The sequence below is a fragment of the Chelonoidis abingdonii genome, chromosome 14, assembly GCF_003597395.2.
Source record: "Chelonoidis abingdonii isolate Lonesome George chromosome 14, CheloAbing_2.0, whole genome shotgun sequence".
NCBI classification, from domain to species: domain Eukaryota; kingdom Metazoa; phylum Chordata; order Testudines; family Testudinidae; genus Chelonoidis; species Chelonoidis abingdonii.
Genome location: NC_133782.1, coordinates 31,327,036 through 31,455,535, shown reverse-complemented (window position 1 = coordinate 31,455,535; position 128,500 = coordinate 31,327,036). Strand labels below are relative to the sequence as shown.

The 128,500-nt window shown below is 46.8% G+C and overlaps 1 protein-coding gene across 8 annotated transcripts; it reads right to left on the bottom strand.

Moving 5' to 3' along the window:
• Window positions 1-7,235: 7,235 nt before the first annotated feature.
• Window positions 7,236-117,686, bottom strand: NDRG3 (NDRG family member 3). Of its 8 annotated transcripts, none has more exons than XM_075072342.1 (18): window positions 117,621-117,662; window positions 65,348-65,512; window positions 51,039-51,144; window positions 42,156-42,191; window positions 23,792-23,897; window positions 22,771-22,891; window positions 22,196-22,258; window positions 21,799-21,859; window positions 19,862-19,948; window positions 19,387-19,443; window positions 16,107-16,210; window positions 15,176-15,241; window positions 14,064-14,115; window positions 12,525-12,572; window positions 11,623-11,658; window positions 11,490-11,541; window positions 9,386-9,424; window positions 7,236-8,849 (listed from the first exon to the last, which is right to left on the bottom strand). In XM_075072342.1, exons 2-18 carry the CDS (start codon window positions 65,449-65,451, stop codon window positions 8,671-8,673), a joined length of 1,317 nt encoding a protein of 438 aa, XP_074928443.1. In that variant the 5' UTR covers window positions 65,452-65,512; window positions 117,621-117,662; the 3' UTR covers window positions 7,236-8,670. The 8 variants fall into 8 exon arrangements, with proteins under 8 accessions (XP_074928443.1, XP_032645153.1, XP_032645155.2 ...); XM_032789262.2 differs by lacking the exon at window positions 117,621-117,662 and adding an exon at window positions 117,565-117,583; XM_032789264.2 differs by lacking the exon at window positions 65,348-65,512 and having other exon boundaries at window positions 117,621-117,683.
• Between the last annotated feature and the right edge of the window lie 10,814 nt (window positions 117,687-128,500).

The following is a 128,500-nucleotide window of genomic DNA, read 5'->3' as shown; positions in this document are numbered from 1 at the left end:
CCCACAGTGCACCGCTCCTGAAATCGATGGTAGCTTTGGACCATGGACGCAAACGATCGATTTCGGGATCCCACTGTGGACGCGCTAAACCGATTTTATTAGATCTGTTTTGTAATATCGGTTTAAGCTAATTCGAAATAATCGTGCAGTATAGACATACCCTTAGTCTCCCTCGCAAACTCCCCTTGCAAACTCCCACTCAAACTCCCCTGTTTACAGCTCTGTTTGCTGGCTTCTGTGCCGCTGCAGCTGTCTGTGTCACTGCTTGACTGGCTGGCTACCTTTATAGGATCCCTAAGCAGAGATGCCTCGCCTCCTAATCAGGGCTCAGCTTCTCTCCCAGCACACTGCCCCTACCAGCCTCCATACATACAACTACAAAATACAAAAACCTTCTCCTCCAACAGGACTCCCACTGAAACTCTCATTTACAGCTCTGTTTGCTGGCTCCTGTGCCGCTGCAGCTCCAGGATGGTGCCCCTGGGGGCATAAGGAGGCATCCCAGGAGCATAGGGAATCCCAGACCAAGCAAGGCCAACAGTCCATTTAGTTCAGTATCCTTTGGACAACAATGACTAAGCCAGATGCTATAGGGAAATGTGCAATAATGTGGTGGGCAATAATGGAATACCCAGCCCATAGGGGAAACTTCTTCTAACCCTATGGGAGGTCAGCGTGTGCCCTGGAGCTGCTATACCTCTGGTGCAGTGTCTGTGGCTGCTCTCCTTATCCATATAAACGTCCAGTCCTTGCTGTCTCCTGCTATTGCCCTTGTAGCAATGATTTCCACAGGCTGGTTATATGGTGTGCTGAAACAGATTTCCTTTCACATGTTGCCTGCCAGTTCCATTGGGCGTCCCTGTCTTCTAGTGCAGTGGTTTTCAACCTTTTTTTCATATTCAGACTCCTAAACATTTTTGAATGGAGGTGCAGAGCCCTTTGGAAATATTAGACATAGTCTGCAGACCACCAGGGGTCGACTGACCACAGGTTGGAAAAAAAAAAAAAGGTTATTCACCTTTCGTAACTGTTGTTCTTCAAGAGGTGTTGCTCCTGTCCATTCCAATTAGGTGTACATGCACCGCGTGCACAGTCATTGGAAAGTTTTTCCCCTAACAGCATCATCGGGTCGGCTGTGGAGCCCCCTGGAGTGGCGCCTTCATGGTACTCAATATATGACCCTGCCAACCCGGTGCCCCCTCAGTTCCTTCTTGCCAGCTATTCCGACAGAGGGGAAGGTGGTGGGTTTGGAATAGATGCGAGCAACACATTTCAAAGAACAACAGTTATGAGGGGTAACCATTTTTTCTTCTTCGAGTGATTGCTCATATCGATTCCAATTAGGTGACTCATAAGCTTTACCAACCTGGTGGGGCTGGAGTTAAGAGAACACCGATTGCAGCAGGTTTGATTTTCTGAAGGGTTTAGTGTGCTCGATGTAGAAAGTTAGTGCGCTGCGAACATCAAGGTAGTGGAGCCGCTGTTCCCTGGTACTGGCATGAGGCTTAGAGTAAAAGACAGGTAGGAAAATATCCTGACTGGTGTGGAAGTGCAACACCACCTTGGGGAGAAAGGCCATATGTGGCCTGAATTGCACCTTATCCTTGTGGAAAACCACGTAAGGTGGGTCAGAGGTGAGGGCCTTTAGTTCAGACACCCTTCTCGCAGACATAATGGTGACCAGAAACACTACCTTCCATGACAGGTATAGAAGGGAGCAAATTGCCAGTGGTTCGAATGGGGGCCCCATGAGCCTGGAAAGGACCAGGTTAAGGTCTCATACAGGGACAGGCTGCCGGATCTGGGGATGTAGACGTTCTAAACTTTTAAGGAAGCGGCTAACCATAGGGTTGGCGAAGACGGATCAACCAGATGCTCCTGGGTGGAAGGCCGAGATATCAGCCAGGTGTGCCCTTATGGAGGACACTTCCAGGCATTGTTGTTTCAGGTGTAGGAGGTACTCCAAGATGAGAGGTACCAGTGCCTGGAGGGGGCGTGTACGATGCTGGTCACACCAACACCAACATGAAAATCTCTTCCACTTTATCAGATACGTGGCTGTGGTGGAGGGCTTCCTGCTGCCGAGGAGGACCTTACTTGTTCTGAGACGAGAAGTTCCATGGGTTTCAGCCAAGAAGCTTCCAAGCCGTGAGATGGAGGGACTGTAGGTTGTGGTGATGGAGGTGATCATGGTCCCGAGTGAGTAATCAAGGAGGAGAGAAAACGGGACCGATGCGTCCACCGACAGCTCCAGTAGTGTAGTCTATCAGTGTTGTTAAGGCCATGCTGGGGCTATCAGAATTACCTTTGCTCCCTCCCTGCGGACCTTGAGCAGGACCCTGTTCACGAGAGGGAACAGGGGAAAGGCATAGAGCAGGCGATCTCTCCAGGGTAGCAGGAATGCGTCCATGGGCACTTCATGTTGTGTCAGATGGCAAACAGGTTGATCTGGGGGAAACCCCCACCTTTGGAAAATGAGGTGTATGACATTCAGTGAGATGGGCCACTCGTGTGTGTGGAAGGTGGTCCGCCAGCGTGTTCTGAACTCCTGGTAGAAAGGATGCTTTCAGATGAATGGAGTGTGCTGTGCAGAACTCCCACAGCTGGAGGGTCTCCCAGCATAGGGGAGAGGAATGGACTCTCTCTTGCTTGTTGATGTAAAACATGGTGGTGGTGTTGTCCATTAGAATTGCTACACACTGGCCTTGTAGTCAGGCCTGTAAGGCCTGGCAAGCTAAGTGCACTGCCCTCAGCTCCTTGACGTTGATATGTAGGGAAAGGGGGGAGGGATAGCTCAGTGTTTTGAGCATTGGCCTGCTAAACCTAGGGTTGTGAGTTCATTCCTTGAGGGGTCCATATAGGGATCTAGGGTAAAAATCTATCTGGGGATTGGTCCCGCTTTGAGCATGGGGTTGGACTAGATGACCTCCTGAGGTCCCTTCCAACCCTGATATTCTGTGAAAGCTCGGCCTGTGACCAGAGACCCTGTGTCTGGAAGCCACTCATCCCAGAGCCGATGCGTCCATAACCAGGGACAAGGAAAGCTGAGGATTATGGAAGGGGACTCCTCTGCATACCACTTGAGAGTTGAGCCACCAGCGAAGGAACATAAGGACCTGCCCTGGTAGCATGATCACTGAATTCAAGCTGTTGCGCCCTGGGTGGTAGGCCGAGGTGAGCCATGCCTGCAACGATCTGATCTGCAGCCTGGAGTGATGGGTCACGTACATGCAAGAAGCCTTGTACCCGAGGAGACTCAGGCACCCCCTTGCTGTTGTGGCTGGGAACTGCTGAAGGCTTTGAATGATGTCCATGATGGCTTGGAATTGGGAGTCCGGCAGAAGGGCTCGCACCTGGACAGAGTCTAACACTGAATTCTATTCTCTGGGTCGGTTCCAGGGTTAACTTCCCCAAGTTGAGGAGGAGACACAGCTGCTCGAACATGCACCTGACCAAATGGATTTGGGATGGCACCTGTGCCCTGGTGCAGCCCCTGAGCAGCCAGTCATCAAGGTAGGGGTATATTTGCACCTGCTGGCGACCAAGGAAAGCAGCACTTGGTGAACACTCGGGGGGCTGTTGAGAGGCCGAATGGTAGGGCAGTGAATTGGTAATGCTTGTGGTTGGCCATGAAGCATAGGAAGCGCCTGTGTGCTGGATGATTGCTGTGTGGAAGTACATGTCCTTTATGTCGAGGGCGGTGTACCAGTTTCTTGGATCCAGGCAAAGACAAAACAAAGAGCGAGGTAAAGGTGGAGAACTTGCTGAGCAAGACGCCACAGTTCCAATGACTGTTGTTGGTGTCACTAAGCATAACCCTAGGTAATTTAGAAAAGTGGAAGGCAATAAGAATATAAAGTCTCCCTGTTTTAGGCCTCTAGTGAGCAAGAGTCCTTCCATGTTTAAACTCTAATCGACCTCAGAGGCTGGCAGATGGGAAAGGCCAGGTGCACCAGCCGTTATCAGTTGTAATGCAGCTCAAACTGGTACGGAGCAAAAATAATGAGGCCTGCATACTTCTGCCACAAGGGAGTGAAATAAAACACCTCTCAACAGGACAAGATAATAATTCAAAGGAGTGGGCCTAACGAGATAAACTTGTAGTTGCCAGCTTTGTTTGACTGTTTCGTGTAGCTGCTTAATGTAACATGTAACTGCTACAAGGGGGAAAAGGGGACAAACTTAGCTAAAGTAAAATATAAAAAAAGGTAACCTGCTTGTATTAGGTGTGCTGGATTTGAGGCCAAGTCTCCCAGCACCGCTTTGGGATCCCAAATAAACTTTACTTGCTTCTCCACCTCGGTGTGTTTATTGGCACTAAGCACTCCGGGCACGGACCACCACTGTTGCTTGCCTTGGGCACATTCGGTGCCTGCAACACCGTCACTGGCGGTAAGAAGTAACTGAAGAGGCACTGGGTTGGCAGAGTCATATATTGAGCGCCATGAAGGTGCCACTCCAGGGGGCTCCACAGCCAGCTTGACAGGTGCTGCTAGGGGAAAAACTTTCTGATGACCGTGCATGAGCAATCACTCAAAGAAGAACCACTGTTCCAGGATTATGAAAGAGATTTGAATCGGAGCAGGCAGCTGGAGAGAGAATATACACAGCACAGTGCTGTGTACGAGCCAAGCTCCGACAGGGCCTGGGACCCCGGTGTCTGGCTCAGACATGCCTGCTCCCTGAGCCAGCCAGCCTATGAACAGGGGCATTTGGATGGGGTCTGTGCACATCTCCAGCCCTCAGCTCCTGAGGTGGCACTTTCTCAGGCTCACTCGCCCTGGTTGTGAGGGATCTGGCTGGGGTTTGGTGCAAGCCAGCCCCGGCCCTGCCCGTTTGCCATTGTTATGGAGATGTCTGCCCAGACCGTGGTGCTGAGCTGCACAGCTAGTTCTGCGCCCCTTCCTAAGAGCTGTGGATCGGTCAGGTCACAGCCCAGGCTGCGCTGCAGGCAGGGAGCCACAGGCTTTGCAGCACCAGCCGCTAGAAAGGGTTTGGGGCCTGATCCCTGTGGTGGCTGCTTCGTGCCCTGCTCAGTCCCTCCTGTTACCACCACAGTACAGCCTGCACCTGGCCCAGTGCTGGGGGAGGCAGGACTCCTCACCGCCCACGGGAGCAGCCCCCCCACCCCGGCAATGCAGAATCCAGCTCTCCTAGCACTGCTGCAAGGTTTGGTTTGAAACCATTGATTCTCATAATTACCAGATTCTGCTGCTTTTGGAACTGCAGGGAACTAGCCCCAGGCAGAGCTGGCAAGGGGCAGGGGAGGGGGGACAACGCAGGCAGCACTGGTCTGTCCTCCCCTGCAGCTGCCCCTGCTATCCAGGCCTAGGCCTTTGTGCAAACTGGGTAGCCTCATGCCTTGCAGCTGGGGAGCAGAGTGAGGCCAGACTATCGATGGACTAACCTCCAGGACAACCCAGGCGGAGGATAGGCTGTCCCTGCTGTGAGGGAAGCCCTCGCCCCCATTTGGGTTCTGCAGCAAAGTGCTGGCTGGCTGGGGAGGCAGCGTGGACAAGCCCTCTGCTCCTCTGTCATGTAGGACAAAGGGCTTGAGCAGCGAGTGCAGCTGTGAATGGGGCTGGGAGGGAGCCAGGTGTGGCTTGCTGATCCTCTTCAGCGCTGACTTGGGTCACTGACAGAACACAGATGAGTCACTGACACATCCAGCCTCAGCCGAGTAGTCCCATTGCCTGAGTGCGTGGGGGGCAGATTCTACCAAAGAATTACACCGTTTATACTCTGGCAGCAGCCTAGCTACAGCCCTGGAGCACAGGTGCTTCTCAAACTCATCCCAGAGCATCTGATGGGGCCAGTACCAGCTGCTTCAACGGCAGGTACCAAGAAGCCCAGTGTCTCAGTTCCAGGGTAACTGCCTCCCCACTCGGTGGTCACCTTTCTGGGGCAGGAACCCATGTTTCTCTCTGCACACCCAGGATTCAGGTCGCGGCTCCTGCTGCCCTTCATTGTGGTCCCTTTAGTAAGTCTGAGTTTAGGCCTGCATCTACCAAGTTGCTCCCTCCCAAGGGCTATGGGTGCGTGACTGCCCAGCTGGCAGTGGGGACAGCACATTTATTTAGGAAGAAACAGTTACAAAGAAAACACAATTAAACAATAAACAGCTTGTGTGTGTGTGTGTGTCTTAGAGGGGTCACCCATCTTCTCTGAGGAGCCCCAGGCAGGGCTCCGTGTCCTCCAAACCCTTCCAACCAATTCTGTCCCTCTTGGTCACAGGCTCAAATCAGTCCTTGCATTATGTTTGAGTGACCCCTCCTCAGTTGTAAGCTGCCCACTTTACCCAGCTTTCAGGCTGCTGGGCCTCTTGAGCCTGGTCAAAACTAGGCTGTGCAATTTCCCCGAGGGGCAGTACTTTGCACCAGTGAGATTAGCTCCTGATGGTTCAATCATGCTGAGTGACTCCCCCTCCAACAAGAAAGGAATAAATTCCTTCACATGCAGCAGGGAACAATACAAGAGGGGAAACTGAGTCAAACCTGTTTTTCCATAAATATATCAGAAGTTCTCTGCAGCCTGCACAAATGTCCTGCCCCCACAGGAATGTTCAGTCTTATCACCCACTGGTCCACTTTTATACCCTTATAATTACATCCATACTAGGTATTGTTTTTTTAAACTGGTTTTACGATAAAGCTTTCTAGTATTGACCAGCCCTTATTTACTAGGGAAGAAACTTGCTGAGAGTCTATTCCAACCCAGAGACTGCTCCCAGTTTTGTATTTATTCTTCAAATATCTATTTTGGAGCTGCACGTTTCTTCTGGCATTGTACAGCAAAGCCAACGCTGTTGGACAACCAGCTGCTTCAGACAGGACTCGTTGGGATCAGCGTACCATAAGCAGTCTGTGACCAAACCTGCCCTGAGCTGTTGTGTGACCTGGGGGAAATCTCACTACCCCATCTATGAAGATAACGATACAGCTCCTCCTACGTGAAGTGTTTAGTGATCTACGACAAGAAAATGCTGCAGTATAGTTACAGCCGTGAGATTAAGGATGAGCGGCTGAGCCCTGGGAATGAACTCGGCCCAGCTAGCTGAGTATGACGCAGGCAGCTATCAGCAGACTGCTCCCACCTGCTGGCACACTCCGGGCACAGTGCTCTGTGTGAGTGGCTGGGACAGTTCCTGATGGATTCCATGCTCTATAGGGCACCCAGCATGCTGATGGCAATTAGTGACTAAATAAACAACGGCAGAAGGAACATATGGAGCCAGATAACAATGACTCATTTGTAGCTTTATTTAATAATAGGTACAAAGTGCCCTTCAGGCAGTGTCTCCCGGTCCCATTCCCTGCCTGAGTGGAGCAGAATATGAAAGCTCTGAGGAGCCAGTTCCCTACCAGTCAGAACTGGGCAGCAACGGAAAGAGGATGCGTTACCTTGACTTTATCAAGAGACCGGCAGTGACCTGACAGTTTATCCCTCATCTCAGTGAAGAGCTCCCCTGCTGCGTGACAGGGTCATTGATTTGCCTGCTCTCCTCTGTGACTCACCACATACAAAAAGAGCAACAGACTTGTGAATTCAATGAATGAAGACAGAATCTGCATGGTGACATTCCCTAGCTGTTGCTTAGCCACATGCTCCAGGCGTGGGAATACAGGCCATCTCTGATTGGAGTCTGATTCACTGGCATTTTTGCAGAAACAATTGAATTGGGATACCCTGCTCTGGCAATCTAGCTGGGCCGTGTGGCACTGCTAAGTGGATGCTGGCACAGCAGGAGTAGCAAACTCCCCCACGGCCCATTTCTGGATCCCAGGTCTGCAGCTGGGCACTGCTCACCATGTACTGAGTGTTAAGAGATCTCCAAAAGTCACAGTAAAGAGTCCAGTTATGAGGAGACATGACCACATGTGATAAATGATCCTGTCTGCATCTGGCCAGCCTGCAAACTGCTCTGGAGGGTCCCTGTGGGTCGACAAAGCCATGCTCGTACAGCTGTAGAGCAGCGTAATCCCTTGTACTCTACTGAATAGTGCATTTTAATTAGTGAGAATTAACTCATTAATTGCTTTGCCCTTTCAAGATGTTCAGGTAAGAGATAGCTCTGCTCATTCTGAAGACATGAGACCAAGACAATAGTTATGACTGTCCCATCCCCCAGGAGTGCTTTGAACCCCACCAGCCTGAGGAGTGCCAGGATGCTTTGCCATGCTCAGCACACCGTGTGGTATAAGACTCTTCTCCCGTGCCTGGAGTTTTGCACCATTGTGGGCTCGCTTCCCTTCACATCCAAAATGCCCTAAGAACTGCATCACAAAAATCCTAATGTCCTTTAGCAGAAGCACAACTAGGAAGCAATTCTATCCTCACAAAGCCACAGACATCAGATTTAAATTAAAGAGGGAAACAACGGCTGTCATCGGATCGATACACAGCACAGAAAGCACAGGAAGGAGGGGGCACTAGCATGTACAGCGACTGGATTCACTTGGCCTGTGGAATGTTAATGACTATTTAAGTGGTTCTGTTCCCAGAAACATACAAAAAGGACCAAAGGAGCACCAAGCACAGACTATCAAGGAGGCAGCGGCTTGGATGGGCATGCACAGGTTAGAGAAAACTGTGGTTTTGCTGGATGAAATGCTAGATTCTGGGTGAGGTCAGTGGGGGAGGATGAAGTTGTCTGGATCCAGAAAGCTCCTCTTAGCAGGATACTTCCATGGTTTGAGGTGTGTCTTGGACATCAGCTGCTTCTGGGGGCTCAGCAGTCCCCTCCCCTTGGTTGCTGATGTGCGGGCGGCTGCGGGCACTCTCTCCAGAGCCGACACTGGAGGAGGAGTGGGTACGGGAGCGGATCAGTCTAGTCATACTCGCTGTTGGCACTGCAGGAAAGAAAGAGGACTGTCAAAAGGAGCAAGGTCATGGAGTTAGTGAACTACAGCTGATACCACTGGGCTTGCTTGTGCCAGCACCCCGCTGGGTAAGCATGAAAAGAACCTACACACAGGATCAGAACTGTTACTCTCAGCGGCCCAAACCGGGCCTTTATGTATCAAAAGCAGGAGGTTTATGGCCTGATTTCAAAAGGTCTGAGGTGAGTGACTGCACATTGTATCACTGGCCATTTGCAAATGCAGCCATGGTAACTTGTAAATTAGGTAGTGATTGGTCATGTGACCTTTTGAAAATGAGGCCTATGCTCCAGATAATCGGAGAGCTGCAAACCATGCAACCGTCACCAAAACACAAATGAGAGGTGAAAACACACAGTGCACGCACACAACGTACAATGGAATGGCCCAGGATCCAGAGCACCAGCAAGACATGCTGTAAGCAGCCAGAGCAATGCACCCGAAAGAAGACAGTGATTCAGCTCAGTATGCAGCCTTGGTCGTGCTAGGTGTGGGTTTGCAGGTACCTGACTCAGTGCTCAGGTGGCTGAGCTGCACATAAGGGACTGGAAACAACGTGAGACAGGGAAGAGATGAACACGAGAGAGAGCAAGTTAATTCCCTAGTAAGCCTGGAACGCACTGTGCTGCTGGAGCGAACCCCAGCACTAGGTCTGCAGCCAGCCAGTGCTCCTGGGCTCTGGGCTCACACCCCTCACTGATAGTCTCTTAGGAGCTTCCCTTTGAAAGGAAATCACCCCAGATGTTACTCAGCTCTCTGCCCATTAGAAAGGAAATCGGATTCCCTTGAAGACCACAGGAAAAGCCATGATCTTAGTGGCTCCACTGGGCTTTCAGAACAGCAGGGCCCCTTATGGGAGATTGTGTTTAGTATTTACGGACCAGCCTCCCAACCAAGATGAGGGCCATGGGATCAGAGTGTTGTCCCCTGAGCTGACAGTCACGGCCTCTGCCAAAGGCCTGCAGCTGTGCCCATGAGCACAGGGTGTCCCCTCCATGCCGGTGTCTGAGATGGGGACAGCAGCTAGAGCAGCACAGCCTGCTTTGGACAAGGGGAAGGAGCCTTTCCTTTCACTTGGGAGGCCCCTGCTCCTTAACGTGGGACAAGTGTCCTGCTGGTAGTGAGTTCTGCCCTGGCCTACGTCCATTCTCCAGTAGCACGGCCCTTGCTCGGGGCTCTGCTGGGCCACAACCTGGATCCTGTCAGACGACATGTTGCCCTGACAGGCTGAAGGAGGGGTGCTCTCGCTTCCACTGGCACTCCATGCCCTGCCTGAAAGAGCCCTAACCCTCTGATGCCTGACGACAGCATTGGCAGCTCAGCCATCAGGGAAGCAAGGGTCACGCTCAGGCCCAGGGCCTCCTCTTAGTCCATGTAAGATCCGGGGAACCTCTGACATCACAGTACGTTGCCGTCTCTTTTTGCTGGTGGATCGTGTCTACTCAGCCAACAACCTTCTCTCTAGGGGACCAGTCTTACCTGTCAAGCAGGTGCCATGTAGGATAAGATCTGTCTTCCGACATCCATATCTGTGGGACAACAGCTGGCTCTGAAGTACTGTGGGCCCAGCCAATGTTTTTGGCATACTGGAGATGGCAATGACTCTTCCAGGGCCCTGGCAGCTGCCAGCATGTTAGTGCTGGCTCCTTGGCCTCAGGGATGACTGGACTAGCGAGACTAGCTGCCCAGGAGATCTCTGTCATTCCCCACCCAACCATGCTGACCAGCTGCTGGCAAAGCTGCCCTCCTCTCATGTAGCTGGGCACACACCCTGTCCTGCCACAAAGATGCTCTAGTTTAGCAGCCAGTTCTGCAGTGTCAGTGACTACACCAACTGGGGCTTGAGCACCAGCCTTTACAGCTCACAGGCTTGTCTCAGTAAGTGCTGCTATGGCAGCACCACAGCCAGCGTGACCGACACCCAGAGTGCTGGGGCCCTGCACTGGAGACTTGTCCAGTTTAGGCAGGTAAAAGGCTCTTCTCCTGGACTGTTCAACGGGGGAAGGGATGATAACCTCAGCCCATGCCCCCACCTCAGAGCAAAGCACCTGCTGGGCCCAAAGCATGAGGAGGCTCTCACCAGGCTCCCGGAGATATTTGGGCTGATTTCTGTAGGTGTCTCAGGAGCTGACTTGCGCTCTGGGCAGTTAGTGGTACCCCCTGCCCAGGGACAGTGCACACAGCTGTGCCTGTGCTCCAGAGCACAGCTCAGTCCAGAGCACTGCTGAGCACACACTGCTCTGGAGCTAGCTCACTGGCACCACTGGCAGGAGCCCCACACTCCCCTAGGTGCTGCCTGTGGGACCCAGCGCAGAGCAGTTACCATTTGAAGGCAGCAGACCCTGTCTAGGCTTTGCCATGCACTAGCCCTAGAGATGAGATGCTGTCTGCTAGCTGCTAAGGGTGGTTACCATCTCGATACACACATCTGCTGACATGCGTCAGCGCGACAGTTATTTCTCCAGGCTAAGCCGAGCCCGAGGGTACGTGGCTGGCTGTGCCACGGGACACTGCCTGTCGTAGACATACAGGCAAAGCCGATCCCCAGGATAGACCCATCGCCCCCCACACCAGCCCCACTCGGCAAAGAAAGCTGTGTTTGCTACTTACTGTAGCCCATTCCCTGCACAAAGTACTTGAAGGCTTCTGTCAGCTTCCCAGGCTGAGGAGACAAAATACGAGGCGTTAACATGTGCAAGGCTGGGGCCAAAACACAAACCAGAGAACAGAGACAAGTTCTTACCTGAACCACTTGGGGCAGCCCTCCGCAGTCTGCCATCTGTAAGAAAGAAAGAGGGGCTCTGAAGTGTCCCTTCCTCATGCCATGTGGCCAGGCCAGGGGCTGGGCTAACACTGCCAGCCCCGCTGGAGCCCATTCGATCCTCACTGACCAAAAAGCAGAGGCTGCCCCCTCACCTTTAACACAGAGCTGTGGCCTATGGTGACTGGGGGTTCCAGCATGCAGCGCTTCACCGTGACTGTCTCCATCTGGCGCAAGGAGCATGGCTCGCTAGTCTTCACAGGCTGCACATCTCCATTAACAAGGGGTGTCCCGGGCCATATTCTAGGAGTCAGAGAGCAACTCCTTCACCAGCCATGTGCCATGGCCCTTCCTGCCAGCGGAGGGATAGACTCCCTACCCTAATACCCAGGCCCTTTCTGTCCCCTAGAGATAAGGGTGGGTCTGCTCAGCTGAGAAATCCCTGGTGATGGGTGGAGGTGGCAGGGACTTGCAGCTGGTCTAAAGTGACTCCTGTGCCACCCCAGCTGGCCCTGGCATAGGAGGCATACTAGGGGCATGCAGAGCACATGGCTGGGACACCTCTGCACTTCAGTTCTCAGCTGGCAGGTGCTTCCTTGGGAACTGTTTTCCAGTCAGTGTAAGCTCAAGCAGTTCCAAGGCAGCCCTAATTTTTGCCAAGGCCAGAGCTGTGCAGTGCAGAGACTCCAGGAACCTAGCAGCCTGCCCCCTCTCCTGTGCTGAGTGGAACATCACTCAGGAGAGCATCTGACCCAGATTGTCTCTCTAGACACCTCTGTGAAAGCCAGATGCATTGAAGGAGATCAATGCACAGAGCTGGGCCCTCAGCAGAGACACAGTATCCCTAAGGCAGCCTGTGGCAGGCCCCTGGAGCTGCTGGGTACCTTCAGGAGTGTAGTGTTGGTAGGGTCCAGCCGCGAGTTACATTCAACCTAAAAGCAAAAAGGGAAAAATCAAATGGTATCACATGCACACAAGTGAGAGATCTGGAGCATGGGGCAGGTGCTTTCATCGGGGCTGCTGCTCCCCAAGAGACAGCAGCCATCCTCAGTGACAGGAGCATCCAGGGACCAGACTGTCACCAGCACAATCCCAGCATGGGAGGTGATCAGACGGCGGAGGATGACACAGGGCAGACGGAATGTAGAGCAGAAGGGGCACGAGTAACTTCCTGCAGTAAGAATTAAATCCTCTTTCTGCTAAAGACTGATCCACCAACAGCCTGCGCTACGGCAACCACAGCTAGTGGGAGGCACTACAGCATGGAGGGGGGATCCTGATCCGGCTCCCCTGCTCCCCAGGAGATGTGTACCGAGTGGTATGTAGCCTAGCTGAGCCCAGGAGAGCTAGTGGAGTGAGGCCAGGCCAGGGCATATTATTACTTAGTATTTTGAACGGATGGTGCGTCTCAATGTTACTGTGCTGTCCAGGAGCTGGGAATTGGGCTGTTTTGTACTATGTCACATCCACGGAGGCTGAGGCCTGAGAGAGTCCATTGCTGCCTCCCCGCTGCCAGCTGGAAAGTGACTGGAGTCCTCGGGGACACTATTACTGCTGCAGAATCAAACCCTGTGAATGACCTGGACTCTTGGTCAAAGGAACAGGGACCCATGGTGGTGTGAACTAAGCGCCATGTAGCAGCCGTACAGATCTACATTAACGGCTTGTTGCAAGATACATGTCATTGAAACTGCCATGGCCATAGCTGCGTGAGCCCTGAGATGCTCAGGTACAAGGAGTTTAGTCAATACACCCATAGCTCTTCTGCTGAAACTCCCTTTAGATCTGTCCCCAAGGAGGCTGTTAGAGCTCCTGAAACGCTCAGTTCTCTAGATCAGGGGTGCGCAAACTTTTCCAGTCATGCCCCCCTTACCATTCGTGGAATGTACCGTGCCTATTACCACCCTTACTTCTGTGCTATTGCTGGTGGCGGCGCTGCCTTCACAGCTGGGCAGCTGGAGAGCGGTGGCTGCTGGCCAAGGCATTCATGTTGTTTGCGGTGTGGGAGGACTATTTTTCTTACCCTCGCTCCTGTCCCGCAATACCCACTCTATTTTTATCCTGCTCCCACTATTACGGCAGCGGATCCTGCGGGACCCGTGGGATCCCAGTTTCTTTGCGCCTCGCCCCCCCAAGAATCTCTTGTGCCCCCTCAGAGGGGTGCACTCCCAGTTTGCACACCACTGCAGTAAGTAATAGCTGACCGCTCTCTCAGCTTCCAGGGCGTGCAGCCTGGTTTCTGCCTTTGGCAAACACAAGCAGCACTACTGACTAATATAAATAAAAGACAAGCCCTTTTTGTGAGACGTTTAGGGTGAGTCCTGAGTACTAGCTGGTCAGTAGGTGGAATGAGGTGGGGAGCTGCTAATTGCTCATCGGGACTAAGAAGAGCATTCAGTGCAAAAGAGACCTTGTATACGTACCACAGCTTCAACGGCAGGTGAGCTGTCACCAACCACTAATAAGGCAGGGCACCTGGGCAAAAGCCAGCAGAGAAGTACATTAATTGCAGTGCGTCTGGGCGACCTTTAATCTATTCATAGCTTTCATGGATCCAGCTTGGCTGTATTCTCCTCTAGCCTCTCAAAAACCTTTACTAATTCAGAGTGTGGATCGGGACCCCCATTGGTGCTGGGGAGGGGCAGGGAACAGTGCTTGGCCCGGGACCCCTGCTGCTGCTCGGGGGGCAGGGAGCTGGGCAGTAGTGTAGGAGCCCTGCGAACAATGGAAGCTGCGGAGGTGGGACCTGCAGGTGGAGGCAGTGCATGGAGCTGTCTGGCTGCGCCTCCAACTAGGAGCTGGACATGCTGGCCACTTCCGGGAAGCCCCCCGAGGGACGTGCCGCCCACAGCCCTCACCTGCACCCATACCCCAACCCCCTCCCACACCCAAACTCCTACTGCTGCTGGGGGTGGGAGGGGGAGGGGTGCAGTGGCCCGAGAATGCCCCAGGAGTGGCCGGTGTGGCTGGTCCAGGGGCTGCCCGAGCTGCTCAAGTGACCCCCTGGCAAGCTGCACCTGCCATTGCAGAAGTTACGGAGGTCACAGCCTTACTTATGACCAAGTATTCAAAAAAATAACAAAAATAACATTAGTAAACAAAGTTAGCCTAGGTCTTAGATTTTGCTATAACCCAGAAGTGATTAAATTTGCAAATCTCAAAAAATCAAGCCAGAAAAAGTACATTAAGAAATCTCTTAAAGGAGCTATTTAGAACTGCTTAGAACCCAGTAACAGAACACTAACTCTGCTCCTAAAGTAAGTGCTGTGAACTTGGGGAGGACACACGGTCATCCATCTGCAACAAAGGGATAATTCCTTCTTTAAGGGGAACATCAGCACAACCTTAACCCTGGAGCCATGATGTGCCCCCACCACACCGCACTCTAGATCAATATTTCTGCATCCTGAGCCAGTGCTGCTGAATTCTTCTTAGCTTTCTGGCTCTTGGGTCTCTTGCTGAGGAGCGGCAGCCTCTCTGCTGAACTAACTCTGCAGTTTGAAACGGGTGCACAGATTGATCCACAGCAACTTACTTGAATGTTTTTGCTGTATTTTCACTGATGCCCAGAACTGGCCTCTCAATTTCGAGGTCTCTGCGGCTGGAAGACAAAGGAGAACAGCTCTCCATCAGACAAACCCAGGTAATCCGGATGTGGTGGGTGCCAATGTGATCCTGTGGATTCCGTCTGGAGAGAGGTCCATGGAACGAGAGGACTCAGCCTCCCCATTGGAGACCAGAACACAAAGTGACGAAGGTCACACACAGGAATTTGTGAGTCTCATCAGAAAACGCAGCACGATGCCCCATACCACATGCAGGTGCTACTCAGAGAAGCAGCAATAAGTCAGAAAACAGTGCTTAGTCTCCAAGCTTTAGAAACAACCTAGGCCTGACCCACAAAGGTGGTGGTGGCAAGTTAGCAGAGCCACGTGACTCACTCAGCAGAGCACACAAAGCACTGGTCTGCACTTACAGGTCAAAACCGGAGAGGATGAGGGGAAACAACAAGTGGATGTGAGCCCTTCGCCCAGCCGTAGAGCACTCCTGGGCCTCCATGTCTGAATACAGAGCACTCTGCGGTGCTTACCCTGTTTCTGAAGAGATGATGCACCGGAGGGCAGAGAGGCTGATCTGGGGATAAAGGCTGAGGAGGCTCGATTTGTAAGAGAAAATAATTAGTTACGAGAGTCCAGGGCTGTGAGCTGAATTCAAGGAAGGGTTAGGACCTGTAGGGAGCTTCACACAGAGTAGCTCATATGTGGAAGAGACTCACTGAAGAGTACCAGGAGGCGCTAGGAAAGGTTTGAGGGCACCTTTGGAGCTGAACTGTTCATCCCCCATGGACTCCTCCCTGCTCCCTGGTGTTACATTTGCTACAATGCTATTTGTACCCGCTGATGCACAGGGCGTGAGGGTAACACTGAGATCGGACTTCTATGCATGGGCAGAATGGAGTCCAGTACCTGTTATATGAGGCAAGAAACATCTGAAGGTTCTCTTGGTTAATGTCCTGTGCAATATGGAGTCTGTACGTCTGGATCAGGTCCAGATTAGCCTGCAGTTCTTCCTGCACATGGGGGGAGGGAAGTTTAGAAGAAGACATTGATCAACCTCTTTTGTTACTATTATACATTTAAAAATGCAATTTGAGAAATGAACTTCACTGACTGCGCAACAAATTACTGAGCTGGGTTCAGATAAACAATTCATTCTGCTGAGAAAGCCAATGGTAAAAACCCTAAACCACACTCAAGACTGATTTACACTACAAGTTTTGCTGGTAGAACTAGGTCCATTAAGGGTATGATCTTTTACCAAGATGATTATATTGGTACACATGCAGTTATATCAGTAGAAAGATGCCTTATACCAGTGTAGCTTATTTTGGTTTCTGAACTGGACTCTACTATACTTGTATAAGCACTCATATTAGTATAGCTGCCTCCAAATTAGGGGCTTTTGCCACTTTCTCTATACCACACAATTTTCTTATAGACAAGCCCTTAGAATGGTGTTATTTGCAGAGAAAAATCTCACTCCCCTGTCTAGACCTGTAAAGACGCTTCACCTGAGGTTGGTGCACACTCTGAAGTTTTGCCGACATATCTACATCAGTTAGGCGTGTGAAATCCCCCTCCCCCACTGACGCAGCTGTGCCAACAAACCAGCGTAGATGCAGAGCGCTGTTGTCGACACAGCTAATTTTGCTCGTGAAGGTGGTGTAGCTATGCTGGTAGAACTCCTCCTTCCGGAGGCTTATGCTGCCTCTCCACTAGGAGCGCTGCCGGCGCAGCCACACCAGCAGAGTATTTGTCGAGTAGAGAAGCCCTGACTGTGGGATATGATTGTACGGGGAGGGGGAGAGAAAGGAGCAATGTGGGAGTGTGAGGATCGGACATGAGGAGGTGAAGTGGGGAGAGCAGAGCATACACTAAACAGTGACTTACAGATGTGGGAGGTTTGGCTGTTGGGACAGAGACCCACTAGGCATTCGCTCCTGTGTGCCAGCAACTCGTGCCAGGCCTGACATATTCACTACACCCAACTCACTGCTGTCACAGCCTGTGTCGAAGGGGAGCGGAAGGTATCATACGTGAACCGGTCACCCGATGGTGATTAATATCCTTGTGAAAGGTCTGCATTAAGATCAGAGGAGGAATTACTGAGCCTCACTAATATTATGCTTTAAAGTCTGTGACCAAACAAAGGAAGAGAACAGGATTTCTCCCAGATAGGAGGGAAGGCTGCGTCCTGTGTAATTTAGGCATGCTGGAATCAAAACGTGGCAGCCCCATTTACATACAAATCAGCAGGGGGATGGGAAGCCTACAGGAATGGAAAAACAGCATGAGGTCATCCTGAGTCTGGGGACAAAATAGGGAGTTTGGGAAGATACAAGGAGAGAGGAGAAGCCATCACTGGACAGACACAAGAGCCAGAGCTCTTGCAAGCTGGGACAGATGGGTCCTTCGCCAAAGCGGCTGAAGTCTCCAGGAACTGAATATAAGTGAAAAGCCTATTTAGGCAAAGCTCTTTCGCCTAGGAAGACAAGAGGAAGCATTACTTTGTACTTCTGTGGAAGGTCCTGACAGAGAGAAAGCCAGCCACGGCTGGAAAGAGAGAGACTGATATGAAATCACCTTGAACTAGTAAGCTTCTAGAGAGAATCATTGTTTCCAAGAAGCGTGGATCTGTTTTTCCCCTCTTCTGCGACTACAACTAGTTTAGGAATGGCTCAGCAGGATGTGGCCCGGCCCTGCAGCCCCTGAGTCAAAAGAAAGAGCTTGAGGGGGGAGTAGAGCAGGTTAGTGCCTTAGTATATGGCTGGACACACTGTCCTATTATCCCCACAACTCTTATAGCAAACAAAATGTCTCTAGACTGAACACAAAGGAACCTGCTGGTCCCCTCTTACCAGCTGCGTTGTGTAAATATGGAGGAGGGTCAGGGCAAACACACACCAGGTTCCCACTGCACTAGTTTCCACGGACAGAGCAGGGTGTGCGGGGACTGGGAGAAGCTTAATTGTTGGGTCAACAAAATGTCTGACTCTGTGTGGATTTGACAAGCCCAGGAAAGTAGGGTGACCAGATGTCCCGATTTTATAGGGACAGTCCCAATTTTTGGGTCTTTTTCTTATATAGGTTCCTATTACTCCCCCACCCTGTCCAGATTTTTCACACTTGCTGTCTGGTCACCCTACAGGAAAGCCATGTCTGCAGGCTTGCTTGCCACTCACACCCTCTGTCCACAGCAGCTGGGAACATCTGTAACTCCACCAACAGAACCCTTTTCTGGAGACACTCATGTAAATTCCTCAGACCTTTTAATCAGTGGGGGAATTCAGGGCAGGATTCAAAGTGAAGTAGCAGTGATAGCAAAAGGCAGCAGAGGAACAGCTGCTAAGTGGCAACACTTGGAGCAGAAGGGTTGCTTTCGAAAACCAGAACCAGGAAAGAAGATTGCAAACAAAAGTCCTCTGTTGGAATATACTGGCCTGGAAAACCCGTTTACCATAAAAGAGCGAGTTTGTCTGTAAAGAACTCACCCAGATTACTGCATTGCTGAAAAAAACACTGCACATGGCCGTGCAAGGGATGGGCTCAAACATTTTCCAAGTTCTGCCTAAATTGAGAGCTGTTCCCTAGATAAGCTCCCAGGAAATATAAGAGTTTATGGTGAAGAGCATCGACAGCTTCCTTTGTTGCTGGCTTTTCCCCAGAAGCCAGTGTAGACCTGCTCTGCACTTGGACCACAGAGGAAAGGGAGCTGTGAGAAAAGTGTCTTTTTTTTTTTTTTTTTAAGATGTGAGTTTGCATTGCAGACTATTAGAAAGCTGCTGCTTCTCAAAGACCTTCTAAATGCCTGGATGGCATCAGAGCTGAGAGACTGGCATCGGTATATGCCACATGACCCTACCATTCCTTTCCTAGGTGCAGGCAGGGGACGGGGTAGTTTAGGAAATCAGCTCTCCTGCAGGAGAGAGTGGATTTCATTTACATTTTACTGCCTTGCCTGATGCTGAGAACGGAGTGAGTGGGCAGGGCAGGTGATAGGATGTGCATGAATGCCGCTAAAAGTGCCAAGTCCTGGCTGCAGGGTTGCCCAGCAGAGAACCTGGCACCATCTGTGGCAATCTTTGTTTGGCACAGAGATCCCAAGATCTGAAGGTCAGCTGAGTACAAAGCATAAGGCCCACACTTTGCTTTGTGTTGTCAACTCTGCAGCCTGCAGTTTACTTACATGACCAAAATGGTGAGCCAAGACAATGTCCACTATGTTGGTCGTCCAGCCTGAAAACTGAAAAGTAACAAAAGTAACAAAAGTAACAAAAACAAAAACAAAAAAAAAATTCCTTTGTCAAACTTAGCGACAAATGACACAAAAACTGTAAAGGCCAAACTAGCTTTAGGTATGGGGAATGAGCCCCTAGAGTTTTGGAAGCACTTGGCTCCTGCCAGAGAAGCATATAGAACACAGCTCCCTGGAGTTCACCAGAACATCTGAGATAAATGTTCCAGCCCCCTGGCCATGCTAGGGCCTTCAGTGACTCTGAGCTGGCTGGTAATACCAAGTATCACTTGCAGTATTCCAGGGTCTCCTAGCCAAGCATCACTAATTGTTGCTTCGTTTGAGAACTCAGCCTGAGGGGCCTGCCTCAGTAACTTGTACAGTACGGTCTGCAGCACTCATGCACAGAGAGAGAGAAGAGTCTCACCTTGGCTGCTGCCCAGTCCATCCAGCCTTTTGCACATGGATCAACATTGATGAGCACGAGCCCCTCCACCAGGTCAGGGTGGTTGAGCTGCAGGGAAACACAGCACACTGAGTATGAGGGGCCCCAGGGGACCAGGAGGCATAATGGCTGGGGAACTCCCTGGGAGAGGCAGTGACAGCAAAATAAGAGGAAAACCTGTAACTGAAACCCTGATTAGATCATTGCTAACAATACTTCTCACAGAGCAGGGGCAGCAGCCTCATCCCATTCTACCGAAGCAAGAAAATCGAAGTGACTCTCCCAGGATCACACTTTGGGGGTCCATAGCAAAGCAGGAAGAGATTTCTGTTGTCAGATGTCACCAGTGTGGTGCTCTGCTCAACGATGATAACAGTCAGCTACATGCGTGTGTGTTCTCCCTGTGTGCTGCCCCGGCTCTGCGCATGTAATTGACACAGCAGACCCCGAGAGAACCCCCAATGACCACAGACTCCAATAAAATATGAAGGCATCCGGCCAGGATTATTGTCAAATGAAGCACAGTAATAGTTTCCTGCAGACTCTACAGAACATACTATGAATATGTGCCCCCTAACAATGAACTGGCTCAGTCAGTGGCGGGATTTGCCACTGCCCTCTAGGCCAGACAAAGACATCCACTCAGGGGTGCACTCTTATACACAGGTGCAAACAGGTTACACATCATTCCTGACGTATTGAGGTACAGCCCCTCTACGCATTAGGGTGCTGCCTCTCCCCAGTACAGGTTGGTTGAAAGAAACAAGTTTATCCATGATATTGTCCTTTTGACCCTGTCTTTAGGATGGGTCTGCCTGTTCCTTGTTATTTCTGTGGAATGTGCTCATACTGGGACGTTCTGGTGTTATCCTGGCACACGTTCCTCTCATTAGTGCTTATATGTTTATAAACATGCTTTTAGCATCCTCCTTCTTGCCAACTTCGGTGAGCAGGATCTGCCTCTGGCTCACAGCATAACTTTGCTTTATGTTAGCAAGATCTTGACCATTACTTTAGTTCAGGCCTCATACTGGGTCCCTGATATCAAGGGTTTATGTTTCAAGGACTCATCTTACTACAATTTCCAGTGTTGCACCTAACCATGGCCCCACTCAGCTTCCTGTAAATTGCAGGCCCATGACAAGGGACACGTTGTCAGCACCCAGAATTCTCAGCAGGGACCGTTTGGGGAATATAGTTACATCTAGAGTCTTCTCTGTTTTAATCTGCTGATAGAAGGAAAGAAGCTGGTTCGAGCAAGACACGGGGAACTCAGGTACTACATCTACATCGCCCACACAGCTCTGCCACCGCATCTGCCCACAGGGAAGAGACCAAGACACATTAAAACCACTTGAGATGTCCATTTTCTGGGTAGCTGGACACTGCCTAACACCCATGACCATGCTAGAACCTGAACCCAGACTGCTTATTGTGGGAAGTGAGAGCATCCGCTGCTCCACTCGGAGATCCACAATGACAGCTTTCAGTCTGGATTTCCTATCCGCCTTGGATCGCTGGACTTTCAGCACAGGAAAGCTGTTTATGTTGCTCTAAGTCTGAGCTGCAGATTTTAGAAATGGGATTTATCTTTCTAGCTATGAATGGTGAGATGAGATTCAGTACAGTGTGACCACGGAGCATATACTTGTCTCCTCTCCTACATGTGGGGGGCCAATCCCTAACCCCACTGACCTCTCCAGCAGCTTTCCACTGACTCTAATGCCATCCCTACGCCAGGCACTCACCCCCAGTCTGGCAAGGCTGTAGAGCAGCACTGGCTCTGTTTAACCCCTCAGGTACCCTAAGCAGCTCTCATTTGGCCATTTGAATGTATCCTGAAATCCCTGCTTCTCAGCCTATGCCCTGCAAAGAGGCAGTATTGTTAGCGGGGGCAGGGTGGAAAAAAAACAACTTACCGCAAACCTGCTGAGGATGTAAGCTCCAGCTCCAACGCCAATCCCAATGATGCTTTTCAGGCTGAAATGCAGACATATCAGAGTCAGAAGAGACACTCTAAACTCAAGCCTTGGGTATCCCCATCCCACCCAAGCCTCAGACCAGCTTGTCTGGATCAAAGGCTTGTTCTCTTTTTGGCCCTGCAGTCACCCAGCAGGCATGCGGTGGAACGTGTTCTCTGAAGAGATGCTCCATGCCAGGGCTGTGTGTGCTGGACAAGCGCTTTGGGACAGCCATTGTCCTTTGCATGCAGCACAACCAGAGCCCCGCAGGAGCACAGGCATAGCTGCTGGAATGACAGCATGGCCTCCTAAAATAATCTGACAGGTGTCAGCCTGGGCCCCTCTGCACACTCACCTCAGGTGGGTTAGAACAGCAGACAGCATTTCAGCCAGTTCATCCATACTAGGGTAGCAATACCTGAAAGCCAAAGGAGAGGCTGGAATCAGCAAGCCTCCGAACACTGACCTCCAGAGGCGACACAACCTTCCGATGACATTCCAAGAGCCAGAAACATTCGAACGGCATGGGCTCTGGTATCTATGGTGCAGTGACACTGCAGCATGGCACATTACGGATCCCATCCTGTAAGTTGTGTTCACAGAGATCTGTCCCGCAAAGATCCCATACTGGAGAATGAAGGGATGGACCGAGCAACTCCAGCTATATATTAGTCTGGGTCAGTTGGGATCATGTGCTAAATCAGAAAGCTTCCAGCACTGGCTCTTAGCGATGCAAGTGCCTCTTCTGCTCCAGAGGGCAGAGACCCTGCTGGCTGGAGTGACCCCTCCCCAGCTTCCCCTCCCCCTACCGCCAGGGCTGACCAAGTGGCAGCCTGCCTCTGCCAGCATAGGGAGCCCCATTTGGATTAAATAGCATCTTGGTGTGAGCAGGCCCTGAGCACACCTGGAGGCGCTTCTGAGAATTCTTACCCAGTCGGGAAAGGGGGAGCTCCCTCCTGCTGGCCTGGCGCATCCACGTGGCACACAGCGAAGTGCTGGGTAATCTCCTGCATGTCTTCAAAGTTAAAGAATGCATTGAAACAGGATTTGTCTGCAAGAGAAATGCCCAGTGAGCCTTGGACCCAGCCCAAATACTGCTACAACTCATGCTTGGAACAGCAGTGCCACCCACCTGTACCAGCCCAAACAGGCTGCTCTGGAAACCCCATTGCTGCCGTGCATGAAGACTGGTGGTGCATGTGTGACCAGGGGTCTGTTAAAGTCCATGGGACAGCAATCTAGGGAGTGTTCAGTGTTGGGAAAGCAGAGGGTGGGGGTGGGGCAGAAACAATCACAAGCTAACCTCACGGCCCAGCCAATCAGCCACTCACCGCATTGCTCAGCTCACACAGATGCAGTCTATAGCAAGAGGACACAAGACTGAGGAACACGGGGTTTGCAGCCAGACCAAGAGCACCTGGTTACTCATGTACACAGGTGCTGGGCTTCTCCTAAAAGCAGTTACGTGAGGGGCCTGGGAAGCTCCTGGGGGTGAAACCTTTTGGAAGAGTGGCTGGGGTGATCAGGACCTATGAATAGCAGTGCCTGCCTTAGAGTGGTTCTCAGCACCACGCCATGTCTGCTAACTAGTCTGCTCAGCCTCTCCATAAAGGAGGAGGCGGTGCGTGAGAAGGCCTCAGGCAGCCAGCTCCATCAGTCAGTGCTCCACTCAGTGGGGCCTCTGACTTTACTGCTGGCCAATCTGCATCCTCACTGAGACTCCCTCCACCAGGGCCTTCAAGGCCTGCAGACAGCTGCACTCCAGACTAGGGCCTTGTCATGTGCTCTATTCCCATCTCAGCTCCAGGCCAGCCTGATTTCTGTGCTCTCTGCTTCAGGGGACCAGGAGGCTCCCAGGGACCACTACGACTCTGAATCTTGCCTTAAAACCAGCCCTTTAGAACCAACATAGGCTGATGGGGGAAAGTCTCCTTGGAGCAAGAGGACTTACGGTTGAGGCCAATGTCATGGTAAGTGAGGATGACAGGTCTGTTCCCCTTCGGGGTGCCCCGCATGGTGACATGGACAACTCCAAAAGCTGTCTCAATGTCATGTTCCTGCAGAGAGAAGACAACAGTCTCACTATAGAGATGACACAGCCAGGGGCAGACTTGGTCTGAGAAGGCAGCAGGGAGTCCAGGGCAGGAGTCTTGGTATGTTTCATGATTACTTCCCTCTTCCCACAGGGACCACTAACACTGGCGAAGCCTCATGAACGCTCAGCTCCTCAGAGTCACAGCCCTACCGCCAGACCGCTCAGTGTGAGGTATTCCGCAGGACATCCCACCCCATCTCGCTCACCGCTCTGCAGAGCCAGCACTGGCCACAGCTACCAGGCAGTTATTACACTTCACTGGTACACAGCTGGGATGAGGGCTTGGAACCAGGCTGTTTGCAATGTTAAGGTCTCTTTTTGGTCACTTTAGCAGGGTCTTTCTGGTCATATGCTGGTACAAGGTTAGAAATTAACAGAACACAGCTTCTCCTCATAAGTGTTCATAGTGGAACCCACACAACAGAGATTGCTGCATGGGCACATTCACAACAGCATTCCTGTGGCAACGGCACCCCAGCCTTGGAGCAGCGACCCCAGGGAGCAGGTACGTCACTCTGACGCCTCCAAGGATTTAACACTGGAAATGTGAGCAGCCTGCACGCCTCACACCATAGCCGGGGGGATTCCCCAGCTCTCTCCGTGCAGTTCTAGTGGCACATAACCCAGTGTGAACGTGGTTACACTGTTATAACGGTGCATTTATTACCCGTATAGCTATTCCAGAATGGGAAGGGGAATAAAGGATGTGTTTACTGGTCTAACTGCATCCATGTTAAGGCTTGCACCAGTATAACTAGCTCACCTGCCCAGCACAGTTACTCTGGTACAAAACGTTCATAGAGCAGGACTCAGGTTCGCAGCAAATGAGAGGATACGGCACTATGACCACAGCCATTCTTAAACTGAACGGCCAGAGAAAACTGGCGACAAACCTAACTGTTGGAGACCAAAAGCAAGAGGTTATTTTAGAAGCACAGTGACTTGTAGACCAGGCAGGGGGTCATGTACTCACAGGATTTACCACAGTCAAATTGAAGAGCTGGTGACAAGCAATTTCAAACTCTACTGCAAATCAGAGCTGAGATCTCTAATGCAGAAGAGTGTGTCCATCCCAGAACCTGAGTTGCCTTCCTCCCCACAGGGCATAGCCCCTCATATGCTTTGCTGTGTTCACAGATCATCAAACCTACCCCTGTCTACGTCCCCTGGATCCCTGACCTCTGAGCCCACTGGCTTCCTGGCACCAAAGCCAAGGTGCCTAAAAGCATCTGAATGCACAGCAACTGCCCCAACAGCCAGTATAGCAGCATCCTTCCAGACTGTACCTCAACTGCAGGCACTCCTGGCGGAGTTTAAAGAGGCAGTATCCATTTACAGGACAGCTAGCCAAGGTTTTTCCCCCCCAAGCACAGGAAATGGGAAGACTCTGGTCTACCAATTACCAGCCTCCCTGCCTATCTAAGCTATTCTAGTCATCCACCTGCTTTTATATCCGCCATACTACAATACTCGAGAGCTAGTCAGTTACGCCTTGGCTACAATACTCCGAACTCGGTCCTGTCCAATGCCTTAACCACAGGACTTCTTCCTTTTGCTGACAAAACTGTATAGTGTAGACAAGGCCTAAGACTGTTGGAACTTTTGGTGAGAGAGACCTTTGCTTTGAATTCACTTAGCTTGTTAAGTATCAGAGGGGTAGCTGTGTTAGTCTGGATCTGTAAAAAGCAATAAAGAGTCCCGTGACACCTTAGAGACTAACAGATATATTGGAGGATAAGCTTTCGTGAGTGAATAGCCACTTTGTCAGATGCATGTTAAGTTAAGTATTAGTTGTGTTTTAACTTTTATTTCCTTGTAACCAATTCTGACTTTTATGCCTCATTACTTGAAATCATTTGTTTTACTGTTTTATCTAAACCAGTGCATTTGGATTGAAATGCTTGGGAAACTTCATCTGGGAGAACAGGATTTAGGCATTTCATTTTCTATTAATGAAATGACAGACTATCTATGAGCTTGTATTGTCCAGGGGGGTGCTGGGCAGTATAAGACACGTATTTCTTGGGGGGAAGTCTGGGACTGGGAGTAATGTACATGCTGGAGGCTGTTTGTGAGCAGACCAGAAGTGGTTGCTCTCAGGGCCGGTGCAAGGAAGTTTCGCGCCCTAGGCGAAACTTCCACCTTGGGCCCCCCCAGCCCTGCAGCAGCTCCTCGCCCTGAAGTGTGCCCCCCGCCCCCGCGGAAGCTCCACACCCCCTGGCCCGAGGAGCCCTGCAGTACCTCCCCACCCCAGCTCACCTCTGCTCCACGTCCTCCCTGAGCACGCTGTCCTGTTCTAATTCTCCTCCCAGGCTTGTGGCGCCAAACAGTTGATTGGCGCCGCAAGCCTGGGAGGTGGGAGAAGTGAAGCAGCAACTGCACAGTGGAACCCCCAGGCTGCCGGTGGCACGCTGACCCAGGCATGGGTGGCAAGTTTGTAGAAATTTTGGTGGTGCCCAGAACCTGCCCCCCCAAACTCCACCCCCACTTGCCTAAGGCTCTGGGAGGGTTTGGGGGAGCTCTGGGGTGCAGGTCCGAGCTGGGGATTAGGGTGCAGGAGGGTGCAGGCTTTGGATGGAGTTGGGTGCTGGTGTGCTGGTTCAGGCTCTGGGGCTGGGGCAGGAGGTGGTGTGCAGGAGGGAGGTGAGGGTGTGCAGGCTTTGGGATGGAGTGGTGCAGGCTGGGGTGGGGGGTGTAGAAGGGTGAGAGGTGCAGGCTCTGGGAAGGAGTTTGGGGGTGGGAAGGAGTGTGTGGGAAAGGGGAGGTGGTGCACGCTCTGGGAGGGAGTGCATGCTCTGGGAGGGAGTTTGGGGATAGGAGGGAGTGCAGGGGGCTGAGGGTTGGGGCTGAGGATGAGGGATCATGATGCAGGATTGGGCTCAGGGCTAGGGCAGAGGGCTGGGGTGTGGGATGAGGGCTGTGGGGCTGAGGATGAGGGGTTCATGATGTGGGGGTGCTCAGGGCTGAGGCAGGGGATTAGGGTGCAGGGAGATGAGGGCTGGAGCTGAGGATGAGGGGTTCATGCTGCAGGGGGAGGTCAGGGCTAGGGAAGAGCATTAAGGTGCAGGAGGATGAGGGTTGGGGCTGAGGAAGAGGGGTTCATGATGCAGGGGGGCTGAGGAAGAGGATTAGGGTGCAGGGGGATGAGGACTGGGGTTGAGGATAAGGGATTCATGATGTGGGGGGGATCAGGGCTGAGGCAGAGGATTAGGGTGTGGGGGGCTGAGGGGTTTGCGGTGTTGGAGAGACTCAGGATGAGGGCGGAAGCACAGGGTAAGGGCAGCCTGCCCTGCCAGTAGGAGATGGGGGGCACTAGGACCCTGGGACAGCAGACAGCAGTTCTGCCGGGAGCCGCTCTACTCCAGCAACAGAAGCAGGCAGGGGAGAGATGCTGCGCTGCTTTCTGTGAGGCACGGAGGCGGTGGGGTGGGAGGGGGGAGACCCGCAGGGGGCCGGGGAGAGACCCAGCTCCAAATATTGCTGGAGCAGGGCCCCCAGCCCTGAATATTGCTGGTGCTCGAGCACCGCAAACATATAGAACCTGCCCCCTATAAACCCTGGGCTGCTGGCTGCCGCGGTGGCGCACTGACCCAGGGGACACCCTGGGCTGCCTGCTGCCGATGGCAGCTCAGAGTCCCTCTCGATCCCAGCTGCAGCGGCCGTTCAACCACTTAAAAAAAAAATTGGGGGTGCTGCTTTTTGGCGCCCCAGGCAACCGCCTAGTCCGCCTAAATGGTTGCACCGGCCCTGGCTGCTCTCATGGTGAAGCAGTGTAAAAGGTACTGTGGGTTGGAGAACTGAGAGGATACAGCCATCCATCAGTCCAGACTGTACCCTGGGTAATGTCACATCCATCTTTACTGAAAACTCAGCAAACACTTTACAAGAGAAGGGTGAAGTATTTTCTTCTGCATAAAGTAAAGCAAATGTTACATTAATCCCGCTCTGTGCTAGCTTAGCTCTGTGGGCCATAAAACACTGCAGGCCTAGGATCTGATCAAACCCGCCATATTAAAACAGCTTTGGGTGAAATTTGAGGAAATCATCACTGAAACAAATAAATAAAATAAATAAAAGTTCTGCTGCTGATAAAGCACTCCCCCGCACCACATACACTCCCCAGGAATGTCTCTTACAAAAGTTATAACCACCAAGGTTGTAAAGTAAAGACACACAGGTGCTGGGAAATTTTAGGAAGGATATAAAGAGAAACTCAACAAATGGTATAATAAGTTCTAGTCAGAGCTTTTATGCTGACCATCTGCACAAACAAAAAGTCACAAATACGTTACAATTTAAACGTAAAAAAAATGTAGAAGACTTAAGCAGGCAGGAGGACATGTAGGTGCCAGTGTGTATGGTTCAAATTTTTGTTACTTAGGAATGTGGGATAATGTGATAATTTTACCTATATAATGCAAATGAAAAGCAAAGTTCTTTGGGAACCATTTCCAGACTGTGGTTCAACATCAAGCTCCTGGAATTCTTACCCCCCTGCACGACTGCGATGTCCAGAGGCATTGCCAGGAACCTCAAGACGAGGGGGACATTGGGAGCGGTGACCATAAGAGATTTGCTTGGCATACGTGTTCTTTGTGTGCTGCTAATAAGTAGATATTTAGAGCACAGCTTTTCACTGGGAAAAGGTCCTGCAGAGGGGTCACGCCTTGAGCCCTTGGTAGAGTATAGGCAGGATGCCCTAGATTATGCGGGTAACACCATCACAAGAACAGCTCAGGTCATGACGATAAGCCACATCAAGGCACAACTCATTATACTTCACATCAGCACCACAAGCTGACCCGGAGCTCCAGCTCTAGTGGGCAACACTGCTGGGGGCATGAAAAAGGAAGACTGATTTCAATGCACCAAGAGGATTGTTTCAGTTAACCTCAGAGCGCTCCCCATCACAGGACGGGGAGGAGAGAGAGGCTGGCAGGGTCGGGAGCAAACAGGAAGGATGCATCGAACAAGGGCTATTTGGAAATTGCAGCAGTAAAGGCTCATGCTTTGTCTGCAGTGTCCGTTTGAGTCATGAGTGACTGGCAGATCCTGCCCTCCTGGAGTCAGAAAAGCAAGTCACAGGAGCACACGTTTAATGTGGGCTTGGGAAGTCCCTTTGGAGAAGCTGCCAGCCACCATCAGCTCCAAAGGAAGTGTTTATTTCTAACCCACAAGCTCACACCATATTATGTAATCCAGGTATCCGGGTCCTGAGTCAGGATATCAATGGGTGAAGGTCCAGCAGAATGGGAGGGGCTATATCATCTATAAAAAACTAAAAGTGCATTGGAGGCTGGGAACAAGTCAAAGAACAATGAAGAACTCTGAAGACAGTGAGGAGTCCGGTGGAACCTTAAAGACTAACAGATTTATTTGGGCATAAGCTTTTGTGGGTAAAAAAACCTCACTTCTTCAGATGGCGATTCACAAACAGCAGAGGTTGACTCAGAGCAGCCCCAAGATCCATGCCCAGAAGAGGTTTGCAGGAACAAGGGCACACCCAACCATGAAACCTGTGTTTCAACCAGCATCAACTATGCAATTGGGGAAGTGAACACTGGGTTCCATTTCCACCTTTTGCTTGAAAGGAAGCCACCTATCTGAAGAGCCTCTGTTTCAGTGACCTCAGACCAAAGGGTGTGTCTCCACCTCCACAGTGCGATAGCTAACATGCTGTAAAATCCTAGTGTAAACAGGGAAGCTACAGTCATGCCACAATGTAGCTGGCTGTGTTGCACCGGAATATGACACCCCTGTGTGTACCCCAGAATTTGATAGCACTGCAGTCAGCCATTTTGTACGTTCAGCCACTGCCAGCTGAAAACCATCTAATAGCTAGGAATAATAATACTAGAAATATTTTGAGATAATAAATAGTTTGTTGAAATTAGCAGAATTGGTGACTCAGCAGAGGTTACTATGCTGACCCACAAAGAGTCACTGTAGGTTATGTGTTTTGTTAGACCAATGGTTTTCAAACTTTTTGTATTGGTGACCACTTTCACACAGCACGCCTCTGAGTGTGACCCCCCCCCCCCGCCCACAGAAGAAAGTCTGGACAGTGTATTGTTCGGCAGACTACGACGAGAGCTCTTGGCTGGCTGTATGACCAGTATAGATTTGAAACACTGCTGGAACAGCAAAGCAAGACGGCACAAGCTCTAGTTAGCAAGAAGTTCGAGTTCTTTCCCTCTCACTCTGAACACCACAAAGGAAATTCTCCAGGTGACTTTTGGAACCAGGAACATGCTGTAATGAAGTTCGCCATCCACTGCTCAGCTATTAAATTTCCCCCTCCTCCAAGGTTACTCACACCATGTCTTTCCTTCCTCTCTGAGGGGAAGAATTCTGGGAAGTGTGAGGGCAGCTATACACTTAAGCACTGCAATGGCCCAACTAGACCCATGCAGCTGTGCTTCTGTAGCGCTTCAGTGAAGACACTACAATGCCAATGGGAGAAGCTCTCCCACTGGAGCAGTTACTCCACCTCCATGAGAGGCTGTAGCGACGTTGACGGGAGAAGCCCTCCTGTCGACATAGTACTGTCTACACTGGGGGCTAGGTCGGTAGAACCCATTGTTCAGGGGCACACCCGAGCGATACAGTTATACCGTGTAAGTTTATAGTGTAGACCTGGCCTGAGACTCTCATCACAAGAGGGGGCTAATTTATGAAGGGCCCATGTGCTTCGCAAAGTGCACTTCCAGACCGCAGGGGAGTGACATTTGCCTGAGCAGTTCCACTCCCCTCAATCACCCTCCTCCCCCACAACTCCCAATAGTTTACTGTTGAGCTCTATTGCACACAAATGATGGATTCAGAAGGGGTCCTTCCTAAGCCGAAGCACAGCATGTGCCAGCAGCACCACGATGAAAGATGTGAAAGCCAAGGACACGGCTAAGGCATCATCCAGCTTTAAAAACATAACATCCGTGTGTGTGTGTTAAAATAGCAAGTACATGAACTCTGAAAACAGACGAGAACAGCACGGTTATACTTTGTGCCTCTTGACCTTGACAATGCCCCTTTACACTAGATCAAAGTCCAGCTGCATATGGTAATAGCAAGTATCAAGATTGCTCATTAGCTACTCTGAAGCACTGTTAGTGGATGTTGCATAACACATGAAGACAGATCAACCTTTGTTAATGGCATGGCACTACGAATTTTCTGCAGGCAGGAACTGCACAGAATCCCTTCCCAGCCCAGGGTCCTGTATTCTCCTTGTGACAGACAGCAGCACAGGAGCTCCAGACACCAACTTGTTATACTGGTCTTGAGAACTTACATTTAACATCCCCGTCCAACCAATCTCTTCAAAAGAGAAGCCAGTGGAGCACGCCATTGTCAAAGGTTAGAAAGCTGTTGTGAATGCTCGGGCTCCTATTTCTCTGAGTAGGCTTCATGGAAGAATTACATTCACATGTCCTAAAATGTAACTTGTAAGTGGGTTTTCATGGAGTCTTGCTAACTCTCTAAAAATGTCATTTTATTTACAAAAATTCGACACTTTCCAAAAGATTCAATATTCAAGAGTGAGGAAATGAAGCTTCAGGGATCCATCCACTTCTCCACTTGTGTATAACTCCTCATTCGGTATCATCCACCTGATTATGGTTCAGTATTTTATGCTTCTCAAGGCCCATGCAAACAACATTGAGTTCTCTCTTCTCTGACGAAGCAATACGCTATAATGATGGTCCAATGATTAGGGCCAATTCTCTGCTCTACCACAGACTCGGGCAGGTCACTAAGGCTTGGTTTACACACAGCTTTTTGTACCATTTAACTACGTCAGTTAGGTGTGTGATTTATTACAGAACTAGTTAAATCAGTACAACCTCCTAGTATGGATACTTTTATACCGGTATAGCCTATTCCCCCACATTCACTGGAATAAGCTCAGTATAAACATCTTTATACAGTATAACTGGGTCCACACCAGGAGGCTCGTACTGATATAGCTATACCGGGGTAGCTCAAGTGGTACAACTTTTGTGTTAGCCAAGACCATAATGTCTCTGTGTCTCAGTTCCCAGCTGTACAATGGGGACAATAGCCACACCCCACAGGGTGTTGTGAGGATTGTGTGGTGCTCAGATACTACAGAAACAGGGGCCAGACAAGTACCTTAAAGAGACAGATCAATATACGCAATAATTGGAATTTCCAGAGAAAAAGCTACTAGGGCTGTCGTTTAATCGCTGTTAACTCATTCAATTAACTCAAAAAAATTAATCACAATTAAAAAAAATTATTGCGATAAATTGCAGTTTTAATCGCACTGTTAAACAATAGAATACCAATTGAAATTTATTAAATATTTTGGATGTTTTTCTACATTTTCAAATATTATTGAAACAACTACTACAACACAGAATACAAAGTGGGTAATCACCCACGAAAGCTCATGCTCTAATACATCTGTTAGTCTATAAGGTGCCACAGGACTCTTTGCTGTTTTTACAGATACAGACTAACACGGCTACCCCTCTGATACTTGACAGAATACAAAGTGTACAGTGCTAACATATTTTTTATTACAAATATTTGCACTGTAAAAATTATAAACAAAAGAAATAGTATTTTTCGATTCACCTCATACAAGTACCATAGTGCTATATCTTTATCTTGAAAGTGCAACATACAGATGTGGATTTTTTTTTGTTACATAACTGCACTCAAAAACAAAACAGTGTAAAACTTTAGTGCTTTCAAGTCCTCTCAGTCCTACCTATTGTTCAGCCAATCGCTAAGAGAAATAAGTTTCTTTACAGTTATGGGAGATAATGCTACCCACTTCTTAATTACAATGTCACCTGAAAGTGAGAACAAGCGTTCACGTGCCACTGTTGTAGCTAGTGTCACAAGATATTTGTTTGCCAGATGCGCTAAAGATTCATATGCCTCTTCGTGCTTCGGCCACCATTCCAGAGGACATGCTTCCATGCTGATGATGCTTGTTAAAAAAATAATGCGTTAATTACATTTGTGACCGAACTCCTTGGGGGAAAATTGTATGTCTCCTGCTCTGTTTTACCTGCATTCCGCCATATTTTATCTTTTAGCAGTCTCAGATGATGACCTAGCACATGTTGTTCGTTTTAAGAACACTTTCACTGCAGATTTGACAAAACGCAAAGAAGGTATCAATGTGAGATTTCTAAAGATAGCTACAGCACTTGACTCAAGGTTTAAGACTCTGATGTGCCTTCCAAAATCTGAGAGGGGCCAGGTGTGGAGCATGCTTTCAGAAGTCTTAAAAGAGCAACACTCTGATGCGGAAACTACAGAACCTTTTGCTGTTGGCATCTGACTCATATGATGAAAATGAACATGCACTGGTCTGCACTGCTTTAGATAGTTATCGAGCAGAACCTGTCATCAGCATGGACGCACGTGTGCTGGAATGGTGGTTGAAGCATGAAGGACGTATGAATCTTTAGTGCACCTGGCACATAAATATCTTGCGACATCAGCTACAACACTGCCATGCAAATGCCTGTTCTCACTTTCAGGTGACGTAAACAAGAAGCAGGCAGCATTATCTCCTGCAAATGTAAACATACTTGTTTATCTGAGCGATTGGCTGAACAAGTAGGACTGAGTGGACTTGTAGCCTCTGAAGTTTTACATTGTTTTATTTTTGAATGCAGGTTTTTTGGTACATAATTCTATATTTGTAAGTTCAACTTTCATGATAGAGAGATTGCACTACAGTATTTGTATTAGGTGAACTGAAAAATACTATTTCTTTTGTTTTTGCAGTGCAAATATTTGTAATAAAAATAAATATAAAGTGAGCTCTGTACACTTTGTATTCTGTGTTGTAACTGAAATAAATATATTTGAAAATGTAGAAAACATCCAAAATTTTTTAAATAAACGGTATCCTATCATTAATAGAGTGATTAATTGCACGATTAATTTTTTTAATCATTTGACAGCCCTAAAAGCTACATTAAGAGAGAGTTAAGGTGGAGGGCACATATCAATGATTTAGGGAAGAACTGTAATTACTGTAATTATCCCCAGTGCAACCATTATAAACTCAGGAAATACAGAGTTAAACGCCAACGTAAAATAAATTCAAACTTGAAGGCGTGGAAATGCAATGAAAGCACCCACACAACTTTAACTCTGTCCTGTAGTGACATCATGAAATAATCATACAACTACGATTAATACATAACAGGGTTTGTCATTTCAAAGTAAACTGATTTTTAAAGATAGTTTTTCATTTTTTTCCCCTCATGATCTTATCATGTCTGGATTTCTTTTCAGGTTAATCTGGAATCTGAATCTCCTGGCTTTCCAACGCTGCTTGTTATTTTGGGCATTGCAGAATTCTGGCTTTCCAACCCTCGTGAACCATTTCAGCTAGGCAGCATGGACAAGAAAGCAGCTCCAGGTCTCAGCTCACCTTTCATAAGTTGTATGCCGACATTAGCACCCCCTTCTCTCTCTGTTTGGGGGGCAAGGGAGCTGTACCAGAGACAGATGGATTAAATGCTGTTGTCTATCAGGCAGAAGTCACAGCCCTAGAATGGATTTTTTTAAAAGGACAATGTACATTTCAAATGTCAGGAGTGTCAGGAAAAGGCGGAGAATTTTATGTCAACAAGGCATTCGCCTCTCAAAACAAACACAAAGGGTGCGCCGGCACTAAAAAGACACAAACTCAATTCCACTAACTGCAGGTCACCAACATCATCTGCCCATCAGCCAGCTCTCAACAAGACCATTTAATCTGCCATCTGCTTACTAAGGGGGGATAAGCTCAGCCCAGCATTTCATTAGAGCTCACAAAGCTGGAGTGTGATGGGGGTCTGAGATTCTAGGTTAATACATTTTATTTCAGAGAATGAACTAGATTACTGCTACTAATGAAAAAGGAAGAAATTTACAAAGGCCTGTAAGCCATGTGCCAAACCTACTGTTTACTCTCATGTCAAATGGTTAGCAGATTATTCAGGGGTTATTTTAAATAGAGTAATGGCACCCTGGAACACTGACCATTGTTTATCAGCATCTAGCTGTGTTTAGTGGTGGCTAAATGGGTATCAGAAAAGGAGCATGATGTCCTCCATTGGTCAGCTGCAATGCAGGCAGACAGGCTGGGAGCCCCTCCATACCACTTCTGAAAATAGGAGCTGGGACTCAATTAATTTATCTTCTTAGCAGCTAAACATTCATCGCAAAACATGAACAACTGACAACCTAATGCAGAGCACTCTGAAACTCGAGCATTCACCTGGAACAAGTTCTGGATTTGTCACACTAGATCAGAACGTGGTGCAAGCCAGTGTAATATTCTACCAAGAGAAAAGTCCACAGTGGCTCCGGTCAATTGTGAAAGGCTCAGACATGAGGAAAATGACTTCTGACCCTGCAGGCAAATCAGCTTATGGTCTGAAGCATGAGATTTGCTTACCCACGGTTGATATGCGCCTGACCTCTGCTCTGCTCAGTCCATGTCTGGGAAAGGCAAGACTCTGAACACCAAAGAGTTAATGTTCCAACAAGACAGATCGTGTAAGATTGTGTTCTCTGAAACCATCCTACTGAAGAAGGATGTTCTTAATATTAGCTCAGCTCAGTCTAACGCAGTTTCAGAGTACAAGAGTGAGGAAAACTCACTTCTAGCATAGGCCTTGTCTGTGCACCAATTTGCACTATTTAGTTAAAACAGTGGCCTCTGGGAACACACTTATTTCCACTTAAACCAGACGTATTCAGATTTCATTTAAACCTGTTCCTTATGGAATTAAGCTAAAGCAAAGAAGCCTGGTTTAAACCAATATCTCTGCTCATCCACCCTTTTGCACCAGTTTAACTAAATCAATTTAAAAATCATACCATAAGTTCAACCTGTGCCATTCTGCATGCAGATAAGACCTCAGAGTCTATGAAAACTGTGATTCAAAGCTCAGTACCAGAACAAGTGCAGTTGTGACAGTACTGGAAATCCATGAAGATGTATGTTGGGGGAGAAAAATAGGGACATACCATATAACTCCACAGAAACAGAGGGAGAGGGTGAAAAATCGGGCAAAGATACAGCCAGAGGGATAGGACTGCGAAAAACCAAAACTGACCAATTTCATGGGCAAGTCAGTGACTCCATAACAATTCATGGCTTGTGTTGGATAAGGAATTCTCCAAAGTGCAGTTCTATTCTGAAAATTGACTCAAAATGTATAGAGGGGTTTTAAGTCAATAATTTCAGACTGAACTTGCCCTTGTACTCCTGGTTTCTGCCTGTGCGTTCCCGCAGCTGGGAAAAATGTGGGTCCCCTTCTACCTACTTGTCTTTCAGGAAGGTAGAGCCTGAAGCAGTTTCACTTACAATTCATGGCAAGTTGGGCAACTCGCTGCATGAGCAAAGAACAGAGAGCCAGACAGCAAACTGGAAAGGATTTACAGATGAGCCCTACGGGGTTTTTAAAAATTGGACATGTCTCTTTTTGATTTTGTTGTGATTCAGGGAGGCTTGGAAGGATTCCCCTCCCCCTACCCCTTTGTATTTTGTTAAACATGAAGGAAAAGTTGCCCTTTTAAAGTGGCTGGTTAGCAGGGTCCACAGGGACAGGAGAGGCACAGCAATTAAGCCCATTTAACTATGTAAGAAGCCTCTACTGCAATAGTTCCAAATTTTATTAATTCACATGCTGCCTTCTTTATAACTTGTCATGAAGTGAATTGATAGAACATGAAACTCATGTGCAGGCAGTTCTCACACTTATAACACAATTGGTTCCTGAAAATTGTGTCCTAAGTTGAAACATTGTAACTCAAAACCACAATACACTCCATTGAAGGACCAAGTGTCGTAAAGTCGAAACCAATTGTCATAAGTCGTTAAGTGCCGTTCGTCGTAAGTCGAACGTAATAAAGTTGAGGACTGCCTGTACCACAGTTTGGGAACCCGTGATCTACTGCATGCAAACATATGAGCCGGATAAAGATGAACGTATCAGACATGGAGGGGACATGGCAGTAATTGTAGGTGTTCAGTTAAACAAGAACATTTTCATTTAATGCAGGCTGCTGTCTGCACTAAATGAAAATGTTTTTCCAAGAGCCAAACAGAAGGGTAAATCTTATGGTGGTGGTTCAGGGACCCCATAGAGTCTATAAGGTAAAAGCATGAGATATTTTGGGCAGAGTGTCCTGCCCCCCTATTCCTGTGGACTGGACCATTCTGTGTAAGGTCGTGCTGTTTCCATAGGAACAGCCACTACCATGCTGGATCACTGGGCCATCTAGTCTGGGACCCTGTTCCTTTGCATCACTGTAACTGGGTACATGAGAATTTACCCGCTAATCTCATTTCTGTGGGTCTAGGTAACAGCTGAGCCTAAGAGGGACTAGACCTTTTGGCAGCTCTAGACTTGCACCCATCCTTTGTGAGCCCCAGATTTCATTCTGACCTTGCACAGACCAATTGGTAGACAAATGAAGCCAGGCATTTCTTATGAACAGGAAGCACTGATCAAAAATACGACACTATTCCACTCCTGGGAGAACCTGAGGAGTTGCTGTCTGGGGCCACAGGAGGAAAGATTTTACTTGCTAAGTTCATTTCTCTGGCTCCAGACTAGCCATCCCAAAGGAACTCACTACAGTGAAAAACCCAGGACAAGGAGAATAGGACAGAAAAAACCATCTCTACTTGTTTCATTTCATATCTGCCCGAAGGTGCATATCTGAAGAGACAGTTTGTCTGCAGTGCTTGGTGAACACATGCACTAATATCAGGCAGCCACCCTGCAGATCTCCTGTTACAGGATTTCCTACAATCCTGTCAGAGTGGGCTCTAAGCCCAGCATGGCTAGGTACCCTAGCTACGCAGCAAGTTTGGTTAGACAGGTTCCAATTCACTCAGATCACACATCTGGAAGCAGGAAAGCTTTTTTGGCTCCCTGCAAAGAAGAAATAGGTGGAATCTCATTTTCCTTCAGTTCTTACTTCTAGCTAGTAAAGGTTTAGATGTGTGTTGTGCCCATGGATGTGAGCTAAGCCCAAAGCTGGGGACAAAGCGCCTAAAGTCAGGGACAGTTTCCTGGTGATGGTAAAGAGGGATATCAGCGTAAGTCAGAAAGAAGGGAATGTGTATCAGACTATTTGAGGTGTGCATTAATGGAAATACTGGTGCCCGTATTTCTCAGCTATTAGTTTGTCTATGGCTAGTTCTGTTTAGTGGTGGCTACATGAGGGTTTTGTCCACTGGTCAGCTGGGATGCAAAAAGACAAGTGGAAAGCTTCTCCATGCTGCTCTGTTCAAGAGAACAATTCCATGTGTACACAACAACATTGGGGTTATGTAGAATCCAAAAAAACAGCATGACCCATCAAATGATTTTAGTGAACTTTGCGGTCCTCTACTCCTTAAAGTTGTCTGTCCATGGTCTAGAATGCCCTAGTTTTAGGGCTTGTTAATTCATCACTGGAGGAATTACAGTAGCTGGTGTATTAAGAATGAAGTGGACACGCTGCTCTGGCTCCCAGGTCTGAACTCAAAAAAATGCTTGGGCTGGATCACAGTTCTGGACACAACAGGGTCAATGCTGCCGCCGCCACTTCAAAAAGAACAAGGCAAACATCATACTGCTTAATATGAAGTTAATGCATGAAATAATGGCTTCAGAAACATCCTGCCAAGCCTAAAAGGGGTGAGTTAAACTGGACAGGAAAGTTGGACTCAGGGCTAGTCACTGTTAATAGTGACTGCTGAAAAACGTGAACCCTGGTCACAAATGAAATACAAATCAAACAGGAATAACAACTGTCCTCCCAATCCCAGAAAGAGATCTCTGCTCTCCAAACAGAGGCAAAGCTACCCTCTGGCAGTGTCTGGACTCTGCCACTAACCCCAAGTGATGCGTTTGATGCATCAGTTCCTCACAATCAGAGAACAATATTTTCGTCCATTTCAGTTCCCAGCCTGCTGAGAAAGAGGCCAGTGAAATACACACGTAATCAAACCCGACGCTGCAGAGCTGCTATCGGCAAGTAGCTCTTTGACACAGTTGTGCTACAGGCTTTGTTCACAGGGATACTTACAAAGAGGGGCTTGGGGAGGATACTGTGGAAGAGAATACTATTATGTCATAGCCCTGTCACCAGGTGACATCCTTTTGTACTCCCTTTGTAAAAATCTCAGACCCCCTCCCAAGACAAGAAAGAGCGCAGCCCTTCCCCTCTCCCTCCAGCACTGCACTACTGGCTTATGGGTGTAGATTTCATGCTCCTTGTACAGGCCACTGTCACAGACAGGAGACTCAATTAGACCAGCCTCAGGTCTGAGCTGATGTAACAGATAGTAAGTTCCAGCAGTGGTAGGAACCTAAAGCCACTGCTTAGGTCTGATCCAGCATTCCTTGGCATGCGGATGGCTGAGGCAGACAGCTGTGCCCCGCAGTGGCACGTGGCAGAAGGAGGAGGCGGTGGCGGCAGTACTGAATTGCAAAAGCAGCTGTAACTGGATGCTAAAAAGACACTACAATGAATTGAGAGCTCCTGCAAGCAGCATCCTGTCTCCGGCTCAGTTGTTGCCATGGACACTGGTCCTCCATTGATCCAACCCACCAAGATCAGGCATTCCTCTGCCGGCGCTCACTTCACTGCCGTCTGCTGGCTACGGGGCTGCTTGGCAACTCTGCCACGATTCAGCAGCATGGGGCGAATGCAGGCCTCAGCTACTCTGCCACTTTGAGAGGGCCTGGGGTTGAAACAAGTGAGGGCAGAACAGGACCACATGGAGCTCGTCCACATATGGCTTCGCTGGCTACCCACCCTCTTTCCATGGGGTAGGGTTCCCCTGTGTTCCAAACATGTCTAGTCAGTCTCTACAGACTGGGGTGTGCCTTGGGGAGAGCGTGTGGGAGATGGTGCGGCTTGATGGGAAAGGGGGGCTGAAGAGAAGCGAGGCCTTTTATACCATGGGGGCTTTCCTGCCTCCCTTCTGGACCAGCACCTTCTGCCAAGCTTGGACAGCTGCCAGCAGGGAGAGAGAGGGAGCCAGCTCCGAACAGGCAAAGCCTAGGCTGCTTTGCAGATTCAGAAGATGCCCAGGGAACGGTTACTACTGCCCTCTCCCAACCCCAGGCCCCAAGCACAGTGCCCTTGTGCTCCCCTTACTCACCATACACAGGCCCCAGCAGATAGGGCCTGCGCTCCATGATCCCTGATCACCTCCTGACCCAAGCACACTGCATCCGTGCTGCTCACACACATACAGATCCCAGGCCCCATGCACAGTACCACTGCTTCCCTCCTAGGACCAAGCCTTACAAACCTGTGTGCCTCTCCCCAGCGCAACCAGGCCTGGTACCTGAGCTCCCCTCGCCCTTTCCTGCACACAAACAGGATGGTGGGGGAACCTGTTTTCATTGCATTAGCTACTTTGAAGGCAACAAAAGCAAAGTGATCCAGAGTCACTGCTGCTGTCTTCCCCTACCCCTCTGGACACTGCAGCTGTATCAGGGTTTGATTAATGCCCTGAGGACTTCAGAACAATGGCAATTTTGAAATCCACTTGCAGCTGAGATAACTAGGCCCAGTAGGCAGAGTTGGAGCCCAGCTGCCCTGGATTGTCGCATCCTGCATGCTCAGAAACCAGTACTTTGTATCTTTTGATAGGGGGCTCCCCAAAGACACTGTGAGACGAACTGCCTGATCGCTGCTGCATTTATGGCTCTGCCTTTTCGGGCAGCCAGAGGAAACATTCCCTCTAAAAAGCTGAGTTTTATATAGAGTTGAGTCAGACGGCCCTTGAGAGCCCACTTCTGCAGCTACTTTGCTAGCACATCACAGCAGTGAGCGCTGGCCCTGCTCTTCACAAGCAGAATGCTGGAATAGCAGCAGAGTCCTCACAGCAGGGGAGGAAGAGAAGCCAACAGCCACGCATGGTTCCATGTGTTGCTCCAGTCTGTTTTGACTGGGTGCAGGATGGGGTATCACTTGGCAGAGCAGCTTGGGCCTGCCCCCAACAAGCCTGCCAGATAACACCAATGCCATGTGCTGCCCAATGAAGAATCACACCAACTGCAATACAGGGAAGCCATGCGGTTTAATTGTTCCTCTGCAGGGATCATTCTGTAGCAACAAGGCAGAGACCACGGTTGTCTTCTGCACTGGTCTGTCAGGATGAAGCGTATCAGGAGGAATTACTACAGCTTTGCCAGACTGGGCGTCAGGCAATCTGCCCATCTCTACGTCAACTGATCCCAATGCTATTTAGCACTTCACATCTTCAGAGTGCTGAACCAACTGAACTACGGCAAGAACAAGTCATTGTGCCCCCTGCCCCCTTGTCAGCCAATGCGCGGGGTGGGATCTGCGTCTTCACACCAATTTGCTGGCACACGCAGTAGAGCTGCATGAGTTTAACATGTTGCAAGTAACCAACTTACAAGAGACAAATCTGTTCAGCACTGGGTGTTGCTACAACAGCAAACATGGTACAGTGCGCCAGAGGAGCATGTCCAGAATACAAGCAACTAGCCACGTCTAGCGACAGCTTCCAGCTCCACTCCCAGGCCTCTGTTTTACCAATAAAACGATACCGCTTATTTGCTGAGACTGCCACTTTGCAGGACAACAGGAATTACTCCCCCCGTTCCTCCTCCCAAAGCTACACATCCATGCCCTTTGATAAGTATACATTGCCAAATGGTAGAGCTCATGAGCGGAGGGCAGAGATGCAGGAAAGAGCAGGCACTGCCTGACTGATGCAGTGCATAGGAGGAACACAGCAAGAACAAACCCAGCTGTCCCACCACTTCCCTTCGCTACTTTAGACATCCCTGAAAGAGTTTGATGGTATTAGGAATTTCCTTGCCAACTCACTGAATCCTGCAGCTCAGTCTGAGCCCTAATTTGACATTCCTGTCATGGAGCTCACTGTGTCACCATTTGGCACTGGGACTTCACTGCAGGGGAAGCTGAGCTGGGTGGGCGATGGTCTTGTTAACATAGACAGTGAAACAGAGGGAGGGAGAAGGCCCAGGACTGGAGGCTGCTTCCCAGGAGATTTTTCCGTTTTGCTCAGTGAAATCTTTATAGGCTCAAGGCAGAAGACTGAGCTAATAAAAGCCCATCTGAACTATGTCGGGTCATGTCTGCGTTCAGCATTCGTTACAACATGGGCCATTTGCTGCTTTCTGTGCAGAGGCTGTCAGTAACAGATCCCTTCTGGCTGCATGCTCCTTACCTGGCAGTCAAAGTCCTGGAAGTTCCGAGCAGCATTCTGTCAATGAGAAAAGAAAAACCGTCAGTGTTCAGCATGGCTCCCCCAGAACAAACCGACAAATCTGCTGTCAACAGCTAGGCATAACTATGTTGGGTGAAGTCAACATAGCTACGCCGGCAAAACCCCTGATGTGGACACAGCTATGCCAACAGCAGAGTGCTACTTGCCACTTAGCTGATGCTGTTTGGGGAGGTAGCGTAACTAGGCCAGCAGTTTCCTCCTGCCACTGTCTTACCAGCTCTGCTGACACAGTGACCAAGACTACTGCTGTGCTTCTCAACCAGGGGTACAAGCACCGCAGGGGTAGGCAGAGGTCTTCCGGGGGTACAGCAACTTTTCCAGATATTTGCCTAGTTTCACAATGAGCTACAGAGAAAGCACTAGCAAAGTCAGTACAAACTAAAATTTCACACAGAATTGCTTACATTGCTCTATATACTATACACAGAGTACAATATTTATATTCCAGTTGGTTTACTTTATAATTATATGGTAAAAACGAGAAAGTCGGCACTTCCTCAGTGCTAGTGTGCTGTGACCCTTTTGTATTTTTAGCTCTGATTTTGTAAGCAAACAGTTTTTAAGTAAGGTGAAACTTGGGGTATGCAAGACAAGGAATCTGGAAAGATTGAGACCCACTGCTCTACTGTACACAAGCCATAAGTCTCTGACCATGTCCAGCATCAGAAGCAGGTTCAAGAACCCTTCAGTAAGTAATTATGGAATAACCTGTCCATAAGGGAAGTGACCGGAGAGAATGAAGAGCACTAGTTTCATTAGGAGGTCTGCTCATCCCAGCTGCCATTATCGATCTGAATGCAGAATTACTTAAGGCAATACTGCTAAATCTTAGTTTCACAAAATTCTCTATGTCCCTGTTATACCTTAAATGAAACCAAACCCCCATTCACTTAGGGGGATGGTGGATATTTACCAATTCATAGATTAAGGCCAGAAGGGACCATTGTGACCAGCTAGTCTGACTTCCTGCATAGCACAGGCCAGAGAATCCACCCAGCAATTCCTCCATCAAACCCACGACTACTGAACAGGAGCAGATCTTTTAGAAAGACATCCAATCTTGATTTAAAGGTTTCAAGGGATAGAGGATCTGCCACTTCCCAAGGTAATTTGTTCCAGTGTTAATTAGCCTCACTATTAAAAAGTTGGACCTTATTTCTAGTGTGAATTAGTCTAGCTTCTGCTTCCAGCTATTAGACAAACTTATTATGCCTTTGTCTGCCATACTGAAGAGCCTTCCATTATAAGATCTTCTCCCCATGTAGGTACTTACAGATGGGTGAAATCACCTGTTAACTGTCATAAGTAGATAGGTAAGGGTTAATTTTCTTTTACCTGTAAAGGGTGAACAAAGGGGGAACCAAACACCTGACCAGAGGACCAATCAGAGACCTGGAGGGAACTGGAAACTCGGGGTCTTTTTGTTTTCCTCGGCTGTGAGTAAACAAGCTTTTTGTCTAACTCCAATCTTCTTTCTAATATTCTACTATCAAGTGTGAGTACAAAGGAACCAAAGCAATAAGCTGTTATGTGCTTTGGTTTGTAATTACACGGGTGTTGAATTTGCTGGACTGGTTACTTGGGCTCTCTTTTAAATCAGACTGTTATTCCTATTTTCTTAAAGCCACATCCTGTATTGAACTTTCTTAATGCAATGTTAGTAGATGTAAGTTTCTTTCTTTTTTTTATATAAAGTTTTTTTCTTTAAAACTTGTGGGAGTTTTTTTCCTAGTGAGCGCAAGGGAAAGAGCAAATTTCTGTGGCCCCGGAGCTCTGTCTACTCTGTGTGACAGCTAGGGGGACGGGACCCGGCCTCTGTGGTTTACTTTCCCTATTGTCCAGGGCGGGAACAAGCTACGGGAAAAGTTACACGGAATAGAGGTAAGATTATTCTGTTTCCCTGTGTTCGAGGGCTGTCTCTTGGCAGAAGCAGGAGGCAGTTTCTCGGTATTCGTGATGTAAAGAGATTGCATCATTCCCTCAGGTTGCTCAGAGCAGAACACTGAGAGAGAGGGGGAAGGGAGGGGAGATAATTCCTTACGTAATCATACTTCTGACTTGGGGGTCTTTCCAGGAAGTTGGCGGAGGCCAGAGAGGGGTCCCCCCAAGGAATATTGGGGACACCTGGGCTGATAGGAGCCAGAATCTATCTGTGGCCAGCGAGATAAAGATCCGAAGCTGGTACAAGCTTGGGGGAACATCAGTAAGCACCGTTTTGACGCTAAGGTCCAGATTTGGACAGACGTTTAACCACATGGTGGCAGAGGTGTGGAAATACGAATCCAGAAGCCCGTAGATATATATTTTTCTTTCCCTGCTAGGGATTAGCAGTGAGAAAGGGGTTGGTTTTAAAGTGCTAGAGAGAAAAACTTTTTTCCTGCTGCTTTTGCAGTTTGCATTTTAACACAAGAGTCATAAGGGAGCCACAATGGTTCTTTTGTACAATTGGGAACAAGTATCAAATACAGCCACTACACAACAGGTAATACAGGGCTTTGTTTGTTAATTATTTGAAATATCAAGAGCAGCAGAGGAACGAAGCAAAAACAGTTGCTAGTCAGATTTCAAGAGACAGAAAGCCCAAGCAATAGGCAACAAACATCACCAGAGGGCACTCCAACACAAGAAAGAACCATGAGTGGCAAAGATGCGCTAAAAAGGAAATTGCACTGCAACAAGCATAGACACGAAAAGGAACATACAAGAAGAATGGACCAATTAAGGCTGAACAAGAAGCCCAGGAAGGCAACCCATAAAGGGAACAAGAACAACATGCAGGCTTCCAACGACACAAGGAAAAACACAACAAGAGATGGAAAGGCTCAAACTAGAGATGGCGAGACAAAGAGAGACCCACAGGCAGGCCTGGAGTTAGAACAGGCTAAGCAACAGAACCAGGCAATCCTACGCCTCCGGCACAAGTTGTTGTTCACCACACAGGAAATTTCCCACTCACACAGGAGGTGACATAAGACACGGAGACCTTCTTAGAAAATTTTGACAGGGCTGTGTTGGTACAACACCCTGCAGACCAGTAATGCTAGAGCTTGGGTCACACCTCAGTGGACCTTGGCAGACGTTGCGGCTAAAAATGCCAAGGGAACAAATACGATTATAACTGTTTCAAGTCCAGTCAGATCCAGATGGGATAACCGCCGGTCACGCCCGCTCCCGGCGGTTAGAAACCAAAAAGTGGAAACCAGATGGGTCATTTCCGACACGCCATACTTGGGAAAGCATTGTGAGCTGACTATCAGGAACCCAGGATTCAAACCTTTGACAACTGCGCCAACCTTCATGCAAATGGAGCAGCTTCTTGGATGCGTGTTCCTGAGGACATACATGGTAACATCCTAGATGGAGAAACCCAAAACTCTCACCGAGGCGGGGGAGATTGGAGCCAAATGGATGGAGGTGGCAGAAGCCAACGAAAGCTACTGTAAAGAGGGGAACACCCAGGGGCCACACCGACAATAACCCCTACACCGAGGGGCAACCGACAATAAACCCTACAACCCGAGGGCAACCCAAAACCGCCACATACAACCAAGGAAAGCCACAGACACCCTAGTCCTTCCACCTACAGTCTTCAGTAATTACTTAACCCAGTGACCTGTTATCTGAAGATGCTCTAGTGTAAAACTGAAACGGGACATATCAAAGCCAACTTGCCCAAAGGCCACTGCCCGATCTATACCCCACTCCGGGCAAGTCATGTGCACCCCCAGCAGACCAAAGATCCCAAGGCCCAGATCCCTCTAAATCCCCTTGGAGCGAAGGAAAATTTGAGAGTGGGCGGAAAGAAGGTTACCACGTGAGAGACCACGGGGCACAAGCGTCAGCTTATCCACCAATCTTCGTTATAAGATCTTCTCCCATGTAGGTACCTTACGGGGGTGAACTCACCTCTAAAGTTTCTGATTTTAGGCAGAGCAACGCAGAATATCGATAGCCTAGGTTGCCAACTCTTTCTACTATAACGACCGTACCTGCTTTCAGTTACTTCCCAAACTTCGACAGTTTCAGGCTGAATCTCTGCCTCAGCTGAAAATTCTGTTTGAACATTTAGCTAAACGGTCCATTGACTGTTTTCAGAACAAGGTTGTGGAAAAGTATATATTTGCTATACTAAAAATGCTTACAACCATTTTGTCTGAACTCTCTAGTGCCTTCCTTGCTTTGGAGCAGGTCAGAATATGTACCTTTTGCTCGTAAAAATTGTTGCATGCTCACACTTTGCACATGTCAGTAGAGGTTGATCAGAAGCTGGCAGTAAATTCTCAGAGGATCACAGAACTAGCATGCTCCAGCCCAAGAGCTGCAGGGGTTGCACCGGTTTTCCTTGCAATTGATCCTCCCACTATTAGGCCATCAGAACTGAGAGCAGGGGACACTGTCTGTTCTCAATCAACATCTCTAGCCAGTGGTCTTCAGGCCCAGGTAGAGGAGAAGAAAGAAAGCAGCCTGATTCAAATCCAGCAAGGAGTGGAGCAGAAAGGGATCAGCGCCCGGGGAGACAGAGGAGTGGGTCTACCATAAATGGAGACTTTTCTCCAAACCTGGAAAAGAACCTAGAATTCCTGCATCCAATATTCCTATGCTCACAACACCTGTGAAATCCTCTGGCAGTGTGTTGTCTCACCAGTGGGCTTGTCCATCTACAGACATAATGGCCAACTATGCATGCAGGTAGCTCAGTGAGGCTCCTGTGCTGTGGATCAAAGCTCCATCCCTGATGATGATGCCAAATTCAGGCGGATCAATATGATTGAGTTTTCGCAGTTTACTCTTTTCAAAAACCTTGAAATTACATCACAGCCCTCTCCCACCATAATTAAATATGTTTGCAAAATCAAGCAGTCAGGACAGGCAAATGCCAGAATTAAGACTGTGTAAACCATAATTTCAAACCCCTTGTAGCATAGCATTATGATAAGGACTAATACATAGCGAGGAACTCGTGGTTTGAGCATCTGGCCTGCTAAACCCCAGGGTAAGTGAGCTCAAATCCCTGAGGGAGCCATTTAGGGAACTAGGCGTAAGCAAAAAACCAACCAAAACAAAACTGGGGGATTTGCCCTGCTTTGATCAGGGGGTTGAACATCACTGAAAGTCCTTCCAACCGACAGTCTAGATGAGCACCTGCTACTATTTTCCCACAGGATCCCTACACATTCAGTGCACAAGATCGATCTGCTCTGGGGATGAACAGGGTGTGTATGAAGGAATTATCTTGTCTTGTTGCAGAAATCCAGCAACGGTGTAGTAAATGAATGCTGGGGCTAGCAGGAAGGGAAACGGATGATCTCATGCTTAAGGCAGTTGAAATGCGTCCTCCTGGAGAACTGGATTTGACCCTGCTCTGCACCAAAGTTACCTGTAAAAGCACAAAGAGTCCTGTGGCACCTTATATGACTACAGACATATTGGAGCAGAGCTTGGTAGGTGAATACCCACTTCGTCGGATGCCCATGACGTGGAAATATGGAGACTTTTCCACTACATGCATCCGAAGAAGTGGGCATTCAACACACGAAAGCTCATGCTCGCAAAACGTCTGTTAGCCTATAGGTGCACAGGACTCTTTGCTTGCTTTTAAAAGATCCAGACTACCACGGCTACCCCTCTGATACTTAAACTTACCTGCTTGTCAAGTCACTTGATCTAAGCTTTTCACAGCTGGTCACCAAGTGCATATGCCTCATTTTCTGGAGGTCCAACTTGAGACACCTGGGACCTGATCTGCAGAAGTGCTGAGCACTCGCAGCTGCAACTTAAGTCACTTGGAGCATGCTTTGAATGTAAGATACCATAAAAACACTATGAGAACAACACCTGATCCGACAGGAGTGTTGTGCAGAGAAATTCAAGTACTCCAATACTATGGCGATAAGCACCATATAAAATTGCACAAGGAAATAAAATTATTCATCTCCAGTATAAGAGCTGGCATAACGAGCAATAAATAAGGGAAGGGCCACATGAACAATGAGGACAGAAAGTAGTATTGCATCCGGTGCACCGAATGAGGCAAGGGGTCATGGGGGAAAAATATTATCTGACCATGTAACTCAAGATCGCCATAATGCATATGCACAAGGAGGCTGAATTAAAGGTGCACAGGAAACCTAAGATCAGGCATTTTCTACCCTCTGAGTTCTTGACACTGGTTATTTGTTTATCTGAAGCCCATCCCCCACCCTATACTTCAGAGCCCAAGCTCCAGCCTGAGTCGCAGTTTCCAAGAGCTGTCTACACAGCTATTTTTAGAGTGCTGGCACTTGCCTCTAGCTTGTTGACAATGAGTTGGAAGGCTGGTTCCCTGGGCTCCATGCAGTGTGTGGACATAGCCTTAGTACTCTGTTGCACCCAGCACCCCAAGGAACATGGGTAAGGGACCTGAAGGAACAATCCCATCAATAACGTGTCATTTTTCAAACAGAAGTTTCTCTATGTTACAACTACTGTAGATTTGAAACCGAAACATTTCAAGTTGAATTTCTCTCCAGTTAGGCTCTTCATTGCTTTAATTTCCCTGAGCGTGAACAATGAGAACAGACTGACCAATCTAGTGGCTTTTATTTCATGCGGCCTCATGCTGCTGCAGGAGAGCTGATGCCTGCAATCACCACAGGGCAAAGTTTATATTGGAACAGAAGTGTACTTGTGTTCTTTGAATCATCACACGTGTTATCATGGTTTGTTACTTCTAGGACTGATGCAAAAGAAACCGTGGTCCTTTTAGTTCAGGCAAGAAATTCACAGCCTGGGGTCTTCCTCATTTTCCAGACTGCTCTGCCATTTTCACATGCAGTTTGACTGTTATGTTGCCAGCATCTCTCTAAACTTTAGTATCTTCCCCCACCTGGCAGAAGATAAAAAAAGAGCCACCCAACACCCCTTGTGCCGAGGAGAAGCTCTAGAGAAGCACACCCTGGGAACTCTGGTCCCATTAAGCACATTTTGGGCAGCTGTGTTCACACTCGCATGTGAGGTCCTGGTCTTGGAGTGATATCAGCTTAACCATCGAAGACTTGTGTGCACAATAGAATCAGCTCTTGGGTCTCTGTAAAACCTGATATGCTGAATGAAAGTGGCCTGTTGTGGCACAGCTCCTTTGTACGTTCCATTTACTGGTCTTGGAGAGAATGTGTACATTTCCCTATCAGCTCTGGAAGAATTTCAAGCACCAATGAGGCTCTGTTTTGCCTTTCTGAGAGATGTGACCTCATCAAGACGTTTTGTTCTTGGACAAACATCAGCATTCATTCCACCCAGGCCACTCATGGGGGAGGGAGCAAAGGAAAAAGTAACACAGAAACTGGGCCGATGAGAACATTCTCAAGGGGACAGATGCCATTTTCTTCTCATTCCAATTCCTGGCAGAAAGACAAGCTCTGACTGGACATGGTTCTGGAGCACTGTCAGGCATGAAGCTGCCTGTTCCACCCATTTTTTCTCACTCTGATACTAGCTTCTGTAATCTTTTGACCAACTAACTAAAGTGAATTAGGTGGCTGATCTGCCATTATCGTTTGAAGGATGCACCGAGTACTCCCATAGTGCCACAAGACCCGAACTGGTGGGTTGAGGGGGGATAGCCCTCTCCTTCGATACAATGAGGAAGAGAGGTCCTCTCTGGGGAGCTGGATAATTCTCTGGCCCAGCAGTGGCTATCCCTGCAAATGCTGGAACAACCAAGCTGGGGATCTAAATTTGGCTATTTACTAAGCATTGAAGAGTTAGGAGGTGCCTAGGTCAAGAATCTCAGCTTGTTGATTTGCTCTGCTGCTTGTCACTCAAATGAGAAGGGGTCTAAAGTTTCCACCTACCAATCAGTATCTGAGATGATCAATTTCCAGATCTTACTGTGGAAGCCCAGGCGAGTGCATGTCCTGGATAGTCAGGGCTGCAGTGCAGGGGAGCATTAACTGGGCCAGAATTTCCTTAACGCACAAGCCAGTTCAGTGACGACAGCATGAAAAGATTAAATACTTGCTGGGCTTTTGTAGCTTTGCCAAAGTGCCCCAGTACTGCACTACTTTGCCTTAAGAAGCTACAACAATGCTCTGCAGAAACCAGTTGGAATGGCAGGTGAGGTTCCCCTGTCATCAATCACATGCAGACAGCAGACTTTGAAAGCCAATAGGATGGTGGGTGAGGTAATATCTTTTATTGGACCAACTTCTGTTGGTGAGAGACACAAGCTTTGGAGCCACGCAGAGCTCTTCCTCAGATCTAGGAAGGGTACTCCCAGTCTCTCAGCTAAATACAAGGTGGAACAGATTGTTTAGCATAAGTAGTTAGCACATGTTGTAAGAGACCATTCAGAAGTTGGTCCCATAAAATAAATTATCTCACCCACCTTATCTCTTTAGTATCCTAAGACCAACATGGCTAAAACTACATTGCATACAATAGGCAGATAGGCCATTTTGCAGGTAAGAAAGTCATGGCACCATGTCAGGAGAGAGAATCTGGTATTCTCCTATAATTTCTATCACCAGGCTGGCCCTGCTAGATCTCTTACTGCCCAGGGTTTTAGTGATGCCACCTGCCACACAATTTCCAACCCCCGCCCACAGGACTTCATAGCACAGGCTGCATCCCATTGGCAGAGTTGGATAGGGGTCCTCATCAGAGCCTATCAGAGCTGCTCCTAAACAGTCTTTGGGAAGTGGAGAGCAATTGCCATTTCTAAGCATTTGAGCTAGTTCACTCTGTGACTGGAGAGTCTGGCCACCAGAACTCCTGAGTGTCTGCACGTGGACACAGAATTAGCTCAAGTCCCGTGAGTGAGAGTGGAGGGGCAGTAAGCAGTACCTTATCATTCAGGAGGGGTTTGATCTCTGTCAGCTGCACATCCTGCAGTTCATCCATGGCAGTGGGTGTAGAATCGTATAATCTGCAGAGTGGCAAATCAGTGACCCTGGAAGAGAAGAAGAGGACAAGATTAGAGATGATGACGTTTCAAAAGGATCCTCCCCACTGTGACCAATGGCTGTGCTTACAGCACAGCTACTAGGATATATTAAGCCTGAAACCTCCTGGCCTTGTTCCCAGTGAAACATGGCACAACTACAACACAGTACGGAAGAGCAGCTTGGTTTGTGCTTGAGTGAGTCACACCAAGTGACCTCCCCACACTGCAGGGAACCCCTGCTAGAGATCTCTCACCCGCTGAAAACTGTGCAACACACTGGCCTCCTCACACACACACTCCATCAGTTCTCATGCCGGAAACGTGCAGGGCACATGGCTCTGATGCTACAGAGCTTCCCACTTGTGCAACACCACAGACTTTAACCTAGCAGGAAGATCATGGCCCTGAGTATGTTGTATGGATCTGCTCTTTTAGTGGCACTGGCGCTTTAAGACTGCTCTGCTCACCAAAAAACAGCTGAGATATAGCACCTAAAAGGGATAATGGAACAGACGCAGTTCCAGTTGTGTCTGATCTGGGATTACGTCCCAGCAGTCTCTGACAAATGCCATCACCATTTCCAATGGCACCCCTACATTAGTCAGGTTACTCAAGACATATCCCACCAAGAGTAGACGGAGGAACTTCAGTAGAACCTAAACAAGCTTCACTTGTAAGCTCCTAAGGCAGAGACGGTGTTTTTGCTGTGTGTTCGTACAGCACCGAGCACTACTGGGTCCTGGTCAATGATTGGGGTCCTCAGGAACTACCACAATACAATTAAACAACCATCCAGGTGAACGAACAGCACAATGGCAGATGGAAATCACTGGTGACAAATGCAAAGTAACACATACTGGAAGGAATATTAAATACTCCCACACATATTGAGTGGTTATAGTCAGTACAGAACCCAGCAAGACCTGGGCATCATTGTGGACAGCTCAGTGGAAACCTATGGTCAATGTGCAGGAGTGATAGAAAACCACTAACGTGTTTCCCTGGAGCTGCAATTTCTGCATTAGGATGAGTTGGGAGATATTTTAAGACACATTTACACTTCTTCTATGCTACGAGCTGGCGTGTGATTCCCAGCTCGGGTACACATACTTGCACTAGCTCAACGAGAGCTAGTGCAAGTATAAATAGCAGTGTAGCATGGGCAGTGGCAGTGCAGGCGCAGCTGAGTTGTGCTGAGTATGGACCCACCATTTTCAGGCATGTTCAGCACAGCTCAGCTGTGTCTTTGCAGCTACTGCCCATGCTACACTGCTATTCACTCAGTGACAGGACAGAAAGAGGTGGTTATGTGTTACAGATTGTTGTAATAAGTCATAAATCCAGTGTCTGTTCAGTCCATGAGTTAGTGTCTAGCAGAGTTATGCATTTAAGCTCCCAGGCTCATCTTTTGAAACGGTTGTGCAGGTGTCCTTTCAGGATAATGACAGACAAGTGTGCCAGAAACAGACTGCTAGACCCCTCCAGAGTGGAAAAGCGGTCCTGACTTACTGCATCATCAGATGACCCTGCCTTAGGCTCCACATCGTCCTCCAATTCGACCTCCTTATCCACGACTTCATCCTTGGAGTTTAGTCTGCTGTCCGCTTTCTCCAGCCCTGCCGAAGTATCCATGGGGCTCTTGGTGGTGGATGTGGGGTCACCGCCGATGATGGTGTCCATCTCCTAACAGAAGCAGCAGGTCTTCGGCGCAGCACCAGAGGTATGGTTTGACTCTCTTGCCTTCTGGTACGCTTGCCTCAGCTCCTTTATCTTCAAACGGCACTGAAGCATGTCCCATTCGTAGCTCTTATTCAACATGCCATAAGAAATCTGACCAGGTATCGAAGTTCCTATGGCTGAAATGAAACTGGGCCCACATAGCCTCCTCTCCCCACAGTGCCAGCAGATCCAACTCCTCAGGTGTGCTCCAAGCAGGTGAGTGTTTGCAGCATGGAGCTGCCATGTTCACCTGGGAGGATGCAAGGTGAGCTCTCCACACTAACCAAACAGAAAGCTGAATTTCAAAAATTCCCAGGCCTCTAAAGGAGGAGGGACGGATGCCTGTTTACCTAGGTGCAGGGCAGTGGAATTCAAACTGCTGACCAGAGCAATCAGGATTGGCATTGTGGGACACCTCCTAAAGGCCATTTACAGCAACATAAGCAAATGCAGTGTCTATATGACTTTGCTGCAAAAAACTCTGTAGTTTAAGCTAAAGTGATGTTAAAATTCATTTCACACAACTCTGTCAAAAGAGTCTGAAGCTTATGTGACAGGATAGCCTAATTTTGGCAATTAATTGATCTTTGATTATTAGCAGGTTAATTTGCCCAGTGGTCTGTGATGAGATGTTAGATGGGGTGGGATCTGAGGTACTACAGAGAATTCTTTCCTGGGTGTCTGGCTGGTGAGTCTTGCCCACATGCTCAGGATTTAACTGATCGCCATATTTGGGGTTGGGAAGGAATTTTCCTCCAGGGAAGACTGGCAGAGGCCCTGGAGGTTTTACACCTTCCTCTGCAGCGTGGGGCACGGGTCCTTGCTGGAGGATTCTCTGCACCATGAAGTCTTTAAACCACGATTTGAGGATTTCAATAACTCAGACGCAGGTTAGGGTGTTGTTACAGGAGTGGGTGGGTGAGATTCTGTGGCCTGCATTGTGCAGGAGGTCAGACTAGATGGTCATAATGGTCCCTTCTGACCTTAAGTCTGTGAGTCTATGAGCTCTACGCCTCTTGTCAAGGTGGTTTTATTTTGCTGGCAAAGCAGGAGAGTTTTGTTGGCAGAAGGAACACTGTAGTGTGTACACCACCACCGTTTTGTTGATGAAAGCTGACTTTTGTTGACAAAACTCTGTAGCGTAGACAAGACCTCAAGTCCTCACAATGGTTCTGCCATTTCCCGCTCGCCCATGTATGATATACGGTTAAAAGAAAACCTATGTTAAAAGAACTAACAGAGGAATGCGTCTCCTCTCGATTGCTACTAGGGAATTGGGGATGAGCTGTGATTTTTATTCTGAATTTAAACTCAACATGAGAGGAAGCAACTCATAGCCAGAAGCTGCCCTGCAAGACACAGACAGTCTGGCAGGTCATTCTCATGATGTCAGCATATTGCTCTCCCTCCTCCCAGAGCTAATGCCCTAGCAACAATAGAGACAAGACGTAAATCAGCACAGAGCCAGAAAGATTTTATTCCAGCTTAATTGCTCTGCAGAGCTGCATTAAGAAAATCCATTGCCCCACTCTCCTCCTGCTACCCTATTAGTCCTGTCCAGGGCACTCCCCCACAACACAACTGGTTGGAACACTCACAAAGCGCAAAAATCCTCTATGTTCTCATCAGTCCTGCCTAACGACGGATTAGCTTTTATCCAGGCGACCTGGATAATGAAGAGAGGGGCTGGACTATTAGCAGATGCACTGCAGGCCACACCCTGCTATCTGAAAGTCTAGGAAGTTAGATTGTACACAAATCTGATCACCCCCCACTTCCATCCTGCAACAGAATAAAGGGTCCTGCTCCCAGGATTTTACACTCCCCAGCAGCTGATGATCTGAGAGCAGAGCCAGAACGTGCGTGGGTGAATGTTACAAGAGTTGAACGGGTTTTCAGCTGACAGCAGAAGGTGACAGACTGCCCCTTATAGCCGGAGAGTTTACTTCTGCAGCTGGCTTACTCTCCTCTGAAGGAGGATGTCCTTTGGGCCAGGCACTTGCAGGAAGGGAATGCTGACAGGACATTTGGAAGCTCTTTCCCATTCAGCAGAATGCTCCATAACACCACGCTCTGACTCTTTAGAGTGACTGCTCTGGCAGCTGGCCAGGCAAAAGGCTTTAATGCCACCCTGGAAGCCTCATTACCGTTGGACATACAGTCCTCCTGCCTGGCCTAGACTGGCAGCTGGTGCAGAGTGAACTCTTGAGGCAAGAGTTCTACCGGGTACCACAGGCCATGAAGAAGTGTCTTCCCAGAGTCTCCTACGCAACCAAAAGTGATGCATAGCCTGATACTTCTTTGCCTGGGTTCCTCCAACTGAAAACACACCAGAAGGCTGCGTCTGGGGTGGGAAGCCACACCTGATGGCTGCTCTGATTTGCTGGTGGAGCAGTGAAAAGGTCAGGAATAACTTGGAGAGAGACTACTGTTGCCTGTAAAATGCAGATAATACTCCCCCTCTTGCTTTTGTTGACATAGCTTGTAGCTTTCTGGGCTCTCACATGCAGCATCTAGCTTCCCCCCAATTTCAGATGCTACTGCAATACCGGTGATTAACAACAACAAAACACTGATGTTAGCCTGGTAATAGTTCACTTCCTACTCTCCTATTATTCCCACTGCCTAGCATTAAAGTTTATGAGCCAGCCAGCAGCTCTTTGGAAGACTAATCCAGTGCTTCACAACTTTAAACCTATTCGTACTGGGCAGCAGACTTCCCAAGGTCCATCATTTACTATGCGGCAGGCTGAGAATCGTACAGAGCATCTCCTCAAAGGGTAGTGAGGTCTAGTATCGCCTGCCTGCAACAGAAGAGGCAGACAGACCCATTTAGTCCTTCAAGAGCAGTGCCATTTCCACTCTGCCAGGTTATATCATTAACCTTAGAGTACATTCAAAATATGACTGCAAAGAGAAGTGTCCAAAAGGGTGAGAAACACTCAAGTGAAAAGGAAGAGCACTGCAGAAAGCTGCGTGCAGCTGAAGCAACAGGTTTGAGTGCAATGATCTACACATGCATTTCTCTTTATATGGCTCAGTACAGTATCCTGGGCAATTGCTCCCTACACTTGCATTTGCACACAGATGACATTCTCAGGAAACTCCTCCTAAACCAGTTTTTCCTTCCCAAAGGCTTCTTGGAGACTTGAATAGATCTGCACTCTCTGGAAATGGGTTCCAGAAGCATCAAGACAAAGTCACCTGGTGGATACATAATTGACAAGGGGCCTGGAACTCTGAGTAGGGGACAGGAAAGTCCTAGAGGTACAGGGGGTGGAAGGGTGCAAATACCCAGTTGCAGAAATCCTCAAACGAGCCCTCAGTAAATCAGATAAGTAGAAGCCCCATTATCCCGCCAGAGCATTAACAACGCTCCCACTGAGGGTTTGCCTATGTGGAAACAGGAGCCGAAATCATGCATGTACATGCTATTTCAGAATAAGAGTCCCCTAAATAGACAGGTAAAATTTTCATTTAAATTATACCGAAATAGAGTGCTCTTATTCTGAAAGAAGTGCGTACACCCACGGAACAGCACCAGGATAGCTGAAGGTGCGAATTACAACCCTGTTGGTTATTTTAACTCCCGTTTCTGTGCAGACAAGCCCTCAGAGTGCTGTTCCTCACTCAGGATCAGAGGCCTGAAACACTCACTAGCCACTTGCAATGCACCTGCTTTAACATTCTCACGTATCATGGAAATAGAATCTCCCACACACCACCTGGAAAAAAGGGGATAATTACTTTCCAGAGTCAGCCACTGTGCAACAAAAAACTTTGTGCTCTGCTGCTGCAAGTCCTTCTACATTCATCATAACCAATCCAGAGCTTCTAATTTATCAGCTCCATGACTTGTCACACTCCTGCCTTTACAAATTACATTAAACCTGTCACATCTCTCACAGGGACAATTCTTTAATACAGTTATTAAGCTACGATGCAAACCATGTAAAGGATACATCTGGGAAAATGTAGACTTCTCTCAGTAAAATATTACCTCACCTACCTTACCTCTCATATCCTGGGACCAACACAGCTACAGCACTACTTGTCTCTGACTGTCAGCCTAGCAGAGACTATGGGTGTTGGGCAGCCTGTTCTCCAGAGAGCGTGTAGGTTTAAACCTGTAACAAACTGGGTTAGTCTTCCAAAAGGCTGCTCACTTTCCCTTACAGCCTTGAATAAGCAGTTCTTACTGATATGAGAAGCCAAGAGGGAATTTCCTTCCAAAGGGAATCTGGGAGTGGGAGATGGGACACAAGCTCAAAACTACAGTTTGCAGATTGAGTAAGATGCTCAGAAGCCTGCTCATTTCCTTGTATCCTGGATATTTACTCAGCATTTGTATTGCTGCAGCCTTGGAGAGGCCCTTCCTCAATGATTGTCTGCAGAAATTTATTTATTTATTTTTTATAACAATTGGAGATATACTCATCTCCTAAAACTGGAAAGGACCTTGAAGGGTCATCAAGTCTAGCCCCCTGCCTTCACTAGCAGGACCAAGTACTGATTTTTGCCCTAGATCCCTAAATGGCCCCCTCAAGGATGGAACTCACAACTCTGGGTTTAGCAGGCCAATGCACAAACCACTGAGCCATCCCCTCCCCCCTTTCTCCTGCACACTGCCTGCCTTTGTTCCACACCCTGTGTTTGAGCCACTTATTTCCAACAACTGTGCATACAGCTCCTCTAGACCCCTTTGATTATGCGCACTTTAATCTTGGCACATTCCTTTTTCCAAGTAATAAAACCCTCAATTATATCCCTGGTGACCCTTTATTATCCTTACTGCCCTCTGCTTTTTCCTCAGTTCTTCACTAATTCTTCTTGAGCTGTCATTAGCCATCTGTACAGGCCAGTCCAAGTCCCGTATTTATACATGCAGCTTAACAGTAACCTTTCAGCTAAGGAGGTAAGGGTCCAAATTTCTCTTTCAATGTCTAAACACTCTACCAAGTTTGCTACTCCCTCTTTACTCTCTAGCCCCTACATTTTTGGTGTTGTACCAGCAATGACGACTGCATATTCTACCATATTTCCAGTTTCTTGGCACACAAGTCAAATTGTCAGCATTCTGAGAGAGAACTGAAAAACTCCATCTAATCGCTACAGAACGTTGTTATACCCATAAAAATATATTAGAATTGGAAAAAATACAGAGAAGGGCAACAAAAATGATTAAGGGTATGGAACAGCTTACATCTGGGGACAGCTTAAAAAGACTTGGACTATACAGCTTGGAAAAGAAATGACTAAGGGGGGAATATGATAGAGGTCTATAAAATCATGAATGATGCGGTTCCTGGACGAAGGGAGCTAGACAGCCAACACTCGTGGCGGGAGCAGCGCACAGAGCCCCTTCGACTGCCCCTCCTCCTAGGAGCTGCAGGGATATGCCTGTTGGAGCCGGGTAGGGAGCCTGCCAACCCGGACCAGCAGGGGTCCCAGGCCATGCGCTAATACCCAGCCTCCCTCCCAGCAACAGCAGAGGTCCAGGACCGTGCGCTACTGCCTGGACTGAAAGAAAGATATCATTATGCTAATATTTAATAAGGGTAAATGGAATGACCCAGGTAATTATAGGCCTGCCTGCCTGACATAGATGCCAGGCAAGATAATGGAGCAATTGATACTGGACTCAACAGAGAATTAAAGGAGAGTAATGTACTTAATGCAAATCAACATGGATTTATGGAAAAAGATAAAGTTAGTTCGACGAGTTTGGTTGAGTCAAAGAGGGTGAGGTAATATCTTTGATTGGACCGACTTCTATTGGCCAGAAAGACATGCTTTCGAGCTTATCCAGAGCTCTTCTTTTGGTCACAAAAGTGGGTACAGTAAACAATATGACCCTAACTTTCTCTCTCTAATATCCTGGGATTGACATGGCTACAATACTGCATACAAGTTTGGTTGATGAAGGTAATGGCGCTGACATACTGTACTTAAGACTTCCCATAAAAAATGGAAAATGACTGCCTAGGAAGGAGTACTGCAGGAAGGGATCTGGGGCTCATAGTGGATCACAAGCTAAATATGAGTCAACAGTGTTACGCTGTTGCAAAAAAGGAAACATCATTCCCGGATGTATCAGCAGGAGTGTTGTAAGCAAGACATGAGAGGTAATTCTTCTGCTCTACTCCGTGCTGGTAAGGACTCAACTGGAGTATTGTATCCAGTTCTAGGCACCACATTTCAGGAAAGACAGGGACAATCTGGAGAAAGTCCAGAGAGAAGCAACAAAAAATGATTAAAGATCTAGAAAACAATGACCTATGAGGAAAGATTGAAAAAATGGGTTTGTTTAGTCTGAAGAAGATAAGACTGAGAGGGGACATGATAACAGATTTCAAGTACTGTACATAAAAGATTGCTACAAGGAAGAGGGTGAAAAATTGTTCTCCTTAACCTCTGAGGATAGGACAAAAAGCAATGGACTTAAATTTACACCTGGGATTTCTGCCCCCCAAAAATTAAAATTCTGCACACATTTTAAAATTCTGCAAAATTCTGCATATTTTATTTGTCAAAATAAAGCAATATATCACACCAGTTCCAATTATTTTGGTAAATTTATTGTGAGCAAGTAACAATACAGACAAAAAATATTTCCCCAGTAGCGGAGAGTTAAAGAAACCCCTACACAGTTTCTGTTTCTCTGTTCATTGTTGAGCAATCAGTATGGATGTGTCACAAATGCAAGCTGGGCACATCTTGGGAGAAAGCTCTGTCCTTCTGGTCTTTTAGTCGATCGTCAATTTTTCGCCCTGCTCCCGTAGGGTTACCATATAGGCGTTCCCGAAGAGAGGACACTGTCAGGGGAAGGGGAAGCTAAAGGAGTGCTGGAAGGGTGTGTGTACTGGAAGGGGGCATTTGGGGGTGGTGAAGGTGGCTGTGTGGGGCATCCCCAGCCAGATGCCTGCATCCCTTTTCCCCAGAGCTCAGGGAGAAACAGCCTGATGCTGGGTCCCTGACTTCTATGAAGTTTCCTGAATGCCACCTCTTTCCTTCAAGGTGATCTGTGAATTGTATCTGCCAGGAACCCTCCAGCTTCCCCTCCCCCTGGCAGCATTCTCTATTTGTGACCCAGGCTCTGCAGGGCCCAGCGGCCCCTAAAGATGGCCAGGAGCTCTGCAGTCCCAATTCTGTGGGGGAAAATGAAATTTTGCACAGAACATTAATTCTACACAAATTCTACATTGCATAACTATGCAGAGTTCCCCAAGGAGTATAAATTGCAGCAAGGGAGGTTTAGGTTGGACATCAGGAAAAACTTCCTATCAGGGTAGTTAAGCATTGTAACAAAGTGCCTAGGTAGATTGTGGAATCTGCATCATTTGGAGGTTTTTAAGAACAGATTAGGCAAGAACCTGTCAGGAATGGTCCAGTTATTACTTAGTCTGCCTTGAGTGCAGGGGACTGGACTAGATGACATTTTGAGGTCCCTTCCAATGCTACACTTCCATGATTATATAATTCTGTAAGGCATTTGACTTGGTACAACACAACATTTAGATTTAAAAAACTAGAAAGATATCAAATTAACATGGCACACATTAAATAGATTTACAACTGACTAGCTGACAGGTCTCAAAATGTAATTATAAACAGGAAATTGTCATCTTATGGAGTCTCATAGGGACCGGTTCTTGGTCCTATGCTATTTAACAGTTTTATCAATTACCTAGAAGAAAACAAAATCATCACTGATAAAGTTTGCAGATGACAAAAATAGGGAAGAGGACAGGTCAGTGATTCAGAGCAATCTGGATCACTCTGGACACTGGACAAAAACAAACTGTGTATTTGCATACAGCTAAATGTAAATGTATTCATCCAAGAATAAATATGGCCTACATTTTTTACATGATAGGGGACTCTATTCTGGGAAGCAGTGACTCTGAAAAAGATCTGGGAGTCATGGTGGATAATCAGTTGAACTCCCTATGTGATGACACTGTGTCCAATCCTGGGATGCACAAACAGGGGCATCTCATGTAGGAGTAGAGAGGTTATTTTTACCTCTTTATTTGGCACTGGTGTGACCTCGGCAGGAATACTGTGTCCAGTTCTGGTGCCCACAATTCAAGGAGAGTGATAAACTGGAGGGGGTGCGGAGAAGAGCCACAAGAATGATTAAAGGATTAGAAAACATGCCTTAGAGTGATAAACTCAGGGCGCTTAATCTATTTAGTTTAACAAAGAAAACGTTAAGGGATAATTTCATTACAGTCTAAGTATCTACGGGGGGACAAATATTTAATAATGGGTTCTTCAGTCTACTAGAGAAAGGTCTAATATGTTACAGTGGCTGGAAGTTGAAGCTAGACAAATTCAGACTGAAAATGAGGCATAAATTTTTAACAGTAAGACTGAGTAACCATCGGAAACAATTTACCAAGGGTTGTGGTCGATTCTCCATCACTGACAGTTTTTAAATCAAGATTGGATAGTTTTCCAAGATCTGCTCTAGGAATTATTTTGGGGAAGTTCTCTGACCTGCGTTATGCTGGACGTTAGACTAGATGGTAGGAACAGTCTCTTCTGGCCATAGAATCTCTGAAATGTCAGGCCTCAGGCCTTTACCTTTGGCAGGATGGAATTCTACAATTCTCCCACTCTTAGACTAGGCCCCATGTACCAACCATTCTCACCCCACGTCTGACTGAGTTCACACACCTTCTTCCCTTCAGGAGTCTGTGATCAACAATGTGCAGTCAGCAGCCTTCTTAAGAGTTGTGGGGTTTTTTAAGTAGTAGGAACAAACCTTTTTAGAGGGAAAAAAGGGGATTTAAAATAGTCTACATACCATCTGTCCTACCTATAGCCCTACCGTCCTGGGATGGTGACCTAGCCTAGTTTCCCCAGATGCCCTAGCTGGGACCTGTGTCTCATTCTGCTTTCCCCAAAGAATTATTGCTACTCTTCAATTTTGCCAGACTTCTATTGTCTTTGTGTTCACAGGCTTTTTCCTGTTCACAGGCTTTTTCCTGTTCTGCTCCAAACTAGTTGTGTAGGGTGGCCAGAGAGGAGGTTTAGCACATACTAAGAGCTGGCTACTTTGGGTGGAGCTGGCTGGGAAATGGTGTTCCCGTCCTGTGAATATTAGAATTCAGAAATTTTCTGTATCAAGATGAAACTGAAACCTTTCACAGTTTTTGATGAAGAAACCCAACTATCTCACTCTCTGACCAGAAATTCCATTCTCTGCCTGAGAAACCCTTTCAACGAGTTCTAGCGAACCTGGTATGTTCCTGCAAACAGTTTCAGTTTCAAGAAACTGGCATTTTTTTGGGCAAATAGTTTTGGTGAAAATTCCCAGACAGCTCTAATCTCGAGCCATTCTTTTCCCTCATGCCTGTTTTTCCCAACAAATTCCAGTTGAGTTAAGCCAATACAGTGTAAGGCAGTTGTCTGAATGAGCTCTCCCCTACCACCTACTTAGGAACTGGGGTGGGGAAAGACCTCAAGAGCAGAGAGACACCTATTTTCCCTTGGTGATCAGCAGGCATACATACCTGCTTTGCCAGAGTCATCAACTGTGGTCATTTTGGGTTAAAATTCATGTAAGTCTTGGCTGCAGGGATAGTGAAATATTATTATCCTTACTGCAGGACTAAAGGGCAGCAGAATTGTACTTAATTGGCCCTAAGCGGGGGGGACAGTCACCCTACCTCAATCTCACTTGCTAAGCGGCAGGCAGTGATGCCAAATCCAAGTGAAAGTTGGGTGGGGATTGGGACAGATGCTCTTAACCTGGTGACATAGACTCTGTTTTCTCAGTTGCCATTTGACCCTCCCCCTCCAGGGTTTAAAGACAGGTGATTGGACTTGAGACCCCTTGTTTCTCAGTGGTTGCTAGAGCTGAAATCTTGATAAGCTGCTTTAGGGGCTGAGTCCTAAGACAGTGTGGGGATGGTGTTGCTGAGAAAGAGAATGCAGAAGAGGCAGCAGCAGTGAGGTTCCCCACTAGCTAGTGAAATCACTAAGGACTGAGCTAGGTGGTGGAACCTCAGAACATGGCATCACAGACAAAGGCAAAGGGGGTAGCGACAGCAGTGAGCAGAGGCATCACTCAGCTGTGCCCTCCCCCCTCTGGGTATGAGGTGAACCCACCCGAACGCACTTATGGAGTCTTGTGACTTTCACATTGCAGTGGGAGAAACTAATGCAAAGAACTACTGCCCAAGATATTGTGGGATGGATGTTTTACTTAACGTTTGCATACTTTTGCATCACTGTTGTGTTTTCCCAAGTTAATACTGGGCTCCCTCTCCTCTTAATAAAAAAAAAATTTTTTTATACACAGACTTGGTGCTTGCAAGTGGGGAAGTATTGCCTCTTAGAAGTACCCAGAGCTGGCGTTTGGTTTTCCTCGAGTTCCAGGGGAGGGAGGGCCAATTGTGTTTTGTAATGATAAGAGGAAACCCTAGATACTGAACCCCACCCTTGTTGCTGCGAACATACCTGGGAGACAGAAACCAGCACAAAAGCCAAGCCAATACACAATATTCATAAATTACGGAGCAGCTTCAAATGAGTCACAAGTCTTTTCCCAAGTGAGGCAAGAGAAATGCTTTTTATACAATAAAAGTATCATCTCTGGCTCAGTATTCTAGCCTACTGGCTAATATAGCCTTGCATCTGGTTGCTGTTAAATACAAGGCTAATGGGTTTCTGTGACTATTATTCCACATGCTAGTCTGATCAGTATGCTGGATAATTTAGACACTCTGTATTCCTTATTCAAAACATCCCCCATATTTTCACAGTCACATTCTGAGAGTCCTTATCAGGTCTATAGCTCAAATGGTGGATAACACCACATGTGGCAGAATTTCAGAGCTGAAACATTCTTATTTTGCACTGGGTTTTGCCTGATCCTGGCCCTCCCTTGTTCCGGTGCCCCGGCTACAAATCTACAGGAATCCTTTGAGAAAAGAGCCAAACTGGTAGTTATTGTGTCTCTCATTTAAAAAGGCCAGGAATATGCACCTAGAACACACTGACAGATCTAAGGTTTTGTTTCACTCACTGTACAAAATCCTTGTACAGTTACAGCAGCAGTTTGTAAACACCTGCAGGAACACAAAGGTCACATAATGAAAAATTCAATCTGCTGAGACAGTTCAGCAGTAAATCCAGGCAGCCTGGAGTATCTCTGGGGATCTTAGCCTGCCACAAGCTATATTCTTCCCAGATACCCTTTTGAAAATGACACAGAGCAGTTAACCCTCTAAAGTCCTCTTACATGTTTATATGCATTATACGCTGGTCTCTTTTTTAAGATAGAAACAAAACCCACATAGCTTCAAAGTCATTAGTGCCCTAGAGGCAAATTGCAGTAGCAGAGTCCATTACAATAACTCATTCACTAAGGGGGAGTACCCTTTAGAGAAACTCCCACTGGAATAAAACCTGCTCCAACAGTAATAGCAGCCTTTACCGAGTGATTCTCCAAGCACTAAACCAATTTCCTCCTCTGTTAATAATCAGGTCACTGTACACATCCAAGGGAAGGTGCCCACTCTTCACTGTTACTAGCACACAGTGACAGTTTGTGGAGAGGCAGTCTCTTTAGACCTCCAGGCTACATAAGTCTTTAGTGCACACAATGGAAACAGGGAGGGAGGAAGCACTGTCTAGTACAGTGGTTCTCACCTTTTCTCACCCAGAATCCAAGTTCCACTCATGGTTTCTTTCAGGTCTAATCCACATCCCACAATCCTTTGCGGTTGCAAAGGGACGTGGGATTGGGGTCATGGTAAGAATTCACAGCTGAATCTTGGATGAAGGGAGTGAGGGGTATCATGGGAAAGAAAGGCCTCCCTCCACACATCAGCTTCAGGGCAGCATATTTTGGAAAGGTTGTGGAGCTGGTTGCACAGGCTTTTGGAGTGCCTCAGAGCTGAGCACATGCAGGTGAGGGGCAGAGGAGAGGGGCTGAGGTGCTGCATTGGGACTGGGTTGAGAGGGGAGTTGGAGCAGCAGGAGGCAGCAAACTGCTCCTAACTGCAGGAGCGAGATGCTGTGGTCACCCCCTCACAATTCATTCATTCAGAAGACTTTTCCTTGTGGTTAGAGCATAGGACCGGGACTGAAGAACTGGCATGTGAGATTTCTAGTCCAGTAGTAAGGATCTTTAATAAAAATATCTATTTGGGGCTAGTACTGAATGACCCAGGACTCCTGGGTTCCATTCCTGGATCTTTCAGGGATTCACGGTGTGACCATGAGCAACTCACTTGACCTCTACAGGCCGCAGTAAGAGTTGATCGACACACAAACTTGTACTGAAATAACAAGAGACACGAATTAAAACTGACAGTTATTTTGGTGCAAATATCTGCAGACACTAGCCACTTTTATTTCAAAGTAAGAGCATCCACAAAGATCTGCACCTGAGTAACTACAACAGTTTTGGGGAACCAATTCAGTTCGGTCAGTGCAAGTCTGTGAGCAGTCTTAAATAGGAGCAACAACTCACCTGCCACCCAAGGGAGCTGTAGTGAGTGAAAAGCACTTTAGAAAGAAGCTATATCCTGTGGTGGCTCCAGGGCGATGGACAGGAGGAGGTAACAGGTCTGCCATCTTTAACGTCGGGGTCTGTGCCAATGGTCACACTTAAAAGATTTAAAGTGTCCATAGCCCACTTAAAAGAAGAAAGCAAGTCTATCTGCAGATTCGATTTAGAAACATAATTCCTTAGTGTTGATGCATTATGAAGGTGCCCAAAACTGGTATAATTTATTTTCCTTCACAAACAGGAATTGCTATACTGATATAAGGCACCTTTATCCACCTTTCAGCTATTTTATTGTCATCACTGCAAAAGTATTAAGGGACATATAAAATCATAGGAGTGTAGGACTGGGAAGGACCTCAATAGGTCATCTAGTCCAGTGGTTTTCACCCAGCGATACGAGTTTAGATATCATCTAGATATTTGCCTAGTTTTATAACAGGCTATATAAAAAGCACTAGTGAATTCAGTACAAACTAAAATTTCATACAGACCATGACTTATTTATACTGCTCTACATACGATACACTAAAATATTAAGTACAATATTTATATTCCATTTAATTTATTTTATAATTATATGGTAAAAATGAGAAAGTGAGCAATGTTTCAGTAACAGTGTGCAGTGACACTTCTGTATTTCTGTGTCTGATTTTTGTAAGCAAGACATTTTTAACTTGGGGTACGCCAGACAAATCAGACTCCTGAAAGGGGTATAGTAGTCTGAGTTTGAGCGCCATCAATTTAGTCCAGCCCCGTCACGCATGGTTCATTCTCTCTCAGTCTCTCTGCAGTATCAGAATTGTGTATGCAGTGGAGCAGTCTGTTTTGGTAGGGTTTTGTGCATGTTTTAAATGTACACAGAGCGCTTGCATTAATTAGAGATTAATTGCAGATCCGAGAAGTGTTCCCGGCAGTTGGCATGGAAGGAAGTGAGGTTTGTGATGGTCCTTCATTTGGGAGTTCATTCCACAGACTCCCTCCCCCAAAAAGCTCCATCTTCTGCACAGTTGGACTTTACCCTCGTGCTAGGAAATTCCACTGTGCCCGAGTGGAGCTGTTGACCAGTCCTCACCCCAGAGCTTTAGGTGAGGTTTTATATATGCTGGGCTCAGGAAATGCCCTGAAGATAAGGACCAAGACTTTGAACATGATAGTCTACGGAAGCCAGCACAGAAAGTAGAGGACAGGTGTGACGTGTTTGCAGGAGCTGGTGTTGCTGAGAGGAGATGTGCTTCAGCATTCTGCACCAATAGGAGTTTCTTAAGGGTTGATGCCTTCACAATCAGGTAAGTAGCATTACTATAGTCCAGACAGGTGGTGACAAAGGCATGAATAACTAAGGTGCCAAGTCATCATCTGCCATAATGTAGGATAGGTTCCTCACCAACCGGAGATGACAGAAAGCATTACTCATGCATGCATGCTATGTGAGAGCTCAGCATCAGTGAGAAATCCAGCAATATATTGACTGAATTGACCAGTTGTGGGCGTTAATCTTCAACACAAGACTGCAAGCTCTTCGGTGCACTTTCCTCTACCTATCGCATAATCTGTCTTGCTTAGATTCTACTTCAACCAGCTGTTCTTCATCCATGAGCTGATCTCATCCAAGCACTGGGCATCTAGGTAGTAGTTCAGTCATATGCGGTGAAAGATAGATGACACACAGATTGACCTATATATTGCTGGCACTTATCTGACTAGTTCACCTAGTGGCTGCATATAGATTTTGATAAGTACTGGAAAGAAAATTGATCCAGGTGAGGGGTCTCATAGTGGAAGTGCAGTTCCCCACCACTATTTGTTGGAAGCATCCCTCCAGGATGGATTAAAACCATTACCCTGGAACCCACCACCTCTCTAAGGTGGGACAACAATATCTCATGGCCAAAGAAAGATCCAGGGAGATGAGAATGGATATCTGCCTTCTATCCACTGACAGCAGATGATCTTCCACCAATGCCACTAAAGCTGCTTCAATGCTATGTCCTGACCTGAATTCAGATCCAGCCTCGGAGATTAGCTTCAATTAGGTGAACTTGTAGTTGGTGCTTGGCTAGCTTCTCTGTGAACTTTCTTAGGAATGGAAGATGTGATACTGAGCACTAGAACCATTGTATCTTCTGGGGTTCTTCAGTGTTTGTCAGACTATTGTGTGTTTAAGGAGGAAGGGAAGATTCCTTCCTTGAATGAGACATCGGCTATTTTGGACAAGAGGGGCACCAGTTGCTCATGGCTCTCTGTCACCTGATAGAAAGGGCATGGGTTAGTTCACTGGTCTTGGGTTGAGACTCCTTTATTCATAGATTCCAAGGCCAGAAGGGACCACGGCGATCATCTAGTCTGGCCTCCTGTAAAATACAGGCCAGAGACCTTCTCCAAAATAACTCCTATAACAGATCTTTTAGAAAAACATCCAATCTTGATTTCAAAAATGTCAGTGATTGAGAATCAACCACGACCACACAATCGTTTGTAAACTGATCCAGTGGTTAATTCCTCTCACCATTAACACCTTACTTCGTCTGAATTTGTCCAGCTTCAACTTCCAACCATTGGATCATGTTAGACCTTTCTCTGCTACACTGAATACTCCTGAGGGAATTCTGCGCCACTGCATATTTAGTGAGACTCGCAGACTTCTAATTTTTTGTGCAGAAAAAAGCTTCTGTCAAAATGTTGCTGCGGTTCTGCCTTTTGCCCACCAGAGGACATTGTGGTGACAGAACAAAGTTGCAGCTCCCCCCTGTGAGAAGAGAGAGAGAGCTGCCTTCACAGGGTTTGTCAGGCCAGGTGCTGGGGATGTCAGACAGGGGTTCATAAGGATTAGTGGGGGAGGACAGACTGGGGCAGGGCTGAATGGGGGTGGAGGCACAGAGCCATGGGGGGAGGGAGATGCAGACACATGGGGTCGGGGCAGAGCTACATAAGGACGGGGAGTGGCTGGGGAAGGGCACAGACAACATGGGGACAGGGCAGATGTGCCTGACTGAATGGAAGATGATAGGGGTCAGCCAGAGTCTCCATGAGGGAAGCCCCCGAATAATCCCTGCCTGCCCCACCCAAAACCTGTTCCATACTTCTCCCACTCATATCCAACAGCCCTCCAAGTTCACACTCAGCAATTTACTTCCCTCTTCTTCAGCTCCTCTGTTACCACGACTCCCCAGAGCCTTTGCACTGCTTCTGAGGAGGTGTGGGAAATACAGTTCTGTATTGTAGTTCGAATGAATTATTATTCAGAGTTTTGTGCTAATATGCCTAGTAATGAAACTATTTGTCAAAAAACATTTCCTGAATCTTTTGGCTCTGTATTGTTACAGACCTGTCAGCAAGTATGTATTTTGAAATAAATCACAAAAATAATTGGAACTGGTGTGATTTTTGTGTGTTATTTTGACAAATATGCAGAATTTTAAAATAGTTGCAGAATTTTTAATTTTTTGGCATAGCTTTCCACCAGAAGTAAATGAAGAGCACACTAGCAAACATTTGTTCCCCCCTGCAGGTACTTTTAGACTAATCAAGTCACCCCTCGATGTTCTCCTTGTTAAACTAAACAGATGGAACTCCTTGAATCTATCACTCTAAGGCAATTTTTCTAATCCTTTAATCATCCTTGTGGCTCTTCTCTGAACCTCTTCAATTTTTCAAAAGGGAGTGCAGTACTTCTTTTGAGGGCTGAATGTACTGAGCTCTGGGAATGCAGGCAGACAGTTTGTTGGCTGGTATAGGTGGGTTGGATCCATGTTGTCTGAGAAGGATTCCTGAATGTGTGATCTTTTCTGCAGGGTAGGATGATGGTTCTTTGCATTCAGAGGTGGGTTCTGTTGTGGGTTGTAGGCACACAGGATTGATAAAGTTGTTTACCATCCTGGATGGCTCCTTGGGGTAGGATTTCGCAGTCTCAGCTGAGGTCAGTAGGAAGGATCTCTTGGCCTCTAATACAGTCTCGGCATGGGCTTAGAGAAATTCTTTATGTTGAGTTAAACAACCTAGGCCCTGACCACTCGTAGTCATTACAGATTTCACCACACTACTCACAAGAATTTCCCTAAGAAACCAGTTACAAAACCAATGCTGTGTGTGTCACATTTTCCATTTACCTCCTGTGAGCCATACAAGTATGTCGTCTTCTCCAAAAGGAGAGATGTTTACAGTCAGACTACAAACCTAATGCCCATATAACAACAGATGGAGAAGACAGAAGGATGGCAATATTCACAGCATTGGTCTTTCTACATTTTAATTTCTCAGTGACAGGCTGCTGACTCAAGTCCTTGGAAAGAAACATTGTGCAAAAGCCAACAACTGAACAACAATATTCCCTCTAATACTTCTTTTTCTTTTCTTTTAAACCGAGTGGCCCACAAACTCCCAAGTCCTACATTTTTGTCCTCAGGCAAGTTAATTCAAAAGAAATGCGTGGTATATGCACTGAGAGGGGTTGGGTGTGCAGAGTGGCTCCTTCCCAGTATCTCACACTAATTCCTGTGCCCCCATTTGCAGGGTCCCTGAGGGAGGCGATTTGTTCTGCAGCAGCTGTCTTAGGAGCCTGGCCAGGAGTCCATGTGGGAGAGGGCAGGTGTCTGACCACATCTTCGCCAGATCAAGCCTGGCTACAGCTCTCTTCCTGCCACATCCCTGGAAACGAACTGCTGGAGGGTGGAAGGGGTTGGGGCTTTGGCCCTGTTGGGAGCAGCTCCAGAGCAGCTACTGATCCTGCCAGCACTGCAGAGCCTGGCCGGGCCCCCAGCCTGAGTCCCCACACAAGGCATAGCTGAGCATGTCCGAGACCGGAAGCATTTTCACTCCCCCCACAGCAAGGAGCTGGGGCATTAACACTCTGTCATGGGAGTAGGAGGATCAGCAGAGCAGGTTCTTAAAGTGCCACACCACATCCCTGCAGGGGCCAAACACAGGAGACATGAACAGCACGGTTTCTGACCTGCACCATATATACAAGATTGCTGCATGGCCATGCAGTTTACAGAGAACATTACTGGATGGAGGGATGCAGGGAACAAAGTGGCAAGGGAAAGCTGGCAGCACTGTGGGGGCAGAGTTAAGGTGATCTAAATGGCCAAATGCACATTTCTATACAGTAGAACACCAGAGTTATGAACTGACCAGTCAGCCATACAACTCATTTGGAACAGGAAGTACGCTATCAGGCAGCAGCAGAGACAAAAAAAACCACATATACAGTAGACTACTGTATTAAATGTAAAGTTCTAAAAAAAATAAAGGAAAAGCAGCATTTTTCTTCTACATCGTAAAGTTTCAAAGTTGTATTAAGTCAATGTTCAGTTGCAAACTTTTGAAACAACCATAACGTTGTGTTCAGAATTACAATAATTTCAGAGTTCCCAAGGTGTTCATAACTCTGAGGTTCTACTGTACTTTTAACTCTTCATGGTTTTAACTCATCTGGTGGTTTATGAATTCTTTTGTTTACTGTGTAACAATATTATTTTACCCTTAAATTATTGTTCCCAGACTTAATTTCAGTCTACCAGAATTTTTTTTTCCTGGGAATATATAGTTTGTGTTACAACCCGACCCAGTACTCTTCTGTACAGTCACCAGTCCACTGTGAGTGGACTCAGTCACTGGGGATCATATGCATCCAAGCAAGCTGGGTCTGAGTAGAAGCCGATCACAGTTTCTAGCTTTAGAGCCCTCTGGCACACCTGTGTCTCACAACTTTCCTTGGGACCTGGAACACCTTCATCCAGCACCCTAGGCCCTAAAATCAGTGTCTGAGACCTCCCAACTTAGCTCATGCTCCCCCAAAGTTCCATCTAGGCAGTGGACACTCTGGGATTCTATTTTAACCATTTCAGGAACAACATGGCAAGAAAGTAAGGAACACAGCTTAGCAAAGGAATTTCTTAACCACAGTGACTTTACTGTTGAAGCACTCGACTTACAGTTCTTCTGTGTTATACAGGAAGTCAGAAATGATCACAGGGGTCCCTTCTGTTGAAAACAATCGAAGTCCTGAAATGCGCCCTCCTCTAGTCTGATCTCACCCCTCCTGAGAGTCCAAGATGTCACCATGTTTCCAGCTGGGTAAGGTCCCTTTCATCCCCTCTCTCTGGCAAGTCCTTGTATATGGTGATGGTCTGCCCCCCGCACCAAGCAGAACCCTACTTTTAAGTAGGGTCACTCCTCTGTGCCTGTGCTCCAGCACTGCCTCCTCCTCCATGTACACCCCCTCTTGTTATGCTTGCCCCACCCGCTGGCATCTGTATAGAAAACCCATTATCTTATGGAAGGCACCCGACTGTGATCTTGATGGCTCATAGTGATAGTCCTTACTGACGTCTGAGCTGGGCACTGTCTGGAATGCAGTACTTCCCACAGGCTGCCCTCAGGCACACTTAGGTTTGTGTTCAACACAATACAAAGTGGAGTTCGTAATTTGACAGATGTATCCCATCCTGTCACAGTTTGTACAAGCAGTTCAAGGAGCTGTGTCATTTCCATTAGAGGAAAAATACTGTAAGTTGAAAGAAAAAGCTATTTCACTCCAGTGAAATTCACTCTTGTCTAACTGGGAAACAGAACATGTCAACACAGAGGGCTGATATAGTAAATATATTCATACATGGCACTTCTGAGAACTTCGCAGCATGCATCTCATTAGCACATGGCACATGCTTAACAGCTTCACTCATCACAGAGAAAAAATACATTAACAGAAAACAACAGAGTGACGAGCCCACTCCCCCAAAAACTAAACGCATGGGAAGGAGCTGAAACTGAAATTCCTTGGTGCCAGGAGTACCCCAACACTAGGGAATTCAGTTACTGTAAATATAGTCAGGGCTTGTTAAAATGTATAGGGGTGTTCTTTTCCTGTTCTCAAAATTACAGTTGAGCCACTCAGTTGTTAAAGTGAGCTTTGATGCCTGGTTCTCTGGTGAGATTCTGGACTAAAGTGGAGTTCTCTAAGGGGTTTTATATTCATTCCCTTTTCAGCACCTAGAAAGAATAGATTGCAAATGATTAATACTTAATTTCAGTTAGCAGAAGACTAGACAGTCCTCATTATGAGAACGGAAGGTGTGCTTTGCACCAAGGTCCTAGAGTAGAACAAAGCTGTTGATGGAGCACATTTTTAAAGATAGTTCCTGGCCCTTTTACTTCAGGGCACACTTGTTTTGAGAATAAACCACCTTCATTTGCAAACCGTAACACTGATCCTTGCAGATACACAGACACTACCAAGGTTGATTTACAGGGGATTTGTACAGATCTGAACAAATGAGCTTTCTGACCTGAAAACATCAGATACCCCCAGCAGAATGCAGAAGCAGATGCCTGATCAAAGACTCCTACCCATAGGCTGAGGGGAGAGATGATTGCTCTCTATAAATATATTAGAGGGATAAGTACCAAGGGGCAGAAGAGTTATTTAAATGAAGTGCCAATGTGGACACAGGAACAAAAGGATATAAACTGGCCATCAACAAGTTTAGGCTTGAAATTAGATGAAGGTGTCTAACCATCAGATGAGTGACATTCTGGAACAGCCTTCCAAGGGGAGCACTGGGGGCAAAAAAACCCTCCCCAACAGTGTACCCCCGACCCTGCCAAGATTTAATCACAGGAATTTTTAGTATAAGTCATGGACAGGTCACAGGCCATGAACGTTTTGCTTATTGCCCATGAGTTGTCCGTGACCTTTACTAAAAACACCTGTAACTAAATCGTAGTCTTAGTGATGGGACCCTAGACGAGGAGGGCTTTGAGTTACTACAGAGAATTCTCTCTCAGGTGTCTGGCTGCTGGGCGCCTAGGCCTTAGGCTGCACTGATTGAGGCCTGGTCTACACTACGCGTTTATATCGAATTTAGCAGCATTAAACCGATTTAACCCTGCACCCCTCTACACAACGAAGCCCTTTATATCGATATAAAGGGCTCTTAAAACCGATTTCTGTACTCCTCCCCAACGAGGGGAGTAGCGCTGAAATTGGTATCGCCATGTTGGATATGGGTTAGTGTGGCCGCAATTCGACGGTATTGGCCTCTGGGCAGTATCCCACAGTGCACCATTGTGACCACTCTGAAAAGCCATCTGAACTCTGATGCAGTGGCCAGGTAGACAGGAAAAGTCCCGCGAACTTTAGAATTTCATTTCCTGCTTGCCCAGCGTGGAGCGCTGATCAGCACGAGTGGCCATGCAGTCCCAAATCCAAAAAGAGCTCCAGCATGGACCGTACAGGAGATACTGGAACTGATCGCTGTATCGGGAGAGAAATCTGTTCTATCAGAGCTCCATTCCAGAAGACAAAATGCCAAAGCATTTGAAAAAATCTCCAGGCTATGACAGACAGAGGCCACAGCAGGGACTCAACACAGTGCTGTGTGATAAGCGTAACGGAAAGCCAAAGGATCAAATGGATGCTCATGGAGGGAGGGAGGGGGTACTGAGGACTCGAGCTATCCCACAGTTACTGCAGTCTCCGAAAAGTATTTGCATTCTTGGCTGAGCTCCCAATGCCTCAAGGGTCATAAACATTGTCGCCAGTGGTTCAGGGAATATGTCGTCAATTTACCCCCCTCTCCCCCCACCTCAAAGAAAAGGGAAAAAAATCGTTTCTCGCCTCTTTTCAATGTCACCATATGTCTACTGTATGCTGCTGGTAGACGGGGTGCTGCAGCGCTAAACAGCAGCATCTTCTTCCCTCCCCGGTGGCAGATGGTACGGTACAAAATGACTGATAGCCATCCTCGTCATCATCCTGTGAGTGCTTCTGGCTGGCCTCGGTGAGGTCGGCTGGGGGCGCCTGGGCAAAAATGGGAAGGATTCCCGGTCATTCCCTTCTTTAAGATTTGTGTCCTGGAGATTCAGTCCTGGCAGATGGTGCAATAGGGCTGGTAACCATCCTATTCATAACAGCTGGAGGCTGAGCTCCTCTCCCTCACCCCCCATCATGTCTAATGGAGATTCTGGACTATCATAGTCAGCGGGAGGCTGTGCTCCTCTCCCCCTTCACCCTTTAATGATAATGGAATGTCCTGCCTGGAATATCATAGCAGCTGGAGGCTGCCTCCCCCTCATTTTATCTCACTAAAACTCAGTGTTTCTTATTCCTGCATTCTTTACTCATCACACAAATGGGGTTAACTGCCACGGTAGCCAGGAGGGGTGTGGGAGGAGGAAGCAACAAGTGGGGTGTTGCAGGGGAACCCCTGGAATGGCATGCAGCTCATCATTTCTGCAGGATATCTGGGGCTCTGACCCGGAGCGGCTGTGCTCTCTGGTTCTCTAGTAGATTGCTCATATCTAGGCAGGACTGACTCTATTTTTAGACAAAACATAAGAAGGGAATGACTGGGGATGTCATTCCCATTTTTGTCCATGAGCTCCTCGCCGACCTCAGCAAGGCCAGCCAGGACACCCAGTACAGCAGCAGACGGTACAGAAAGGACTGGTAACCGTCATCGCCAATTTCCAAAGCAGCAGATGGTGCAATAGGGCTGGTAACTGTCTCTGCTACCTTGCAAAGGCAAATGAATGCTGCTGTGTAGCACTGCAGTACCGCATCTGTCAGCAGTATCCAGTACACATATGGTGACAGTGACAAAAGGCTAAATGGGCTCCATGGTTACCACGCTATGGCGTCTGCCAGGGCAATCCAAAGAAAAAGGGGGCGAAATGATTGTCTGCCGTTGCTTCACGGAGAAAGGATTGAGTGATGACATTTACCTAGAATCACCCGCGACACTGTTTTTGCTCCATCATGCATTGTGATCTCAACCCAGAATTCCAATGGGTGGGGGAGACTGCGGGAACTATGGGATAGCTACCCACAATGCAACGCTCTGGAAATCGACGCTAGCCTCGGTACATGGATGCACACTGCCGAATTAATATGCTTAGTGTGGCCGCATGCACTTGACTTTATACAATGTTTTTAAAAAATGGTTTATGTAAAATCGGAATAATCCCATAGTGTAGACATACCCTGAGAGGCAGTCTCAGATGTGGGAGGTTCCCTGGGGAGGGGAGACCCTAAGAATGAGGGGTTACTGCCAAGGCAGCACCCCAGAGAACAGGGCAATGGAGTCCAGGGAGGGATGTGGAGGCCCAGCGGCAGTGGGACACTGGCCTGCAGAGGGCGCTCCAAGGCTGGAAAATGAGCTAATTCCCAGGACACCAGCAGGAGGCAACACAGGGGTGAGTTGCACATTCTTACAGGACCCCAAAGTGGGTCATGTCCCCATTTTAATGGGGCCATCAGGGCTGGCATTAGGCTTGCTGGGGCTCAGATCTGAAGCCAATGCCCAAAGGCTTCAGTCCTGGTGGTGAGGCTCAGGTTACAGGCCTCACCTGGGACTGAAGCCCTTGGGAGTTAGCCCCATGCCCGGGGCAGTGGGGCTCGGGCTTTGGCTTTACCAGACCCAGGGCAGCTGGGCTTGGACTGACTCAGGCTTCGCTCCACCCTCCTAGGGTGATGCAGAAATTTTTCTTGTCAGAAGGGGGTTGCGATGTAATGAAGTTTGAGAACCCCAGAACTAGAGTAAATGGTGGACTCTGTAATCTGAAGTTGTTAAACGATGACTTCAGTAACTCAGGCAGAGGTTAAGAGATCAATTACAGAAGTGGATGGGTGAGGTTCTGTGGCCTGCAATGTGTAGGAGGTCAGACAACGATGATCATGATGGTTCCTTCGGACCTTAAAATCTATGAGTATTTACAGATTTCCTAAGACTTCTCGGTTTCTTCGTTTAAAAATTAAGTGAATAAACCAAGATAGATACTTCACATGAAAGGCACGAGATGGAGCAGATACTCATTTCCCAGCAGCTTTTTGCAAGGCAGAGAATCAACAGCAGGTTTAACTTGAAATTGCTTGTTCCATTCTGGACTATTCTCAATAAGGTAGAGAGTGCCCTTGGAGTGACAGAACTCATTTCAGAGTTGGTTATTTCCCCTGAACTCACTGGTACCATTTTTGCCAGTCAGAAGCTCAGCCAAAGGAAGTTACATATGACCTCCTACAGCTGAACGCCCTTGTGGTGCTAGCAGAAGGGCCCGACAGCTCAGGGTTGCATCTCCCCCCTCCATGTTGTGCTCGTAAGGAAATGTCTCCACATACACATACAGCTATACAAAACACAGAAAAAGGCTGGCCCAGGATGACAACATCCAATACCAAGATGCAGTTCAAAGTGAGGCTCTCCACTAGCCAGCTAGGTCCTGACTATCCCAGGGACCAACTCTTTCTCCATTGGCCAAGACAAAGGCTATGAACAGGAGGGACCTTTAAGCCAAAAATCCAGAAAACTGGCAACAGACAAAGGCTGCTGCTGGGAAAGGGCAGTCAACTCCCTGGGAAGAGGGAGGAGGGTTTGGAGCTGGTCCACCCAGAGCAAGGAGGGGAAGCAGGAGTGGAAGGAAGAAGTCCAGGGCGGGAGAAGTGAGGTCTGGGAAAGGAAAGCATAGAACTGCAAGGTGCAGGATCTGTGGATTGGAATCCGGAGTAGTTGGCGAGCCCGGGTTCCCCTACCAGACACTGAGGGCATAGCACAGACCGGCAGGTCAGTGAACAGGAAGACTTCCTGGGTCACTGTGGGAGTTTCAGAGAATTTAAGGAGCGTACCGTGAAATGGGGGAAAACGCTAAGTGACCTAGTTGGAGGGCTAAGTCATGAAGAGGGTGCTGCAGTTCCTGAGATAAGAGGAGCTGCAAACCAGATGACAGCATGCAAATAGCAGAAGGGGGCGCTGACCTTGTGAACTAACCCCTGAAGTGACTGGGAGGAGGTGCCAGACAAGATCTGAACTAGTTTTTTCACTCCTCAAGTGTACGAGACTCTCCCCACACTTCAGTCTGAAGTGCTCTTGGACAACACTGTGCAGATTTTAAACTTACCATGTTTGGCACTCCATTACGATGGCAATAGATTCTACAGAAACAGCCAAAGGCGATTTCAACTGTTTTAAGGAAAGCATAGCTGAAAATAGGCACCAAGCCACCACTCTCAGCACAAATCTCCATCTATTTCATGGACATCAAGGTCTGTCTAGATCTCAAATACACCACCACGGTGGCTACACCTCCCTTACAATGTGGGATTCCTCTGCTTATGTACACATTCACACTCGCTCTCATCAATCTAGCACAAATATAAATAGTAGCATAGCAATGGTAGCAGCAGTGGAGACACAGCTGAGCCATGCCAAGTACATACCCACCAGTTTCAGTCAGGTTTGTACTCAGCACAGCTTACTGTGCTTCCACTACTGCTACCCATACCACGGCAGCTTTCCTCCTGTTTATATTTACATTAGCTCTGATTATGTGTACACAAGCAGGGGAAACAAATACAAAATGGGAAATTACTATTGAGGAAAGAGATCTGGGGGTTACAGTGGATCACAAGCTAAATATGAGTGAACAGTGTAACACTGTTGCAAAAAAAGGGAACATCATTCTGGGACCTATTAGCAGGAGTGTTGTAACAAGACACAAGTAGTAATTCTTCCGCTCTACTCTGTGCTGATTAGGCCTCAACAGGAATATTGTGTCCAGTTCTGGGTGCCACGTTTCAGGAAAGATGTGGACAAATTGGAGAAAGTCCAGAGAAGTGCAACAAAAATGACGACAAGTCTAGGAACATGACCTCCAAGGAAAGACTGAAAAAATTGGGTTTGTGTAGTCTGGAGAAGACAAGACTGAGAAGGGAGATGGTAACAGCTTCCAAGCATGTAAAAGGTTGTTATGAAGAGGAGTGTGATCAACTGTCCTCCTTAACCACTAAAGACAAGAATTAATGGGCTTAAACTGCAGCAAGGAGCAAGTTAAACATTCTGAAAAACTTCCTAACTCAGGAGAGTGTAGAAATCTGCTAAACTGGCAGTCAGTTTATTTCCAGTGAATATAAGAACAGAACAAATCACCATATCTGATGTAAATGGCACCTGAATGGTAAGATCCACCCCTGGCAACGGTGGCTGGAGGTCTACATGAAGTCACAGTAAAAGGGGCACTGACGAGTGTAAAATTTGTGTTATTCAGGACGGCCTGGCATGTACAATCAAAATATTCACTTTCAGCAAAGCAGCCTCCTGCGGACGAGCCCTGTAACTATAATATGGCTGTACAGATATTTGATCCTACAGGTAAGTCTGTGGTAGTTTAGGCTATGGCTAGATGGGAGGGGTTGGATCAGTTTCACTGGTTTTTCAGACTTTGTGAACATGCAGTCTACCACGACTCCAACTGAACATGTAGGACACACATGCTTTTGAGAAGCGGTTCTCTAACTTATTTGATCACGCCCCCCTTCTGTGTGTCTGTAGTAGTTTATGCCCCCCCTTCCCAAACCACCCAGCGAGCAACTCCTGCTCTCTGGCCACCCAGCTCTGTATGTGCACAGTAAGCTTTATCCCCCTAAAGCTCCTCACACACCCCCAAAATACATTCCAGGCCACCCCAAGGCAGCGTGCCTCCCAGTTTGAGAGCTTCTGCTCTTGAAGATTGATATTTTCCTACTTCAGTAATGACACTGAATAGTTTATGCTCATCAGTCCCATCTATGAAATATCTGCAACAAACTAACAATTGTGTGTGACCATAATGCCTTATTATACATTTCTACTCAAATGCATTTTCTGGAGAAATTCAACTGGTTTTGTGCTTACATAGGCAGGAAGGCATAAGCAATGTAAATTAATCAGATAGGCTGTTTCTGGAGACCCACCAGGCTTCACTAAAGGTCATACACAACAATGCAAAACAAACTGCTGAATAGAGCTGTGGAGCAAAGCTTTAAGAATATTGTAAATGGTGTTTTGGCGAAGTGTTAACTGCAGAATAAGACAGAATAATTTTGTAGTCCTTGTTTGATAAAAATGTCTCTCATTCCCAAAGTTCACTATCCTGCACCATGCTAAGAGCATATGACAAAAAGGTTCAGCACATCATGATGAGACATACTACTGAACAGGGCAATAATACAGAAATCCACATTATAAGCAGACAACAGAGCTGGACTGGCTTCTTATGCACTTTGCTTTTTGCCCTGCTTCTGAGTGTTTTTACTGTGCAACATTCTCTTCCCCTGTCCTAACTGTGTATTCTAAGAAGTCAGATTCATGTAAGAACTGTGCAGTAAGTATGCAGGACATATCCCTCCAAGTGCAAAAAGCAGTCCATTAGCCTGGACCAGGTGGGATGCAGCAGCAAGAGGCAGCTTGGGGAGATCAACTGCTCTTGTAAATGTTCCGCGTGGAACATTACAGGAGGCAGACACCAATTAGGGATGAAAATTCCACTGTGAAGTAGCAAGACACTCTCTAGGGCATCTTCAGTGTCTGACTAGTTTGAGGGAGATTAATCTAAAAGCAACTTATCCCCATTAGTTAGAATTTAAGCAGCTTGAGTTTTCATTCCACATTACATATTTTGTGAGAGAGGCAGAAAGCACCTAAGAGCATGGATCATCCTGGAACCTGGCAAATCACACATGGGATGAAGTTTCGACTGAGACTGCCACGACACATGTGGGTACTCAGGATGGATTTGCTCCCACCAAAGCCACATAGCAAAGTGTCATCTTATAGATCATTACAACACCTCTGAAATTGAATTACAAATTAAAAGGATTCTTGGGCAAATTCAGAGAGGTATCTCCCAACCCCCACAGCATATAGGTTACGCCATTGAGACTTATCACTAGGGCCCTACCAAATTCATGGTCCATTTTGGTCGAATTTCATGCTCACAGGGTTTTAAAAATTGTAAATTTAATGATTTCAGCTATTTAAATCTGAAATTTCACGGTGTTGTAATTGTAGGGGTCCTGACCTAAGAAGAAGTTGTGGGGTGGTCACAAGGTTATTGTACAGGGGTTGAGGTACTGCTAGCATTACTTCTGTGCAGCTGTTGGCGGCGGCACTGCCTTCAGAGCTGGGCAGCTGGAGAGCGGTGGCTGCTGGCTGGGAGCCCAGCTCTGAAAGCAGAGTCTCTGCCAGCAGCAACGCAGAAGTAAGGATGGCCTGGTATGGTATTGCCACCTTTAGTTCTGCACTGCAGCCTGCAGAACTGGGCTCTCAGTAAGCAGCCGCCACACTCACCCTGCCCAGCTCTAAGGCAGCAGCGCAGAAGTAAGGGTGAAATGGTATGGTATTGTCATCCTTACTTCTGTGTTGCTGCTGGCAGGGTGACACCTTCAGAACTGAGCCCCTGGCCAACATCTGCCACAATCTGGTTGCCCAGCTCTGAAGGCAGAGTAGAAGGGTAACAATACCACAATCCCCCTGCAACTCCCTTTTGGGTCAGGACCCCCAATCTGAGAAATGCTGGTCTCCCCCCTGAAATCTGTATAGTATAGGGTAAAAGCACACAAAAGATGAGATTTCACCTGTCCGTGATGGATTTTTCATGACTGAATTTGGTAGGGCCCTACTTATCAAACACATAAGATACGCCTGCCCCTTCCCCCACATACACAATCTCTGAATTTCACCCTCCCAGTCTAAGAGTATAAAGCTTTGTCTATACACAAAGATTGCAAAGTGTGACAAAGTTCCTCCTCTACCTTGGTGGGTCCTGTGCCTATTGGCAGATTTGCTCACCTCAGAGATCTTCCCCACAGTCTGGGTCAACTTCTCTGTGTTTGATCAGGAGTTGGGAGGTTTGGGGGGAACCCGGGCCCACCCTCTACTCTGGGTTCCAACCCAGGGCCCTGTGGATTGCAGCTATCTATAGTGCCTCCTGTAACAGCTGCATGACAGCTACACTCCCTGGGCTACTTCCCCGTGGCCTCCTCCAAACACCTTCTTTATCCTCACACGCACTTCCTCTCCTCTGGCTCCCGCCTTCCTGACTGGTTTTAAACCCAGGTGCCCTGATTAGCCTGCCTTGATTGGCTGCAGGTGGTCTAATCAGCCTGTCTACCTTAATTGGTTCTAGCAGGTTCCTGATTAGTCTAGTGCAGTCCCTGCTCTGGGCACTCAGGGAACAGAAAACTACTCATCCAGTGACCAGTATATTTGCCCTCTACCAGACTCCTGTACTCCACTGGTTTGGATTTGTCACAAAGGGTATAACTTGTGTGTATCTGAATGCAGGACGAGCCACACCAATACATTTCCTCCCATCCATGGTGCTCTGGACTTCAATCAGAAAGTTACTCTGGTTCACAACAGCTGTAACCCTGCCTTGATGGAAGCGCAATCACAATGGAGCTATGAACAATAAAACTCATTTGTGTGGGAGACAGAACTTTCTCCAAGGGTGATCTGATGCACTGATGCAAGAACCATCACAAAGCTCACCATTTTCTGCTCCAAATGCAATGTGCTCTTCTTTGACCCTGCTTTCTTTTATATAAAACACATAGCAACAGGTATATTAAAAAAACACATAAAACCTCACAAACATGACCAAGCCAAGATGTTCCACGTGATTCTCCCTGTAGATGAGAGAACAAACACGTGACAGAAGTGTAGTTATGTCGCTTAATGCACTACAAGAAGGCACTCAGATACTACGGTGATGAGAGCAGCATAAAAATCTATACAGAACAGAACCATTTAGTGGCAGCAATGGACACACATCACATTTCTGATTTAACTAAGCTGTTACAAGTACTCTTCCAGCAGCTGTCCCACATCTCACCAGTCTACATAACTGATCTGTTTGGTTTCCCAGGCTATGCTTCACTGGGTCGGAAGTCATCCCACTCTTCAGGTAGCACTAGCAAACACATGGGTCCTATTCATGAGCCACTTTCTCAGTGAGGAAACACATTTCTGAGGGAATGCAAACTTCTTTGCCCTTTGATCACACATTACACATCTGTCTGGACCAGCGAAGAGGTCAGCATCTCACTGCTCTGTAGAGTGACGAGCACACACAGTCTCAGCTGTCAGTCACCAGAATTTACAAGTAGATGTCTAAGCAAGTGGCTGAACTGGGTATCTCCTCAGAGAAAGAGAGACAGAACAAGGATTTCAGGTCTATAGACACATTAAAGACAAGAGCAGCCCTCCTGGAACTCTCACAAGTTATCCAGGACTTGACAGGATCTTTTCTAGGGAGCTCACCAATTGGTGTAACCTAAGAGATGATCCTTCAGGGGAATTCCACAGTCATAGTGAGCTGGACCCATTCCCACCCAACAGCCAGGACCTGTTCAAAGCCCAGGTGGATACACAAGGCCATGCCAGAAACATGGGTAGAGACAATGCAGGCTACATACAGTGAGGCCAGATCTGCACTAGAAGCTTTTGCAACTATGACAATATCAATTAGAAGTGTGATAATTCAATATTGGAAAAAACCCTAGTGTAGATGCAGTGACACTGCTATAAAAGTCCTTTTGACAGTATAGTTTATTTTATTCATGTACCAAGTCTACCTTTTACTCGTAAGCTGTGTCTACCTTTTCTAGGGTAGACTAGGATTATGTTTTCATTGCAATATATAACTACTGTGGCCTCTCTTACATATTGGTAGAATGAGAGTAATTAGGTCTAATGGAGTTAAAGTTACACCACCCAACACACTAAAATTTGGCCCTTTATGGCTCCCAACTACCAACAGTGTGCCAGTGTCTCCAGCCCCGCGGTCAGAATGGTGGTTTCAGAAGGTCTTTTAAGTCCGTGTTCTCTCAGTTCCAAGGTCACACAAGCACCCATAATCCAACAGCTGGAGAATTCCACTGTGCTTGCAATACACAAAATCAGTTCACTCAGAGTGGAATGAGGCCCTGGCATAACATTTCTAGAGAGCAGATGACATGACTGCAGGAAGAAAGCTGATTGCACGCACACACTAAGTGACTAGAGCAGCAGCCTCAAAGAAGCATAGCTACAGAATCAGATGATAGCGTTTGTGACAATTTGTACTCTTACGTTCACCATTTTTACAAGACTATGATAAATTTCATGCAAAGTATGCCTTGTGAGCTATCATTTGAAAACTCATAATTTGCTGATCATTATTGTCCTGGTAAAATGTTGCCATTGTTAAAGTTATAAAATTCTACTTTATAAGACCTGATCCAAGTCAAGGGAAACAGGTTTAAACCTGTTCCCCAGAGACAAAAGGCTAGCCAGCACCTCAGCCAGGTGTCAGCATAATCAAATGAACTCTCACCTGGTTATGCAGCTATTTTTTGCAGGAAAAAGGTTCTGAGCAAGAAATTTACATGTTGGCAAAGAAACAGTTGGAAGTTCCCATCACACAGGCTTATTGTTGCCTGAACCCAAGCTGGAGATGATTCTCAAAGAAGAGAAATGCTATAAAAGGTGAGCAAACTCTTCAGATTACCTCTCTCCCCTTATCTCTACTTTCGGCATCAACACCACTTGAAAGACAAAGGAAGCATCACTGAACTGGAGGACAGGTTCTGGCTGAAGGAATCCAGCCAGACTGCTGTAAGAATGTGGTGAGGGAAACCTTTTTCTTTAAATTCATTTAGCTTGTTAAGTTAGATACTAGTTTGTTTTACCTTTTATTTTTTTTAACCAATTCTGACTTTTATGCCTCATTACTCGTAATCATTTACAATCTATCTTTATATAGTTAAAAGATTTGTTTTAGCTAAACCAGTGTATGTTTGGATTGAAGTGTTTGGGAAACGTCATTTGAAACAATAGGATTTATGCATATCATTTTCTATTAATAAAGTGATAGACTATCTATGAACTTGTATTCTCTAGAAGGAAAGACCTGGGCAATACAAAGGACACATTTCTGGGGACAAGTCTGGGACTGGGAATTTGCTGGTGTCACTCTGCAATATAATTCAGAGTGGCTAGCTAAGAGATCTCTCACAACTCAGTTGGGAGTGATTTTGCATGTTAGAGGCTATGTGCGAGCAAACCAGGAGTGGCTACTCTCACAGTGAAGCAGTGTGAAAGGAACCCATGGTTGAAGAATTGAGGGACACAGCAGTTCATCAGCTCAGATTATACCCTTGGTAATGTCACAGTGTTTGAAGGACTTTTTGGGAAAACTTAATTCAGACAGTCTCATATTGCGGTCTGTGGAATAACTGCTCATCCCACGGTGCCGGCTTCTTGTTTCCAGCTGCTAAGCAGCACTAAAAAGCTAAAAATACATTGAATACTTCCCAGAGATGGGATTAGCTTGATGATTAGCTGTTAAGTTCATTCCCTTTGGGGCACCTGGCATTGGTCAGTTGGAAGACAGGATACTGAGCTAGATGGACCTTTGGTCTGACCAGTATGGTTGTTCTTATGGAAAGGCTCTTTTCCACATAAACAATTGCTGTAGCCACCACAGGGATGTTATACACTTCTGGGGAGATGGGGCCAAGTTATTGCAAACAAGAAGGGAGATATAACAGCTTGTGGATATTTGAGAAATCCTGATCTAGAGCTCAACCCTCTCAGCTTAAACATGGGCATTGTGCTATTCTACTGCAGCACAAGGCTTCACGCCTGTAGTACAGGACAAGTGGATCTGACTCCAGTAATTCATTTTAATCTATTTTTATGTTATGCTCTTAGTTTGCTCGCACCTTTCAGCAAATGCCCATTCTTCTGAGGTCACTTTCCAGGATGGAAGCCCAGAAAAGACCAATTTGATCATCAAGCCTGCCCCCCCAATGATTGCTGCATCCAGCCCTACAACTTGTGGCTGAACTACAGCATCTCTCTTGGAATCTTTACATCAACAATGGATGTCTTTCTAAATGATGGGGAATGCACCATGTCCCTTGACAATCTGTTCCAAGGGTTAATTGCTCTCACTGGTAAATACCGGCATCTGATTTCCAGTTTGACTTTAGCTGACTTTACCTTCCAGCCACTGGATTTTATTAGACTAGACTAAACAGGCCCAAATTATCACATCTCCTCCCTTTCTAAGTACTTATAAACTGTGATTAAATCCCCTGAACCTTCTTTCTTTGGTGAGCTTAATAAGCTGCGGTTCTCTCTCTCATTGTAAGGCATGCTTTCCAGATTCCTAATGATTGTTGCAGCTGTTCTCTGAATATTCTTTCATTTTTCCAGTAGTACTTATACCCCATCTCTCCTAACTTTATCTATATACTATATTCTTCCTTCAAGGGCAGGCGTAGACAGATGAGTGACTAAAAAGTACACTGGGAACTCCAGGGAAATCCCTCCCTCCCATTCCCTAAGCAAACATGTCTGCAGTCTGTTTACAAGCCAGATGAAGTTCCTCCTAGCTGCCAATCTGCAAACTCTGTTTGGGAGCCTGTTTTTCACTTTTTATACCTTCACTAACTCATAAAAATTCTGCAGGCAGATCCTTATTGATAATCCTGTGGAAAATGCAAGAGGCAGAGTACTGCCCAGCTGACCCATCCATAGCTGTACTGGACTTGTAAGGATGGTAATGACTGGTTTGCATCAGTGACAGATAAGACTCCAAGATGCAAAAGAGGAAACTTCCATAGTGGTTTTTTTGACAATAACTGCATTTTAAGTTATTGTCATTTTCAAGTCATTATCATTATTGTCATTATCATTTTCAAGTTAACAATCAAATGAATTTTTGAACTTTGTGTACAAATTTGTAATGGCTACAAGTCACTGCTCCCCTTGCCTTTGTGAAAAAAAGAAATGGCCTTCTCTTTCCCTTCTCTCTTGAGGCCTCCTTTTGTAATTAGGTGTCTCAAGGGCTGATGATTCAATAGACTGAAGCTACAGATTCACAGACTAAGCCAATAAGGCACCTTTTCGCCCCTTCAGCTTTTGATGTTTATCCTGCCATTTCATTTTCTTGATTTTTTTAGGGCACATGCAGATGACACTGCACCATGCTGCACAAATGTAGAAGCCAAGACAAGAAGGAAGGGTTCCCACAACTAAGGGCATGTCTACCTTGTCATCACAGGTATGGCTGCAGCGCACGCAGACATAATTGAGCTATCTTTTATCTAGCTAATGGGAGCACAAACAGCAGTGAAACCACAGAAGCACAGACTGTTAAAGCCTTCCTAGGGCCTTGGGTACTTACTCAAGCCACCAGCACACACAGATGTCTGTGCAGCTGAGACGTCACCGCTATTGGTAGTTGTAGACATCTCCGAGCTAGCTTTAATCTAGCTAGCACATGAACTGCAATGTGCTCTGATTGCAGTGTGGATATGCCCGTAAAAGGAGGAAAGATAGGTCCTGGAAACAAAGGGACTGGTTTTCTAAAGTGCTATGTGCCAACTGGTGTCAACTGATTTTGTAACCGCTCAGCGCCTCCAGAAAAACCCCATCTAAACCTAAAAGCATGTATTCCAGTTTGCAACATTAGCCAGTAAAGCACTTACAGCTTCACTAAAGGGAGAGTTTAAGACTCACATTATTTCTCACTAACACCTCACTTTAGGCTTTATTAAACAACCCCACCATAGTTTTTAAAGTGCTTTCATATTTTGTTTTTAGAAATGCAGAACAAAACCAATGAGGGCATCACATAGGAGAGACTAACCAGAGGTAATAATGACAGACATAACTGAAGAAAAGGGTGTTCAGCTTTCCATAACCAACAGCAAAACTTGGCCTTGCAGAATCTTTACTACAGACAACAGAACACAGGAGATCACAGCTATCTGTAGAAAAAATATTGTAAACGGATCCAGTTTTACCTGGAGTCACTGAGATAAGAAGCAATAAACTCTGTGATGCTATTTGTAGAGGTACTTTTCACAAAAGATCTACATTTGAAGGCCAGAGATTATGTCAGCGCAACCGGACCACACAGAAGTGAGAGATCCACTCTACAGCATTTCTCAGCTCAGACAATTAGTGCTTAGCTCATGAGCTTAGCTTTCTGCTACAAGTATACAAGTAACGTCAACCTCTTTCAACTAAGCCCTCCATTATAGAATGGATATGCCCAGAGAGCACAGCACAAAATTCATATTCTGCAGACTCAAAGGCTTGACATATTCCTGCCTAAATTGTGCTTGGTTTATGAAAATCTAAACATTTAATACATTGTTCATCCCTCCACACAAAGCAGGGGTTGAGTTTTTAGTTAATTTCTGAACATTATATCCTTATTTTACTACAGAATGGATAAAAATATTTTTAAATCTAGTTTTAATTCAAAGTAAATACAATTTGCTTTTTAAAAATAAACCTATTTAAAATTAAATTTGAAGTTACAACAACCTATATTAAGAGCTAATTGTACTATAATCTGCTAAAATCAAATTAAATTATTAAAAATATTCAAGTGGTTCATGTTTGCTGCAAAAGTTTTAAAGAAAGTTAAATCATTGAATTGGTGGAAGTCACTGGCTAAGCACCTGGAACCAGTTTGTTGAAATACTAAACTAGCTTTGATGGCAGCAACCCTTTCTGTAGGTGCAAAGAAAATATTTTCTTCATGTCAGTGTTTCAATTAGTTTAGTTCAATGACTAATTCATTCAAAGCTGAGAAACCAAAAGGGAATTGAAAAAATAGGAAAGCTTGTTTTCCTTTTACAGACTATGAATAAAAACAAAGGTGTGAAAGGATGAGCTTTACTAGTTTTAAATCTACATGGTGACCAGAAACAAATCAGTTCAATTCAATAACAGATATTTCCTTTGTTTAATACGTCAGTTACTTTTAAATACAAATCATGTTCTGACAAACTTATCTTTCTTATGTGTCCATCCTAGTGGTAGTTTAGTTAAATTTAAAATACATTTTTATGCATTTTAACTGAATTGCTATTCCTATACAAATACACAAATCACAAGTAAAAAACTATCATTCGCTATTTCCTTAAAGTAGTAAAAAATAAAAATTAAGACTGTATAAATATGTTAAGCTATATAGTTGCTTAATTAAATGTATACAGATAGCGTATCCTCCTGGTTAGTAAAAAAACACCAAGTTTAGCGTAAAGGTTATATTTAGCTGTAAATCAGCACATTTTAATGGTTAATAACCAGTAAGTCCCAACCTTTCTTTAGAAAAATAACAAGTACAAATGCAAAACTAGATTAAAATTATTTAAATCAATGTGTCCTTCTAGCTAATTTAAATTCTTCCAAAGATCACAGCCAATTAAAATGAATAATCAAGACATACAAACATTTCTGTACATGATGTAAACTTTTGTAGTAAACGGTATTTTTATTTATTGTCTTAATCCCAAGTCCGAGTAGTTGACAATTACAAACAACTTTAAAAAACAAGTGACTATTGCTGCCAAAAAGACTATACCTTTTAGGGATTTTGGTAAAACTTAATAAAATTCCTCCTGGGTGTAGGAAAATTTAACATAGAGCCCTGGTGTGGGAAAGTAAAAATCAGCTGCAGTACATCCTGCTTCTTCCCTGCCAATCCCAACACATACCCAGGCCATGTATACATCACAAAATCAAGTTGACTTAAGTTATGTTGATGTACAGCTGCCACAGTAATTAAATTGCTTTTGCATGGTCACACACTCAGTCTGGAGTTGGGAAATCAACTGTGGGGGTTCCTATGATGCAAGTGTGCAGGGCCATTAATCGCCTCCTGCTACAAAGGACTGTGTGATTCTGGGCAATGTGAGGGAAATAGTGGATGGTTTTGCAGCAATGGTATTCCAGAACTGCAGTAGTGTGATAGATGGCATACATAACCCTATTTTGTCAACAGACCATCAGCAGGGGTTGTTCACGGAAGGTGCACGAAGCACGCATCTTTAAGAACAGAGGCCAGTACAGAAAGCTACAAGCAGGGACTCTCTTTCCAGACCAGAGGATTATCACTGGGGATGTTGAAATACCAACAGTGATCCTGGGACTGTGACAACCTGTACCCCTACGCTCACCCCCTTTTACAAGACTATGATAAATTTCGGACAAAGTATGCTTTGTGAACTATCTTTTGAAAATTCATAATTTACTGATCATTATTGTCCTAGTGAAATATTGTGGCAACACTGCATGCAAAGTTATAGGAAAGAGGATGTGGGTGAAAATCTACATATTGACAAAAGAAACAGCTGGGGAGTTCCTGTCCACACAGACTTGATGTCTCCTGAGCCTCAGCTGGAGATGATTCTCAAAAAAAGAGAAAGGACTATAAAAGGAGAGAGAAGCCACAAATTGTTCCTATTTTTTCTCTACCCACAACACCTGAAAAACAAGGGAAACAGCTTTGGACTGGGGGAGGGATACTGATTGAAAGATACATCCAGTAAGACTGCTAAAAGATGTGGTTAGAGACACTTTGCTTTGAATTCACTTAGCTTGTTAAGTTGGGTATTAGTTGCATTTTACTTTTTATTTTCTTGTATCCAATTCTGACTTTTATGCTTCATTACTTGTTGTCACTTAAAATCCATCTTCTGTCATTAATAAACTTGTTTTATTCTTTTATCTAGACCAGCGTGTTTGGACTGAAATGTTTGGGAAACTCCATTTGGAATAATAGAATTTGTGCATATCATTTTCTATTAATAAAATGACAGACTTTATATGAGCTTGTGCTGTCCGGGAGTGAGCTCGGCAGTACAAGTCGTACATTTCTGGGGGAAAGTCTGGGACTGGGAATTTGCTGATGTTTCTCTACAGTGTAATTCAAGGGTGGCTGGCCATAGTGCTCTTGCAGTATATCTGGAGTAATTTACCTGCTGGAGGCTGAGAGAGAGCAGGCCAGGAGTGGTTGCTCTCAAAGCAAAGCAGTGTAAAAGACACCTCAGGTTGGAGAACTGAGGGGACACAGCTGTTCATCAGTCCAGATTATACCCTCGGAGGTGTCTCAGAGATCCAGCCTACCCCTTATTTCCATGACTCATGAAGCTGTATTCTGGCCACCTCGACAGCAGCAAGGAGTGCGTCAACAACAGGCTCAGCAAGTGCAGAATGACAGCTCACTATGCCTTTGGACATTTGAAAGGCCACTGGTGATGTTTAATCATGAGATTAGACCTCAGTGAAGAAAATATCCCCACGGTCATAGCTACCTGCAGTGGGCTTCATAATATCTGTGAGGCAAAGGGGAAGAAGTCCAGTGTGGAAGGAGAGACCCTCAAGGCCACATTTGCAACTGCTAAAGAAACAATGGGCAGAGATACTATTGTGAGTGCATTCACTCCTCTCGATCCATACAAGTTATAAACTTGCGTTGGGATTCATAGAGCATGGCAGCAGTCCCAGCCGTGGTGAGTATGGCCTGGGGGAAAGGGGGCGAGTTGAGACAATAAGTGGCGGTAGGACACGGCCATCTGTGTATGCAGACAGGGCAACTGAACTGAATACTGGCAGCATTTTCACCGGAAGTGGTGATTTTAGCTGATCTCTCGCTCCTGTGGGTAACGGAGGCTGAAAGGGAACAGTTACTGCATGCGTTCTGCTGCAGACTCTGTCCATATGCTGCTAGTCTGTGTGCTGCAATGATGCCTGATGAAGTAACTGCTGACTGGTATGGAAAAGTGTCCTACTGCAGTGGAAGAAATAAGGCAGCCCTCCCCAGAAATCTTTGGTAGAGGATTGCAGACAACCTGCAGCAAAGTTTCCTTGAGCTCTCTATGGAGGATTCAAGGAATGTCCTGGAGCACATAAACTATTCCAAAGGGCCTCCTCTGCCTAGCTGTAAGGGAGAATGAGAAGCAGATAGCAACTCTACCTCTACTGGTTATTTCACCACCTCTTCTAGCCTGATTTAAATAAATAGTACCTGAACAGATGTGTTCCAGAAATACTGAAGCAAACTGCATACTTATCAGAGGACCCTTCCCCTGCATCAGGCTTGCCAGTGCTGGACTGCTGGGAGTGGCTCTTCTGCTCAGAAGTCAAAAAGAGGTCCTAGCTTGCTGCTCCACTGGACACTCTCCTGTTGTCTGTCCTGCATATTCTTCCTCCTCCTCATGGTTCGCTTTGGTGGCCTGTGACTCCAGCTCCCGCAAAGTATCCACAAGGGCAGTGGGGGTGGGGTCACTGCCGAGGATGGCATGCAGCTCCTTGAACAAGTGGCACATCAGCAGCTCTGCACCAGAGTGACTGTTTGGCTCCCTTCCTTTCTGGTACACCTGTCACAACTCCTTGATTTTCACATGGCACTGCTAAGTGTCCCTGTTGTAACCCTTCTCCCCCATGCCCCAAGCGACCTGGCTGGATCAGAGCTGTGCCTGCTCAGCCTCCTCCCCCCACAGATCCAGGAGATCCACCACCTCCTGTGTACTCTGGGCAGGAGCACATTTACTGCATGGAGCCGGAATGGTCAGCTGGGCAGTTGCTATGTGAGCTCGCCATGCCAACCAAACAGGAAATGGAATTTCAAAAATTTGTGGGGCTTTAAAAGGAGAGGGGCATGTTCCTGTGTACCTGGTCACTGGGCAGCAAAGTTCAAAATGGTGACCAAAGTAGTCATCGTGAGGCATTGTGAGACACTTCCTGGAGTCCACTAAAGTCAGTGTAGGTAACACAGTGTCCACACTGACACTGTTGTGATGGTAGCCCCTGCTTCAAGGGTGCCACCTGATGTACTGGGGAACCACTGAGCCTGCCTGTTCCACCAGCCTGGGCTCCCTCACCCTGTCCTGCTAAGCCCATGGAACCCTCATCCACCTCCTCTGTGGATTCTAAGGTTCCCTTCCCTGGGCTCCTCTCTGAGACACACACACCTCCATGCTCTCTAGAGCAGTTTCTATCCCTGGTTTAGCTGCATCAGACTTGCAGCTACCAGCTGACACAACCTTCTCACTGACAGGCAATACACTCTCCACCCCTTTTGAGAACCCTACACAATACTCCTTGCTGCGAGTTACCACACCAACAGTCCTGGCCTTGTGGAAAATATCATTCCCCACCAACATGTCCACCAGGACGTCCTCTAGCATCACAAGTAAATCGCCTTTCAAACCTTCCCACTCCACACAAACCAGAGAGAGCTGAGCCCCAGTATCCCTCCACCTCAAGCAGCCTGTGCCATCAATCTTGAAAACCTTAATGTATTCCCAGTCTGGTTCACCCAGCCCTGTGTCCACCAAGCAGGTGTGGTAAGTTGTGGGGATACCTTCTGGGGCCTCAGACAATCGAGTCAAAATGGCTCAGATGAGGCTTATTTTCCTTCAGTCTGGAGCAGTTATATCTCAGTGATCTGTAAAAGTACCTGAGTGAAAGCACCTTCTAGGGTCTTTTGTTTTTAAGGGTGGTTTAGGATGGGTATTGGAGGTAGGGTTCTGGGAAGGTGAATGCCCCACTTCCCAGCCACCCTCCCTCTTCCCAGGGGCAAAGCAGTGACCTTGCTTCCCACCAAACTTAAACCCCTCTGCCTGTGATTTGTTCCTAATAGATGCTTGGGATTGTTCAAATTCATCTGCAAAAGTAGCATGTTCCTTGACATTTTTCCCCCTTTATCCCATAAATCACAGGTTCTCAACCTTTTCTTTCTGAGCTCCCCCCACTCAACATGCTATAAAAACTCCATAGCCCACAACTGTTTTTCTGCTTATAAACGCCAGGCCCAGCATTATGGGTTAGCAAGTAGGGCAACTACCCAGGGCCCTGCAAAACTAAGTTGCTCAGGCTTTGGCTTCGGCTTCAGCCCCATACGGCGGGGCCTCAGGCTTCAGCTCTGCATGGCGGCCTTTGGCTTTCTGCCCTGGCCCTGTTTGGCAGCCCCCTAAAGCCTGCTTATGGCCTCCCAGGTGGCCCCGGACCCCTGGTTAAGAACTACTGCCATAAATCTTTCATTTGGTTTACATATACCACATTACTCATTCCAGCCCCTCCCTTAAGGCTTCTAAATTTTACTCTCTAGGTTTCAGGTCCTTACTCCTGGTGGAATTTTGTATCACTGCACATGTGCAGAATTCATGTCCCCCACAGATTTCTTTCCTTCCTCACATAAAAATGACATTCTGACAGGGAAGCAAATGGAAGCTACAATCCTCCCCTTAGGCTGGGGGGAATCCTTTAGCATTGGGCAGGCAGTACAGCCCTCTCCTGGGCTGTTTCAAGCCCCACAGGGCAGGAGCGGGTAATCACTCCGCTACAGGTGTATAGTACTCGTGATTGTCTTAGAGCTCACAGCATGCTGCCCTCCTTATAGGTATTAATGATTCAGCCAAGGATGTAGAGAAATACTGTACAGACTATGGGCCTCTCAAACCTTCCTTTTAAAACCATTTTACTGTTCTTTTACTTGTTATATTGCATTTAACTGCAACAGTACCTGGACTATGTGCTGTCTCCTGTTTGACTTGACATGGGTCAAGCTGAAATAAACTGGGAATTCCAGGGCGGGGGGGGAGAAGTCATGCACCACTTCCTAACTGCACAGGTACATTGTTTCAGACACCCAGAACAGTCGGCGGCGAAGTAAATCACCCCAGGCAGTGGTTCTTAACTTGAGCCAAGATCAGCTGCTAGTCTCAACTGGGCTGGAGGCAGGAGAGGATGGAAATTCCTCTTCCCCTGCAAGGAGCAGTTGGACCAACACCCAGGAAAGCTCCCCCACATCGCTTCTCAACTGCAGGGGGAGGGGTCACGCTGCAGGGAGCTGCTCCCCCATCTGCCTAGTCCCAGTGCATCTGAACCTTCCATACCCAGACACCCCTGCCAAGCCTCACCCAGAACCCCGTTAGCCCTCCATACCCAAACCCCTCCCCACTGAACTTCAACCCCTGCACCCAGAGCCCCCTGCACCTGTACCCCCACCACTTCACCCAGACCTCCCCCCAGAGCTCCCTGCACTCTAACCGCCACCTTGATGAGCCAGAGTGCACACATCCAGACCCCCATGCCATTGATCCCCAACTAACTGCACCCAGACCCCCCGCCCCACCAAGCCCCGCTCCCCAGCACCCAGACCCCTCCACTGAACCCCAACCACTTTCACTTGGAAGCCCCTGCAGAGTCCCACTGCCCCTGCACCTGCAAACCCCCCAACAAGCCTGTGCATCCAAATCCCCCACACACACACAAACACCAAGACCCCTCATTGAGCTGCCTACACCTTGATTGTCCAACACAGAATCCTCTCACTCCTCATCTGGATCGCCCCCATACTGAGCCACTCCACACTTGGATTCCTGCCCCACACCTGATGCACCGGCACAGAGGGATCATCACATGGAGCACACACAGCCTCTCAAAGGTTATAAAATATTCAGCAATGTCTCAGTCTTGTTGTATGCAGGACACAACCATTCCCATTTGTGGATTTTTGGAGAGGTGGGGCCCCCTGGTGTGGGGTTCCTTTTCTGCCACTCCATCAAGGCCAGTTCATGCTCTCCCTCTTTTTCCCTCTCCTCCATTTCTTTGTGTCTCAGTTCCAGAATAGCTCTTTGCCTCACTGCTTCTGCCTCCATTTCTTTGGCTTGCAGTTCCATGGCTTGCTTCTGGGCTTCCATGGCCCTCTTGTTGGGTGCTTTTAGTTTGGCTTCTTCTGCTTCCTTTTCTTTTATCTGCAATTGTCTTAACTCCACCTGATTCTGGTGCATCTTTTCATTCTCTTCTATCTTGTAATCTGTAAAGCTCCAGCTTTTTGGTAGCTTCACTTGGACTCATTTTCCTGCTTTGCTGCCCCAAATTCCCTTGCCCAAAATAAGCAAACAGAAAACCTGGTAACCACTTTGTCTGTTCTCTAGCCACACTGAAAATGTACTTAAAATCTCCACCACTGTGATGGGTTGCCCCCGCTTCTGGGGTGCCACCTGAGGTACTGGGGTACCACTGAGACCGCCTGTTCCACCAGCCTGGGCTTCCACACCTTGTCCTGCTAGGCCAGGCCTTCAAGCCTCCTCTAGAACACATCCAACAGCAAAAAGACACAGCCACTGAAATCAGTACTGCATGGGAAGGCTTCAGCTAGAGAATTGCCCAGCACTCAAGTACACACCCCTTCTAGAGAGTAAACCCAAAATTATATGGTCCTGCACTGCACAGAGAACTGTACAATGTGAGTGAATTGAAATCCACCCTCTCCCTCAATGTGGAGAGAGATATGCACAGCCTTTCGCATCCCCGCACTCCACCCCCAGTTATGAATTACACAAACTGGGTTTAAAACAAAAACAAGTTTATTAAGTACAAGAAGTAGATTTTAAGTGATTATAAGGGTTAGCCAACAGATCAGATTACCTTAGTAAATAAACAAAAACTGCAAACTGAGCTTAACACACTAGATAGGTAGGATATAAATCAGCAAATTCTCACTTTGAGTGATAAACAGGCTGGCACACTCTTAACGCACAAGTTGCCTTGGCTGTCCCAGGTTTTCATACACAGGCTAAAGATCCTTCTAGCCTGGGACCATCACTTCCCACAACTTGGTCTTTGTCCCTCAGGTGTTTCCAGGTGTGTTACTGCAGGGAGAGTGAGGTACCATCATAATGTCATTGTCCTCCTTTTATATCATCTTCTCACTTACTGGAAAGCTCTTTTTCTGTGACCTGGGTCAAACAGTTCCCACTGAGAGGTTTCTATCATACACAGTTCCTAGGGTAATCCTTGTGCTTGTCTGCATTTCTTCAATAAGCCATTAACATTGTTTAGCCTTTTTACTGTTGTACCTAAAAGGCTGTTTGTGGGTGCTTTTAACCTCACAACATGTTTTAGTAACACACACAAAGCCAAACTTTATAACATCACATACGACAATAACACATACAATCCAACAAGATATTAATGTCTAGTAAATCAAAACTTTTAGAATACCTCACAAGACATACTTTGTACAAAACATATCCTAATTACATGACAATGGTGAATATCTGGGTGTCAACCTAACTACGTCAAACTAAGCGCTGCGCCTCTCATCAAGAGGTAGCAAGTGAGTTACATAGGTGGGAGGAATGTTGTAACGTAGAAGCTTATATAGTTAGTTGTGTTGCCCTAATGCTGTAATGTAGACCAGGCCCCACAGTCCCAGCCTCTCTGAACCCATCACCAACAGAACAGCCATCAGCTCTAAGGCCATTTTGAAGCAACATGATCTTGGTCTTGTGGCACATGGTAACCGACAGCCCCCGCCCCACCCCAGTTTGTTCCTTTTTGCCCATGTGCTCCAGCTGCAATATTCCAGCCCTTACCCTAGCCAGGCTTCTGTGTGTTGACTGTCTCAATAATCAGCTCACTGCTAGTGGTTGAGAAACAACCAAAGCTGATGGCCCTAGATTGTTCTGATGGCTTTAAAGCCTTAATCATTCAACTAGGTGCCATGTTTTGAACAGTAAACTGATGTTCTAGCCCATCATGAAGGTTACATTATGAAATTAAGGTTATAATGAAGGTTACAACCCCAGATGGAAGCTGCAATACAAAATGGTGTTCACAATTTTAGACAGACACACACTGTCAGAGAGGGGACACATTTAATGGAGAAATTCTCCTGTGGACACCTCCCCTCCCATTTGTCTCCTCATAACATCTCTGTGACAGCTACACCAGTTGCTTATATAGGCCTGGTACTCATGGATTTTCACTTTTTTCAAGGCAGTTTAGCAACTGGAAACAATGAGCAGTAACCAGCACCCTGTGGGGCCAGATAGAGCTTTGCAGACCAGGTTGGGAATTCTACAGTATTTCCACAGTGCTTATTACTGTAGTGTCAGAGCACTCATTGATGCTAGAGAGACAAGGTGGGTGAGGTAATATCTTTTATTGGACCAACTTCTATTGGTGAGAGAGATGAAGCTTCTGAGCAAGCTTGAAAGCTTGTCTCTTTCACCAACAGAAATTGGTCCAATAAAAGATATTACCTCAAGCACCCAGTCTCTCTGGTATCCTGGGACCAACATAGTTACCACACTGTATACAATACTGACTGTGTCATTCCCACGTACTGGCAATGACCAAGTCTATTGAGTGACTGCAAAAATAGCATGATGCTACAGGATGGTGAAAGGGCCATTCCTCTCTCAATCGCTCAGCTTACCACAGGGATAAAGCAAGTGTATCACCATTGCAGTAGTTCTCCAGCCACCATATAGTTTTGCAGCCTAAATAGGACTTTCTAGTATAAAAACAAGCAGTTAGGAAAAAATACAACTTTCAAGCTACCTTTATACATCCTAAAACAATAAGGACACATTCATTTCCCTCTTCTGCAGATCACCTTTAGTACTGCCCTGCAGATTTAAGACTTCTCATCTGCAGGTAACAACCTTTAAATTCAAATAAAAACAAATCCTACACATTTCTTCTGGATGAAAATATTGTTTCAATTTCAGCCAAGCATGAATCAAAATTTCTCCTTTACCTACTATTCAAAAATACAAAACACCTACACAAAATGAAAAATAAACCTTATTGGCTAAATAATAGTACACTAAATCTAGTGTAGTCAAAAGCCACTGTCAGAAGCAGAAGCCTCCAATTTTACTTCTGCACAGACAATCAGAGAGACCTAACTAAACAGAACAGCTTTCACTGTGTAACTTATGACAAGACAGCTGTTGAGTCAATATAGAAGCTTCCAAGAATACTACCCAAAAGTCTGTTTAGCAGCCAGTAAACTTCACTATTTTTGTTGCACTTTACAAGGACATTAACTTAAGCCCAGTCAATTTCAATAGTTTCATGTACTTCACTTGCCTAAGTCCTGCTGCCAGAATCAATTACACAGTTTTATTTTTAAGAATACTTTTCTCTGTCCTGTTGCTGTGTAAGAGAACCACACAAACTAAAGGTGAAAATTACTATCCAGGAGAAAAAGTGAAACTGGCCGTACACAGTGTAATACATGCACAAAATCCATAACAAAATGGAAGGCATTTTTCATTGTCTAATCTTTCAGTTATAGGAAACTCGGGCATCTGTTGCAAGAGAAATGGGTACAATTTTTCAGACAAGAGTGTGATTTTTAAGTTGATTGTATTTCTTTAACTCAAGATGTCCAGGATGCATTCACAAAAATCATAGTAATTACACACACGCCTTGTGTACACACCAAGTTATACCAATACAAGTATGCTTTTAATATTTAGTTAAAACGGTGCAAATTTGTATGTACTTTTATTAGCTTAAAACTGAGATTACACTGATTTAAAATTGAGCCTGTAAATTTATAGTTTTAAACTGATACAAAAGTCCACACACAAAAATTGAATTGGTTTAGTTAAACTAGGTGCGGACAGAGGCAAAACTAAGTCGACTCAGATTGTTATAACTTCATAGTTTAGACAAGCTTCAGCACCCCAGCACTTCTTCCCAGTGGATATCCTGCCACTGTGGAGTAGCAGCAATCATCATGGGCCTGATGAGAGTTCAAAGGAAAACACTGCCTGATCCACTGTCGGTTTTCATATCTTTCCTTTCCTCTTCTGAATGTTACCACCACAGCACTGTCATCAGGAGGCTGAGTCACTTACTCTCATGCGATCTACACTGACTAGAGAACGGCTCCCATAACATCTTGGGTGTAGCAGTACAGGTAACTGCTAACAACTGCCTACTGGAAAGTGCAGCAGAACAAGGACAGGATTAGCTGCTTCCCTCAGCCACTAGGGGAAACATAACAAAACACAATCAATTCAGCCTGCAGGGAACTGTTTGGGGTGGAGCAGGTAGAGCACAAGAGAGATCATCAGCATCACTAAGGCCATGTCTACACTGGCAGTTTTTTCACCAAACCACCTGGGGCAGGAGCATCAACAGTGAGAGCAATGCACTGTGGGTAGCAAAGCACAGCTCTCCACATTCTGCTGCTAGGTCTTGTGGAAAGGCAAAGCGGATCACAGCTCATCACGGGTCCAGGCTCAATGTCCCATGAGGCATTTTTTCCCAATCCAGCATTCCATGTGCTTCCATCTTCAGTCTGTGGCATCTTTCAATGTCCCTTTGTTTTCTGCTCATCCTGCCATCTGTGTCTGAAAGAATGGATCCTGCACTGCTCTCCAATGCTCTGCTTGCTGTCAGCAGCACCTTGTGAATGGCAGTGCAGTTAATTGTGAAGTTCCACACTCAACAGGATTCACAGTTGCCTCATGTGCTGTCTGACATCGATAGGTGCAACATCGATTACTTTTGGCATTCACAGAACAGCTGAACATGGTGGACTGTCACTTTTGGGCTCAGGAAACTAGCACTGAGTGGTGGGATCACATCGTTATGTGGGTCTGAGATGAGGAGCAGTGACTGCACAACTTTTGGATGAGGAAAGCCACCTTCCTGAACTGTGCGCTGAGCTCGCCCCAGCCTTGCAGCATAGGGACACCTAAATGAGAGGTGCCATCTCAGTGGAGAAGTGTGTGGCAATTGCAGTGTGGAAGGTAGCGACTCCGAACTGCTACTGGTCAGTCGCAAATCAGTTTGCAGTCGGGAAGTCAACCTTTGGGGCTGTGTTAATACAAAAGTGTGCAGAGCCATTAATCGCATCCTACTGCAAAGATCCACGACTTTGGCAATGTCCATGAAATAGTGGATGGCTTTGCAGCAATGTGTTTCCCTAACTGCAGCTGGGCGATAGATGGCATGCATATTCCAATCTTGGCACCGGACAATCTTGCAATGGAATACATCAATAGGAGGAGGTACTTCTCCATGCTGTTGCAGGCGCTTGTGGATCACTGCAGGCGTTTCACTGAAATCAGTGCAGGGTGATCTGGAAAGGTGCATGATGCATGTATCTTTAGGAACACCAGCCTGGGGCTTTCTTTCCAGACTAGGAGATTACAGTAGGAGATTTTGAAGTGCCCATAGTGATCCTGGAAGACCAGGTGTACCCCCTAACGTCATGATTCATGAAGCCTTACACAGAAAAAACAGATTGCAGTAAAGAGCGGTTCAACAATAAGCTGAGCAGGTGCAGAATGACCCTGGAATGTGTGCTTGGCAGATTAAAGGCATGCTAGCGATGCCTTTATGGCAGGCTAGACCTTGATGAGGATAATATTCCCATGGTCAGAGCTGTGTGTTGCACATTGCACAATATTTGTGAAGGAAAGGGTGAAAAGTTTGCTCAGAGGTGGACTGTTGAGGCAGAACACTAGGCTGCAGTGTTTGAGCAGTCAGATACCAAGGCTATTAGAGGGGCACAAAAGGGGGGGCAATCTGAAATGGAGGCTTTGAGGCAACACTTTGAAGATGAGAAACAGTAATGTATGTTGCTATGCTCTGGACTACAATACTTAATGAAACAGAGTTTTGCAAGGAAGCACTCGTGATTTTTGTGGCCTAGGATTCAATGTAAGCAAGTGATTTAACCGCTTGTTAACTTATTACTGCCATCTGCTATCACAATTTGCAGGAAATAAAGAGTTCTTATCATTCAAAAAACTTTGCTTTTATTGCGCGCACACACACACAATTGCTGGGGGTGGTGGCAGGGAGAGAAGGTACCAGGGCAAGGTTGACTTTTAGAGCTGTGTGTAAGTCCAGCTATCATTTGAAAAGGTATCTGTGGGGGTGGAGTGAATGGGAAAGCAAGAAGCCCTACACAGCAGAAAAACTCTCACACAGAATTTGGGGAGGGCACAGGAAAATCTTGAATGTGCTGAAAAGGAGGGTGGGTATGCATGTACCTGCTCAGCCTGGAGCGTTATTAGGGACTGTATCATCTCAGTTTGCCTCTCCATAACTTGAGTCATCCTCTCCGTTGCGTCCCTAGCATAGGCCTCACTTTCTTTTCTGTCCTCCCTTTCAATTTCCCTCCTCTGTCTGTGTACCCTGTTTTCTGCATCTGAGTATGGCATCACCTCCTGGAACATGTCTTCCTTGCTCCATCTTGGGTGCTCTCTTATCTGCACCTCAGCGTGTCCCAATCATAGTCCTTTCCGCACAAACTTTGAGAAATCTGCCTGTAGGCATCAAAATTCCTACAGCTGGGGCACAGTTGGGACTGTACAGACTCCTTTCCCCAAATACTGAGCAAATCCAGCAGCTGCACATTGGTCCATGTGGGAGAGTGTTTGCCATATGGAGCCGCCATTGTCAGCTGGGAAGATACAATGTGAGCTCTCCACACCACGCAAACAGGAAGTGTAATTTCAAAAATTCCCATGGCTTTAAAGGAGGAGGCATGGACGGTTGCTTACCTGGCTTCAGGGCAGCGGAGTTGTACCTGCTGACGAGAGTGGTGAGGATGGGCATTGTGGGACACTTCTGGAGGCCAATTAAAGTGATAAAAATCAAGCGTGGTATCTACATTGGCACTTATGCAACAAAACTTTTGCATAAAAAGCCCTATGACTTCTGTTGCCAAAAGTGGCATTGCGGTGTGTACATCTCCACTGTTTCATCACCAAAAGCTGCCTTTTGGTGAAAAAAAAACTCTGCAGCGTAGACAAGTCCTCAATTTGGAAGGACAGTAGAACTATTTCCAAGCAGACTAACTCAGTCCCACCTGTCCCCAGACCTCAATGGCAGTGAGAACGCTGAGGTCAAGGGACAGCCTACCTGGTCACTGCCAAGGCAGAAATAATGCCTATTATTTTCTGTAAAGTCTCTTAAGTCCTAAGATCACTGCAGATTCTGTTTGACCTCAGACACACAAATGTGTGCCACAAGTGAAAGAAAGCTGAAACCAGTCAGTACACATCAGAGTGCAGAGTGTAAAGAAGGAAGCAACAGCTTGGGAAAGAGGAGACTGTCCATAGTACTTGCCTGAGAACATTTACAAGTCTATGCCTTGGACAAGACTCTGCGAAATTTCATATTTTGAATCTGTTTAATTATTGTGGAGAAGCATCCTCAGTCCAGATGTATACATATGTACAATCAGGTTACAGAAAAATTAAACACTGTATTTATAGGCAATCTTAGCTGTCTAATGATAACACCTAAGCTAAGGAATGCAAGTCTGCAATCTACAGAAACCCAGTGTAAACAGAACAGCACTTCCAAAGTGTCAGGATGAGTGCCAGATGACAAAAGTTTCCTATTTCTGTCTGACTCAGCATGTACTTGACAATTTCTTCAAATGTTGCTATATCAAATCACTGAAGTCAAACTGTATATTGAAGGTACATTATGAATGATCAATTGTACCTCACTATTATTAAAGTTCCAACTACTTTTTTAAACTTAGACTTTAAGGCTTGTGGGGACCATTATGACCATCTACACTGGTGTCTGGAATAGCATGCACAGATCAGAGAATTTCACTCAATAATTCCTGTACCAGGCCCAAATTACATTGTCCTCACTCAATGTCTGACAACTGCCCCAAATACTCTGATATCTCATTTGGAGTGGGACACAATGACATCCTTCTTCCGAAACTAGTCTCATAGCCCTATGTGATCACATTCAGTCTTAGAATAAAGCTCTTTGGTATTATTTCAGTACTGATGCTGAGGCAATATTATCAATGACAATTCTTTAACATGATGTGATGATGAGACACCAATATTTATATTCAAAAACCAAACTAGTTCTCCTACCACAAAGTATAAAATTTCAGTATGAGTCATTTATGTGGGTTCATCCAGTGAGAGCCTTTGTCTGTAGAGCTTGAATAATCCAATGCTGGAGCCCAAGGACCAGTCATTTATTGAGAACATTGTACAGGTTTCCATTTGCTTATCTAGCTACAGCAAACATCTCTGGATAGCATTCCAGCTGCCAAGTTAAAAACAGAGTCATCAAGATGAACCAAGGCCTCCATTATTGGAGTGTCCAATAATGCAATTAGAACGACAGCAGGATAAAACATAGACTTTAAGGTCAGAAGGGACCATTATGATCAACTAGTCTGACCTCCTGCACAATGCAGGCCACATAATCTCACCCATTCACTTCTATAACAAACCCCTAACTTATGTCTGAGTTACTGAAGTCCTCAAATTGTGGTTTGAAGACCTCAAGCTGCAGAGAATCCTCCAGCAAGTGACCCGTGCACAATGCTGCAGAGGAAGGCGAAAAATCTCCAGGGCTTCTGCCAATCTGCCCTGGAGGAAAAGTCATTCCCGACCCCAAATATGGCGATCAGTTAAACCCTGAGCATGTGGGCAAGACTCACCAGCCAGCACCCAGGAAAGAATTCTCTGTAGTAACTCAGATCCCATCCCATCTAACATCCCACAGTTGTTCAGACACTAAGGGTGACCACCTTTTCAAGGCAAAAGTGGGAAACATGCAGGAGCCCCGTCCCTTCTGCAGTCCCACTTCTGCCCCTGAGCTTACCCCTGGTCCTCCTCTTCCCCTTAGGCCCCATCCCTGCTGCTCCTCTTCCCCCCTGAGACCCTGTCCCCTGGCTAGGCTGGAAGCCGGAGCCAGGACATGATAAGAGCCACCCACGGAGCCTGCTTGATAACTTTGTTTACTGCTTAAATGCAAATTAAGTAAAGCACAGATTTCTTTGTTTAGGACAGGCCTGTTTGCTAACTTATCTTTGGGCATGGCTGTGGGGTTTGGAACATGTGTTAATAAAATCATAGAGGGAAATCTTATAACTTTACATTCAATGTTGCCACACATATTTTATCAGGATGATACCGAGCAGCAAATTATGAGTTTTCAAATGATATCTTACAAGACATGCCTTGTTTAAAGTTATTACAATAGTGTGTAGGTGTGAACACTGGGGTATATTCTGTCACAATATGTAGAGTATGTCTACACTGCAATTAAAAACCCACAGGTGGCCTGTGCCAGCTGACTCGGGCTTGTGGGGCTTGGGCTAAAGGGATGTTTAATTGTGGTGTAGCTGTTCAGGATCAGTCTGGAGCCTGGGCTCTATGACCCTGCGAGGTGTGAGGGTCCAAGAGCTCATGCTGCAGCCCAAACCTGAAGGTTTACCCTGCAATTAAGCAGACCCACAGCCCAAGCTCAAGCAGAACTAATGTGGTCGGTCTACCTGGCTTGGGAGGCATACTCCCAGCTGCAGTGTGGACATACCCATAGTGGCAGACAGAGGACCAGAAACCAAGTCTCTCACTCCTGGTCCAGTGCTCCATGAGCTGGGCCATGCTCTGTAAGTCATGCAGTGCAGAGTTACTTATATAACAGAATGACCAACAAAGACACCGAGAATTCCCCTTCCCCAGCTAACATGCCCACCAAGGAAACCACAAACAACCAGGTTTCACAGGAGATAAACCTGGAGATCCATTTTGACACTGCCAGGACCTAAAAAGAGCTGGAAAGCTCCAGTACAGCATGAGTAAGTCATCTATCCAGCCATTAGTAAGGAAAATTAAATATAAGGCAATGGAGATTCTGGCAAATCAAATTTAGAGTTTAAATGGTTAGATTGGGCTCCCGAGGTGGATGGAGCAAGTACCTCATTTTAGAACATTGGATAGAAAGTACAATAAATGGAGCTGGAAAAGCCAATATACATTGAAAGAAAGGCTGTATCTAAAGTGCAGGAAGAAGAGTACTGCTCACTGTAGACATCTATGAAACAGACAGATTACGGGCAGCAGACCAAAAGACTTTTGAAGGAAAAAAGCAAAAGCAGCAATACTTTGCCAGGCTAAACCTTGGATGAAGCACTCAGGGCAAAGACCATTTGATCAGCACTAAGATTTAATGCTTCAGTCATGAGTCAGACAGTGTTGGTCTCTAAGAGATGTAATCCAACGTTCTCAAAACTTTGCTCAAAAGTTGATTGTTCAAAACAAGAAAGGCAACTAAACAAGAGAGGCCTGACTTTCAGAGTTGTTAGCCATTGGCCTCAATGGAGTTACTCCTGGTTTATCCCAATGAAAGTGAAAGCAGAATTAGATCCCTACTCTGTTTCTTTATCTATTTGTTAGTTATTCCTAGGTTGGCTTTTCTGATAAACCTTTCCTCAATGCAAGACGTCAAATCTTTCCTGCTCATTAAATAGACTGTGAGTTATTGCCAGGTTTATACATGATTTGTTCCCTCCTATAGATACTACTGAAAGAAGGGAATGTGGTTCTTAGAGGGCTAATTTTCAGAGCTCCCAAGAACTCAGAAGCTCCTGTAGACTTTAATAGGGTCTTCAAGTGCTTTTGAAAATCAGGCCACTTATTTAGGACCCTAAATTAACATTTTACAGTAAGATAAAGTTCATAAAATTGAACATTTCAAATTGCAGTAGTTTTAACCACTAGGATGCAGGCTTCTGATAGTTTCTGCAACTTTGACTTGAAGTAATTCCAGGCCTCCTCCGCCTTTAGATCCACAAGTTCTTCAGTCCAATCCACTTCCCTAACTAATTTCCTTAATTCTTTAAAGTTAGCCCTTTTGAAATCAAAAACCCTAGTCCCAGATCTATTTTTGTTTATCCTTCCATCTAGTTTGAACTGAATTAGCTCATGATCACTCGAACCAAGGTTGTCCCCTACAACCATTTCTTCTATGAGGTCCTCACTACTCACCAAAACCAAATCTAAAATGGCATCCCCTCTTGTTGGTTCTTCAACTACTTGGTGAAGAAATCCATCAGCTATCACATCCAGAAAAATCTGAGCCCTATTATTGTTACTAGCACTTGTCCTCCAGTCTATATCTGGAAAGTTAAAGTCTCCCATAATCACACAATTCCTATTAGTGTTCACTTCATTAAAAACATTGAAGAGGTCTCTATCCATTTCCAAATCAGATCCCGGCGGTCTGTAGCACACCCCAAGCACTATCTCAGGGGAGGCTCTAATAGCTTTCTTTGCCAATGTGATTTTTGCCCAGACAGACTCTGTCTTATCCATTCCATCACTTCTTATTTCTTTACAGTTAACATGTCACCTTCCTCCTTCACTGCAACAATTATGCTGGGCCAAGAGAGCTGTTCTACAGACAGTCCTAATACATCCAGAGCTACTCCCCAATCCCAGGTACAGCATACACCGTACAAGCATATTCTCCAAAATACATTGCTGCCAGATTACGAGAACAAGATAAAGTCTGGTTATGGAAGTTTACAATGTCAGCACTGAATAAAGCTATAAAAATAGCACTCACTAAGTACTCAGCTTTTACTGTTTTAAAAAGAGACAGCAGTGACAATCTAGGAGACAGCTATTATTTAAAAGGACACTGGATAACTAAAATTGAAAATTCAGTATCAGTTATTAAAGCTGAAAATGTTAACCATCTATTTTTAATCAGTTTTATTGTGTACTTTTTGCACTTAACAGTGCAATTAAAACATATGTATTATATTTTAGGTGTAGTCAATATCATGTTCTGATTCTCACGAACTATCACATAGCAGCAATGTTTTGATTGAAGGTATAATGGGGGAATGTTTAAATTTAAAATGAACCCAAATGGTCTCTTTTTAAAATAATTTTGTTAAAAATTCTAATAATCAGTTCTACTTAAAAAAAACTAATTATGGGACCTACTTGAAGGAGCCCCTTTAAATTCAAACGTACAGGTATGTTTTCCATCTAAAAAGATGACTAACATTAAATATGAGCTATTTAGAGTTCCACTGGAGGAGTTTTAAAGGTGACCTGTGAACAAAAAACATCAAACAAACAGCTTTTGTTCATAATGAAATATGATCTCAGCTTACATGCAAAGTTCCGTGAGGAATACAAAGAAGGCTGTGACACCAGTGTGGAGACCTAAGCTGTCACTGTCAGCAGCATTTAAACTTTCCCAGCTCTTATGGTTGCAGGTACCCTTCTAAATGTGAACCAAGTGTAACTGATTGAAGTGGGGCAGACTGCTCCACTCCCTGGGAGGATGGGCTGTGGCAGGCCAGAGAGCCTGTGCAGCCCAGGAGCCAATCAGAAAAGGGCTTATGGGGAGCCAATCAGGGCCAGGCTCACCCAGATATAAAGGCTGCCCAGAGCAGGAGCAGTCAGTCTGTCCCAGGCCTTTGACAGGGGAAGGTCAGTCTCCAAGGGGCAGACTAGCACCGTGGACAGCGCAGTGCAGAGCAGGCTCAGGGAGGCTAGAAGGCTCTAACCCATAGCTGCCAGGCTGCAGGCCCTGAAGGGAAGGGCCTAGTGGGTGCAAGGGGCTGTAGAGGAAGCGGCCCAGGGGAACAGACAGAGGAGGGGAAAGAAAGAGGACAGCGAGGCTGATGCCAGAGGGTCCCTGGGTCAGGACCCAGAGTAGAGGGTGGGCCTGGGTCCCCCCTTACTCCTTGCAGTACACCCAGCCATTGGCCGTAGGGAGTGGCCATTATAGACTACGCCCAATCCCTGACAAGAGGGATTAGACTTTAGGGTGCGCGGTTGCATATGGCGGTTGGAGTGTCGGACTGCTGATCATCGATTCCCCGGAAGGGGGCCCAGAAGGACTAAGGGACACTGCCGAGCAGGGAGCAACGTGGGTCCAGCGACAGGAGCAGAGGGCAGAATAATGGACAGGACACCACCAGGAGGGGGCGCTCCACTGGAATCGAGCTAATTCCCAAAATCACCAGCATGAGGCACCGTGGGTGGTGAGTCCCAACTCGGTTACACTGATGTTATGTTATCTGCTTGAGTCTGCAGACAGCCAGCTCCAGTGCCTCTGTTACTGCTCATAGACAAGTTTTAAAGATGAACACTACTTTGGTCCCAGCCTAGAGCTTCCTCCCACTTATCAACTCTGTACAGTGTACTCCATAACCTAGTTCACCAGAAAAGCTTTAGTTTTCTGGAGAGAGCCTCCCAATGACTCTATTGAAATCCCACTTCAGCTGTTTGCTCAGTCACACTCCCATAACCCATCAGTCTCTGCCACCACTCCCTGCTGTGCCTGTCCTAGAAACAATCAAGTTCACAAGTATCCATGTGCTAAACCCTAGTACTTTACCATCCATCAGTCTCTCCCCATGAGCTGTGCACATTAGGACAAAACAAAACAAAAAAAACCATGCTGTTGCAGAATTTGCACTCTTGGGTTTGGAGGACACCAGACTGCAACAGGGAGGAAGGCAGTCAGAGCACTGAGGCAGTGGGACACTTAACTCCTAACTCAGTGAGGGAGAGGGTGCTGGATGTCTTTACAGGGCAGACAAAGGCCAAAAGGATTGCAGGGGGAAGAGACAATTCTCACACAATGGCAAGTTTCCCCCAGTATAATCCCATCCTCTCACATCCCATTGCAACCCAATTGTGCTTCCCAAACATGATTATTCCCCCACTCCCTGCCCCAATACCTTCCAAGGTACAATCCACACCAGTGAGATGGTGTGTAACCACCTGCCCTGCAACCTGGGGTGCCTTACAATGCTTTGCTGTTATAGCTTTCCGCCAAATTGCTCAAACAGCCTGCCAACATGTAATTCACTCCCCAAACAACTGTGTGCAGCCAGAGCCCGGATCCAGAACCTCTGATCTCTGCAGCCTGCCAGCAAACACTAGCCACACCCTGGCTCCCATCAAGCCTTGGTTACTATTTTCCCAACACACTCCCAGTCCCAAATTTCACCCTCACGCCAAACATATATGTCCAGCTCTCGCCTGGACAGCCCAGATACATGAGGTAAATTGTCCCTCTAAGAGTACAACACACAACAGCGTACCACCTTAAATGGAGTTACCCAAACAGTTTAACTTATGAACACACTGGATTTGATTAAACAAGAAAACAAGTTTATTAACAAAAGAAAATAGGATTTTAAATGCATTTAAGTGAGGGCATTACATTGAGAAATGGTTACCAAAAAAAACCCAAACAAAAAAATCCCCACCCTTTCTGATGCTAAAACTTAAACTAGGTTTGATTTAAGGCAAAGTTCTTACCCATATGCACCTATGAGCATTACTGATAGGTCAGGACCTCTTCCCCCAAAGTCCAACAGTGGATTTTTTATCTTCTTAGATGCAGAGACAGAGAGAGATCTTTTGGAGTGTTTGCCCCTCAACTTTATATCTCATTTTCCCCCTGTGAAATGCAAGCTCTTAAGAAAAGAACAGGAGTGCTTGGGACACCTTAGAGACTAACATTCATTTGAGCTTAAGCTTTCGTGGGCTAAAATCCATTTCATAGGATGCATGCAGTGGAAAATACAGTAGGAAGATCTATATATACAGACAACATGAAACAATCGGTGTTACCATACAGAGTATAATGAGAGTGATCAGTTAAGGTGAGCTGTAACCAGCAGGAGAGAGTTTTTATATATATATTTCTATTGTATTTTCCACTGCATACATCTGATGAAGTGGGTTTTAGCCCACAAAACCTATGCTCAAATAAATTTGTTAGTCTCTAAGGCGCCACAAGTACTCCTGTTCTTTTTGTGGATACAGACTAATACAGCTGCTACTCTGAAGCTCTTCAGAGTTATTTCTAGGTAAAAATTCTTTCCAGCTGAGGGCCAGCTGGGAGGAAATCTCCTATGAAAAGTCCCAGGTTATTTTTTCATATTCCTGTTTGCCAAAATGCATTATCTTCTTTGTCCCCTGCCTTTCCCCTTTCATTTTCTGAGAACTGTTTACTGTTTATATGAAAATTTGAGGTAAACACAAATCCCTTTGTTTAAGACCTGCTTGGCTTGTTTTGTCTAATTGTTGCTTCATGAGCTTAAACATACCCCACCAACACAACTTTACATATAATGATGCCACACACATTTCACCATGATATTATTGACCAGTGAATTATGAGTTTTCCAATGATACTTTACAAGGTATGCTTTGTGCAAAGTATATTACAGAAATGTGTTGCCCACCGGGTGAATACAGGGTGCACTCAGTTACACCCTGTGAAACCCCTTCTAGTCCACAGTAAGATGGGTCACTCCCCTACAGGCTTTGGGCTCCCTTCTCAACAAGTCCTAATCATACTGTGCTCTCAGATCTGCTGCTAACTTGAGCGGAGAGACATTGGACCAAGCACTAGAACCCAAGTCTCTCCATGGCAATGCAACTTCCCAACCTGTGCCACAACACCAACTGTCAGGGCTTGGCTCCACTGGAAAGTTGCAGCACTGGTGGTGGCTTTACAGCGCTGCAACTCACTCACCGTCCACACCTGCAAGGCATATACAGCGCTGTCTCTCCCTGGCTACAGCGCTGGTTGTACTCCACCTCAACGAGAGGAATAAAGACTATACCGCTGTGCTGCTCCGCCAGTGTGGCCACCAAAAGCTGTTACTGGCCTCCAGAGGTATCTGGAGGTATCCCAGAATGCCTGTTCAGCCACCCTGCTTATCAGTTCGAACTCTACTGCCCTGGCCTCAGGTGACCAATCATCAGACCCGCCCTTTAAATGCCCCAGGAATTTAAAAAATCCCCTTCCTGTTTGCCCTGCCAGGTGTGGAGTGCAATCAGTGAATCTTTCCAGGTGACCATGCCTCCACGCGCCAAACAAGCCCCAGCATGGAGCAATGGCAAGTTGCTGGACCTCATCAGTGTTTGGGGGGAGGAAGCTGTGCAGTCTCAGCCTGCCGCTCCAGCTGTAGGAATTATATACACTATAGCAGATATCAAGGGCATGATGGAACGCGCCATGACCAGATGCGCTGCAGTGCAGGAGTTAAAGTGAAAGAGCTGCAGAGTGCACTCTCAAAGCTGTGAGGAAACTGGTGCTGCCCCCAAAAAACTGGCGTTTCTCAAAAGGCTGGACGCAATACTTGGAGAGACCCCACCTCCACTCAAGGACCACGATGGACACTCCAGACGGCGGGCGGGGGGGGGGGCCGAGAGTGAAGGTACTGTGGGTGGAGAGGGAAAACCGGAATCCCGGGAGCATGCAGCCAGGAGCTCTTCTCAAGCCAGGAGGAAAGTAAGCCAGTAGCAGCAGCCAGACGAGTACTTGTGGAGGACAAACAGTGAAGCAGGTTCCCGGTAAGCGGCTTTTATTTTCAGGATGGAAATTTTTCGGAAGAGGGAGGGAGGGTGGGTTAGGGCTGCATGCATGCCTGCCTGCCTAGATGCGGAATAGTGCATTGATGTGGTTCTATTCACATCACGGTAATCGGCCTCAGTAATCTCTTCAAAAAAAATCTCACTCCAGAGCGTGGTGTGGCAAAGTACCTGCCTCTCCGTTTGTTAGCTCAGTCCCTTTTAGCCTCGGAGACACAGGTCGGCAAAGTAAAAGAAAAAAAAAACCCTTCCAATCTTCACGAGGTCTGGCTGAACCCTTCTCAGCCAGCCCCTGCTCTAGTTTCTCTTCCTTCTGGGGAGAATGCAATCTGCTCTTGCAAGAAGAGTCTGAGTTTAGCTGCCCCTACTTGCTGGCAGCTACCCTGCTTCTCTCTTCCTCCCCCCGCTTTGCTTCTCCTGCCAGGGAGGTTTTAAAAAGGTCTCCAGCAATTGGGCCAGAAGTGAACCTAATTAGTTCCCTGCTAACCCTTGTCCCAGCTGAAACTATTCCTCCAGGGCTAAGTCTCTCGGACCATAATATACACCGCTCTCCTGGTAGCTAATTGTCCTGAGTTTGCGCACAGTGGGCAATGCACTTGTGCACAGTTTATTGGGAGACACATGTGGGACTATCTATCCACGGTTGTCGACACTACAGTTATTCCGATTTTACATAAACTGGTTTTTGTTAAAAAAATCATGCTGTTTAAAGGTCGGTGCATGCGGCACACTAGAGCATCATTAATGCGCGGTTGGTCCATGTTCAGCGGGCTTTAGAGATCGATTTCCGGACGTATGCACTGTGGATAAGCATATCCAAGCTATACCTTAGTTCCCAGTCTCCCCAGCCCAGTTGGTTCTGGATTGAGGATCCCAATGCATGATCGGAGTGGCAAAACCAGATGTCGCAGGTGATTCATGGTAAAATGTCGCTCACTCACATCCTTCCTTCCAGAAAAGCAACGCACGAAATATTAAGGCACCTTTTTCCCGGATTGCCTATGGCAGAACGCCGATAACATAGCAACCCATGGGAGCCCGTTAGCCTTTGTCACTGTGCACCGTATGATGTACTGCGATAGCGCTGACCAGACCGGATACAACATGCTAGCACAGCAGCAATTCATTTCGCCTTTGCAAAGCGGTAGCAGACGATGGTTACAGCCCCAGTGCACACAATCTGCTGCATTTGGAACTTAGCCAGAGATGGTTACCAGTCACATTTTGTACAGTCTGTTGCATGTCACTGGGTGGCTCACTGGCTGGCCTCGCTGAGAGTCAGCGCTGGGGGCGCATGGACAAAATGGGAATGATTCCCCAGTACTTCCCCTTATGTTTGTTTCTAAAAAATAAGCAAGTCCTGCCTAGAACTAATGGGCAAGTCTACTAGAGAACAGAGTAGCACAGCCTTCTCTGGTCAGAGCGCCCAGAATACCCACAGCAAATGATGAAGCGCATGCCATTTCTAGAGGGGGCCCTGGCAACAACCCACTGTTGCTTTTCTCCTCCGCATGCCCCCTCCTGGGGCTACCTGGCAAGATGTCCCCCATTATGTGTGATGAAAGCTAATAAAGAATGCAGGAATAAGAAACACTGAGTTTTTAGTGAGATAAAATGAGGGGGAGGCAGCCTCCAGCTGCTATGATAGTCCAGGCAGGACACTAAATGGTAAGGGGGAGAGAAGCCCAGCATCCCGCTACTATGATAGTCCAGGCAGTACAGAATCTCCATTACTCATTGGGGGGGGTGGGGGTGGAGAGGAGCTCAGCCTCCAGCTGCTATGATGAGGACGGTTACCAAGCCTATTGCACCGTCTGCCTCTCCAAGAGACAAAGCTTAAAGATGGGAATGACCAGGAGTCATTCCCATTGTTGCCCAGGAACCCCCGGCTGACCTCACCAAGGCCAGCCAGGAGCACTCACGAGATGATTAGGAGGGTTTTCAAGCCTTTTGCACTGTCTGCCATCAGGAAAGGGAGGGGATGCTGCTTTTCAGCGCCACAGCACCACGTCTGCCAGCAGCATGCAGTAGACATACGGTGACATTGAGAAAAGGTGAGAAACGATTATTTTCCCTTTTCTTTCACGGGAGGTGAGGGGGGTACATCGACGACATATACCCTGAACCACCCAGGACAATGTTTTTGACTCTTCAGGCATTGGGAGATCAGCCAAGAATGCAAATACTTTTCAGAGACTGCAGGGACTGTGGGATAGCTGGAGTCGTCAGTCCCCCCTCCTTCCCTCCAGTCAGGCTAATGCGTCCGCGCCACTGTGCCGCGAGTGGTGGAGGGACCATTGCTGCACACAGGCAAGCTGCATAGGGGCCAGGGTGGAATCTGCATTGCAGCAGAAGACCCTCCCGTGCTTCCCAAGTGACCCGCAGCAGCGAGATCTTCCAGGATAAACTTCTATGGAAAATGTTGGGATAGTGTTCAATGTAGGTGTCCCCCACAGCTGTTTGCTTTGCCCAACACACAGAAACCCCAGTGAAAGTGGCGTTTCTCATCCGAAAGTTCTGCAGCCACTGTTCGTCATCCCAGACTTGCATGACGATGTGATCCCACCAGTCAGTGCTCGTTTCCCAAGCCCAAAAGTGACGTTCCACGGTGCTGAGCATGACTGTGAATGCCACAAGCAATTTTGTGTCGTACGCATTACGCAACTCGCTATCATCGTCGGACTCCTCACTGTCACTTTGGATCTTAAGCAATAGCTCAACTGCCAAACGTGATGTGCTGGTGAGACTAGTCAGCATATTCCTCAGCAGTTCGGGCTCCATTTCCCACAGACCAAAACAGAACACAGAAACCATGCAAAGATGGCATCAAATGTGGATGGAAACACAAGGATTGCTGGGATGTGAAGCGATGCATCATGGGGCATTGGGACAGGAACCAGAATGACCCGCATCCTCCTCTCCCTTCCCACAACCCACGGCGCCAGAATGGGAAGAGGTGCTCTGTGAGATAGCTGCCCATAATGTACCACTCCCAACATCGCTGCAAACGTGGCCACACTGCAGCGCTGGTAGCTGTCAGTGTGGCCACACTGCAGTACTTTCCCTACACAGCTGTATGAAGACAGCTGTAACTCCCAGCGCTGTACAGCTACAAGTATAGCCAAACCCTCAGACACTAACTGAACACTTGCAATCTTCCTTAGAAGTGACAGTGTTGCATATGGGGTTGTCTGGTCCAAACAGTTGGTCTCTTACAACATAGAATTTTATGAGTGTTTAATATGGTCCCAGAAGCAGTTAATTTAATAACCACCATATTTTTGAATAACTCATTCTGCCTTACATTAATATCAGGTAAATATAGACAGAGCCAAATGAAGCTGCAAATGAGGAAAAAATTGTCATAACCAACTCCTCTCCCCACTCACCCCTAGACAAAACCTCATTGATTTAAGAAACATCTTGTTTTCATCTCCCAAAAATTATTACTTTTAGGCAGACTTTGCATACTCCTGATATGCTGAATTCCTTCCTATCTTTATCAGAGACTCTCAGCACAATATTTTAAAGTCATTTGATTTTTTTTAATTTGCAGCTGACCTTCAATGAAGTCAGAGTGATCAAGAAAAAAAAAATCAATATATCAGTGACTAAGGTTTATCTATGCCATAGTTCTCCCCAGCACCATGAAGGCTTCCATAATAATAGCCTCCCGTGGATGATTTCAATGAATAAATCAATCCATCTGTAAACTAGATGGAGAACACAGCCTTAAAATATACTTTTAAAAAATGGGAATATAAAGAGATTATTTATGAAAACCATAGCATGAAAAACACTTAGGGGTGAATAAGGGGAGGAGCTAAAAACGTAATTCAGGCAGAACCTACCCTTTCACGTTTCTAGCCCTTCTGTTTGCAAAGAAAACCTTTGAAATGAGACACCAAGGCTGTGCTCAGTTTGCAGACAGACAGTGCCAATGCTTATTCCTCAGCAACAGGAGAGTGAAACTAAATTGACAGTTGCATTACTGCTCAGTGTTCTGTGATGTCAATTTTATTCTGCTACCTGGGAAAACCTTGAGTAGCAACAGATGCAAGCACTGGAGCACACCCCAAAAAACAGAAGATGGGAAGATGTAGTAAAAATCAGCCCTGACTAAACAATCAGGTCTGGCTAATATGGAGACGACATCTGGCTTCTTTCCTTTTCAGCAAGGAGAGGTGGGCAGAGGCTCAAGCCCAAAATCAGGCATAACATCCTAGTAGGAACTGGAGCACCCTCCCCAGTACAAGTCAGACAGGGATGAGACTGGACTTCTCAGACATTTGGGCTCTGGACCTCACTTCTCGACTTTCTTCCCCCTTCCCTTTTTTTCCCTCCTATCAATCCCAGGCTGGCAGATTTCTGGCAGCCAAGGTTAAATATCACTCCTTCAAAGAGTAATTAGCAATTTCCTGCACTGCATTGCTTCTCTGGTTTAGGAAGCTAGAAAACTGGGAAAGAATCCTTTTTGCAAGTATCCAGTTACTTAACACAGGTGATGTGCAGAAGCTAGTGTTTCCAATATCAAGTTACCGAATTTACAAGCTATTCCCCTATAGGAGTGGAGTCTTAAGATTTTTAGCTGCGCGCATTATTTGCAAGTCAAGCAGGGATAAAGGAACTCTATTACAACTTAATCCATTTCTAATGGAAATTTTCTGCTCACTTTTGAAAGTCCCACGATCAGTATTGATGGAGAGGAAGGCTTGAGCAATGGAATACCAGAAGTTTGAAACCTTATCTCTTTTGGAAGCTGGAGTTAATTGGAAAAAAAAAACTGCCAAAAAGTCAACTAGCACCATTAAACAATCCAAAGAACTGAGGAGGTCTGAAGAAATTCAGCAGCAGCCTGTATTACAATCTATTTGCCTGAGCATGAGAACTTTTGTTAAGGCATGAGGGTATGTCTATAGTTAAAATACAAGGGAGGCAGAGCAGCACCACTGTAAGTTACAGGCTGTTTATGCTAGTACTTTTGTTGGTCAGGGATGTGAAAAACACCCCCCCACACACACACACCAACATAAGCTTCACAGACAAAAGCGCTGGACCTGACAACGCTATGTGGGAGGGAGACACTGTCCCACTGACATAGCTACCGCCACTCACTGAGGGTGGTTTAATTATGCCAGCCGGAGAACTCAGGGTATGGCTACACTTGGAAATGTGCAGCGCTGGGGGGTACAGCTGTGTAGGAACAGCGCTGCAGTGTGGCCACACTGAGAGCTACCAGCACTGCAGTGTGGCCACATTTGCAACGCTGTTGGGAGTGGTGCATTGTGGGCAGCTATCTCAGCGTTCAAGTGGCTGCAACGTGCTTTTCAAAAAAGGGGGGTGGGGTGGAGTGTGACAGGGAGCATGGGGGAGACAGAGGGAGCGGATTTTTGGAGCAGAGACTGTGACAGCTCCCTGCCTTGCAAGTTCAAAAGCGGTGGGGTGGAGTGTGACAGGGAGCGTCGGGGAGACAGAGTGGATTTTTGGAGCAGACGCTGTGAGCTCCCTGCCTTGCAAATTCTGGCCACCCCTCTCTCAAGCACTCTTAAATGCAAAAAGGCTTCAGACCAGATAAGCAGCTTCTCTGAGGGACTCCCTCCCCCCCCACCCTGCTGTTTGTCTCCTCCAGCAAACAGCTGTGAACATTCCAAAGCCTCAGCTGAGCTCGCTCACTGGAGCAAGGAGCAGCTGTGTTTGGTAGCTCTGGGGAGTACCTTTCAGTTTGTTGTAGACAGGAATTCTGGGATACCTCGTAATACCCTGGAGGCCAATAACAGCGCTGGTGAGTGTCCACACCTGATGAGCAGCGCTGCATCACCAGCGCTGGATTCGCTACACCCTTAGCAGACCAGGTGTACAGCCAGCGCTGCAGCCAGGGAGTTGCAGCGCTGGCTGAGCTTTGTAAGTGTGGACACCGAGTAAGTTGCAGCGCTGTAACCCCCTCACCAGCGCTGCAACTTGCAAGTGTAGCCAAGCCCTCACTCTCATCAGCATAGAGCAGCTAGGCAGGAGACCTTACAGCGGCGCAGTTGCTGCTGTAAGGTCCCTAGCGTAGACAGAGCCTCATCAGTGTAAACGCTATACCAAAGGAAGCGGTTCTCCCGTCAGCACAGGTACCTGCCTCCCAGGAAGATGAAGAATTATTCCGTGGACCTAACGCTGTCTACGCGGACGGTCTGGGCGATATATCACCTCCCTCGCACGCCTGCGACACAACTATAGCAGCACGGGCTCCCAGCACAGACTGGCCCTGGAACTACAGATGCCGTGGAGAGCTACCGCCCATCCCCGCCACTTGCTCCGTCCCCTGCCTCGCTGCTCCCAGGGAGCCGCCGGACTCCCATGGGAAGTTCCCCATTCTCCTGCATCGCGTCCTGCCCTTCGGCCTCACGCCGCCTGGGGAAAGGACCGTCCCCACCTCGGGGCCCGGGGAGCGCCTGCCACGGACACCCCGCCGCCGGGACCACTCCAGCGCAGGCACCGGCTGCAAGGCGTCCGCCCGCCCGCCCGCCCGGTACGGACCCTGCTGCACAGCGGGCGGGGAGAGCCCAGAGCCCGCAGCGCCCACCTCGCCCCAGGCCCGAGCTGCGGAGACCGGCGGTGCTGCCCCCCGCAGTACCTGGGAAGGGGGCGCTCTGCGCCCGGGCCCGCGGGAGAGCCCTGCCCAGCTCTTACCGGGCTCGCAGGCGAACGGGCAGCTCCGGCGCTGACAACAGCATGTGTGAATGTGTGACGCGCATGCGCACTGCACGCCAAAGAGCTCGGGACTCCCGCACATGCGCAGAGCTGTGGCAGGTCTCAGAACTACAAAGAAGATGGCGGCGCCGGCGCTGAGGGAAAAGGGAAATCGCCTTCCCTCCCCGCCGGGCTGAGGCACTGCGAACCGGGGGGCGGGGCTCCGTGGGCAGCGGCTCCTCTTCCCTCGACGCCCCCGGGGCGGGGGTCACGGCCTAGCAGGGTCGATGCCGCTGCGGGGCCTGGGTGGTTGTGAGTTCCCCTCACCCCAGCTCGCTATAGCGCTGGCAGGAAAGACTCCGTGGAACCTTGTCCTGGCTGCAGAGCAGACGCTGAGCTCCCAGCCCATGGCTGCTGGGGTGACTGGATGTCCCGTTTTTAAAGGGACAGTCCTGTTTCTTTGGGACTTTTTCTTGTCTAGGCACCTATTACGCCCCCCCCCCCCCATCCTGTTTTTTCACAGTTGCTATCTGGTCACCCTAATGGTGGCCGGGTGCTGCCATCCCCACCTGGCTTTGAGCCCCTGGCCCATCACAGCCCAGCTTGGCCTGGCTCCATTCTTCAGGCCTTTGTGCCTTTCTGCCTCTGCGCGTGGGCACAAACCTGGAGCAACGAGGGAAGGATGACTAGGGGAGAGCGCTGCAGTGTATCTCCTCAGCGACACAGGCCACTGGGAGCACGGCACCCGTCCTCTGCACTAGCTTCCCGTACAATGGCAGCTCAAGTTTAAGGTCTCCGTGCTTGGCTTTACAGCACCCCATGGAGTCTCAACAGACTGGTTAAAGCTCAGGGACAAAGAGCGTGGTCAACAGCTTCACCCTTGTGGCATACTCAGTGGAATGGACCTCTCAACAATACCAGTCTTTTTGTTTATTGCCTGAGACTGGTCCATGACTTTTACTAAAAATAACCGTGACAAAAGCTTAGCTTTAACTATTACAGATGGCATAAGCTAATTCCATGCAGAATACTGTAGCTTGCACAGTCCCTTCTGAGCAAAGCAGGTAGAGGACAACTGTCATTCCCTCTTACAGCGGGCTGAGTCACATATTAATGGAGCATAACAGTAGGTCTGATGGTTAAAATAGCTACACTTCTGGCAAAGTACCTGTGGTTTCCCAAACAGATTGAGGTGGGTATATTAAAAATCCTTCTCTAAAGGAGCTAACAGCCTTAATACCTCTACAAGTGCTTAGACCTATTCTGAGCAAGGTTAGATGACATAGGCCATGACTATACTGCACTTTCACCATTACAACTTTTGTCACTTTGGGCTGGTCTACACTGGGGGGAATCAATCTAAGATACGCAACTTCAGCTATGTGAATAGCGTAGCTAAAGTTGAAGTATCTTAGATCGATTTACCTCTTGTCCTCAAGGTGCGAGATCGATGTCCGCAGCTCCCCCGTCTACTCCGCTACCGCTGTTCACGCTGGTGGAGTTCTGGAGTCAACGGGAGCGCTTTCGGGGATCGATATATCACGTCTAGATGAGACGCGATATAGCAATCCCCGAGAAATTGATCGCTACCCGCCAATATGGTGGGTATTCTAGACACACCCGTAGGGATGTGAAAAAACACCTCCCCAAATGACAAAAGTTATGACAAAAAGCGCCAGTGTGGATAGCGCTTAGTCAGCGGGAGACACGCTCCCAGCAACAAAGCTACCGCCTCTCATTGGAGGTGGTTTTATTTTGTTGCCAGGAGAGCTTTCTCCCAGCAACAAAGAGTGGCTACACTGTGCATCTTACAACACTGCAGCTATTGTAAGGTGTGCAGTGTATACAGCCATAGTGCAGTAAGCACCGACTAGCTTGTGTATACTGGAGCTCCCAACGGTACTGACTCAGAAGGAGCTTAACCCGTGTTAGTCACAGTAGGAAATGTTCTAAATTTTTGTGTAGACAATACTATAAATCAGCTATAATTGATGAGGAATGAAGGTGTGCAATGCAGATTACATGGGTTTCAAATACTGGAATCCTCTCTCCTACCCAGCAATGTGAAAGCAAGGCACACTGGGATTTGGAATCAGTAAGCGGCCCTTCCTCTCGTGGCCGTGCAGACCAGCGGCTGGTTTCAGTTAACCTTTCGGGGCTGGTGCGGGGTAAGTACACACCGTCACAGTGTAGCAGGAGACAAATTGGCAGGAGGAGCATTGCAGTGTGTACACCTCCACTGTTCTGTAGATGAAAGCTGGCTTTTTTTGACAAAACTGTAGTGTAGACAAGACCTTAGGCATCTAAGAACTGGATTCACAAAAGCCAGCAAGCTGAGCAAAGAGCCACCTAAACAAGACAATAGGAAATGCCAAAGCCCTGCCCCTCAAAGGGAGTTAGGTGCCTAAATCAGAGGGAAGTGCCTGTATTGATTTAGGATTCACAGCCATGAACCCTCTCAGGAAGGTGGGGAGGTCTGAGTAGCTCTTAGCATCTGAGATAGTGATGTTGGACCTGGTGATGAAAAAATCAAGGAGGATATTGCAACACTTGAGGGAGGGGAAGACTGAGGCATGGAGCAAAGTTATAGAATCATAACATCCCATAATATGCTCAGAGTTTAGCTGATCGCCACATTTGGGATCAGACTGGTGAGTCTAGCCCACATTCACTCGTGATTCTATGTTAGATTCTATGTTAGATGGGGTGGGATCTGAGTTACTACAGAGAATTTTTTCCTGTGTCTCTGGCTGGTGAGTCTTGCCCACATGCTCATAACATCCCATCACAGGCCATTGGGCATATTTACTGCTAATTGTCAAAGATCAATTAATAGCCAAAATTAGGCTATCCCATCGTACCATCCCCCCCATAAACTTATCAAGCTTAGTCTTGAAACCAGATATGTCTTTTGCCCCCACTGCTCCCCTCAGAAGACTGTTCCAGAACTTCACTCCTCTGATGGTTAGAAACCTTCATCTAATTTCAAGTCTAAACTTCCTGGTGGCCAGTTTATATCCATTTGTTCTTGTGTCCACATTGGTACTGATCTTAAATAATTCCTCTCCCTTCCTGGTATTTATTCTTCTGATATATTTATAGACAGCGAACATATCTCCCCTCAGCCTTCTTTTGGTTAGGCCAGTGGTCTCCAACATTTTTTGTCTGGCAAGCACCAGACGAAGAACCATGGTCCTCGGATCATCCTAGTAGCCCTTCTCTGTACCTGTTCCAGTTTGAATTCATCCTTCTTAAACATGGGAGACCAGAACTGCACACAGTATTCCAGATGAGGTCTCACCAGTGCCTTGTATAACGGTACTAACACCTCCTTATCTCTACTGGAAATACCTCGCCTGATGCATCCCAAGACCGCATTAGCTTTTTTCATGGCCATATCACATTGGCGGCTCATAGTCATCCTGTGATCAACCAATACTCCAAGGTCCTTCTCCTCCTCTGTTACTTCAACTGATGCTCCCCAGCTTTATAACATAAAATTCTTGTTATTAATCCCTAAATGCATGACCTTGCACTTTTCACTATTAAATTTCATCCTATTACTATTACTCCAGTTTACAAGGTCATCCAGATCTTCCTGTATGATATCCCAGTCCTTCTCTGTATTGGCAATACCTCCCAGCTTTGTGTCATCCGCAAACTTTATTAGCACATTCCCTTTTTTGTGCCAAGGTCAGTAATAAAAAGATTAAATAAGATTGGTCCCAAAACCGATCCCTGAGGAACTCCACTAGTAACCTCCCTCCAGCCTGACAGTTCACCTTTCAGTATGACCCGTTGTAGTCTCCCCTTTAACCAGTTCCTTATCCACCTTTCAATTTTCATATTGATCCCATCTTTTCCAATTTAGCTAATAATTCCCCATGTGGAACCGTATCAAATGCCTTACTGAAATCGAGGTAAATTAGATCCACTGCATTTCCTTTGTCTAAAAAAATCTGTTACCTTTCTCAAAGAAGGAGATCAGGTTGGTTTGGCACGATCTACCTTTTGTAAAACCATGTTGTATTTTGTCCCAATTACCATTGACCTCAATGTCCTTGACTACTTTTTCCTTCATTTTTTTTCCAAGACCTTGCATACTACAGATGTCAAACTAACAGGCCTGTAGTTTGCCTGGATCACATTTTTTTCCCTTTTCTAAAGATAGGAACTATGTTAGCAATTCTCCAGTCATATACGGTACAACCCCTGAGTTTACAGATTCATTAAAAATTCTTGCTAATGGGCTTGCAATTTCATGTGCCAGTTCCTTTAATATTCTTGGATGAAGATTATCTGGGCCCCCTGATTTAGTCCCATTAAGCTGTTCGAGTTTGGCTTCTACCTCGGATGTGGTAATATCTACCTCCATATCCTCATTCCATTTGTCATCCTACCATTATCCCTAAGCTCCTCATTAGCCTCATTAAAGACTGAGGCAAAGTATTTGTTTAGATATTGGGCCATGCCTAGATTATCCTTAACCTCCACTCCATCCTCAGTGTTTAGCGGTCCCACTTCTTCTTTCTTTGTTTTCTTCTTATTTATATGGCTATAGAACCTTTTACTATTGGTTTTAATTCCCTTTGCAAGGTTCAACTCTACATGGCTTTTGGCCTTTCTCACTTTATCCTACATGTTCTGACCTCAATAAGGCTTTTGATCACTCCATCTTCCACTTGTAGGCTTTCTGCTTTTTCTTAATCACCTCTCTGAGATCTTGCTTCCAGCTTGGTCTACAACTCCTGCTATGAATTTTTTCCTTGGGATGCAGGCTTCTGATAAGGCAATTGACTTCCACTTCCATCCTTGTCTTTAGACCTTTTATCTTCAGCTTTCTGCTCCTTCTCTCTTTGTCTTACTCGATCACTTTAAATCGATTTCTCTCTGAAGTTGCTTTTGCTCATCCATTTTTTTGGTCTATCAACGTTTAAAACTCCTGCTATGATTTTTCAATGTTTTCTTGGGATGCAGGCTTCTGATATATTTTTTTAAAATCTCCTTTTCTGCAACTGCACTTTGACTTGAAGTAATTCCAGGCCTCCTCCACCTTTAGATCCCAAGTTCTTCAGTCCAATCCACTTCCCTAACTAATTTCCTTAATTTTTAAAGTTAGCCCTTTTGAAATAAAAAACCCTAGTCACAGATCTTTTTTGTTTATCCTTCCATTTAGTTTAAACTGAATTAGCTCATGATCACTCGAACCAAGTTTGTCCCCTACAACCATTTCTTCTATGAGGTCCTCACTACTCACCAAAACCAAATCTAAAATGGCATCCCCTCTTGTTGGTTCAGCAACTACTTGGTGAAGGAATCCATCAGCTATCGCATCCAGGAAAATCTGAGCCCTATTATTATTACTAGCACTTGTCCTCCAGTCTATATCTGGGAAGTTAAAGTCTCCCATGATCACACAATTCCCATTAGTATTTACTTCATTAAAAACATTAAAAAGGTCTCTATCCATATCCAAATCAGATCCCTGGCGGTCTATAGCACACCCCAAGCACTATCTCAGGGGAGGCTCTAGTAGCTTTCTTCCCAATGTGATTTTTGCCCAGACAGACTCTGTCTTATCCATTCCATCCCTTCTTATTTCTTTACAGTCTACCTTTTACGTGTACCTATCCGTATATATACAATGACTACTCACGACATTTGCTTTATTTCTATCTTTCACAGACATACCTCAATCCTGTACTCCAGTCATGGCTATTTCATGCGATGTTTCTGTTATCCTATTATCTGTTTCCTTCCTGCACCAGTAACTCTAGTTCCTCCATTTTGTTACCTAGGCTCCTCGCATTGTTGTACAAACATCTTAATTTTTGCTGTTTGGCTTCTTTACCTGATTAGACACAGATATTTTACTGCCAGCATCACCTATTAGACTGGTGTCTACACTACCCTTCCTCCGTATGTCCATTCTCCTATCTACAGCTATATCCTTTCTTACTTTGTTTTCTTCCCTCTCAATGTTAAAATCCAGTGTGGAGATTACCTGGACGTCTCCCCCCAATTCCTAGTTTAAAACTCTCTTAGTTATGCCAGCTTCCGTCCTAGAAGTTTATTTTCCTCCCTACTCAGGTGAAGTCTATCCTGAGAAAACAGTCCTCTGTCCATGAATGCCTCCCACTGGCCATACATCCCAAAGCCTTCTTTATAGCACCACTTCCTGAGCCATCTGTTGATCACCATAATCTTGTCACACCTTTGTTGCCCTTCTCATGGAACAGGCAGAATCCCACTGAAGATCACCTGAGCCTCGATTTCTTTAAGCATCTTCCCCAGCCTGGCATAGTCTCCCTTGATATGTTCCAGCGAGAATCTAGCCGTATCATTTGTTCCCACATGAAGGACAATCAGCAGATTCTTTCCCGCTCCTGTTAGGATCTTCTTCAGCCTCAGGTCCACATCCCCTATCTTAGCACCTGGCAGACAGCACACCCTTCTGTTCTCTGGATCAGCTCTGGTTACAGGCCTGTCTATTCTTCTCAGTAAGGAGTCCCCAATCATGTAGACCTGCCTTTTCCTAGTGATGGTGTGATTCTCAGGTCTATCCTTTGTTCCCTCTGACTGCAAGTCCTCTTGATTCCTATTCTCCCTTGCAATCCTCCGCAACCCATCCTGTATCTTCCTGGGGCTCTGTAACATGTCCTCTGTCCACCTCTGTTCCTGGGGCCCACTGGCTGCCCCAATAAAACACAGAGAGGCTTCTCCTTCTGCAGCACCCGTGGCTTTATTTACATATGTTCTCCCACCACCAGTGATATACTATATACAGAGCAGGCCTTACAGTCTCCTCTTCCGCACAGAGTCTGCCCTCAGCCTGGAGACTGACCTTCCCCTGGCCATTCTCCTGTCTTCTGGCTGCCAGCCAGCCTTTATAGCCCTTGAACCCTCAGGCCCACAGGTGCAGCCAGTTCTAAAGGCCAGGCACCAGCCTTTTCCCCAGCCCCAATCTATTTCCCCTGATTGGGGCTGGCTGAGCAGGGGCTAATTAGGTGCCTTTGCACCAGCACACTGCTACAGGCTCATATTTGGTATTATCTCCATTGACTCTTCTCCTCTTCCTGCAGGGCTAGCTGCTCTTCTCTTCTTCCTTATGCTGTCACCTTCAGCGACCACCTACGGTGCCCCTTCTTCATTTTCCAACTCCGCAAACCTGTTCCTGAGCTCTATTTCTCCTTCACTAGCCCATCTTTTCCTCTGCCTGGTTCTGCTTAGTTCACACTGCTTCAGCTGTCCAGGTTTCCTCACATAACGTCTCCAGGGCAGTTCGCTCCTCATGAAGTTCTTTGTCGTCTGGCTTGCCATCTGGCAAGTCTGAGGCCTGGTCTACACACGCGTTGAAATTGATTTAAAAGAGCGTTAATTGATTTAAGCTGTAGCCCACACTAACAACGCCGCTTATATAATATAAAAGGGCTCTTAAATCGATTCTGTACTCCTCCCCAACGAGAGGAGTAGCGCTAATTCGATATTAACATACTCGGATTACAGTTAGTGTGGATGGAAATCGACGTTATTGGCCTCACGCGGTATCCACAGGACCACTGACCGCTCTGGACAGCAATCGAACTCAGATGCAGCAGGACAGGTAACAGGAAAAGCCTGCGAACTTTTGAATTTACATTCCTGTTTGCCCAGCATGGAGCTCTGAACAGGGCACGGGTGGGCGATCGCAGTCTCAAATCGCAAAAAAGAGCTCCAGCATGGACCGTACGGGAGATACTAGATCTGATCGCTGTATGGGAGACAAATCTGTTGTATCAGAGCTCCGTACAGAACACGAAATGCCAAAGCGTTTGAAAAAAATCTCCAGGATAAACAGCGCTGTGACAAGCGTAACGGGAGAGCCAAGACTCAAATGGACGCTCATAGGACTGGAGCGGGGCTGAGGACTCCAGCTACCCCACAGTCCACAGCAGTCTCTGAAAGTATTTGCATCTTGCTGAGCTCCAATGTCTGTAGTTCAAACACAGTATCTGGCTGGTTCAGGGAATAGTCCTTAGTTCCCCCACCCACCAACATGAAAGAAAGGGAAGAGAATCATTTCTGATCTTCTTCAGTGTCACCTATGTGTACTGAATGTCGCTGGTAGATAGTAGCCGATGCTGCAGCAGTGAGAACGGCAGTGTCCCTGCTCCTCTCCCGTCCCGGTGAGGTATGACATGATACTATGACTGATATCCATCGTCGCCTTCAGCCCGTGAGTGCTCCTGGCTGGCCTCAGTGAGGCTGGCCGGGGGCGCCTGGGTAAAAATGGGAATGACTCCCAGTTACTCAGTAGATGGTACAGAACGCTGTAACTGTGTTCATCATAGCAACTGGGGCTGAGCTTCATCAGCCCCCTCCTTTCCTGTGTAAAGAAAAGATTCCGTACTGCTGGACGTCATAGCCCGGGAGGCTGCTCCCCTCATTTATCTCACTACAAGTCTCTGTTTCTTATTCTTGCATTCTTTATAACTTATGATACAAATGGGGGGGCACTGCACGGTAGCCAGGAAGGTTGGGGAGAGGGAGCAATGGGTGGGGTGTTGCAGGGGCACCCCTGTGAATACTGACATGGAGGAGCTGTGCTCTGATACATGGTCTCTAATACACTTGCCCCTTATTCTAGGCAGGACTGACTCTATTTTTAGAAACACAAGGGAGGATTGACTCAGTCCCAAGTGAGTCAATCCCAATTTTGCTTTTGCTTTGCGCCCGCGGCCGATTTCAGCCAGGGGCACTCATGATAGCAGCGACAAGTACAGAGGGGGAGAGATAACGCGTCATCTCATGCAGTTTTCTCCAGCAGTAGACGGTAAGAGACTGGTAACCATCTCTGCTATCATTGCAAAAGCAAGTGAATGCTGCTGTGTAGCGCTGGAGTATCGCCTCTCTCTTCGCGGCATCCAGTACACATACGGTGCCGGAAAAAAAAAAAAGCTGAACGGCTCCATGGTTCCGCCATGCTATGGTGTTGCCAGGGCAATCCAGGGAAAATGTGGGGCAAAGATTGTCAGCTGATGTTTTCCTGGAGGAAGGAATGACTGATGACATTTACCCAGGAAACCAGGCCCGTGAGCAATAAGATCAATCCCAGAATTCGGCAAGGGCGTGGGGAGACTGCCGGTAACTAATGTAAATATTAATAAATTTTTTATTATTTTTTTAGGGAAGATAAGGCTACGGAAAGAGCTAAGCCCACATTTTTTTTTTTTTGTTTTTTTAATGGCAACACTTCAGAAATCGACGTTAGCCTCGGACCATGGACGCACAATGCCGAATTACTGTGCCTAGTGTGGCCGCATGAAATCGAATTTATAATATCAGTTTTATAAAACCGATTTTAGCTAATTCGATATTATCCCGTAGTGTAGAAGTGGCCTGAGCTTTTCCCTTCAGCCTCCTCATGTCTTTGTTCCATCATCTGCTTGAACCGCACCACCTGTGGTGCCCCTTCTTCATTTTCCAACTCCACAAACCTGTTCCTGAGCTCTATTTCTCCTTCACTAGCCCATCTTTTCCTCTGCCTGGTTCTCTTAGTCATATGTTTCCACTGTCCTCTTTCCTCACCCAGCAGTCTCCCCTCAGAGTTCTTTGGTCCTGCTTCCATCTGCAAGTCTGAGCTTTTCCCTTCAGCCTCCTCATGTGTTTGTTCCATCATCTGCTTGAACCGCCTTCTAAACTCAACCAGAGTTTCCACCTGCATCTCCAATCCTTGGATCTTTTCTTCCATCAGCTCTATAAGGTGGCAGTTCATGCAAACAAAACTTTTTTCAGGTACCCCCTCCAGGATCATGTACATACTGCAGCTTCCATATCCAGTCATATTTATTGTGTCTTCCACTGCTTGGGTCACTACCACTGCTGCCTCTGTATCTATCATAGGCTTCCCACCTAAATCCTGTAAATCTGAGAAACACAAACCAAACATTCTGTGATGAATACTTGAGGCAGGAGCAGATTGAGGCATGGAGCAAGGTTATAGCAATAGGAATTGAAAGGGTTGGACAGATTTTGGGCAAGAAAACCAAACAGCAGGGTTTACTGACAGCATGGATGTAGAAAGGGAGAAGTTGAACCTGACACCCACACTGCATAGCTGGTAAACTGGGAGGCTGATGGAATTATTGATAATGTTTGAGAGGGAAATAATCTGTAAATTGTTTTAGGATCCTGCTGCCTGCAGAGTCCTTTAGCAATGCATCTTGGCTTCCTGGTGCTATTTCTGGACGAAAAAGTTTGGACAATTAGGGCACGCCTACGCAGGGAAATTAACCAGTACAGCTAATCTAAAATAACTACTCTGCTATAGCTATCCTAGAACAACTAGCTGGCTGTAGCTAGTCTGGGATAGTTCCCAACATGGACACTAGTCTGAATTTAAAATGGCTGGAATAAAGTCACTTTCCACCTGAAACAGAGAGGCCACCTGCAGAAGTTCCTCTGGAATAGCTCGATTCTGGCATGGCTACATGGGAGTAGTTATTTTGTAATAGCTCTACTGGTCAATTTATGGCATGGAGTCAAGGCTTTAGAGTAAAATCCTTTCCCCTCCACCCAGGCTCTGGAGCAGCAGAAGTGGTGTGGCTCAGCTTTGAATGAGTTAGGATTTCTGCATCCCCAGCACACACTAGCCCAGTGAGGTTTGGAGCTGGGCAGAGGCAGGGCAGACACAGGACTGGCCACTGTACAGATCATTGGCTATAGTGCTCCTGTGAAACAGTGCTCAGTGACTGGAGCCACAGGAGCCCATGTGACAGTTACCTGGATGGGACCGAACTGCCCTAGAAACCCTGCGCCTGTGAATCTCCAACTACTACACATACTTATCCCAGAGATAAGTTGTGCCACCTCCCCAGTGATCCAGTCAGCCCCCCACCGTA

Excerpts from the sequence above, each read along its gene's own strand:
- NDRG3 (XM_075072342.1), bottom strand. The coding sequence starts at position 65,451 with ATGGCAGACCTGTTACCTCCTCCTGTCCATCGCCCTGGAGCCACCACA. Across the intron at positions 19,444-19,861 it reads TGGACTGGGCAGCAGCCAAG|TTTTCAGGCTGGACGACCAA; the intron begins GTGAGACTCTTC and ends GTTACTTTTCAG. Across the intron at positions 8,850-9,385 it reads CCACCTGAGCACTGAGTCAG|TGCCAACAGCGAGTATGACT; the intron begins GTACCTGCAAAC and ends TCTTTCCTGCAG.